General features: G+C 44.3%; 2 protein-coding genes across 10 annotated transcripts; both read right to left on the reverse strand.

Moving 5' to 3' along the window:
- Window positions 1-49,036: 49,036 nt before the first annotated feature.
- igsf9a (immunoglobulin superfamily, member 9a) lies at window positions 49,037-101,186 on the reverse strand. Its single transcript, XM_086187520.1, has 24 exons — window positions 101,146-101,186; window positions 100,857-100,951; window positions 100,715-100,769; window positions 100,500-100,630; window positions 91,720-91,814; window positions 91,356-91,556; window positions 79,488-79,634; window positions 77,619-77,767; window positions 76,438-76,549; window positions 74,732-74,873; window positions 67,210-67,355; window positions 65,389-65,531; window positions 63,933-64,073; window positions 62,726-62,842; window positions 61,886-62,036; window positions 61,548-61,659; window positions 60,319-60,509; window positions 57,738-57,955; window positions 57,287-57,371; window positions 55,692-55,859; window positions 55,289-55,325; window positions 52,805-55,045; window positions 52,290-52,360; window positions 49,037-51,107 (listed from the first exon to the last, which is right to left on the reverse strand). Exons 5-24 carry the CDS (start codon window positions 91,778-91,780, stop codon window positions 50,944-50,946), a joined length of 4,797 nt encoding a protein of 1,598 aa, XP_086043646.1. The 5' UTR covers window positions 91,781-91,814; window positions 100,500-100,630; window positions 100,715-100,769; window positions 100,857-100,951; window positions 101,146-101,186; the 3' UTR covers window positions 49,037-50,943.
- A 1,324-nt stretch (window positions 101,187-102,510) lies between these two features.
- On the reverse strand, window positions 102,511-112,740 carry tmem230a (transmembrane protein 230a). Of its 9 annotated transcripts, none has more exons than XM_086187755.1 (5): window positions 112,603-112,726; window positions 109,547-109,638; window positions 108,616-108,733; window positions 106,788-106,910; window positions 102,511-103,548 (listed from the first exon to the last, which is right to left on the reverse strand). In XM_086187755.1, exons 2-5 carry the CDS (start codon window positions 109,600-109,602, stop codon window positions 103,408-103,410), a joined length of 438 nt encoding a protein of 145 aa, XP_086043881.1. In that variant the 5' UTR covers window positions 109,603-109,638; window positions 112,603-112,726; the 3' UTR covers window positions 102,511-103,407. The 9 variants fall into 9 exon arrangements, with proteins under 9 accessions (XP_086043881.1, XP_086043884.1, XP_086043882.1 ...); XM_086187758.1 differs by having other exon boundaries at window positions 108,616-108,730; window positions 112,603-112,725; XM_086187756.1 differs by lacking the exon at window positions 112,603-112,726 and adding an exon at window positions 112,273-112,589.
- Window positions 112,741-114,169: the final 1,429 nt, after the last annotated feature.

Genomic DNA, 114,169 nt, shown 5'->3' on the forward strand with positions numbered 1-114,169 from the left:
GTCCAAAAACATGCAATTGGGGACGAGGCTGATTGATACTCTAAATTGACTGTAGGTGTGACTGTGAGTGTGAATGGTTGTTCGTCTCTCTATGGTCAAATGGCTGACTGGCGACCTGTCCAGGGTGAACCCCGCCTCTCGCCCGTTGACGCTGGGATAGGCTCCACCCCCCGCACGACCCTTAATGTGTAGGAATAAGCGGAAGATGATGATGGATGGATGGATGAAGTCTCTGTGACTTCTGTCTCTGTCTGAACACGACCCCTCAGTCTCATGACCTTATGAGAGCATTTGTGGGTGTGTATTCATGCTAATTAGGGACGACAGGTACACGCTCTCATTGTCCGAGGCGATTGGCGCTCATCAACCTGTGGACACAGGTGCGAACAATTAAGACAATTTAAGAGCAGGTTCACTAATCTGACGTTAAGTTTTCCTCAGAATTTTCTTTAAAACAATTTAAGAAAGAAGTTGAGGACACACTTTGGCAGTTGTTGGTGAATCGGTCCACGTGCTGACTGTATGAAGCGACAACAGAGGGGGAAACTCAGTTTAGCGTCCGATTTGCGCTCCAAGCTCACCAACAGTGTGGTGCCGCAGTTTGTTCAGAGACTGAGAGAATGAGACCGCTGCAGCTGAAACGGGTTTCCAGTGCAGTATGACTGGTCTGGACCGCAGCCCCCCCACACACACACACACACACTCCTACAGTATCAAATTCAGGGAGGCTGATATATCATCTCGTTTAACCAGCAGCCCCTGAGTGAGGAGCTCCAGAGGCGGAGGCCAGGAGTCCAGCTGTTGCTCCCTCGTGCTACGGTGACTCATCACCCCTTCCTGCCTCTTGAGGAACAAAAACTAATACGAGGGAGTGGTAGCTTGTTTATGCTAAGAGCTGTAGGGACTCAAACACAAGGCTTCCTCTGTGCTCTTTGTTTTCTCCGGTTTCTTTGACTGGTTTTATAATGTCACACATGACGCACCAGTAAAATAAAACAGGTCACGAGAAAGACGTCAGTCAGCCTCGCCTTCAGATGCAGACTCAAACTAACGTTGACTGGGTGGGCGTGCTTTATTTAATGGTCAGTCTCAGTCCTGTGCCCCACCTAGCTACTGGTGCACTGAACTGAAAAACATTTTTTACAGCCTCAAATTTGATATTTGTTTTAATCTCATAACATTGCTGTGTGGCTGATTGTGCAAAGAATCCTGAATGCTTATTATTTATTTTCATTTTTTATTTTACTGCTTGCCATTCCTAAACTGCTCGGGACCACGTTATCAGATGAACAGTGGGACACCGTAAAGAATAAAAGGTTGTGTTTTATCAGGTATATCAAGCTTTTCTAATGACTGTTCACTTTAAAAGGTCTCTCATATCTTTAAAACTACTGGCATCTACAACTTTAAGGACACATTGCTCACCTCTTAAGGTTAAACACTGTACAAGCTGAACGATATCTCCTCCCTGAGCTGTTCGGCGTTAATTTTCCAGGACGTCTCATCAGCCCTCTTCACCTGAAGAATAACACACAAAAAGAGGAGTCAGCAGATCCTGAAGTGGGTGACAGGGAGATAAGCTGTGGGCTCGGCTCGCACTGTCATTAGTGAGAACATGCAGCCTCATTCAACCACTAATGATATGCTGAAAGATCCATCACCTTACCAGACAGAGACCAGCACAATATAATGAAACACATTTTCTTACACTTTTACCCAAATTGATATCGACATGCCTTGTAAAACCAGTCCCATGATAACGTGTCACCGTACTTTAAGAGCAGGACGTTTCAGAAACGTCTAGAGTCGTCGTTGAGCGATTACGACACGGATCATGTTTTCGCTCTCGCAAATGACACAAATGCAACAACAATTACATAAAAGTTTCTAAACCACTTCCCTTAGAAAAACAGTATTACAGTATTGGCTCTTGACAAAGTGCCTGACAGCTTGCAATAATAGGAAAATAGGAGAAAAATCTGGACGCTGTTGTGTTAGCTTCTGACTATCTGAGGGCACGCTAATTTAATTTTAATGCACCCGTCTGTGGGAAATAATGATGAAAACAAGAGACAAACACATCCTCTGTAGACAATCACCCAGTGTTTATGAGTGTGTGTTTATGTAAATGCGTTTGTGGAAATGTAAGAACGGGAAGTAGCTTCACCGAGAGCAACACAAGACTATAATTAAAGGAATTTAGACATGAAAATTCAAAATAACCTGAGGAAGGAGAGGTAAAAGAAACAAAACCAAAATATTTTCCCTGCTTTTCCAGTTATTAGAAAATCCCTACTTTTCCGATCTACTGGAGCCAATTTGCAGTCGTTACTGTATGTTGTCAAATCCTTCACTGTTGTACACAAAAATAGTTTCCTTTTAGAGATAGAAAGAGAGGTAAAATAATCCTGTCAGGCCGACCCTCTGAGAAATCACTCTCGGAAGCCAGCAAGTTTCACAAGTAATCATTTGGTTTAAGTGATGATAGAAATAAGTGTCAATATTTATTTCCATCAGGGGAGATTCAGTTGAAAGAGCCATGAAACTAAATATTGATTCTTATCACCCAGAGACTCGGAATAGCAGATAAAGTCAAGGCAATGTGATTTTGTTTCTTTCTATCAATTGTTAAGGTACTGGATGACAGCAGTGGTGACAGCTGGGAAGAAATAAAGCCAGCATTAACACCCATTTATTATTACTGGAAATGATGCATAATAAGCATGAAGTTCACAGATGTTGCGATGTCAATGTCAGCAGTGACCCGAGATATAACACAATTTAAACTAGACAGCAATAAGCAGGACCGCGTGCCCGCCTGAGTGTCGTTGGTAGAGTGGGAAGGTTATGAAACCTGCTAAAAGTTTGAATTTCTGATAAAGGAGCAGGGCAACACATCCACTTTGAGGTGCAAAAGTCACTTCCTGTGTCCACCAGGTGGCACTAGAGGACACACACTACATCACATTAAGACAGCTTCTGGGTGTGAGTCCCGGCTCCATCACAAGATCTCTCTGTGTGGAGTCTCCATGTTCTCCCTGTTCCTGTGTGGGTTCTCTCTGGTACTCCAGCTTCCTCCCACAGTCCAAAGACATCAAGAGGGGACGAGGCTGATTGATTCTCTAAATTGACTGTAGGTGTGACTGTGAGTGTGAATGGTTGTCTGTCTCTATGTGTTGGTCCTGTGATGGACTGGTGACCTGTCCAGGGTGAACCCCACCTCTCACCTGAAGGCTGCTGGGATAGGCTCCACCCCCCCATGACCCTTAACAGGATAAGAGGTATAGAAAATGGATGGATGGACATGAAGACAGCAGATTGCAATTCCAATGTCAGTCTGATGTTTGCTACAAGGGTATTACTGCCTTTACTCATCAGGTGGCGCCATAACTATGAGCTGCTGCAGCTGCTAGACAGCTTACAAAGACAGAACATCCGCAGATGCCATCACCATCCGCTAAGGCAGCAAATTAATAAAAAAAATCAATCAAATCAATAAAATTAATACCAGTTCTGGAAAAACGCATTACCTCCTCATTTTACACCAAATAATTTATCAGCATTGATAATCGATGGAGACTCAGATTGTTAAGTTGTCTCAGTAATTGTATCATGATCCCCATCCTTGTATGCCAACTCGGCCCGGCAGTGTGACCCTGTTCTGACAAAGCTTTTCCAGCTGGTCCGGCTCACAGTGGAGACGCTCCTCCACTGCCAGGAAAATCTGGCTGTCAAGCTGAAGCCGAACAAGCAGAAGCTAGCGGCCATTGGCATGGTGCGTGATAACCGGCTAAAAAAAAACACACGGGAGCACAATTGAGGAAAATATCGTAGAACCCACAAGCGAGTTTGAACAATGTTGACATGATCAAAACATGCTTCGAGGAGGAAAAGATAAGAATCCCAGCTGCAGGGAATGAAGGTACTTCATGATGAAGAAATGAATCAGGTATGATTCAGTATTTTGTTCATAGCCGTGTTATTTTTTGTGGGGGGGGGGTATAACTTTTTTTGTAACTTATGATAGAGGCTGAAGGCACAGCAGTCAGGAAAAAAAAAGTCCTGCTGAGAAGATTGGAGAATTTGAAGTGTTTTTGCAGGGGTTTCTTGTTAGTTGCTGTGCAGCCTAAGAGACGGGCCATAACAGAAAAGACAGGAGAAGAGACGACTTGAAAACATCAAAAATACAGAAGAACTTGGCCAGTTTGAAAGGGAAATCATTTTCTGGGCTAACGTTGTGGAATTGCATCTGCTAAGAACAAGGCTCATCATCAGTTAGAAATGTATGTTTCAGTATTGTGCAAATCATCTTGTCATATCTCTCTGAGGGAAACATCCTGTTGTAAAATGCATGTTGTCTGGTTGCAGTTCAACTCTAAAAGAGAAGCAGGACAACAAGCCAGCAGCTCCGGCTTGAGATGGAACGGAGACTGTTTCACTCCCATCACCCGCTCTATGACATCATCTCGGGATCAAGCAGAGATTAAAGTCAGATCAAAGTGGAAACTGTGAGATCAAAGGTCTCAAAGTAACAAGCTAAGAGTCAGAGGCAGATCCGAAGCGTGGTTGCAACAGTGTCATTTTTGATGGTGAATCATTCAAACTCTCCATCCCACAATAACCGCTGATTGTGATGCAGCCAAAAAAGGAGAGAATCCAAAAAATGGGAGGAGTTTGTTAAAGTACCGCTTCAGAAATTGCCCAAAAACAGACAAAACAGTGGAATTCAAATTGGCACTTGGCATAATGGTGGACTTCCTGTTGGGTTGAGGTCATGACACCAACTGACTTTTTGTAGGTCTTTTGATGTCACATGTGCCTACCAAATTTCTTGCACGTATGTCAATGTTATAGCCAGAGAGAATTATTTATACACTTTTAGGGGGCGCTGTAGGGCGATTTTTGCACACCAGACCTATAAAATATAATATTTCACCAGGCATGTAGGAGGTGCAACGTTTCCTGGATATATGATGATGTGGATTCAAGTTACGACAGTTTCATGTCTCATGGCGAAACATCATTTGCTGTCACCTCACGAACTCTCAAAAACTCACAGTCCCGTCTGGGTTCGTTCATCACAGTGTTGCACCCTGACCACATTTGAGTTGGACTCGGTGGAAAACATCAGGGTGTTAAATATGTCATTTCCTGTTGCTACAGGATGGCGTGATGACTAAGAGTCAATCCTCACCTGTAGACGTCTTCAGCGTGGGAGGAGTTATTTTTATTTTCATGGTGAATGATTAAAACTCCCCAGGCTGCCATGATCTGATATTGCCAAATTTGAAGAGTTAGGATGATATGGAGCAGGATATGGCCACTAATCACCAAAAATTAAAGATTCAAATCAAAATGCTGCACCTCCTGTTGGGCTGAGGTCATGCTGGTTGTGGTCTTGTCGTGGAACATCAGCATACTGAATTTCATGCATGTGAGTGGAAAAAAAACAGACTTTTTGTTTTGTTTTTTTCCTCTCAGTCACGGCGAGATTTTTTTTTTTGCCCTTAGCATAGTAAGACCAATAAAACAGGTGATTTTTCTCCAGGTCTGCTGAATCTACGACGTTTCGTAAGTTTTTCAGCATGTTAAGGCCCCAATTATACAATTAATTTCAGAGAACAACAACTATGGGAACAATCATTCCTTGCATTTCAACAGGGCTCTCTCACCTTTGGGTCCCTGGTGGTTGCATGCCTCTGCCATATGTGCCTGTCATTGTGACTATGTGACCTTACACTAAGGGTGTGCAAAATCGCCAAAATATCAATCAAAAGATTTTAATGACAGAAATGCCATCTTACCCCAAATAATCATATTTTAGAAAGCATTGCTTTCAAACGGGGCAGCACGGTGGTGCAGTGGTCAGCACTGTCGCCTCACAGCAAGAAGGTTCCGGGTTCGAGACCCGGCTCCATCAAGGGGGTGTGTCTGTGTGGAGTCTCCATGTTCTCCCTGTTCCTGTGTGGGTTCTCTCTGGTACTCCAGCTTCCTCCCACAGTCCAAAGACATCAAGAGGGGACGAGGCTGATTGATACTCTAAATTGACTGTAGGTGTGACTGTGAGTGTGAATGGTTGTCTGTCTCTATGTGTTGGCCCTGTGATGGACTGGTGACCTGTCCAGGGTGAACCCTGCCTCTCACCTGAAGGCTGCTAGGATAGGCTCCAGCCGCCCTTGACTGAATAAGAGGTAGAAAATGGATGGATGGATGGATGGATGGAGGTGTTGCCTTTAAAGAAAAAAACAATAACAGCCTAGTTTTGCTTGTTTTTTTACCTCCTCCTACATCCTTTGCAACATGGAGTGGCGATTGAAGTTTCATTTCAACTTGCTTCCTGCTTACATATTGTATATCTATTTGTTTTGTCTATTTTATTCTGTTTGAATATAAATAAAGAAAAAAGCCTTTATCATTTATCCTTGGGAAATCAGTACTATGGACATTATGTGAATGACAATGGGATGTACAAAACAAAACTACATATAAAGCAGCATTAAATCTGAGACAATACGTTTAAAGCACATCATACATTGGAGGGAACAAAGAGGATTATGGTGCATGTACATTTACACTGCATAAGACATATACTTTGGTGAATAGGATGAACTGCCGCATCAGGCAAGTGAAATATTTCTTTCCGGGTTAAATGGGATGTTGTAAATTTACCACTTCTAATGAAAGCATAAAACGCTAAAAGGAATACAGCATCAAATAAATCTTTAGTATGCAAAAGAAACACCAGCCCTGCATACTAAAAGCATTCAACACAAAATGGAAAGAGGATGTAAGCGCCGATATAAACTTCTGTAGTCCCCGATGGATGTAGTTTTATGGCAGGATGACACCATCACCGCACGTAAAGAGAGAGAAAGAAGGGAGGGGCAGAAGGAGGGAAGTGGAACATAATCATGAGATGCAGCGATAACAGGCTTGTTCCAAATGTCAATAAGACAAAGGAAATCACTTTTTTTAATCTTTTGAAGCATCACAGGAAATCATCTTCCAATCAGTGGGTCATCTGTTGAGATTACGGACAGGTTCCCTCATCAGACAACATCTAGAAGCTGCAGCAGACCCTCGTACGTCTGCCTGAGGCCCACAACATCGCTACTGGGTCTTCTTGCTACTTCCGTCTAGAGAACATAGAAGAAAAATGAGTGAAATTTGTTTTCGCCTTTTTTCACCTGTGAGATGCTGTCATTGGGATGTCATGAGGCTTTTGATGCAGAAATTAAGGTCGCATTCACACCAGCCTTATTTAGTCCAGTTGAACTGGACCCTGGAGTGTTGACTTCCAGGTTCATTTTGGTTGGTGTGGCCTTGAACTCTGGTGCAGACCAGTCAACCACTCTCAGGTCCGCCTGGTAGGGGTGGTCTTGGCCCGCTATCAAGTGACTTCTAGAGCGGTTTACTTGTGGTGTGAACCCCATCCGCACCAATCACAGGAAGCGCGCCGTTTTACACGTCATATTCTGTTTGTATGATGAGCCAACTTAACATGTATGTGATTGTGAGCTTTTTATTGTCTTTACCTCACTGGTCGCGCTCGTATGGCAAAGGAAACAACATGGAGGGAGGCTCTCATTATTGCCTGTTGGCTTCTGTGATACGACCGTCTGACGGCAGAGCGTCTTCTGCGACGTGCGTGTATTAATACATTATTTAACTGCCGCAGTCTTCCCAGCCGTTCATATGCGCGGTCCGTTAAAGTCTGCTGATACACAGTCCAGATCAGCACCAACATGAAAACGAGCAGACGATGCTCGCAAAAATTGCGAGGGATTTGTCGTCTACCCGCCTTAACTGTATAAGCAATCACCAAATGGCTTTGCTGCCACGTGACAATTTTTGGACCGTTTGAGTTTGGCCTTTGTGAACGCAAACCAGACCAGTAAAGAAATTGCAACAATGTATCATCCTCACTTTAGTTGGAATCAGAAAACGGACCTTTAGGTGTGAACACGACCGTAATGTTTTTGACGTGTGATAAGCCTTATGGAAGCTTTAGTAGAACTTCCTGATCAAATATACACATCAACTGAGGATACGCTGCAAAAACAATCTTGCCAGCCAACTTTAATTTATAATAAAACATAAAAAAATAAATAAGTAAATGTCATTAAACTTGAAGATCCTCTCCAATTAAATAACTTTTTTAACCAGATTATTAAAAACTTTAACTGACTAAAATGAGCCAAGCCACAAATCTGGTGTCATTTTCAGCAGATTGATTTGGTGCGCTTCCTAACACCTCCCCAGCTCACATAACACCGGCTCACATAACTTGGTGGTTACGTGACTTAAGAAGAAGACTTGCCAGACCTGGTTGACCAATCAGAAGCTAGGATGAAACATGAATGAGCCGCTGCAGAGAAGCAATAGGAAGGAAACGCTGAGCTTCTTGAGGAGGATGATAGCAAGTTTCTGTTTGAGCTTCTTTTTTTTTTTCTTCTTTTTGAGCTGATTCCAACAGAGAAATTCACAGTACATGTAATATTTAAAGACCATACACAGTCAGAGGATTCAGCGGCGGACGGATCCTCCAAATATGTCAGTCGTGTGATCTGATCCACTGGAATGCACAGCAGTATGTTGATAAATTGCGTTGCAGTCCCATTTATTTTCATACAAAATGTAAACTATAATATTTCGAATAAATCTTGGTAATGTTGATTGAATGCCACTAATGACTATATTTTTAAATGATGCGAATCCTCCAAGAAATACAGGAATGAAATGGTGCTAAAGGAGCTTTTTAAGCTAATTGAGCTTCTTTTTACCCACAGTACATTGTTTCAGCTGCAAATAATGAAATGGTTTAATTGCTTACATAATTCTATCCTTTAGGGTATTGTAAAAATGTAGAGAAGCCAAGAAAGGCTGTGCTTATAATTACTTTCTTTAAATGGCAAAAATGAGCTTCATTACCTTGAGATAACGTGATCTATTCATCCGTTATTGTGAGAAAAGTAGATATTTAAATTGTTATCTTGAGATAACGACTTTCAGAAGTAATTAAAAGTACTGCATTTTGCAGCTTTTGTTCAAAAAAAAAAAAGAAAAAAAAGTGAACGTTGGTGATTTTTCCCAAGCAGACAACAGTGCACAGCGAGAATAATAGTATGGAAACCGAGATCATGGTTCAAACTTGTGTTGGATCTCAGTTTTTTTCATCAGTGACATCAGCTGCATCAGATCAACATTTCCTGCTTTCTCCCTCGACGAATGGGACATTGCTGGGCACTCACACTGAGAGATTCATGACTGCCTGTGGACGCTTGGGTCACTGGTGCCATGCTAAGAGCACTCGAGCAGCCACTGCCAGGGAGCAGCACCGCTGACATCAAGTTCAGTTGTGGCCAATAAAGTTTGTAGCAGAGTTATTCGGCAGGTTGCCAATGAATTTGACAGGGACAATAAAATATATACGTCTTTAATGGTGCATAACGTCGAGCCTTAAAATAATTACACAGACTGAAATGTGTTTAAGGGATATATTGTTTTTCTCCCTGTATCTGTTGCCGCTCATCATTCATGGTACGCTCAAATAACCTCTTGCGTGTCGTTGATTTATGGAAGACCTGTCATGATAACACTTTTGTCGATGTATCATCTCAGGCATTATCTCACTGATGTTATTGTAATTTTTAAAATTACTTTTATTATTGACCACAATTTTTTGCCACTTTGACTTTAGGGCCCTTTTGGAAGGTACGTTAGCTAGTAAACGCTAGCATGTTATGCATGAGCCAGCGGGCTGAGTGACGCAGCAAGCGTTTGCAACCTGTCAGAGCAACAATGTGTTGATGATGAACAGACAGACAGAGGGAACAGAAGGGATGCGCGTCTCCCCTCACCCTCAGTGAATCAAGAGGCACAGGACAGGAGGAGACCTGCAACAAGACCAGTGAAACGTGTCCAGCTTTCTTTTTTTTTAAAAGCTCACACATACACTTTTGTCGCTGCAGTCAGTAATGTCAGAAAAATGATCCGTTCATTTGCATTTTTCATAGAATTGGTCAATCAATCATTTAGTGTGACAGGCGTTCTGTTATTCTCAAGTACACCAAGAATGACAACAGGCACCATGATCAGTTTCTCTTTTAATGCTTCTATGACATGGAAAGGATCTTGGTAATACAGGGGCTGCTGAAGGAGGAAAGACAAATCCTGAGCTGCAGCCCACTGCTGTTTACGTAAAGTCAGCATCAACTTTCCGCTGAAGCCCTTTGTTAGCAGCTGCCATTGAAAATTCACAACTGCTTGTTGCTTTTGTTGTTCTTGAACCTTTTAGTATGAGCACATGCTTACACCATGTGATACAGGGCAACAGAAGCAAAAAAATAAAGATACATTTCTCCAAGAAATATATGCTAAAATGTTTAAATTTACTGACCATACGGTCACCTCACAGCCCGGCGAACTGGGCTTTCTCTTTAGAGTTTGAGGGTTCACCCAGGATGCTCTGGTTTGCATTTGATTGACTGGCAACCTGTCTGGGTTGTACCCTGCCTCTCTCCCCAATGTCAGCTATGAGAGGCTCCAGCTATAAGCAGTATAGATAATGCATTACATGTTCATTCATAATGAACATAGGTTGGGTTTTCCACCACACTGCTGAGTGTATCTGCAGTACTCGCTCACATTTAGTACTGCTCTTATACCCCGAACACCTCAAATGACTTTGACTGTTTTGCTCTGTCCAGTTGTCACCTGGAGAGCTTTGATCATCACGGTGGTCAGCAGTGTGATGTAAGAGCACCATTTGAGCATGACACCTTATCAGAACAGGCTAAGAATGATCCTTTTGTTGAGCTCCAGAAATCCCTTTATCACTTGCCCCTCCACAGATGGGTTAGTGCTGCTGGAAGTGGCTGGTGGGGCACTAAAGCCTTGTGCTGCCTGTTAATGAAGAAATGAATTGAATGCCTCAGGACATACACTGTACATTGTAATACGTTTACTTTGATTAAGTTAGAAAACTACTTGCCTCAAGATATCCAGGTAAAGTACATCATTAGTTTTAAGTTTGTAAGGTTGAATAGAGGGCATGTATTGATGTCAACCCCCAACCACGATATTGAAGGAAGCCTGCAACATGGCTGCTATTACTGTGATACACTTTCCATTAGAAAAGTAGAACTAAACTACTAAGTTAACAAGTATCAGCCAAAGGCAGGTGGATCCTTAGCATTTACTAAAGAGCAGTACCTGTTACTTCCACATTAACAAATTAACCCATCTGAGTACTCCCGCTAGGAGTAACATGCAAGTTTTGCTGCTGAAGTTATTGCAAGAGGCACAAAAATAAGCTTAACGAGGTTCAACAACCACAGCGCTGCTAAGCAGCAGCAGCACACGCGCCTTCATCTAGCTAGAGGAGGGGTTCTCAAACAGTTGCCCGTGTGCTCCGTGCGTGTGTGGTACACCAGTGGATACGCTGGAGGAATCCCAGACACATTTTTTGAAAATAAAACAAGTCACAAACATGTAAAAAGAAAGAATACTATCAAAACTGTGAATACTTTAGGATGAAATATGTTAACTGAATTGTAAGTCAAGTTAAGTTTTGTTGTCGTCGTCGTCCTCCACCTATCCGGTGGGTCCGGGTCGCGGGGGCAGCCGCCTCAGCAAGGAAGCCCAGACTGTCTCCCCAGCCACGTCCACCAGCTCTTCCAGAGGAATCCTGAGGCGTTCCCAGGCCAGCCGAGAGATATAATCCCTCCAGCGTGTCCTGTGTCGGCCTCGAGGCCTCCTGCCAGTTGGGCATGCCTGGAACACCTCCCGAGGGAGGCGTCTGGGAGGCATCCTCACCAGATGCTGGAACCACCTCAACTGGCTCCTCTCGACATGGAGGAGCAGCGGCTCTACTCTGAGCTCCTCCTGAATGTCTGAGCTTCTCACCCTGTCTCTAAGGGAGAGCCCAGCCACCCTGGGCTTTGACGCATGCAGCCAGTCCTGAAAGAAAACCTGACACACTGCAGCAGTCCAGGTCCCCCAGGATTCAAACCTGCTGCAAGAGTAGCAAAAGCACAGGAAGCCTCGTGCCGCACGTAGCGAAGGCTGGTACAGTCAGTGAGCAGCTTTTAACTTTGTTCACAATGAGGGTACTTGGAGAAACAAATTATTTCTGAGGTGCTACATTGTTAAAAATATATTGTGAAGCACCGAAGGAATATGACAAACCCATCTGAGATCAAGAAGGTTTCCGGAGGTAATAAACGGACCGTATGTTTGATGGACTAGTTTGAATCCAGATTAGCATGTGTTCGTAGAAGTATGTCGAAAAGAGGCGTGATGTTGCAATTACAGGCAACCTGATGAGCTTGAGTTGGTTAACCTCCAAATGGTTTGGATGTGGTCAATGAACTCATTTTCATACAGCACTGTAGCGAGTGAGGAGAGGGAATTATCAGCTGTGTCACTCCAAGAATTAATATGTCTTAATGCTCTTTTTATTTGGTGTTTTCTTTTTCAAAACAGAATTTTGTACTTTTCTGCAGGTGACATGACTAAGTCAGCAGTTCATTTTTCCAGAATGAAAAACAAATTTAAATCAATTGAAAATAATGTCACAAAAATAAATAACGCGATTGACCCTTGACCCCTGCACGAAAGTAGCTAAAGGAGAGCTGCTAGCATCAGCTGCCCCATGGCCATTATTAAGACAGACCAGCGCAAAGTGTTGATAAATAATAAAAGATTAGCAACACTTTGAATTAAATTGTTTTCACTGCTTGTCGGAGTCAAATTTAATACACAAAATTAATTTGAAAGGATTCAGGGTCCCCACTCTCTCCCTGAAATGATTTTCCAGGACACTTTCAGCGTCTACATCGTCAAGTTATGATGTCATACACAAATACATTTCTCTGCCCCCTCATACTTTGGAAGTGTTCTTGTCTACAGTTGCAACTTGTATTTACCCAGATTGTTTCCATGTTTATTACTCGTACATTTGATGTGCAGTCTATGGCTATAATTTATCAATGAAAAATAACTATGAAAAATGTATCATAGAATAATGCAAACACCCACAGATAAAAGCGTAGCACTTCATTAGCATGACAAACGAGGGTAACACTGTTCAACTGGGCAATTCCCAGTTCAACTTTCTCTTTTCGCTTACTTTTTCTCCCGCACTTCCTCTAAAAAGATTTATTTTCAATAAATCACTGAAAAACAATTTCCTTCGTTTCATCTCATTTTACTGCACAACTCAGTTTACTTACACATCTGACAGCTGGATTTTTCACATATCATAAAAATCAAAATCACTGCCAGAATAGCCAAACAAGACATAAATCATGATAAATATAACTAAATATCAAAGTGAAATTTTATCTTACAGTGCACAAAGGTCAATATAATACAAAGTAATGTCCTTCAAATTGTTCAGTTATCGTAGCTTCTTGACACTCTCCTGCAGGCTTTTCAGTGTTTGTGCGAGGGCTTCCATCTCTTCCTTTCTCTCAGTCCAACTTCTGCGAATCGCATTTGATTTCGTCAGTAATGTGAAGTCCTGTTTTTTTTCTTGCATTCACTGCCGTTTCGTCTGCCTCTTTCAGCATCGTCTCGCTGCTTTTCATTATTCTTCTCTGTTTTGCGTTCACATTTTCTATTTCTTGGTGGAGCTCCTTTCTCTTCTTCTCATTTGAAGTTTGTTCTTATTTCTTTTTCTCACCCTCATGGTATGGCACATACCTCATCCTTGCCCCTTTGCCGTGCCGAATGAGGTCCTTTGGCAGGGCTTCATCTACTGCACACGTAGCCATTGCATCCTGAACCAAGCGCAATGCTATTAGACTCCTCTCCTTCAAACATGTCCTTGTTGATGGAGAAGCCTCTTTCTACTGCTGCTTGTCCATGTGAAAGTGTGAGGAGACATTTCAACAAGTCCCAAAGTGCTGCATACTCTCAAAAATTCATCCAGCCGGCAACTGTGGACAAAATCTTGGAACTCTGCTTTATGGTTTGCATTAGCATGCAATGAGAAAGCTTTATAATGAGCAAGGACGTTGTCACACTCGGATGCAGTGCGCCATCCTGCATTGAGGGCGACCTGTAGGAGTTTCTCCAACATTGCTCTTGCACTTTCAGCTTCTGTCACCATGATCACAGGGTCAAGAGAGCTCATGTGTCGCACTGCTGGGTGCACAAGAGGACTTCTCTCCAACATTTTTTTGCAGGTCACAGCGAGGAAGGAGACACATTCTTTCTTGAACATCTGTATGGAGCTTTTCAGATGCCTTCTCTAAAGCCTGCTTTGTGGCAAATCCTATGTCCAGCTGTTTGAGTGGCACATGGATTGATTTGTTTTGGGGGTCCAGTTTCAGCAGCTGGACAGGTGTTTTCATCGTCTCCAGCTCTTCCCTTTTGATAAAGCATGACAGCAAGCGTCTCAAGCTGGACTGGAGGTCTTTTGCCAAGAAGGGCACCATTGGCACATCTGTGTGGAATTTCTCCAGAAAAGGCTTCAGCTGACTGGCAATAAATGCAAAAAACTGGAGCTCAACCCGAAAAAGAAGGTCATTAGTGGCCCCTTTTACTGTACAGTAGGATGCAGATGATGGTACTTTGCTTCTCGGGAGTTTCTGGTGGCTTCTGATGTACTGTTGCACAGCTCGCCACAGTTCTATTGCCTGCTCAGCAACTGCTAAGTCTTCAAGCCGTCGATGGGCACAGAACTTCAGAGGAAATGTTTTGGTCATCTCAATGAAGTCATCTCGTCTTGCTGGTGAGTCATGGAACATCTGCCAACCTTCCAACCTGTTTGTCTCTCTGTGTCCTGAAAACTTGAACGTACAATATGCAGACCACAGCTTCCCAGATTTGTCATCTTTAGTGAATCTGGGTCCTGGCTCTGGCTCTTCTTCTTGGAATCGCCTCAGGAACTTCCAGTTTACAGCCAGGCCATCCATTGAAATCTGCAAGAGCTTACTGGGATTAAGTGGTGACAGGGCTCTCTTTACTTTTTCTAGAAGCTTCTCTGCTTGAGTGTACCTCGTGAACTCTGAATCAAAATAATGCACCACAACCTTCCCTTCACATTCATTCCAGTACTGCACGACAACATCCGACTGTTCCGTCTGTGTAACTTTATTCAGGCATTCATCACGTAGCACTGTGCCTTTCTTATGTCTGGATCAGTTGCTGTTTGAAATAAGGACCTAAACCAAAAACATATAAGATAGGCAGACTTTGTTGCGCCGCATGACAGCTGTTTGGCAATTGCACTGTCTGGGAACATCTGTCCGAAAATTGCTGAGATGTCAGAGCTGGAACTGAATGAACAGTGCGACTTGACCATCTGGATTACCTAGAGAATTTCTGCTTCAAACACGGCTTGACTTGTGAAATGTGTGATTCCTTTTTTTTTTTTTTTCTTTTTTAATTGCTTGACAGCTCTACCAATGATCCTATAAATTCTCACTCTGTCAGTCACGGACAAAGCCAGGATGCAGAGACACCTACATCACCTCCCGTCAGCACCAACCGCACCAACACGTACAGATTCACGCTGCTCGCTGAGCTCACGCTAAAAATGCACTTAGATTGATCTAGCATTTCAAAACACTGCTCTTGTTAGCTGCCATATTGATGTATTTCTATACCTCTTGCTTCATTATGGGATCTAAGTCGTTTTAATTTTTCCGTCTGTCGCTGACGAATGCCGTGATCCTCCGCGCCGGTTGTTCCTATGGTAAATAGCATCTCCCTTCACTGTCTTCTCCTCCTTAGGAGCTTCGGGGGGCGCGGACGAATGCCGTTTTGAGGATTTCAGTTATGATTATGCTTTTTCCTCTCAAGGGGGATCATTTATGCCTCGCTGCATGTGTGGAGGGTTTCAAAGACATCTGCCTTTGTAATAAGAAAACACTCGTGCAAGATTTTTGTCACTGTCGTCTTTTCCTGGGTGAGACCAAAGACGATTTTGGCCAAACAGTACAGTTTATTCTCTTATATTCTACTAGGATTGGTCAAAAAAAAAAACAACTTGCCAATCCTCATAAAACAGCATCAGACTGCAGGGCTGAACACACAGAAATCACACATACAAACACACACACACACACACGCAAGTTGAATAGGAGAGTTGAAAGTGAAGTCAGACGGTGGAGCACTGACATGGGAGAAACTTCAGTAGTGAAGCAGAGGTAATGCTGCAGGAAGCGAACAGCAAAGGAGCTGTCATATTTAATAGTGTCAGTCGTGGATATAAAACAACAACAAAAAGATGCAACAGACACTTGTAACTCGTGGAACAGCATCCATTACCTGAAATGCTGCATCCAGAGAACGATCAACAACTGATGAAGATTGGTGCCTTCTTTTCACCTCAGGAGGCTTTACATCCAAGGCCCAGTGAACCCCCCCCCCCCCCTCCAAAAAAAGAAAAGACATTTTAGCAGACAAAATGGTCGCCAGCTCAGGGAGAGCCTCGTAGGAGAGGCAGCAGTAGCACCACATCATCATTACTGACACTGATGCATAGCAGGTTTCATTGAAGTACTGCTGCTATTAAAATTAACTTAGTCCATTACAAAAGTTAATTGTTAGAGTAGGCCTGCTTTTGTGTTACCATGGTAACATCTCCTCCACTGATGCTAGTGTGTTTAATAGAGGAACAGCAAAGCCAGATTAAAAGGGAGCTGCGGCACCACAGCAGCTCCTCTGTGGACCTCGTCACCAGCGTTGAGGTGCCCAGCTCAGACGACAGGTCGATTTCTTCTCAGCTGACAACAACCCACATTTCCAAAATAATGCGAGAACGTAACGTAAACACTGTCTTCTCTGTCGTCTGAGCTGCACACAGGCGCTGTGGCTGACCTCAGAGCAGGTACCACTGCACTACACTGCACAGATGACTCATTTGGAAAAGTCTAGTAGCCAAACAAGTGCATTCTGTACCAAAAAAAAAAGTAATCCAAATATTCTAACGTCTAAAACTAATTATTAGTTACAAGCATTACTGCTACAAATGTTTAATAGTATTAATACTTGATCCATGGTACTTCAGAAACAGGAAATACCTGCAGAAAGCAACAGAATGGTTTGATCATAACTACGGGGCTTAACAGAAATGATACTATCGACCTCACTGCACCAAAATATCAAAGTCACACCACATATCAGCCAGATATTCTGACCACTAGACGGGAAAAACCTAGCCTGAGAAGCACTTGGGGCCATTATTGGAAAAAAGAATTAGTAAGGAGAGGTGTTTCCCTGTCCTCTTCAAGTTCCCTTCAACAAAGATCATCAGAGCACATTGATAATTTGGTTTTATGAACCCCCCGCTGGTTCCCATCATAATTAACAGTACTGACCCCTACAGTGAAGCTTATTCATATTCATCCTGCACTGATTTGTTTTGACGAACACTTGGCTGTCTGCTCCATGTGCACATGCTGCATTCTTCCAAGAGATGAGATGCGGACAGAAAACCAGGAGGATGTCGGCTGTAATCTGTCGACGGGCATCTCACTAGTTCTTCTCCTTCAGTAGATGGATAAACAGAACCTGTCCACTCGATGTATGTGGTCCGAGTAGTCAGTGAAATAAAGTAAGCCACTGGGGACCAAGCACAGAGAGCAGGAAAAAGAGGCAAAACTGCAGACGCTTCACAAAAGGAAAAAATATTATTTGCTGTGTTGTTGAGAGCTTCCGTCTCTGGGGTAAAAACAGTTCACGCTGTGGAAAGACGGAAATTGGCTTAAGATTTTGCAGAATTAAGACCAACACTGGAAGTTAATGTAAACAAATGCTTGATGTGGAGGGAGTTGAACTACTTTTAAAACTAAAATGTACTTAAATTACATGAATCAGGAGCATGAACTGATCCTGTGACTTTTAATAACTACCTCTGAGCAATTTCAAATCCAGTCAAACCTAGATGCATTATGGGTAATGCAAAGGCAAATATACCTACTATCTTCCGCTGAAAGCTCCTCTTCCTAAGATTTCCTTGGACTGCAATGTGCTTGCTCTGCATTTTTCTTGATTTAGGCCCCGCTTATCTTAAGCTTATAGAGATGTCAGCAATAAGCTTTTAATAGCACCAGGCTCCTAATTCATTACCAAATGTAAACGTTGCGGCAGAGGCGAGCAGGATGGGCTGAGGGTAAATTAGAGGGTGTATTCTACTCAACTAATTACTCTGTAAATTCAAGCCCCCACGAGGGAGAACAAGAAAACTTAGAACACTCACTCTTTTTGTCCATATTTATTAAATCCTTCTGGCCAAAGGGTGCAATTTCCCTCCATTTTTAATTCCATCTATTGCACCTCCCTTTTGACAGAAGGTTACATGTTTTTTTTCCCTTGTTTTGCAAGTAGGCACAAACAAGACAGCTTGTGTTATTATTTTCTTGTGACACTGTAGCTTCTGCCTTAAAGCGATACTTTACCCAAAAAGTGTTCTTTGCCTTTCAAGTACTCAAAAATAGGTGTCAAACTATCAAAGATGTTTTGGTTTCCCTCCTGCATCACTTCTTTGTGACTCCAAGAAGTAGAAAGAGTCGGCCATTTATATTTAGCTTGAAGCTAACGGTGACACTGATAGCTAACAACAGCAAAACTATCAAAAAACATCGGTTACTGAATTTAAGTGTATCATTCAATATAATCCACGTTTTCTTAATCCAGACAAATACTCAATAATCTGCAAACACTTAAATCACACACTCAAAACACTCATTCAGAGCAGCGCCAAACAGGAAATGTTACAATTTGGGTTTGTAAACTGACACTTGTGGCCCGTAAGGCTGTTGTTTTGTTGCCGTTGTTTGCCTGTTAGCCTGGCTGTTTCTGTATCCTGGAGTATCAAAGAGGTGATGCAGGAGAGAAAAATGTCTAAGATCTCAAGACACCTTTTTGTGAGAACTTGAAAGGCAAAACAAAAAAAACCTTTATGGGTGACCTATCAGTCAAAGCCCTGTGGGTTAGCTGAGACCGTATGCATCCGGCTATCTTGAAATACTGCCTGATGACAGGATTTGAACTCAAAGTGGAAGGATTCAGCTACCTGCCTCGATTAAAGCCGTCGATGCAAAGCTGTCACTCTGTCAGGCTAAAGGCTGGATGTAACTGAGGACAGAAATCCAGGCGAAGTGGACATCAGAGAGTGGAGGATAAGCCAGACGAAGTGCTTCTCCTGATTTACCGTTTCAGAAGAGACGGGTTTCAAGGTCATTCGGGGACCCCTCAACTGTCACAGCGCCCACACAGGCTGGTCACCTCACATGGACAGAAAGCCCATGGTGTTTGTCAGTAAGGGCCCTGATTGTCGGTCTAAATCCACTTATTGATCTATACAATTTTCAAGTTTCAACATTTTTTTAAATAAATTACATATATAATAGCATCTTACAGACTCCAGGACTCTGATCCAAGAATAACACAATGCTGGACAATTCACAATAATATATTCTCTAAACAAAGGTTGTAGGAGGAATTTTCCTTGGCGACCTCATCTTGCACTAGTCGGCTTCAGTCCAAATGTTTACAACAATAGTGGTGGGATGCCAGTGCCAATGTCTTGGTAGGCCCACTTCGGTCTGCTGTAGAATGGATTATTGTGAAGGAGACGTACGTGATACCAGAGGAAGACCCCGAAAAACGGCGTTGTCTACGCAGCAGCACACACACCGAGAAAGCTGCAGGGTTTCAGTCTACCCACCTCAAAGTCTGCAACGCGGTTTTGTGAAATACTTACCTCCCCCAAGGAGGTCATGTGATCACTTGATCGCAGGATACAAGTTGGGGATGGTTTTTACTGTTGTGGGCTGATGTATTAGAAAACACTGACCCATATTCGGATTTGATTATGTCATATTAACTTGGCAGAGCTCTGTTCTCTCAGTGTTCTCTCGTGGAACATGTTCTAGTTGTTTTCATGAATGCCACACATCATTAGACAGCCCTTCTCCCTCTCGCCAAAGTGGGGCGCAGGGGTGCAATCCCTGAACTGGACCTTGAAGACTCGGGACTCTAACCTGAACTCAGGATGATGACGCAACTCAGGTAAAGTTGACTCAACTTGAACACAACCTGGAGTCTTTTTTTTGTGTGACTTGGACTCTCTCACTGGGGGCTCAGAGTGACCTGGATTCATGAATTGGTGACTGGACTTCAACACTGGTATGAGGGCAAGTTGGAATTGAGTCTCCCTTAAACAAAGTCAAGCAAATGAAGAGGGACTGAATGACTTGTCTCTTCTTTTTAGCAAAGAATATTTTTTTGTGGGAGTTCTTAAATTGTATTTGTTGAGTTCTTAAAAAGCATTTGAATTTGGCTTGTAAAACGGTGCAAGAACCCTGAGAGGTCAAGATGTCCCCTTGTCCCTATTGCCAGACATGATGTGAAGCCAGGCAGTGTTGCAGGCACTGATGGGTGGAGGGGACACAGGCGTACGGACATCACATTATAATTCACAGTGGTTGGTTTGTCAACCCCATCCGGCCAACATACTCAACACATTAAAAAACCTTGGTTGAGGGTCAAAGGACACACCTGAATACTGAGGGGAACCGTAAAGAAAGCTTGTTACAGGGACACATCAGGGTCCTTGAGTGCTCATCCTGCCTTGGATCTCATTTCACTGATGGGCCACTTAGACGCTTGTTGTAGGACACTTGCTCAGTGTATTCGGTTTGAACCATTTACTTCAGTATTTTGTCACTGTTGTTGATTTTAAGAGGGTATTTTTGTGCACAGAATTAAAAAAAAAAGTAGCAATTGGGACTTCTCTTTGGATTTGCATATCTTAACAATTCATGAGTAAATGGTGAGGTGCTTTATGCTTCACTTAAAGGTGAAGCTAGTGCTAGTGAAGCTAGCTAGTGAAGTCAGCTTACAGGAATAGCATGAGTAAAATGGATGACATCACTAGGTTGATGTTCATTCATGTTCAATAGGCTTTTCTCTGAATACCTTGCTAGCATAGAACATAAACTGTAAAGCTGTATCAAGAAATAAACACTTCTTTGAAAACTTAAACCAAAGTGGATGTTTTGATGATTTCGGAATTTCAGAAACAAAAAAGCAACCTTTTAAAACACCTTTAATACAGGAGCTGGTATCTTTTATTATTCTAAATCTGAAGGGTCTAGGGCTGAAGTGGTCCAGGTTCTAGCAGGGCTTAAACCAACTCTTAACATTGGCTGGTGCAGCGGAGGTTCAGCAGGTGATGTTTACCAGGGTGAACTCCTGCCCTGTAATCCAGAGGATGAAAGCTTGCTCCTCGGCACTATCCTCTGCCAGCTGTGAGAAAACAGAATCCACCCGGGTGTCCGCCAGTGTGGCGAGAGTGGGGTCAGCGGGGCAGCCTGCAAGCAACTTGAAGAGGAAACGTGCTACATTTCACTCAACCCTTGATTGGGCACAGAACCGTCTGCTCTCCTGCAATCTTCAACCCAAAAAGGTGAAATTCAGCAGTGAGATGATGAACCTGTGTAAATGCGCAAAAGACGCGGGAGAGTGAGGAGAGAGCCTGAGAAATGAACGCTTTCATAAATCGCACAGACGGACGCGTGGAGGATTGGACCTGCAACATACCACATCATTACTGTCAAACGGAGTTCATCCCGAAACAGACGGGGGAACAGAGGAACAGTTTACTAAAAGCGGAATGTCAATTGAAGACGGGCACGTTTGTGATAATTGAATTATTTTGGCAGCAATAAGTCCTGAATTTAAGGCGAACAGTCGAATGTTTCTCTGTGTATGAATCATCCAACGATTCCCAGATAAATTGTTCATCTTCAGTGGTTACAAAAACCTGTGCAAATGTCTTCTTCAATAGTTATGGATTGTAGTTCTCTGAGAAATCTACAGAGCGACAAAAGAAAACGTTTCCTGTGGACGTTTTCAGTGGGACTGCATCTCCGTTCATGAACCCAGTTTGTTGAGAATAGTTACAGACTGATGTCACAGAAGAATTTCAGCCGCTTGGTGACATCACGCTCTCTAGCCAGCACAATACACACTTCTGTAAACCCCAAACTGTCCCGAAATCTTACAAAACATAAACTGTGCTTTTATAGAAACTATAGTAGTTGTCAAAATGACTCTTTAAACAAAGAGAGCTCTGAGTCTTTTCACCCGTTTGAACCTGTCTATGACCAGGTGTGACTGATTGGTGCGGCTCCTAGGAGGAGCGAGTTAGAACTTCCCTTTCATTTCAGAGGTTGTTTTTTTTTTTCTTCACAATTTCCCTAAGCCTTTTGTTGCCATGGTTATTAAAATGTCCACCAAAAGCAATAGCACACTTTTCCTGATTGAGACACACATTGTGTTGTAAATATTGTTTGGGTAATCGCAAAGCTGCAAAAGGAGTTACACACTGAAAAAAACAAGGCAGAGCAACAACAATGTGTGCGACTGTGTCCTGTATAGCAGGCCCTTAAGACGCACAGCTCGCCAGCTGCTTCATGAGCTACTGTCTACTTCCATTACTACTACTACTTCTACTGCATGCAGGTTGAGATGCTGCCTGAGCAACAGACGGCAACCACACATCACCTGCCTTGCACATGTTCTCACACCAAAATACATTTTTCACCCACAGTGCAACTGTCCCACGGTGCAAGCTGGGGTCACGCCCACTCGCCCGTAACAAGACGAACAATATGCCTTGAAATTTTGCAGCTTTCAGTGTGATGTTTTATAATATTTCAGTATCTGCAAAAATAGGCTACTTCATCGCAAAGTGTAATTAAAAGAAGCATATTGATTGATAGCAATGTGTTTGATTTGGAGGGGGGGCTCTCTCGCTCTCTCTCTCTCTCTCTCTCTCTCTCTCACACACACACACACACACACGTATAATTCAAAACCAGACTACCCCACTGAATCTTAAGCATGATTACTTTGACTTTCCCTCCAGTGCATGTTTGTTTTTTTAGTCTCCATTATTGGATGGATTACCATAAAAGTGGTGTAAACACACACACACACACACACACATCCCCGTCAGGATGAACTGTTAGAACTTTCTCAGCGGTGCTATCCGATATTGGCTCTGACCCGAAGTCTGACAACCTCCAACAAAATTCTGAGCCAGTTTTCATCCAATCCTCAAGAAGCTCTAAATGAAAAAGAAACTTAGAAATGAGCTGCTTGAGGTCTCTGAAATTGTTAATAGCAGTAAAAAAGTTGATTGTTAAAATGGTGTTGGAGCCCTGTAAAGGCAGGAAGGCATGACTGCATGTTATCACCTCGCTCTGCTCATCTGTAGGTTAGGATTTGCACATGGACCCGAGTGCAGTGTATTTTTGGTCTGCTTATCGTGGGCGGGATGCAGGGTTTGTGTTCACTCTATTCTTGCCTTAAAAATGTATTGCTTTCTGGCAAGGTGGAGGCACAGACTACCTATACTCTCTTGATGCTTGCATAGATGAATTGGTGGATAGACGGTTCAAAAGGATAGCGTAGTATAAATATAACATAAGTATTCCAGTGTGTTTATATCAGCTAGAAATACTGCACTTTACATTTTCTGCACAATGATGCAGGGGCAGTTGATACAGTAGAAGAAAATACTGTGGGGACGGATGCGCCTGCTAATTCTGACAAATATATAAACACAGTTTTATGGACAACAGAATATAAGCAAAACATCCATTATGCTAGTACATGTTCACAAATGTGCAGGACTTTATTTTGTATTAACTGATCTCTGAAGCAGTGAGAGTTTTTAGCATCAACCTGCGATGGCACATTATTTTAAATTGGTCAAGGAGGAGAAACCAAAAGTCCTCCTCACTGCTTTCCCAGGGCAACAGGAGTAATCCACCCAACTGTCTGGCAGTGGTGGCGGTTCCTCTGTGAAATAGCTCTCAGTTTGAGGTTGCTTTTATCCACTGTGTGATGCAGGGGTCTCTCTCTCTCTCTCTCTCTCTCTCTCTCTCTCTCTCTCAAATAATTGATCGATTTGCAGGAAACGTGCATTAAATGCATGCTGTACTTCTTTTGGGTCATGCTCTAAGCTTATTTTAGCATGCTAAAGATAACTAGCTAAGAATGCTATAGTGAACATTTTACCTTTTATGTCACCTGAAGTGGAAAGTAGACATCTTCCTACTGTATCACTGTCTCCAGAAAGCGGAAGCAGTCACATTTATTTATTTTACAGTGCGTGGTGAGCCTAGAACCTCAGGTGAACTAGCAAGTCTGTTTAACATATTAACCGATCGCACTTTGCACTTCGATGAATGCGCTCCGACCCAAAAGGGTCCCGGATGGTTTGTTTTCAGCTCAAATCCAAGTGTTCGTGGATCACTGACCGTATGAATGAAGACGTGGGTTAAACCACGTGCTCGAGAGGCTGTCAACAAATGTTTTTGGACGCTTCTGCTGTCAAGGGGGTAGTAATTCAGGAAACATGTCAAGATCAAGACAATCAGCATCAAGACACCCAGCAACGTCACTGGTGTTGGCATTCAGCATGCCAAACATTACCAAACTGTACAAGCTCCTGGTGTCGGCTTGAAGGACGTGTTTTTCCCACACGTGCAGGAAACAGTTTTCCGCACAGGTCCGCATAAATGCAGAAGAGGAGGAGGGAAGGAGAAATAGAAAGCACAGAAAGAAAGTGGCGTGTGCCAGCGCTCAGCACCATCAGGACCAAACAGACTGTTTTTCTTTCACTAGCACCTCTACACTCGCTGCTCTTGCAGAATTGTGTTTACGCAAAGACCAGTAAATAGGCTGTATTTCTAGTGCCTTTGTTCAAAGTGCTTTACATTGTTGACACACCTCATTCACACACACACACACTGATGGAAGCTGCGAAGGCTCCAGCGTCTTCTCAGGAGCAATTCAGCAGCTTGCTCACACAGTCGACGAGGCAATTTAGGATAGAAACCAGTGACTCTTTGGTCACTAGGCAGCCACTCCGCCTCAGGACCATGCTGCCCCTTCGCCACGTGCAGCCACAAATTACCACCAATACACTTAAAGTTTTCCAAAAATATCTTATTTTGAAAATTTTGGTTGCTGCATGATTTTTGTCATGAATGGGCAAGAAAAATTTACATTAAAGCATTCAGCAACATGAAGTCTTTTCTATTAAATGTTTTCCTATGGGCGGCATGGCTCAGGGGTAGAGTGGCCATCTAGCAACCAAAGGGTCGCTGGTTCGATCCTTGACCCCGGTGACCATGTTGAAGTGTCCTTGAGCAAGATACTGAACCCGTAATTGCTCCTGATGAGTAGGTAGGCGCCTTGCATGGCAGCCTCCACCATCAGTGTGTGAGTGATTGGGTGAATGAGACGACACTGGAAAGCGCTTTGAGTGCTGCTAAGGTAGAGAAGCGCAATATAAAATTGAGTCCATTCCTTCTCCTGCAGAAGACGATCTGGAGGCAGCACATCTCAGCGGCACCACAATGTTTGATTCAAAATTATATTCTGTTAAATTTGCCTGTTGTTGGACCTGCTAATAAGAAAACTGCAATATTGCAGTTTTGATTTGAATTTAAATGAAATTAATTGCTCAGTTCATAGTATTAGAAAGGATTATGTTCGTGGTACCAAAACTCATAGAAGCACTATGCCACCTGTTCAGCCCAGAGATGAAGTGTTTTAACCCCACGTCTGTTCAAAAATCCCTTCTTCATAGAAAGTTAGTTGATATATTCATACTCCGGGCTGAGCTGAGGTGGAAGGTCACGCAGACCTTCTGCTCCCAAGTAGCACCCATCACAAGGCCAGATGAATGATATCGGTGCACTGTGTTCTGGGTCTGCCTTAGAACCACTGTACTGTACCAGGCAAAGGTGCCGGTGCATGGCATATACAGCTGTGGCTGTGGGCGGGAATACAGATGTGCGGTTGAGGAATGCACATCAAAATAACCGAACCATCCCTCTAAGGCCCAGTGGGCAAGCTAACCAGTATGGAAGCAACAGCAAGACAGAATTTGATATGATTCAGTAATAAAACAACAGTAAGATTTGATCAGATGTTGAAAACAGGTTCCAAAGTAACTTGACACACAGAGGAGCAGAGCTGGGGTGTAGGAGCAGAGAGAGAGAACATGAGGAACCTGAGAGTGCAGCGGAGGGAAAACAGAGGTTATTTTGTTGAAGCACGCTAGTGTGACAGAAGCCAGTGTTTGTCGAGTTGCTGCCAAACCTTTAGCTCTTCTAAATTCTGCTCCTTGCAACTTTTGCTCTGGCGTGAAACCAAACAGGGATTTCAGTCCTTGTGGGGGTTTTTTCTGTGTTTTCTGTCATTACTGCTTCACAGTGAGTTCAGCTCTGTACTTCAGAGTGGTCAGAGAGTAAATCTGCAAGTCAAGGCATCGTATGTCTGTGGACTTCTAATTACAAGCAGCCTGAGGTGTGTTAATAGATCGCTGGAGTAGAGGAGTTCGTATGGCTTCATTTGCTGCAGTATTATCACTGCTAACACCTTGCCTTGTGAGTCACACTGCATGCAGAGCGTGTGGAGCTGCTGCAAAGAAGGGAGACCGACGAAAGAGATGGAGACAATAAAGCATTATCTCCCTGATATGAGCAGAGATGCCTTGTCCGGAGTAAATTACCAACCGCTACTGGGGGATTTAGCCTGTGTAGACGGGGTTTGTGATGTGAGATCACACCGGTGATTTGTGGCCTGGAGGGAGCCTCCTGGGGACGGGAGCAGGGCAGTGAGCGATGAGTGGCAAACAAACAGTTCAGTGAGTGACAAGCGGCTAACGCAGCGTAGACAACCCAGGTTGGAGGTTAAAACAGCGAGAACAGTGAACTCTCCAGGGGGGACTGAGCGTGAGAGGGAGCGTGTGTGTGTGTGTGTGTGTGTGTGTGTGTGTGTGTGTGTGTGTGTGCGTGTGCGTGTGTGTGCGTCAGATGTGTTTGAATTTGTACTCCGGAGAGAAAGAAAATGGTAGTGCAGGCAAAGTAGACAAAGCTTGATTCACTCCTTAATGACAAAGTTGTTTTTTTTTAAATCACTCAAGTAAACATTTCAGTTTTTTTAAAAAAAGACTAATTTGTATTTACTCCAAGTTGTTTATGATTGAAATTATACATAATTACTCATAATTACACAAGGATGTTGCACCGAATCATAGAAGTACTTATCTCAAGGGACTACAGAACAGGTGTAGACCAGCAACTCCCACATGAGCAATCACATGCAAAGTGCTAAGAAAAAACTCGGAGCAAAAAACTCCAACACCTAAACCGTCACGTGACCTTGGTGCTCCAGTTTGCCTGTTTAACAGGATTTTCCTGGGGTGAGCAGCAAAATGTTGATATTCAATTTGCATTTGGTGAACAACTGTCAAGGTCAGAGTTGTACTTCAGTCAGTATATTGATGTCTGGCTTGCAGAGGCTTGAAAGGAAGCTGCTGAAAGCTCTTGTCTGGCTGGTTCCTCTTCATGATGGAAGACAGCAATCTCCTTTCAGTTAGAGAGTGGATAAAATGGATAATTAGAAACAGCAGAATCATGAGTTATGATTGAGGTATTTTATTTTTAATCCATCCACAAATAAATTCATCGACAGATAAGCATGTCAAAGGTGTTGTTGATTTTTCTTATCCTAATTCCACGTGTTTCATGCCAGTTCGAAACAAGAAAATCTGATTTATTCATTCCTGCAAGTGTTTCCCTCCGCCTGGTCGATTCATTCTCCTGTTCTGATTGGTTCAAGCTTCAACTGGGACTCCAGGACAAAGTGAAAAGACTTTAGTGGTCAAAGGTCAAGGTCAGATCCTGATCACGTGTGTGTGACATCAGTCCAGTTCGCTTTAATTCGATGTCTCAGGAACAAATTTGGCGCAAACATCCACTGGGACTCGACAATGAATGAAAATATGTTGGCGAGGTGCACTTTACGGAGGCACACAACCTCAATGTGCCGGCTCCAGTTGTATTATTATGTAGCAGGAGCAGGGGGGAGGGGAGGGGAGCTTTCTCATCGAGAAGAATTTCTCCCTCAGGAAATTTTGAAAAGATTTTAACCCTAAAATGTCACAAACACAAAATCCCATTCTGACACAAAAGTTTACCCTCTGGTTTTCTCATTAACTGTATGTTTTGGTCTTAAACACTGCAAAGCATTCAGAAATGAAGGTCATGCAGGAATTGCACACCAAGTTCATTAAAACAAATGAAAGTACTTTCACAAACGTAGTCCAGAGCAGCCGTCACACTAACAGAGGTGCTCTCAGTTTTGCCTCACCGAGCCTTTCCCTCAACACTTCTGTGCAAATGTTAATGCCATATAATTCATGTCCTCGCATTCCAATATTTTAGTGGACACCTTTAAACTCTAAAGTGGCTAAAGTCATTTCTCTCAAGCAGCAGCAGCCAAGAACTGGCCACAGGTTGTGGACTGCAGCCTAAAAAACCAAACCAAAAAATATTCCATGGCTCAATCACTCGTGGCGACAATGGAATAGTCCTCTGTGCACTACGTCCCACAAGAGAATATGACTAGTGATATGACTATCACTAAGCAAGTACATTTCACTGTTCACGTCAGACACTCAATCAATCATCTCACATAGTTGGGTGAGATAACCAGCAAGAGGTCTGTAACAGCAGCCAATCACGATTGGCTCCAGATGGGGTAAATGTACCTGAATCCACAATGCTTCTACATCATCCACCATGAGATCAGAACGTAATTTAGCAGGAAAGTGGCTCTGTACAAAAATTGCAAGGCCCGCACCATGTAGATTCCTATCTCTTCTAAAGAGAGAGAAACCATTAACTAATAACTCAGAGTTTGAAGTAGACGAGTCTAGATGTGTCTCAGACACTGCCAATGACGTGGAATAGAGTTGTCACATACCAGGTTATTCAGTTCATGTACCTTGTTCCTTTTGCTACATATGTTCACATGTGCAGTTATCGAGCCTTTTGATGGAAACTTAGGATGGTTCAAAGTCATTATTAGATAATATGTTGATCAGTGCATGTTCTGAAGTTACCGTAGACATCATAGTCTGTGTCTATGATGTCTATGCACAACAGTTCTTCTTCATTTGTTCAGCGTTACCTCTATTTCTCGATGGTTATGATGGTGGGTGAGAGATAAGTTTGTCGTGGCAAAGATAGGCAATGTCCCCCCTCTCCCTGGCAGCTTTTAAGGCAGGCAGTCTCTCCTTCCGTTTCTGTTGCACAGCCTCTGGAAAGTCTTCATTCAGATAAATGTTTGCTCCTTTCAGATTTTTTGCCCTCATCAGTACAGCCTCCCTGTCCTTAAACCTAAGGAATTTGACCACAATTGGACGTGGCCTGGTGTTGCTGTCTTTGGGTTTCCCAGTCCTATGCGCTCACTCCAGACAGATCTTACTTTGGTCTAGATGTGGCTTCTCTCGTATCATTTGTCACGCCACGTGTGACGGAGGGAGCACGTGATGGTCCTCTGTGCTCTCCAGAGCTGAAGAACAACTGCAGCAGCTTGGCAGGATGAATTAATGATGTCCGATTTGGGAGAAACAAGATAAATAGATAAAATAAATTGACATTTGCCCAAGTTTACCTTCACCAATCCAGGAAGGCCAGGAGTGTCTGGAAGGCTCCACAGAGCCGCAACAGATGTTATTTTCACACGCTGAGTCGAGTTCCTCATCGTCAGTATCGTAAGCTGCAGAAGGATGCTGCAGCACAAGGCTTTTATCTGCATGGCCACTGAGTGTACATACTGAATCAGAATGGTATGCTCCTCTATCAGATAAGCAGCGGAGGAAAAAGGGCTTAGACAGAGATGAAGCCTGGAACAGCGTGTGCACTTGTGTCTCAGAGATGATCTCACCGCCTTTGCTGGCTTGAAGGATCTCTTAAGAACCCCAAGAACAGGACATCCGGACACCTCCCTCGCTGAAGTTCAGCGTGTCTCTTGGAGGTAAAATGCCAACTCCTGTTCAGTTCCTCTGTCTGATTCCTCTCGTTGGCAGATAGAGATTAAAATATCTCAAGAGTCAGGTCAGGCTCGTCATGACCTCACATGCGCAGCAAGTATCATCCACTCGAGTTCCCAGTCATCTGATTTGTTGTCCCATGGAGGCCCGTGTTGAGTTCACCGGGGTTATGAGATGTGGATGAAGTAAATTAGTCCAGCCAGCCTCGGCTTATAGCAGAAGGTCAAAGAAATCCCCACCCAGCCTCTCCGAGAGAGCTTTCACATCCACCCCTCAGTCCCGACAGGGTTTCCATGACCTTCCTGCTCAAAGCACCATTTTAGCTCTTAGCAGGAGAACATCTATGGAGCTTCATCAAACTCTCTAACCATAAAATAGAACCTTTGTGCTCTCAGTAAAGCAGCTGATGCGCTTTAAGTAGTAGATAGTTCACTCACATGTTGAGAGAAATTTGGGTTGTCCTCATCCTGGCCCCTCCAGAGAAACTCAAATTATTTGAATTGTTGCCATATTGAGAGTGAATGTGAAAGCTGAAAACTACAAGACAGCCACAACTCTCAGAGACAGTTCTCAGGTCAGTCCTCAGTGCCGGAGGACATCGCCGGGAGGATCCTACAGACGAGCGTCTCAGCCCGGGGAACTCTGCCTCAGACGAACGATGACTAAACGTGGCAATATCTCTGGTCGTGGCCCCAAAACGGTGGTCCTGCCGTCACACTATGAGAGAGGTTCAAAGACAGCCGTCATCGCAGTCTTATGACTAAAGGCGATGTGGGACAGAAGTCTGAAAGGTGACGTCTAATTGTCTTGCATCTCAGCCAGGGGACGATGTCATCGTAAAGTCTGCTCTAATCTCTTACCCAAGTGTTCAGTGGATGGATAGTTTCCCATCATCCCCCCGTTCTGACTGTCTCTTCTCATTTATTTTGGCCACCAAAACTGTTTGCAGCACAGCAATGTCAATCAGAGGGATGAATCCACTGATGCAGATCACCAATACGATAACGGTCCCACTGTTTACGGCTCAGGCCTTTTCCGTTTGTGGGCATCAGATCACAGCGCCCGCCATAGCCGATTCCCGTGGCCTGGCAACCACCGTTTGAACTCCTCCGTCTGTTTCTGCCCAGTCGATCCAGTCGAGTTTACTTTGGCTCAAATAAATATGGACACCATCACATTGAAATACCTGAATATTCAACGTGACTGACTTCGATGTTGTAGCCAAGGAAAGTCTCCACCGAGGCTCTAGGGGTGAGAACCTTAGGGCACCTCATGGCTGAGCTCTGAGTCAGAGGGCCACCATTAATCAGGATCTTCATCCTGTGACGACAAGCGGATTTTAAAACGGAATATTTGTAATAATCAACAGTCAATATAAACCTATGAGCTAAGAAGACATCACAATCTTCACCTTCTTACATAATCACCTAAGCCATTTTTCAAGTTTTTGAGAAAACACAGAAAAACATCATAAGGAGCTGTTTTAGGCACTAAAATAAGTTTGTCAAAAAATGACTTAGGCAGTTATTTTAAGGTGATGATGTGAAAATCCCACCTTGGTTGAAATTGGAAATGTCAAGATTACCATGAGCAGCAGTCGAGTGACTGATTATAAATTGATCATTAGTGATCTGCAACTGTTAATTTTTAGCTGATGGCAAGACTGTATATGGTAGGATTCTGCAGACACAGTGGAACAGTTCTCCCTGCCCTTAACTGCCTTGTCAAAAATTCAGTGAAAATAGCTTGTTTGTCACAAAACAAATCACTAGTTTGACTTGTAGTCTGTTAGATAACACACTGGAATTACAACATCAATCACATCAGACCTGTTACTCCTCACATCTGCGGGTCTGTGGGTGAGATGCTTTGCCAGACGGGTAGAATTCCTCAGCCTGCGTCGGACCAAAGCAGGCAGGCTAGTTAGTGTCTGACCTTGACTGGTCGGACGAAATATGGCTACCGTTGCAGGCCACACATTCCGTCAAGCACCAATTATTGACCAACGTTCATTGAGAAAAGTCTTTCAAGAGAGAATGGCTACGCGTCTTAGAATCCAGCTTTTTGCCCTCTCCCTGTGGCCCCCCTGCAGCACAGCCGCACAAAGTGAAAAGTTCTCCGTGTGGATCCTTCTAGTGATGTCAGACGCAGAAAACAACAAAGTGAGCTTTTTAGTGGCAAAACTTGTCTGGTGAAGTTCAAGCACAATCTGATGTTTTCTTGTCCCATTTGTCCTCCCCCTGCAGACGTTGTCACTCTGTATTACCGTCACACTTCTCCAGACAGATAAGAGTCACAATTACTGAGGCTGCTGCAGGTCATCCCGGCATAAACAGTTGTTACCCTGAGACAAAAGACGCTCTTCTTTTCCACGGGAAGGTACAATTCTTTAATGCTTAATCGTCTAAGCTTTGAGTTAGTCAGCGTTTTCAATGACATCAGACGGCGGAGGAAGGACTGGGGGGGCGGGCTTTGAGGAGACACTATGGAACATAATACTGTCTGATGCGTCTTTAATTGTAAATTCTCTCATTGTATTCGTCTCACATCTGTCACACACCATGAAAAAGCCATAAAAGGGTGGGAATGTGAACCGACTGTACCGACATTCTTCTCAGCTGGACTGAAGATAAACACAAGCTTGGAAAAAAAATACCTGCAGCAAGCTCGACTGGCTGGGGCAAGAGGGGATGTGAACATGGTTCCTGATCACAGCAGGTTTTATTGCTCTTTCCTGTAGGTTGTGTGCAGTTTTGTAGTACACACGTAACTACACACTCAATTGTTGGTTTTATATGTTGTTTGTACTGAATAAACTCAGGTTTTGTAAGAGTCCTGTTTTTTTGGAACCTGAATCGAGACAGGATATATACTCTACATAGGTATTAAGTATTAGGTTTGGTACCTCTCGTATTTGAAGAACTATTGGTACTGTTACCTTGAATTCAGGCTTGGTACCCAACAGGACTACAGACATAAAGGGATTATCTATCTGCGCGTACGCTTTGTGTGTGTGTGTGTGTGTGTGTCTGTGTGTGTCTTGTTGTTTACGTGACACCTCAGGGATGATTTCAAGAGAATTTCTTCAAATATGACACAAATATTTACTGGGACTTAAAGAAGTGCTGAAAAGATTTTAGTGGTCAAAGGTCACGCGATCAGCAAATATCACAATCAGAAGCGTCCCTAGCGTTCTAGTTCTGGTTCACTCTTCAGGTTTGTTTGTGTCTGACCAGGGAAGTGGAATAAAATAGGGTCAGTGTGGCTGCTCCAGGTGATTACAGCGTTTGGCTGCAAGGACATCTGATACCATCACACGTGAATTCCACCAGCCAGGGCAGCCGGAGCTGATCGTGGTCGTTCTAGACAAGAAAGTGTTTCAGGCATGTTCCAGAAGTTTCTCTGCCCTCCACAGAGTAAGTGTTTTTGTTTGCTTGCTTGCTCGCTTGTATGGAGGGTACATCAGGCTGCACGGAGCAGATTGAGTCAGACAGGAAGTCCCCACATGAATGGCATGGTGAATCTGGTCACTTTTTCTGAATCACAACATGCGAATTTCTTGTTGCAAAAACAGAAAAAGAAAATGTGACAACAAACTTTATCTACTCATGACAGGAACATAAACCACAGGAAAATCATCCAATCAACAGAATCTGAACAAGTTGGGGGGACAGGCTAGTGTAGGTGATGCATCTGCATCACGCCGGAACGTGAGGGAGACAGACCCAGAGGAATTCTGGGTCACACGCCACGTCATGGACGAGGCATCGACAGTAGAGCTCCATCTTCATAGGGAAGCTGCTAAGACTCATCATGGCAGTTGTTTTGACTCCCTTAGCAGAGGCGCCATCTTTGCTCACCGAAACCCTCCAGTAGGTCCTTGAAGTGAGTCACTTTTCCCCGATGCCGTCTTCTTGTGTACATCGGCGTTTGTTGCCCTATTAGTTGACTAAAATGTGTACGTCTGTTCCGAACGCTGTGGCTGCCTCGTCCAACCTGTTCAGTCTGGCCATTTCCCACAACTGTCATTACCGGGTAAACAGTGTTGTAATTAATAACATTAATTATGGCTCTGTCCTGCTCTGTGCACGCTGGCTCTGACACACTAATGAGTTTCATCAATTGCACCTGTGTCTACAAGGACCTGCTCACCCCAAACACCTCCTCGCCGCAACCATAGCGTCCTCCGTCTACCCGGGACCAGGGTTTCCTTCACGGGGGAAAACCAGGCTTTTGCTCTGCTGCTGCTCGTCTGTGGAGAACTCCTGACTGCCTGAGGGCTCCACAGACTGTTGAGGCTTTTCAAAAGGGCCTAAAGACACTTTGACACTTTCCCCAGGGGAAAGTGAGGATCAAACCAACGACCCTCTGGTTACCAGACGGCCACTCTACCTCAGAGCCATGCTGCATAACTCCTCAGGCTCTTTCCATCGAGCAAAAATTCACATTAGCTGCCATTTATGCTCATACTTTTTTCTTTTTTTTTACTGTGTAGCAGAGGTTTCTGTATATAAAAAAATGCATTAAAAATAAAATGTATTATTTCATTCGCAATTTTATTTAGCATTTTAATGCTTTTTTATTGATTTTTATTCATGTTTATTATTGTTATCCTATTATTTTACCTTGGTTGGTCGCCCCTCCTGTCTTTTCTCCTCTACAGCGGCGCATGACGACACGTGATGGCTAACCACATTAAGACAACGCTTTGCGGTCTGGTTGTGACTTCCTGTTGTAATCTTCCGACTGTGAATGTGAGGCAGCTCACTGGTCCACTGACGTGACTGATGGAGTCTTAATGATTCCTCTCCATTTCCCTGTGGATCAATGAACTTTCCATCCGTCTGATGATGTAACGTCTCACTGCAACTAGGGAGCTTCTCAGCGAGAGTGCACGTCCCGACACTGTGCTCTCCTGGTTTAGTAACAATAATAGCAACAGTGATTTGGGTCAGGTGTTAAGGTGAAGGCTCCCACAGCTTCTTCTTTATCCCGTCATAACTGTCACATCCCCCAGGACATTTTAGAGATAGCCTCGGAAAAGTCTCCATTTTATTAGTGGTTTCTGGTTTAATCCTGCAGCGATGCACCTTAAGAATTAATCTGCCAGTGGTGCCAAATGGCTTTTGTCCCTGTTTGAGCCAGCAGAAGAGAGAAGAGAGCCAACTACGGTGCAGATGAGGACAGGACCGGAAAACTTTGTCAATGCAGTCCCGGTGCCCTCAGACATTCGCAAGGTGGCTTTGAAGATCACAGTCAAGATGCAACAGCATTAGTTTGAATAGTTTGCCTACAATGATGTGCTCCTTTAGTTTAGATTGAAACAGTGACAACAAGTAGTGTCGGTCTTACTCGCTGACTAGGCAGCGCAGTGACAGTAATACTTTGTGTTGCTGAAATGTGGTAATTTAACGTATTCCTGTGCGACTTCCACCAAGTTGCCAACTAAAATTAAGCGGTGGTGTTTTTGTTCAATCACGCTACTGGAAAGGAAATCCGGGCATTTCCTGTTGCAGCGGCATCTCAAACATCGGTGATGCTGTCACTTTTATTTGTACGGCACCAAATCACAACAAAAGTTCTCTCATGACTCTGTCCAAGAAGAGCAGGTCCAGCACCACTCCTTCAATGAACCTCCACCCAACAATTCTCCATCAGCAAGCACATCCTGCAACAGCGGCAACCAAAACCTTCCTTTTAACAGGCAGGAAAGTGGAGCAGATCCAGGATCAGTGGGGACGGACGTCTGCTTTGACCGGTTGGGGAGGAAGAGAGCAGGAGAGAGACAAAGACATAATGGAGAAAGACAGATATATAGAAGGACAGAGAGGGACAGGGATAAAGAGAGAGAGAGAAAGGGGGAGAGACTGATGGACGGACGGGGACGTGAACAGGTGGAGCTGCGGGTGGCAGCTTGAGCCTCTTCAGGTCTGTAGCCTCCTCCAGCAGCAGCAGCAGTCAGGGATGCAGAGAACTGTTATAAAACGCTAAACGTTGTTCTCATCAAGTTTCGAGTGCCTGGTGGACGCAGACAAATATTGTAATACGACGTTTTACTTCCAAATGAGAGTAACTGGTATTTGGAATGTACTGTATTCTGAGAGTAACTTGGCCAACACTGCATTTAAAGTTCAGAGGATTAGTGCAGCTTATAAAAAGAAAGGCAACGTATTCAGACCGTCAGAGGTGGAGTAATCCCTCCCCACAATTAAATACTGTTTAAATTTTTTTAATTGGAACACAAACAGACTGGAAAATTATCCAGGCTACACTGCTTAACTCTCCAAAATGAGGGTGGGTGAAGGTAGAGCGGCTCCAGATGAGGAAGACGCAGCTGCTGGTGACAACCTTGACACAGGCTCCGGTAAAGGTGACGGCCGTGGCGGAAGACAGCTGCCAGCTCCCCTGCTGCCTCACTTGCTGCCATGATGGGAAGGTCAAAATATGCGTTCATTAAGTAACTGCTGCTCCCAAACTGCACCTGCTGCATGACCTTTGATGTAGCAGAGACTTCCTTGTTAGTCTGTCATGTTTAAAGTCAATTTCTACGGAAGCATGAGGTTAATCAAGCTGGCCAGCTTCAGACAGCAGCTAAAAGGAAGCAGTGAGCTGAATATGTCGCTGTTCTGGTTCACTACCAGGCAGAAAGGTGAACTTGTGCATCATATCAAAACTTCATTCCACCATTAAAAGCGCCATATTTCATGCACCAATGTGGAATTTCAATTATGCCGATTTCTCCTTGTCCCGCCCACAGCGTGTCCTTGTCCCGCCCACTTCTCATCCTCGTCCTGCCAACAGCACAAGGTCTGGTCTAGGAGACATTTTACGAACAGCAGTAGTTGCGTCAGTCATTCAGAATTAGTCTGGCTTGCGATTGGATGAGGGGGCAGTGCAGTGTTTAGCACTGTTGCTCTACAGCAAGACGGTTGAGTGTAAATCCACCTGCCAGCCATGGCCTTTCTGTATGGAGTTTGCGTGTTCTCTGTTCTCCGTGTGTGCAGGTTCTCTCCAGGTACTCCGGCTTCCTCCCACACGCCAAAAACATGCTCCTTAGGTTTATCCGAGACTCTAAATGATCTGTGATTGGTTGTCTGTCTCTGTATTTGAGCGCTGTGATGGACCAGAGACCAGTCCAGGGTGTCCCTCGCCTCTCCCCTGATGACAGCTGGGATAGTCCCGTCCCACCCCACCCCACAACCCTGAAGCAGTTGAGGATGGATGGTGATGCATGGCACATATCACACACGGGTCTTGGCATTTATCAGACGTGTTGGACAGTCATGTAATGGGGGCTGACATCTTTTGTCTTCTGTGTTTGGCAGATGCCAGACATGAGCAGATGCTCCCAGTGATGCATGATGGACAGAAGTGACAGCGTGAGGTGACGGATGTCTGTCAGTCCAAAAACGAAAAAGACAGAAGTGTTGGGGAAATCGAGTCACCCAGCGGTGTCAGTATGGACCAGTTGATATGACGAGAAGCATGAACATGGCAACTACAACTCAATACACAACATTAGACACACATGACCTAATACAGCACACACCCAGTAACGGAACATCATCCCTTTTGTGAAATCAGTTTATCATCCATCCACCTCAGAGCCAGACAAGAAGATGGATACCCGTCTCTCCTCTGTGCTGCATCAGGCAGCTAGCTGACAGCTAGTTAGCGTAGAGTGACTGTGGATGGGAAGTGTTAGCATCGTCACAGTGTTGGAGGCAGGTGGACTCACAGAAGCAGGGGTGCAGCAACAAAAAGCAGCTAAACTAAGAAACTAAAACTATAAAAGAAACTTGGAAAACCGAACTAAAATATGAACTCAAGTAATGACGCGACAGGAAGCAGGTGGGAGGGCAGGAAGGGAGCTGATTGGCTGGGAGACACAAGACGGAGCCGTGGCTGCTGATGACTGAGGAAAACAGGCAATTAAAGAAAAATACCAACCAGGACAGGAAGTCTGAAAGATTACAAACTAAAACAGGAAGTGATTACAATAGGGAAACTAGTAAAACACAATCTACAGATACACTTGGAAGAGACAATGAACAAATTTAATTAAAAACTTGTCAGAACTGAAAGACCATGAAGTCCAAATGAACAGTCACAGGACTGTAACACACCTCCAGTCAGCCATATTTGGGAGCAGAAGCTGTTTGGTGCTGCATGAAATCACTCAGCACAGGTTCGTGGTTTTGTGTGTGTGTGTGTGTGTGTGTGTGTGTGTGTGTGTGTGTGTGTGCGTGTGCTCCCTCACTAAACACTTCCATTCCCAGGCAACATTTGGTATTGAAGCGTGTTGCATTCAACTTGAGAAAAAAATTTATTCAGACAAACAGGGTTGTTTTTCCGATTTTTGTTTTGTTTTGTAATTAGAGAGATCATTTTAAAATCTGCTCTTTTTCTAGAATTAATGAATTATTTTGTCAATTTAGACACAGAGCGGATGTTATTATTCTCAAATGAATTAAAGCGCTTCCGACCTAAACGATCAGCTCGTTGAGTGTTCAGTTTGTAGTCCTAGTACTACTGCTGAATACTGTACAGAAAGAAAACTTAAACAACTACGTGGATCAGCAGGACAGGAGACAGTCTAGCCCACCGTGTCGCCTAGCAACCTGACTGCTACTGCTGAGAATCATATCTCTGCTAGCCAGGAAGCCATGAAAACACATTTAACATAACTCATTAACAGAGAGATGCTGTGAATATTGTTCAATATTTGATGTCACAAACTGATATGAGGGAAAACTTTACTGGACTTTTTATGGATCGAAATGTGTTTGTTGTCTTCATTCCTGTGGACGGGGGAGAAAGATCTCACCTCAGTATTAGCTCACATCTGCAGGTCACACTCCTAAAAAAATCAAACTTTGCAATCGATTTTCTGCATCAGACTGAAGATTCTGTGACCAACGTCAGTCAGAGACTCTCACCGTGACCGGATCGCCTCTGGCGCACTTCTGTCTGCTGATGTCGACCTCTGTCACTCCTCTCGTAAAGACTCCCTTTCGAAAATCAGTGATGGTTTCACAGATTGTCCAACAGTCTCACTGGTGACACCTGGTTGTCTGAGAAGAGTCCTGGTTTATTCAGCATTCTGCTTCGTGCCCTTCTTTTCTTTGCATCATAGCTTTTTTTATTTGCCCTGTGGTGTTTGAATTGTGGTGAGCTCTCTCAGCCACAGAGGAGAAACGAGTATCTATCCGCTTGTCTGGCTCAGTGGAGGACAGACAATAAGTGTATTTCCCAAAAATGGCACGTTCCTTTAAAATCTGATAACAAACCTCAAACCAGAGTGTGCGAGTGCGTTGCAAATAAGACCAGCACATTGTTGAGATGAATTCAATGTGATGCCCCTCAACAGAAGAGAATCCACTCACCTGCTATCTTGCTGGATTGTTTGCCTGACTCCGCCGACCCCCGCTCTCCCGCTCACGATCAATCTGACTAATGGAATAATCTATGAGTCTGAAACAGTGGACATTCATTGTGTAGCACAGCCTATTGACAGCTGTTTTTGGAGGTACAAAAACACGCAGTTTACTTTGCAATTATTGTAGCTTTTCAGGCCTTAGGCTACGCATCAATAAACTTTCCCTGAAATCATGGAAAATGTTCTGCATTTCCCTCCGTAGACCAACGGTGCGGCGATACAAATGAGCTGTGCTTCCTTACGTTCCTGCAGGACTTTTTCCTCATTAGCGTCTGTAAGATGTGTCATGCTGACAGACTTGGGTTTCTGCATCATGTAGTTCATGTTGTGAACTGTTTTTCTTTGTTTATGTTGTGTAGGTGTGTGTGTGTGCTGTGAGAGGCTCTTTCTAATCAACACATGCCACTGCATTGAGCAGCGTAAATACTGCAGGCAAAAGTACATGTCAAGGATAATCGCATGGACAGTCCTCATCTGCGGCGTTTCCAGGGATCTAGGAGACAACAGGTGTAATATGGAGATTGGGTGGACATGAGACGTCGTGCAGCTGCTCCGAATAAAGGGAATAGCTGCAGGTAGCGGCCCTCTAATCTGATAGAGGACAAACTGGCAGGACGGTGACACGCCACAAGGTATCAGTAAAACCTTAAGCTGGAAGCAGACGGGGGGATTATTGAATCCTGTGGGTGCGTCCTGTACACTGACGTTTTCACAGTCACACAGAAGCGTACATTCACTAGATACAGTTGGCAGCATCGTAGTGTTACCAGACAACCACCTACAACTCTGCATCTGAAGAGAAATCCCTCCTGCCTGTACCTCCCTGAAAATAATTAGGGAATTTTCCGAATGTTTCAGAGATAAAATTGCACCCTGAATTATGTTCACTGATACATTTGTTTTTATTCCTTGAAGAGAAACAATCTCACAGACATAGAAAGTCACAAGCCTATTTGACATGCACTGGAGACGGTGTGTGTGTGGGTGTGTGTGTGTGTGTGTGTGTCCTGCCATAAAAACACTTCAATAAATGATTTCCAGCTTTTGTGACTCATTCAAACCAGCCGCTGACGATGTGTGATGTCACCACAGGCTGTGCTGCCATGTTGTCACTGATATCAGCATTTTAAGTGAAAATGTGCTCTTTCTTTTCAGGTTATTCTGTTTGATGTAAATGTTTATCCTATTCATCTCGTGGCCTGAACAGTTTCATTAAATCTTCATTAAATATTTTCTAAACGGTACCAATGCACATTAACGTGATTCAAGGATAGATGGCGGAATACAGAAACAATACACCAAGTGTGAGATTATCAGCCAATATCAGTGAAAGGGGTCCAGACTGGGACTGTTCAGGTGGTTTTAGCCGGATTTCGGGATATTGTCAGCCATCGTACTTGTGACAAAGTCAGCCGTTCTAAGAGAGACGTCTGGATTTTTGCAGTCCAGCTTCTGACGCCTGGATATTTATAAATGTTCCTTTGCTGACAAAACTGTGTTTTTCTGTGAGACGTCTGGACATTTGCAACCCTTTTTTCGGTTACAAAAATTGGTGATTTAACTGAGAAGTTGGAATATTTCAACTTTCACCCAAACCAGTATCTTTCCCCAAAGCTATCCGGACCATAACCAAAGCCTTGGCAAACTAGCTTTAAATTGCATTTCATCTGAGAAGAAGAACCTGGTGCATTTGGCTTGAGGGGGTTTGTGTGACCTAGACTGTCTCTCAGTGGCCATCCTTGACTGGGGGGGTGGGACCGGGACACGTGAGTGAGGAGGCCGACACCCCGTCACCAGCACATCTCTGAGGGTGCTGCAGCTGTGCGGGCGTGCGGACGGCTCGTGGCGGAGCTTCATGCACAGTTATGCTGCGTAACTTTATTAGCTATCATGCAAATATGTTAAGATTGGAGTTCGTGTACTTTCACTTTAAGAGACACAGCAGCTCTTCCCACTTGCTGTTTTGTGTTTTCTGAGTGTGTGAGATTAAGTGTGTTTATCTGGGCGGTTTTGGCCCGTTGGAATTTGAAGCATCCAATTTAAACGATTTGAAAATTACAGTCGAAAGAATCCTTTCACATCGTGTATTAAATTACTGTGCAAGTATAAAGCAAAATAATTGCCGTGCGCGGAGAGACGCTGTGTGCTAGCATGTGATGAAGAGAGCAATCACAGCGAAAGCGCTGTTCCATTTCTCCAGGAAGCTTCTTAGGAGACAGTAAGTTGCCACATAACATTTAAACAAAGTGTCAAAACAGGATTTGTCACAGAGGCATTATTGCTATTTAAATGAGAATCATCTTTATTAAGCGTCTCATCTAAAAGCTATTACAGCTGGAGCGTGGTTTTAATATGCCAGTTAGAGGGCCAACCCCTAATGACCTGTGATGATCGCAGCCAGCCATGACGGCAATCCAGATGAGATGGAGGGCAAAAGATGCCTTTGAAAACAGACACCCATTTCAACTTTCCATTTAAAAAGAAAAAAAAATCAAAAAGACAGAGAGAACATATTTGTTTTATACTTTGAAAACGTATTTTTCTAGATGAATTTCCATGCCGGTGAGCACCTGCATTCTTCAGAAATAGTCTCATTTTTCAAAGAGTTTGGGATCAACAGAGTTTCATTGATTCTGAAAGTATTTCTGTATTCAAAACACTCAAAACATGCGAAGGGGAATACCAATCAGCCAAAGAATTCTGGGCAGCACCAAGTGGGAGAGTGCGATCGATGTTTGAAGCATGAACGGCTTTCAGATAAACAATGTGATCAAAATCTTGAAGCAGACAAAGGCTTTTTAGTTTATTTCTTAAAACATGACATGTTTTCATACATAGTGGATTTATTTATAGGTGGATTGATATAATACAAATACATCCTGCAATAAGGTCACTGTACATCAATTCTCGAGATGTGTTATGTTACTTTGCTTTGAAAAAATTGTAACCCTCATTTGTGGGTTGAATATTTAACAGTAACAACTGTCTCAAAAGTTTGCACACAAAAACACAACATGAGGAGCTAGAAGCTGATCGAACTACACTCGAGATTTTAAAAGCTGCAAGACAACATTCTGACGAATTCTTCAGTCAAAAAACTTTGAAAAAAATGAGACCAGAGTACAAAATACTTTGTCATTGGTGAAAACAGTACGAAAAGTTTGACAAGTCATTTCCCAAATATACAGTTGGAGCAAATTTCATTCACGCATTTACAAACAGTTCATACAAATATATGGTTGACTGTAGTAATTTGACTGTAGTTTTGTTCGGTATAAAACTGGATTTAATAAATAAACAAACAGATGTATTTCCATGTCGTGGAATGTGCTTTGCCATCAAGGAGAGAACTGAAATGTCAGCAGCCTGCGGAGAACAAGACTACAGATCCAAAGATCGGTCTCACCGGCGAGCGCCTAATCAAAGTGGAAGTGTAGTTCAGACAGATTCTGCTTCCCTGTACAACCGGTGGAACGCAGGAGAAGTCATTTCTCTTCACACGTGCGATTGTTGCACACTGCTGGGAGCCATCAGGAGAGCTGATAAACTGATGGAAAACCCGGTTTCAAAACTTTAAATGAGCCAACGCAGCTGAAACCACGTTTCTGTGGTAATAAAACTGATAATTGCGCTAATTTTACATTTGGCGGGAGATAAAAGTCACCGTTTATCCTCACCAACAAGCGATCTTTGCCGTCCTCGTTCCTAAACAGAACACCTGCAGTTGTCCACTTGACAATGGAACCACCACATAAATAACTGTGTGTTTGCAGGGTTAACTGAGATGTCTGCTCCAGGATGACAGCGGAACATAGAATTGTTGCTGCTTCCATTAACCAGCGAGTGTGAGTGTGTGTGTGCGTGTGTGCGTGTGTGTGTGTGTGTGTGTGTGTGTGCGTGTGTGTGTGTGTGTGTTGGATTTTGTCATTGTCACGTCCCTGCAGCTCAGAATGCCGGTCAGGTTATGGTAGAGAACCTCAACTATCACAGATTGTTGTTTCAATATTTTGTCACAGGTTGGGTTTCCACTTAATTATCGAGCGCATTTTCAAGCAAACAGTTGAAGTACATAAAAAAAGAAATGTGCATTGTGTGTTTCCATCAATGGCTTTGGAAAAAATAGAATAGCCTGAGTAATACTTCTGGAACATGGTGGTGTAGGCGACTTTACACACGGCTGTAAGACGCAGAAGAGGAGGAGGAGGAGGAGGAGGAGCTGTGCCCAGTGAAGAAGGTTCAAGGGTTATCTTCAGCAGGACAAGTCAGACCAGCTCGTTTTGGACATGTTGCTGCTGTCCAGAGACGAGGACAAGGTTTGGGAAAATTGGAGAGGACGATGACGCCAGCAGGGCCCGCTGGTCAGTCAGGACAAGATCTGCTACCTAAGAGCTTTTTCAGGTTGAGGGTTTCAGTCTCCCATCTTGTTTGGTTTTTCTTTGTTATAAAAAGGCAAAAAACACATCAAGTGAGAGCGCATTTTTCTTTGTTTTTGCTAGAGGGATGTTTTTTTGATATTTCCATCAACCTTGACTGATGCGACACTTCAAAATGTGCAGCAAGAATATGTAGCAGCAGCGGTCTGCTGGTGTTCAGCTGGGGCAGTTGGGATTTTCTCAGCTTCCATCCTTCCATTTTCTATACCGCTTATCTGTTAAGGGTCGCAGGGGGGTGGAGCCTATCCCAGCCAACATTGGGTGCGAGGCGGGGTTCACCCTGGACGGGTCACCAGTCCATCACAGGGCCATCAGGAGCAATTAGGGGTTCAGTATCTTGATCAAGAGTACATGGACATGGTCACCGGGGGAAGTGAGGATCAAACGGACGGCCACTCTACCTCTGAGCCGTGCTGCCCTCAGCTTGCATCCACTTTGCTTCAATTGCAAATGCTCTGTGCACCCATGGGTGATATTAAAAAAAAACGTGCTGTCAGGTTCGACGTTGGCTAAAGCTTCTAAAGTTTTCTCTGTTCAATAACATCCAAGCAGCAAATACCGCCAAACCGTTAGCATGAAGAACTGAGGGGGATTTAGTTTTTTAAAGGTTTTAGTATAAGAAAATGTTTCTCCAACTCACCAGACATGCCATCTAAACATGAGTCATAAAGACGACTCCATCCCTTCATGAGAAATACTGTGTAATTGTCTCGGAAATTACTGCTGATCGGGCCTCCTTGTTAGAAAAGAAAAAAAAAAAAAAACATGAGGGTTTTAAAAGAGTAGCGCCTGCAGCTGAGTAGAGCGACCAGAGCTCAGAGAGAAATCAGCTTACTGTTGCACTCGCAGTACAGGGGGGAGGGAGGTTACTGACCCTCGTACAGCAAATCTATAGCAGTTCAGCTGCACCGTCACAGATACCAGAGTTTGTTGTACTTTCAAATCACACTTCCTGGTACTACACACACACACACACACACACACAGGTGCACGGGGAGATTGTTGAGAAGTATGTGACGTTACCTTTGATGTGAAATTCATCATGAAACAAAGAGCTTGTCAGATTGTCTGATTGTAATTTACAAAACCTTCATGAGCTGTTAGACAGTCTAGACTAGTAGGCATCCATCTCTCCCTCTACCCCCCCTCTCTCCTTCTCCCCCCCCCCCTCTCTCTCTCATCAAATTCTGTGTGAACAAACATCAGAAGAGCCTGTAGGGGACGACTGCCCAAAAGTGTCACTTATCCCCTGTTGTACAATTAATTGTGTCAGAACTACAAAGTCATGCAAAAGTTCTTGGAGAGGGAGCGCGGAGGGATGGGAGCCGCGAGGAGGTTCACCCCACATGTGGGACGAGGATAAACAACTTAGCATTCGGACGTGGAGGCTCATCACCAGCACACTGACTTCCTAATGAGACTCAGTGAGCCCCGGAGTGGCTGGGGACTCAGAAGGAATATTAGAGGCTCTCTCAGGAGCTCCATTTAGATGTTTTAAGGTCAGAAGATGAATGAATTCTTCCCTGAATTTATTTATTTGAGGCCATAAGATAGATGATGTTCCCTCAATGAAGCGATGTTGGGCCTGCAAGGTAGAACGTGAACACAATTTAGATATTGAGGCCAAAAATAGAACTTGTTCCCTCAGGACATCACTTTTTCTATCAGTGTAGTTCTTTTGAGACTGTGAGATAGAACATGGGCTGCACAGTGGTGCAGTGGTCAGCACTGTCTCCTCACAGCAAGAAGGTTCCAGGTTCCAGTCCCGGCTCCATCACAGGATCTTTCTGTGTGAGTCTCCATGTTCTCCCTGTTCCTGTGTGGGTTCTCTCTGGTACTCCAGCTTCCTCCCACAGTCCAAAGACATCAAGAGGGGACGAGGCTGATTGATACTCTAAATTGACTGTAGGTGTGACTGTGAGTGTGAATGGTTGTCTGTCTCTATGTGTTGGCCCTGTGATGGACTGGTGACCTGTCCAGGGTGAACTCCGCCTCTCATCTGTAGCCGCTGGGATAGGCTCCACCCCCCCCCGCGACCCTTGATAGAAAGGAATAAGCGGAAGACGATGAATGAATGAATGAGATGGAACATGCCGCCGCAGTGTAGGTGGGAGGGAGGGAACTTGTTCCCACAGTTTAGTTATTTTGAGGCCACAAACTATGACTTTGTCCCTCAACTAAGTGATTTTGAGACCAGGAGATGTAACCAGTTGAACACATGGGGAAAAAAACAACAACCCTCAACTGAGGGACCGCATTTGATCTGCTGGCCTCAGACTGCATCGAGTCTCTCAGGCCACTGCAGGAAGTGAAGGTAACCAGAGGTTTGACAGCAATGCACGCGAGGATTAGCCTGTAACACTCTTCACACGTCACCGCCGCGTCGGACAGAACAGACTCATTACTGCACCCTAATGCTGCTGCTGGATGAAGCCGATATCCAGACGCCAAGCGCGTCAGTCCCACCAAAGAGAGCGTCGAGTGAAATTCATGAACAAATGAACGTCTTCAGTGAAAAATATCACCTCCCAAACAAAGAAGCCGGTGGGTTGACGGCTACAGATTGAGTTCAGGAAAAAATGTGGCTTCCTTCTTGTACTAGAAAACAACACCAAAAAGGTACCTGTCAATGTGAGGCGCCTTTCGTCAGTTCAAAGCTTCAAGTGTTCACCTTTGATATGAGCTGTTGAAGTGTAGTCACGCACACACACGCACACACACACATTACTGCAGTCATTGTTTGTGCTCCAACATTACTCCACAGCCGGAGACAAGAATTATGTGTTTGTCCCAACCAATAAACTCTGATGTCAAAGTGATATAAAAGTCTAAATAAATTGAATTGCCGGGGATATAAAAAGATGACTGTGTCATTACCACGGATCATGTTCTCAGGACGGGGGGTTGTGTGGTGCCGCAGTACTAATACCATTAGTATAATTGGACACTCGTTCAGATGTAAGACAAGTATTTTATCAGTCAATGAAATCGGCTGCCCACTCACTGTCAGAAAGAGCCGAGCAAGGCTGTATATCTGTACGCCATCACAGATCGCTCTGCTGCTTTATCCTGGTGGAGAGGGAGCCGAGAGAGAAGCTGTTCGCCTTTGCCTTGGAAAACCTGCTGCTACAACAATCCTGAAATCACAATCACTGTGTTGTCGCTCTGGAACACACACACACACACACACACACACACACACACACACACACACACACTAAGGGGAGACAATAAATAAGGTTTTCTAAACTGATGAATCCAACACCAACATGAAAAAAAATTGGTTTGATTTAAATGCAGTGAAAGAGTAATGGAACTAAAAGTGATTTATTTCAAAAAGCATATTCGTGTTTAGGCTAGAATGAAATTTGTCATTGTTGAACGTTACGTGGTTACATTTTGGCGACTAAATTCAAACTTGTTTCTCACCACTTTTTTTTTTCTTTTTTTTTCTTTTTTCCTTTAGCATTTATTAAGATCTTACTGACTTTCATTTTGGGTAACAGCATTTCATCAGACAGTTACTTCCGGACACGCTGAGGTTTAAGCAGAATTAATGTGAATATCGGTTTCAGGCAGTCTGCTTCTGTTGAAAGAGACCTGCTTATTTTCCGGTGAAAAATGAGCAGCATTCCCGCTGATGGGCTGTAACTGAACAAGACGCTGAACCAGGACCTTAACTCCAATAAGGTGACAGTTGGGCGGAGGAATAACTCCATTACAACGTGTGCGGACCCACAATCACACTATGAAGTCCAGTTGGGAAGCAGTTTGAGAAACACAGCAGTTCAACAGCTGGACACGTGACCCACAAACTAACACACACGCGCGCACGCACGTTTGACTGGGTTAATTAGCAATAATAAGGTCAGGAGTTGGGTTGCTTGTATTTGCATGTAAACATTGTCACTTTACATTTACATGGTCTACAATGTTCTTATATGCACAAGACCCGGGCACTGCCGTGGAAACATAATTTTTTTGATAACCTTTAAGTGACAAGTTGGACTACGACTTGATCGGAGACACGTTACTGTGGTTACCGAGGTCTCTGCGCGCCTCCTCGACTTACTCGCTCTTTGCAGCATTTCAAATCACAAAAAAAACAAACAAAATAATTTATCCTGCAAAGTATATTTGACTCATTTCTGGTCCCCCCCCCCAAAAAAATACTATACACACAGAAGACTGAATCACATTACTAGAACCATAATTAAAGGCAAATAAAGGGTCTTCTTGAAGTCTGTTTGCTCACTTTATATGCAGATTCTATCACTGATTGAAAGATCTCAACAGTTGCTTGATTCAGTTCGACAAACCTCAAACTACATGACGACGCAGCGGAAGTTTCCAGCGAGTGTTGCAAAAGTCGGCTCAATGCACAGTGGTTTGCATAATTAACAAGAAAAAGATCAAGATACTCTGGTAGCAACATGACACAAAGGGGTTGAGTTCAAAAAGCGAAGCCCTGATGTAGAACGTGGGCGCGCGCAGAGCATCTTCAGCCATTAGCGGGTCGGTAGCACGTGAAGGGGAACCCGAGTGAATGAGTGAATGAGTGAATGAATGCTCATTTATGCAACTCCTGCAATCACCTTGGTCCAAATGCTGTCCTCAGTGTGAACAAACTCCCGCTACCCGGAGCTAAAAAAGAATCAGTGGAAAGATTCTACCACATTATCCTTTGTGATCTGACATGCCTGATGCTCATAATAAAAACTTCAAATGTCCTGAAGTAAACAGCAACTGAAAAAAGGTCTTAAAGGCCAAGTTTAAGAGCTCTCGCGATTCTCAGCATCTCTTTTGTCTTGTGTCCGTTTCCGCAGTTGCTCTGTTGTGTGTATTTTCTGCAGGGTTCATTTTTGAATCCTCAATGTCAAAACAAAAAAAGGAAAACCGAACTAAATGGGGAACATTGAACAAACTCATTCATGATTGGGAAGGACAAATATTTTGAGGTTTTTTTTCCTCCTTTTAAAAAAAAAAAAAAGAGAGGAAAGTAATGCTGACTACAAATCCCCATCATTTCTGGACCTGAGTTAAAATATGTGAACAGCAGGAGATGGGAATGCTCTTGATGGGAAAAAAAAAACAAAACATTGATCTGCAGTAAATGTGGCCTCGATGAGATGTGAATTTCAATTACAGTCTGGATACCCAACAATGCCCTGATACACTGAGAAGTTCTGAGTTAATTATTTGGTTGACTAATGTGATGGCCTTGAGCGAACACCAACCCCCCCCCCCACCCCCCCCCCCCCCCCCCATTAGGATTCGGCAGGTCGGGGACGGCGGTAGCAGGAGGTTTCAAACAGGAAACACATTTTAATCTACAGTAGGAAGTACAGACTGATGAAAGTAATTGCTTCCACTTCATAGTCTTCACAATGCAGGTTCTATGTTCTAGACGGAGAAGTGGAGGTTTAAAGAGACACAGGTGCTGCAAGTTCAGATCCAGTGACAGTCAGAGCGACCTGGATCTGGTCAGCTAACGGGGGAATCTTAAATGGTCGAGCGCTCGCTTCGCATGTGAGAGGTAGCAGGAACGACGCCTGCACCCCCCGAAGTGTTGAGGCAGACCCGTGCGACCTAAAGTTTAGAGAAGCAAACCTGGTAGCGGGTCTCTGGAGGAGCACGATGGCGAATGCTAGCTGACATGAAAGAGCATTCCTAGCCTGCCAAACTGGAAGTAATTCCTCGAGACCGCTATCCATGTCCAGCTGATGGGCGGCTGTAGACGGAAACTCTTCTTCTACTCTGTTAAAACGGCGTGGCGTTGCCTGTACCAACATTTTACAGGGCACATTCCATAGCCGCCTTTATTTGTTGCAAACCGGGTGATGGAAATATGGCTACTTTGAATTTCTTTACTTTTTTTTGGCCACATTTTCAAAGTTAGGTTAAAACTAGCTTGACACGCAGCTACAGCGCGTGTGCTTGTTTGCTAGGGTGGAGAACAAGGCAGAAACATTCAAAACATCAAAGTGGGGATGGATGGTGGAGTCACATGACCATGGCAATGGATCACGTTAATAAAGGTCAATGAGGGAGAGTGTTCGGGATAATGTGCACAGACAGTGCAGGACCGTATTGATGACACGATGGCGCGCGCTGGTGTTGGCGCAAGCGTCAGTGACATGAACACAGTCACTTCATTTACTTTGCCTCTGAATGACGTGAGGGAATCCACTGATCCCGGTGAATCGAAAGAGATTAATTAATTGTGGCCCGAAAGTTTGCTGATACTGATTTGCTTGCAACCAGTGATTTGGAAAGTCAATAACGTTGAATTATTGCCCAGGCCTGTAAGGATTTGTTAAATATTCATTGTTGATGTGCCCTTGAACAAGGCATTTAACTTAAACGCTTAAATCACTAGCAGATGTCGGTGTGAATAAATGTGAGAGCGTGAGGCAGGGCGGGTCAGTCGCTCCGTGATTGACCCGCGGTAAATTAAAGTCCAGTCTTACACCCGTAAAAATTTAACAAGGACAAACCCTACAAGTGGACCTGACCATCTTCAATTACTGAGCATAATTGGAGCTCTGGCTTCGCCGGCCGCCTGGAGAGGAGAGTTTCAGTTCAGACCAAGTAGCTTTCAGAATCCCAGTAAATCAGCCAGAATGTGAGTAATGATCTATTTGGGTACAGTAAAATATTTGACTGATCGTCATCAGTTATTGGCATTTGATGAGTGTCTCTTTTGTTGCGCTCAAAGGTGATGGATGATGTCTAAAAGCTTCTTCATCCACAGCCAGAGAGCTGGATGATGGGTGAGATGTAGTGTGGCCACCGATTCATCCCTGAGCGATGAATTCCATTGAAAGTACACCAGAGAATGCGGGGAATCAATCAGCTCAAAGGAGGCCTTTGATATCAGCAGATTGGTGGACTGTCTCAAAAGAAAAATATCAAGAATGTGATGGGTGTTTGGTCACCAAAGCAGAACAAATGTTTCAAGCTCTGCATCGGAGTACAAGTGATTTTGTGTCTCTTCCTTTTACTGAGTTCACTAATCCCAATACCCACTGCTCACACATAACCAATCCCAAATAAGCTCTTCTGGACTTGCCTTTGTTGGAGAATTGGATTGATCAGACAAAAGCTCACTTTCTGACATATGCGCTTTTGTCGCCTTCCAGTCGGTAAGTGAAAGGACGCGCCAGGTAAGCCGAAGGGTGATGCTGTCAGAACAGCACGGTGCCTGGTTCTGCCTCAGCAGAGCAGCTGCTTTGAAGCCCCGGGAGCAGAGAGTGCTGAGTGCTATTTTTCAGTGCCTTAGTGGAACACTGCACGGTGGGAAGGCGGTAGCACGGAGCCAGCTTCCATAGATTTGACGACGAAAGCAGGCCTGTGGGCAAAGAAGAAACTTGTGTAATTATCTGTTGGATTCTTGATCATTTACCACAGATGTTATTTCCTGAAATGTATCCCACGCTGAACTCTCACAGACAGAAGACACTCAGGTTAAGTGCTACATATTAATTATTTGCCTCTATGTACAAATTCATGTTGACTTGCAAATTAATTCAGAGGTACCAAAGAGTAAAAAGCTGTAAAACGCAGTCACAAATGTCAACGGTTTCAGATTACAAATTGCCAAGTGTTCTAGTAATGGATATTTAATGTTACCCTCTACCACACTTGCTCGGCTAGCCTTTACAAAATGTTAAATTTAACATCTACACATCAAAGACAATATTTCTAGGCCAGTGGAGAGACCACTATACTTTACAAATATCCTTTTGAATAGAAGAAAAACACCCAAGATGGTTAAATATTAGCAGAGACATCCATCATTAAAAAAAAAAAAAAAAGAGTCAGGAGCCATTATAAACATCAGAAATCCAGTTGCTGCTTTCACATTCACCCAGCGAGCAAATGCTAGCTATCACTAAACCCTGCATGCTGCTTTGCCAGCACAGGAGAGACATCTGGCTCAACCTGTTTTCATTGAGCTGCAGAGTAAATAATGCTCTGGTTTGTTTGTGTTCACAAACCATCCTCCTGGGCGGCGGTAAGCCCAGGAGGCAGAAATGATACAACAGCTGGGTGGGCGAAGAATACACACTGAAAATAGTCACCCAAGACAACATCCGCAACATGCAGCCGAAAAGACGACCGCTGAGGACATCACCCTCGTTCAAAAAAAAAAAAAAAAAAAAAGTACTGCCCCCCTACAGATTGTACCCGTGACCTCACTAAGTGATGCTAACAGATGCATTTACATAGGCAGGTGAAAAATTGCAGGAAAAAACTGATAAAAAGCGTGGAGAAAGAGCGTGATAATGCCACGGCGGCATGAGGGCTGACGGTCTGATGGACAGCCTCCCTCCAGTCGAGTTTCAGGGACTAGATTTTACCATGACGCACTGAGGCTGTTCTAGCAACTTGTGGCGGCCAAACAAGATGCCAAGACATTTTTTAAAGTGGTTTTTTTTTTTCCTCAATGACACTCTCTAATTTTTTTTTTGCAAGTTTTTGAACCAGAAAACAAACTGCATGTGATTACTCAGGAAAGAAATCTCCTCACCATCGCAGTCTCCAGGCTGTGAGCAGAGATCAGCAGCATCCCACTCATAATTCTCATCAACCGAGGGCTTTCTGCCGGGGAGGAGAGAAAACATCACGTCACACAAACACAAACCTGCTCTGGATATTTAATGAAAACCTCGTCGTATCTACAAAGCACTCAGAATGAACCGAACATCAGCTTCTTCTGATGATATCTTTCCTCGTCTAATTTTCAAGCAAGTTTGCCAATTTGTCTGAAATGGTTTGACATGCTGCTTAATGGAGATGTTAAAAAATGTAATGTTCACCTACAAAAGAAAGGGCCTGATGAGATCTCTACAATAAGCATGTTACTTTATGTCCGCTCTATAGCCACAATTCTACACACTTGCATGGTCGATAGGAAGAAAGTATCCATAGAAAATTACATCAGGCCCCTACTGAAAGCCTGCTATCGACCACAGGCTTCTCTTTTGCTTCAAATAGAAGCCACCACATCTCCTTTAATTTCCTTTATTCATCGTGTCCTAATACCTTTGGCTCGTGTCCATGTGGCGCCTGTACTTGTCCTCTGTGCTTCCCTGACTCTCCTCCACAGTTTCAGGTGAGTTTCTGGTGAACGTGGTAGTAAAGTGACACAGGGACAGCCGTCGATTAGCGGGCTCCATGCTCCCTCTGCCGCTGCTGGCGTAGCTACTGTAACTGCTCCCACACTCTGGCACCCCCTCGTAGCCTCCCGCCTCCAGTTCTAGCGCCTCTTGATTATCGTGTGGCCCGTCGTTAGGAGGCGGTACGCAAACGGAAGATTCCTTTGCAGCCTCCAAGTAATCCATTGCTTCTTTCATGGAAGCTGGCCATTTGGCAACATTGGGACGGACAGATGTCACTCCTCTTGGCTCATTGTTGCAAAGCGCATCTGGATTTTGCACAGGCCTCGGTGGACTGCCTCTCAGAGATAAGGGGTCCACAGCAGGAAGAGAGCGGGTGGCAAACTGAGTAGCAGAAGGGTGATTTGTAGGAGATTTTGAGATATTCCCTGTAGGTGAGCTGAACGGAGGATGACAGGGGGGTGCAGCAGGAGAGCAGTCCCCTTGATTAAGAGAGTATATCCATGCATCAGGTGTGAGGAAATTATTCTCTTTCCGTCTCCTTGAGTCTAGGCTCTGACTTCGCTGCTTTGAGTCCCAGAATTTAGATCTCAAGAGCTCTGCTTCTGGTGAGTGTGAAGAAGCAGGACGAGGGCAGTACAGGCTCGTGCTCCTCCTCATGTCCTCACGAGTCAGAGAGCGCCCATGTTGCACATGAGAGGCGATTCTGTGATGCAACATGGGCTTTCTAGGCGGCATGACGCATACCTCAATCTCTGGCTCATCCACACTCATCTCAACGCTCAAGCCCTCATCAGTGGGCTTGGGGATCTCTACCTCCGTTTTAGAGCAGACTGGTCCTGCATCATGAGCCAAATCAGATCTTTGAGCATATTTATTGCCATGATAAAGCAACCTTGAAAGGCTGCCATGACTAAGATTGTCCTGCCTCCATGCCTCAGAGCAGGAATCATTTGTTTGTATTTCTAAAACAGTGGATTGTGGTGAATTATCATGGCCCCCTGGTGCTCCAGCTACCTTTTCATGTCTCTGGTGCTTTGGGGAGGGATGTGGGAGACTTAATCTGTCTCTGGAAAAAGTGTCTGCCTCCTCAGATTGGTGGGAGGTCTGTTTGGTGGAGGACAGAGCCGGATGATGGTCACTGGGCTGAAAACTAATGGGACTTGAAGGTGACAAGGGAGTGAAACGGGCCCTGGCTGAGGTCACAGTGAGGGGAGGGACAAGGGCACAGGCATCCCAGTGGATGGAGGATGAAGAGAAAGGACTCGGGGACAGACTGAAACTCTCCTTGCTGCACTGTGGGTGTCTGCGTGGCAAGGTGCTGCTCTTATACATCCAAACAAGCTCATTACCACCATCCTCTCTCCTTTCATAGTCTGGCTGCTCACCACTCACTTCTCTCTTAGAGCTTCTGTGCATTGTGTATTTCTGGAGCTCCCTCTCCAGCTCCTCCCTCTCCTGAGCCAGTTTCAGGCAGTGACTCAGATTCCCTCTCTCCCGCTCGTGCTCCATTTGGAGCACCAGAGTGCTGGCAGTCGTTGACGGCTGGCCAAGACCTGAGCGAATATGCGGGAGCATCGGAAATGTGGGAGTTAGTGTTCTGTCTTGATAGGGAACAGTGGCCAGACTACTGTTGGAGCACAGGCTGCTGAGGTCAGGAAAACCACTGATCTTCTGATCCGAGTTATAAGGGCATTGCGGGTGCTGGGTCACACCACATATTTGTCTCGAGGTGTTAGCATCCGCTATTCTGCGAGGAGGGAGGTCAACAGACAGCACAAACGGTGGATCTTTCCTGTCTTGCTGCTCTGAGTGCAGTGACACAGACCTTCGGATATCAGCAACGTCACACCTCACACTTTTCTTGCTGTGAACGCTCAGTGTATCCTGGTCATACGGTGGCGTGACGAACCGCCCATCCGGACCTCTAGAGATCAACTCAATTGAAGGAGAGACTGGAGAGGATGTTGTCCTAGTGAGAAGGCCTCGACCATAGTTAGACAGGGGCTGCTTCCGCCGATGCTGATTCTCAGGGCTATAGGAGGAACAATCTGTCTGCGAGGAGGAGGAGGAGGAGGTGGTAGAGGAAGTGGTGGGATAGAGGGTGCTGGCTGGAAGTAGGCTCTTCTTCAACACACTGTCTGTACTGCCAGAGCCTGAAGTCTTGCTGTGAGTGAGAGAGGAAGAGGGGCAGAATGGGTGAAAGGCAGAGGTGTAAAAGGAAGAGAAGACAGATATTAAAAGTAAGTGAATTTGAAGGTGGGCGAGATGTAGACAGATAGAGACCAAAAAAGCCCCAAAAGAAGATCAAAAACATGTGAAAAAACCCCTCAAGTCGTGGTATTTGGAGCATATTACTGAGAGACGCAGAAGGAAAGGTCAGTAGGAGGTACGATAACAACATACTCACATTGATGGGGAACATTTACAGATGGCAGGAGGGGGTTCTGAAAGGGAGGGAGAGGGGGGAGATGGTATCTGACTAATTAGGATACAACCACACTGACCAAGAAGTAAAAACATAACCAACACTAATAAGAGCCCATTAAGGGGCCGGAGGCACGCAGGCTTGTCCAAAAAGCTAATTACACTTACATCTATCAGCTGCTAATGAGAAATTAGCCTAATTAGCAAGTAATGTAAATGACATCAATAACTTTTACAACAGAATGGATGAGCAGAAGATAAGATCCAGTGCAGTGAAGTATGATTTATGGAATGAATTGAAACCGCCTTCAATATTGTATTGAATAAATGATGATATTCACAATGCAGTTCATCAGAGTGAATGTCTGGCATATCGGGGGCTTTACCATCGTTCTTGCTGCGGCGCTGGTCCCTCTTGTGGCTGATGATGCAGGCGGAGCCCAGCAGCAAGACCAGGGCCAAACACATGAAGCCGACGCCACCCAGAACGCCGGCCAGTAATGAGTCCGGGGCAAAGTCCAGCAGTTTGGAAGTGGAGGGGTAGACCTCCATCCCTGGCAGATTAGTTCAGTCATACATTGGTAAATACCATAAAAATGAATTTTGTTTTTATAAATTACAAATATATGATTTGAATTACACACACACACACACAGAGAGAGAGAGAGAGAGAGAGAGAGAGAGCGAGAGCGAGAGCGAGAGAGAGAGAGAGAGTAGCCACGTTGTAACTAATTTGAGAATCGCCCGTCCAAACTTCAGCCTCGATTCCAAACATGTTGCTATTTTTTTGGACGCGTTGTCGGTGGAAAGCTTTGAGGCATTCCTAGCAGTGTGCACTTCTGTCCACCTCATGTTTCATTATAAATCAGCCCGCAGAGGAACAGCAGAACTTCCTGTGCAGGCTGCAGTTTTAGAGCAGTGAAGAAGAATTGATTTCCTGTGTGCAACTGGGAAGTAGCAGGGTGGCATTTCATGGCTAGTAAATTATGAGGCATCAGATCAGTGTGTCGAATTTTATTTGTGTCAATACCAATCTCGCCTTTCCGAGCCAGTAACAGAGGCACGTCTGATGCTGGCGACGCAGTGAGATTCGTCATCTATACCACTAGAAATGTCCTTTCCATCTCTTCTTGCTGGAGATCTTCCTGCGACTAAAAGTGGAAACATTCTAGCTGGAGCTTTGCTTTGCAGTTTGTTGCATTCACTTTGTGATTTTAAAAATTCCCAAAGTGGTGTTAAATTTTATTGCATAGTTGGCAGTTTGCAATGAAAACACGTACCGAATCAGCCCTAGTAAGAGAAAAATGAAAACCTTTAGCAAATAAGAACATCATTTTTAAGACATTCCTGTTAGTATACTAAAACATTTGCTCTGACATACAGATTTCTAAATACTTGAACTGTTGACACTATAAACAGACTCATGAATACAAGAGAGGGGTCGGTGTTAGCGGATCTTAATACAGCTAATCTTCAATTTTTCTCCATGATGATCATTATCTCCAATTCATAAACTTGATTGTTCTGCATAATTTGCTCGGTAAGACATCAGAGTGAGATTATCAGATGAGCTACGTTAAATAATATACAGTACAATCTGTGGCTCTGACTGCTGAGACAGTCCTTGGGTAAGACCGGTGGGGGTAGTAGATCTTCTGTTTGATATTTCTGGACCGTATCTAATGAAACATTCATGTCACATTCGCATAAGAATCAGAAAAGAAACAGAGCAAATTCTATCACCAACTCTTTTAAGAAGTTATTAGTGGAGCTATTTCTATCACTCAGGCTTCTAATGGACAACGTTCCCGAGGGCCCTGCTCTAATTTTGGTCCAACATTGGGGAACACAGTGATGGGGGAAGAAATGACGGTGGGAAAAAAAAGAAAAGGGTTAGAAAAAGAGAGTGAGAGGAGGACAGGTTAAAACGGTTGGGGGGGGGGGGGGAGTGTAAGGGGCAAGGTTGCTCTCAAACACCTACCCACGGTGGAGACATTGACTGATGGACTGGGCTCGCTCAGCAACTCCCCACGACGAGATAGCAGCCGCAGCTCGTACACACAGTCCTGAGTGCAGCACGCGCACACACACACACACACACACACACACGCACACACACGCACACACAGTGGGGAGGACTGAGGATGAAACCGCACTTTGTCAACACGGTTCTGTGCCTGCAATGCTAATGAAGTTCATTTGAATTTGAGTGGGCCCATATAAGGGAGAGAAGAAAAGGCAGCACACACAGATTGATAGAAGACAGGAAAGTGATGGCTGCCATGAAGTGTGCATAATTTAGAGTCTACAAAGGGGAAAAAAAAAAACTGAGGTATAGCCTAGATAAAAAATAAAAAAAAAAATCTCCAAGGCATTCAACAAGCAGAGCGGACTGATTAGTCTCACAGGGAGCAGCACGACAGGCTTGTTACCTTGTGCAGACCCGGAACGACTATCTCGCTACTGTTGGCACTGATGTCCTCATCCAAATTAAACCACTCCCCTTGCTCGGTGCGGGACTGGAGAACAAAGCCCGTGAGGGGAGGGTGGTGAGCTTCAGGAGGGGACCACTGCAGAATCACACCTGCTGAGCCCTCTTTAGCCGACAGCAACACAGGAGGCTTGAGTTTACTTCTCCTAGGCGGAGGATCTGATGGAGAGGGAATGAGAAAGACCTTCAGTTGATCAGCCAGCTACACTCTGGCGGATAAAATTGAATTACAGTCGAGGAAATTGCAGTTGCCATGCTTAACCTCGGGAGTGTGAGGCGAGTGTCAGTGAGACTACACCATCCGCTGTTCAGCTTATATAATAGATTAGAAAGCATGCCACGGTGTATTTGAGTGAATATGATATTAGATTTTTTGACCATGATAATTGGCCACGCTGAACCAATCTGCTTCTGATTTCTCAATTCATAAATAGTAAATTGCTATATTGATAATGTTGTAATATTGATGATGACTGATAATGCGCACTCACAATCTTCCAAAACATAAAAGTGAGAGGAGAAAAATAAACCTCAGTATTTATCTTGTAGCTGCAGTAGTTTGCATCTTCAAAAGGTTTATTTTGTGATCCCTCAGATGTCTCGGGGATCTGTCCAGAATGATAAAACGTTGCTTTGGGGTTCAACCGGAATTTAAGTCCGGCGCTTCCACAGGCTGTAATCCACAGGCTGGGAAAGTGAAGTAAACACGGCGTGAATAGCAGCATTCACTTTCTGCCAGTCACGTAAGTTGATGGTATTTCACAGATGAAGTGGAATCTTTGGTGTGCTGGTGGTGCCTGATGAAAAGCCAGAGGATCACCAAAGAAATCAGGGCACCCAAGCCATCTGGAACTGAATTCCCATCCAATTGTTTTGGAAGTTTTGGTCTGCACCAGAGTGGTCGGCCAAGTGACTGACATTGCAGTCCTTTCACACCTGCTGCTCTGGGCGGCGAGAAATGATGTTTAGGTTGGAATTTGACCACAGCGACAGACGAGGATGAGATCTGTACACATTGTAGATAACGATAGCAATCAAGGATTCCAGACACTGGCTTACAGCGAGTGAAAAGCTTACCTCTGGACAAAAGTTTCTCGCTGTAATTTTCTACTCAACAAAGCTGCAACAACAACTAAATTAAAAGTGGTTTAAGTTGACAAAAGCTATCAGGAAATGGTATTGACACACGCTGATGAATCCAAATCAGACGAGGAAGGTTGAGTTAGGAGAGAGCTAATCAGAACTGAGGGCGGAGGGACGACTGCATTTTACTGATGTAGCTCATTAGCAGTGTTGGGCACGTACTTTTTGACCTTTAACCTCCACGAAGTTGAAGCACTGCCTATATTTCCATCTTGAAAACGCCAATCTTTCCCCGCGACTACAGTCTCGCCATCTCTGATAGTTTGTGTGTGTGTGCTGCTATGTGCTGGGTTTGCGTGTCAACACCCGCCCACCTGATGTCTCTGGTTGGCTGAACATGAAATCTTACTCTCTTAGCCAATCATCATTACTTAGGTGGTTATCTCGCCCCTTCCCTCCCCCCTCACCAAAGGAAAAAAAACACACACATTTGCAGCTCCTGTGTGTGTGTGTGTGTGTGTGTGTGTGTGTGTGTGTGTGTGTGTGTGTGTGTGTGAGCCGAGCCAGATGACGGCTTCAATGAGTAGCTTCAGTAACGCGTAGTAACGGCGTGTTGGTAACGATAACGCCGTTGTTACGACAGAGAAAGTAATTAGTTAGATTACCTGTTACTGACAAAAGTAACGCTGTTCGTAACAGTGTTTATTTTAACGCCATTATTCCCATCACTGCTCGTTAGCAAACACTTCCTGTAACGTTGTGTAAACTGAAGAGCAAAGTTAGCAAGACCGAGAAGGACGGATACATTTCATATCTGATGAAGACAACAAGACCCTTTTTAGCGTAGAGTATGTAAAGTTTGGGGATTTTTAAAAATGTATCTATTTTTTGCATCCATAGTCACATTTTTCCCTGACGCAATTCAAGTGATCTGGGAGAGAAATAGACTTCTGCACCTTCTCTTGGCTCTGGTTTTGGCTGTTTTCAGCCCTGAGGACACCTCCCTTACTGTGACCACACACTGGTCAACAGCTCGGGGGGGGGGGCTGCTATTGAGCAGCTGCACGAGCATGACGCTTCATCAGTGGCATTAATCTTGAGAGAAAGATTGCAATTCCAGTAGTGTCAACAAGCGCTTACACTGCAAAACCACATAAAAAGGGGAGAGAACTGAAACGAAAGACTAAACGAGAGTGATAAAATGCTGCCAAAATCTCCAGAATATTGATGAGCAATCTAATCTGACACTGTTAGAATCCACATATTCATGCATAATTTACCCACTTGACGGAAAAGCTGTCTCAAATAGATATAAAAGTGACACTTACAAGCAACTCTACAGACATACAGTATTCTCTTTTGGGTGTTTCGCTTTTGTTTTGTAAACTGTGCCAAGTGGCGCTTTGACTGCGTGAGACACCCATCAGCAGTGAACTGACCCAAGGTCCACGCGGAGGCGATTTCACTAAAGGGTCCTGTTCCCATTTTGTTGTGAGACAGGATGCTGAACTGGTATTCGGTGGCAGGAGACAGCCCTGTCACCTGTAGACTGGTGCCGGGGAAGGGGGGCACAGGCACCGAGAACCAGTCGTGCTTCCCATCATTATCACTCGCTGAGATCTTCTTCACCCTGCAGATGGAGAGAGGGAAAGAGAGCGAGGGCGAGGGAGAGGAAAGGAGTGAGAACAAAAGAGGGGAGGGGAATTCTGGGAGTCTGCTTTTATGAAACATGACAGAAAAGTGGGTTTCATTAATCATTCATACTGATCATCAGCTCCAAATTGTGTTCCAGAGGCAGCACTGATGTATCCCTACTACTGCACAGAGAGCTTGCAACTCCAATTATAGGGATTTTCTTGTTCCAGAGCAAAGGTTCTACATATCTATTTTATACAGAGCAAATTACTTGACCCCCGAAGGCAAAAGACAAAACTATTCACCTACTCAAAAGTGGAGGAACTTTTGAAAATTATTAATGTCAGTCTGAAAAATAGCTTTTGAAGATGACGGCTTTGATTCAACAGAAGAGATAAGTTCTTTTATGGGAGAGAGCGGAAACCGCTACATTATTAGCATATTAACATTTTGCAGTTAATTGTGAGTTCCCCTTTTAGCCTCGTATGATTCCGTTTCCAATCATGGGCAAAACATGGCATACCTGGGTGCTTCTTCTTTTTCTTTTTTTTTATATCGTAATGGATTTAACAAGTACGCGCCGAGAGCATTTGTGCATAAACGGAAAGTGGGAAAACATTCAGATTCTATCATGTTATTACCGCCAAGAAAATATTGCATTCCGAGTCAACTTTCTACGTTCTGGATGTAAATGTGGTTTTGCCGCAGTGAGCACCCTCTCGTCACCACCTATGAATATATCACAGGGCTACAATATCTATAACAGCCTACAAGCAAACACTACTGTGATTTGTAAGCCACTGTAAAACTGCTGATGTATCACACTGTCTTTTGTCCGTCACCTTCCCATTGTAGCTAGCATGGCTACCGCATTATGAAGCTGCGCACCGCAGCAGCATATTTTATTGTCGCTGCCAAGAAGTGATAACAGATAAATGAATTCCTCATCCGAGAGATCAATAGAGTAATACAAGCGCTGTCAATGGCTGCCATGGTTACGGCCCAAGAAGAAAGCGGGAGGCTTTACACCCACCAAACTGAAAATGTCTGTGCTGAGCCTCCATCAAAGCCTGCCTCCCAGGATAGATTGGCCTGCTTCACCCCTGGAGAGACGGACAGAGAGGTGGCTGCATGGGGGCTGGTTCCTGTAATGGAAAGAAGGAGAGGAGTTGATGGAAATCGGCCAGCTCTTCAAAAGCCTGGTACCTGGTAACTTTAGAGGCCACCTGGAAATGAAACATATTTATCCACTGGAGGCAGAGTGGAGGCACGGCCATCCGGCCTGGGCTGCACGTTCACAGGCATGCAGACAACAATTAGAGAAGTCAAGTAAAAATGTGGAGAGGGAAAGTTGTTTGTGTTGGCACTTGCCAAGGACGAAGACACGAGTGTTGGCTGTAACAGAGCCGACGCGGTTGGCAGCGCTGCACTCCCACACTCCCTGGTGGTCCTTGGTGAGAGGCTGCAGCAGCAGGGAGCCGTTGGGTTCAATGGAATAAGACGTGCGCCGAACCAGGTCAACCTGCAACAAGCAGCATCCACACGTGACACAGAGCCGAAGAGATTGATCTGGACAAATAAAGCAAAGTTAACGTGAGCCAACACAACTACGGGAAAATGGCGAATTCACGTAGTGAAAACCTGAGCTAATTCTCAAGCACAATAATTAGGATGCTTTACTGTGACAGTGTGACAGTTTGTTTTTGTAACAAGTTCCTTCTCACGTGTGTGTTGATATTTGTAACATTACAACTCCAGCTGTCTGCTCTTTCCCCTTTGTAGTTGCTTGGTCCTTAGCTGGGCCCTGTCCATCTGAGGTGTTCTTATCTAAAATACACTGTTGGGACTTTTACTGTACTTATGTAGCCAATCCTGCATACTGCCTTCTACACTAAAGTGCTCTAATTACACAAAGTCAGTTCGCTCTGGTCCCAACTGGGGGAGTAGGTCAACAAGAGAAAGTGATATATGAAGCTGCTTTTTGGAGTATTAAGTTCCAACTTCAGAGAATTCCACATTTCTGTATGGAGGGGAAATGCTGTGCTCAACTCTGTGGGTTGCACGTCTCACCGATCCCCCATGCAGCATGAACTCGCTGTGTGTCTTTACTCTCTCACGACCGTCTATGCACATCCTTGTCTGGCGACAAAAACATGACACGTGCAGTGACATCATTAGGGCTTATTGGACGGACTCCACCGGGTGGTTTACCTTGGTCCAGGTGACTTTAATTGTGGGGTCCTCGTTTCCTTGACATGGGATCATCAGGGTTCTCCCAGCCTCCTGCTTGTACTGCAAATCTGGAGCGACGCTGAATGATGGGGGGTCCTGCAGAATTGCCAAAGCAATATAGCTGAATCAAGGAGCTTGCAACTATGCCAACAATGGATTTGAAGACTGGATTACTGCCTCTTTGGACAAGATTATCTTAATAACAAAAGGATTAGCCACACAATTAACTTCCTAATAGTGCCACCATTGTAGAGAGCCTGAGTTGACTTCCATTAATGCCAGAGGGCTCAGAAATCGGGAGTGAAAAGGTCAATAAAATGTCATTTTTGTTAAGTTTTAATTCACAGTGACAGCTGGAGTTGTGGCTGATTACAATACACGCAAAGTGGTGCAGATTGACATTTTTGTTGAAGTAGAAGGACAGATTCACCGGTAGCTCTTCCGAGGAACGATCCAGCAATGACTGGGTATTTATGGTGCAGGGAATGTAATGTTCCTCACATAAAAGTTCCCCTCCAGACACGTTTTAAGACTCTCTGCTTTGAATAACAATCCATTTTAGTTTTCCACACAAAAACATTTAATCACCTTGTTAGAAACTCTTAAAATGCCATCTCCTCGCTCCTAAATTAAAAACCAAAAATCAATATGCACACACTGTTGTTTTGTTTATTCAAAAGTGGAACTGCTTGATTTCAGACACCTCCTCCTAATTCCTCTTCGAGTCTGCATCCTCCTCTTCACATTTCCATGTCACATTTGTGTTAGCTGGTTAGCTGTTAGCTCGTCCTCATCTCAGATTCGTTGCTAGGATCAGCCGGAGCCAACTCAATTCCACCCTCTCTCCACATCATGAATGTGCAGACGGGTGAACAGGCATCCTGTGCAGTTTGACAGAACCCGAGAGCAGCAATTGTTCCATGACAGATTGTCTTGAACGCAGGATTTTTTGGCCTTTTCTCTTCAAGTGTGACAATTCCTGTTATACGCAAGTGACATAGTGCTTGATGTTCACATGCACACACACGCGCGCGCGCACACACACACACACCATGACACCATGTAGTCAGAATCTGACAGTGAAACACCACCGTGCAGGTTTAGTGGAGAAACAACCAGCAAACCTTAATTTTGAATGCAGGTGGGGGTGGGGGGTGGGGTTCTATTGACTTGTGAGCACACTAACCTGCAGGATGACTCTGGTTGGGTCCGACCGCCCCATGCTGCCGTAGCTGTTGTACGGCGTACACTGGTACACACCCGCAGCGTCATCATTGACTGTGGCCATGAGCAACGAGCCATCTGCTGTCAAGGTCCAGCCTGGATACTGAGAGAAAGAAGCAGACTGTTAACAACACACTGACAACTACGAAGGAAAGACTCGCGCAGCGTCAGATGGCACACGACATAAATGACAGAGGAAAAGAGGGTAACTGCTCCAAAACCACACATGAGGCACCGCGTTTGAAGGATTTACAGAAATTATGTTTCTGCACTGGTTAAGTAATTAAGTCCCTACAGGGCAGATCACTTCCAAACTTCTCTAAAATGTGTATCATTTATTCATGCTGCCACAGCTTTGCAAGATTGTATTAAAACTACATGTAAAAGATGCAGTGATCTCCCGATTGTTTGGCTATTCCCCAGTTTATCGGAGTCCACCACATGGATGAAATTCTCAGGGGAGCTTCATTTTTTTGAGGCATTTGCATTAAAAGCAGTTACATTCTCGATTCACTGTTCCATTAAGCCACAGCGGAAGCTCACGTTGCGCTTCGACTATAACTTTGACTCCTCATTCAGTTAAATGAAGTCAAAGCTGCTATTATCCTCCTCAGAATGAGGCTGTGACAGTGTCACTGAGAGCTTATGACATCCACGCTGGAATTGGAATAATTGGCAGAATAACAGCCTGACTCCGACGCCTGTGTGCCACACTACAGGAATCTATCACATTTCCTGCGGTGTGTCTCATCCACTGATATGTTCATCTCTCAAACCGTAAGTGTTAAGGGACGGTCAACGCAGCATGTGCAGGGGGTGGGAAGAGGAAAGGGGCGGCTCTTTTGTGCACAAAAAAAAAGAGGAAATGGTTTTAAATGGTACCAACACAGGGCCTCATTTAAAAAGGGAAGGAAAATGTGCAAATACACTTTTCAAATCTGAGCAAAGTGGATAAATAAAAAATGTTGCGGTGGAGGACTGGTAAGTCACATCCCCCTGCACCTCATCTGTAATGGTTCCATCAGCCAACGAGGTGAGCAGTAGATTGAAATGGAAGTGAAAAAAAGGACAGGAGCACAGGGCAGTGAGGAGTTCCTTGGGGATTGGGGAGCTTTCGGGATCGAACACATCACCCGTGTCCATTAGGATATATGTCAGTGAATGACTTTGCAGTAGACGTAGAAATGTCCCATGCAATTGCCTGAGAACATAATAAAACATCTTCCTGTGATAGCAAGAACACCAGTTACCTGAGAAGGGTTTTCTTCTCAAAAAAGAAAATTAATGGACTGTTTGTTCCCTGGACTAGCATCAATGAAACTGCTCAAAATAAGGAGCCCGTGCATGTGTGGGTGCTCAGTAAAGGTCAGGCTGTTATAGTGACTGAGCCTCTGACAAGAAATTCTAATTTTAATTACCAAGGATAGGTCAAGTGGCTCTCCATCCTTTGTCCAAACCACCCGTAGCAGTGGAGGCTGAGCCGCTGCTAGGCAGTTAACTGTGCCCGCCATGCCTGTGGGTAGAAAGGTTTCCTGGGGCATCGGAAGAGCCTGGGCTGGATCTGCAAGGACAGAGATCGGTTCATTACAACCACAATGTCTGATCCATTTAGACAGATTGGTTTGTTGGAGTCAAACCTACGCATGTTTTTATGACACCTAGCTTGGTGAATGTGAGGGTTTTTACAGGTCTACAGTACAGTGTTCCAAACTGTTAATGACTTAATCCAGGAGCATGTGATGTGATATGATGGGCAAGTCATTAAAAAGGTACAACCTGTGATAATAGACCCATCATTACACGTGAAAGGGGGCAGCTTCTATCGTCCCCAAATGGATTAACAGGTCCATTTGAAGAGTGGCAAGCAATTAACAAAACTCAAGTGATCTACTTTGGTTCCATTTCTTTTCACAGAGAGAAAAATCAAAACAAACCACATGACCGCCTCCACCCGGGTGGTACAGGTAGATTAGTGCATACATCTACTACTGTCTCTGTGCTCGGGCTACAGGAGCTGAAACAGAGTAGATGAGTCAGATCGAGGATGGATCACATATTCAACACAAACCAACCGCTCCATTTTTAGTCTGAGAACAGACCAAGACCACCACCTCCTCTCGAGAGCCAGTGCGCAGTAGCTCTGGTCTGCAGCCCAGCTTGATTACCTTGCAGTCAGTGGGCCAAACAAATCCCAGTGAGGGGAAAATTAAACAGAGTGAACTAACTGGACGAACAGAGTGCAAGTGAGAAAACACCTGAAAACTTCAATCATGTTTACTGCTTCGGTATGAAATGCATTTTTAATGCTTGTGAACAGATTCATCTCTGTGCAGAATCTAACTGCAGGGCAGATTTTGACTAATCACATTCAAGCGTCTATGCATGAAAACAGTACAGGTGGAGCGTAAGAGGCAGAGTGCATCATCCAAGGACGTCGTCCAATCATCTCCAGCAGTCTCAAGACAAAAGCAAAACCAGCCAATGCGAGAAGGAGTCTTGGCACCATTATTTTTTGTTGTTGTTCAGTTTGACAGTTTATTTAGCAAATTTGCAGCAGCTGGAACTCTCATTATTGAGCTGCAACTGCAGAGTGAAGACAGTGGGCGTGTTTACCGGAACAAAGCTGCAGGTTCAAGACAGCTAATCGGTGACCGTCTCCACTCCGCCCCTTCTGCTTGTGTGAGCTGCTGTTTCCCCTTGATACAACAGCAACCTCAGCGCTAGCAAGTAGCGACCAGATCGCTACACACATCAAGTTTTGATGAGGATCTGGATCTTCATGGTAAATGGTTAAAGATGTACAATAAGCACATCTAGACCTTTTGTCGAGGAGGAATATTCTTGCTTGTTTACCCAGCAGTTATGGTAAAAGTTTCATAAAACCACGCACGACGTATCTATTGCATCCTGGTTGAACCCCACCCACAATTATGGTTGGCCTCAAGAAATTTCTCTTTTCCACACACATAGCCAGATTTTAACGAGTTGAGCTCTGCATTGGAGGATTTCTGGCTATGCAAGACAAAAAAAATAAGTAAATAAGGTAGCGTTTGTAAAAACCTACAACTGAAACGTCATTCAGTAGCAGATGACCATTTCTAGGTGTGCGATTATAACATCATTAAAATTATGATTTAGTTCCAATAAAAATATGATTCATATTTCGATTTTAAAAAGAAAAGAAATATCCGATAATACTACACTATATACTCTACTATCATGCAATCCCACAAACGTACGCATCACAGCGAGATCTGCAGAGGCGGTCGGCGGGGTGAGCAGGCCGTTGCTGGGAATGCAGGTGTACTTCCCAGAATCCTCTGGGATGAGCCTGGTAATGAGAAGAGTTCCATCCACCATGATCTTCACTCGTGACTTCAGGGACCTTGAACAGGAAAGACACGAGGGAATTGTTCAATATGTAAAGAATAAACCAGCTGCTTCACAATGGCAGTGAGACACGATTCAGCTGCTCCACTCTCGCAGAGTCAAACAGTCTCTCACAGCCAACAGTGTGGGAGGTTTTGTTTTTTGTTTTTTTTCCTATTGAGTTATTCACCACTGTGCAGATGGAGGTTAAGGAAATTTCATTTCTGTGAGAGCGAGAGGAGGAGTGCCCACTCATTTTATGCAGTCTTATATTTACACAGAAACCTGTGTTTTCTAGCAGGCTGCACTGTAAACATGTTACATATGCACCAAGACAATGTGTGCGCCTGCGACGACTCGCAATCACACGTTTGGCCATATTATCAAACAGATCCAATCACAAATGAACCCAATCTGACCTGAACATCCCCCCAAACTCTTGTTATTTTCCTACCAGGCCGTGTGACTGAATATCACTGTTACCTAAGCTCCACTTCCCACTAGTTTTCATTATTGAGATAAATCAAATGACTAATATGAGGGAATCACTCCTAGTGATGAAGCCACAAAGAATTATCACCAACTCTGCAGCTGCAAGGAAATTTTTAGCCTCATTTTACAGCACAATGAATGTATGATTCAGTCTCAGTGCTCACATCAACCTCGTTTCTGTGGTGGCGGCAGCTGTTTTCAGACAGGGAACTCTGATAAACTCTCTGTACACTGCCACTCCAGCACAGAAACACAGACAAACACAGTTGAAGAAAAGTGGAACATTTAGCAGCTATCGAGTCTGATAGTTTCCAAAGCAGTGATAAAAAGGGAGGGGATATTGGACTTGAATTCATCAGCTGTACACAAACGTGATGTGTGTACAGAGATGAGCACAAATACATCACGCTGTATCAAAATAAAAGATACTGGTGTGAGAAAATGTATTCATGTATTCTCTCTACAATCTCAACCAATACTACGAGTAGGAGACAACAACATTACAGTATCAGCAGAGTATGATGTCTATAAATAGAAAGTGAATTTAAGTGTGTGTGTGTGGGGGGGTGTCTGGTCAACCTCAAACTTGGCAGGTGTAATGTTGGGGTCTCAAGAAAGTGCAGTGGCAAGTTTGAAGTTGTTTGGATGAGTGGCTCTGATACTTTTGGCTAAAAGTTGTTTTTACCGTTGAACTTTGACCTGAGTCTGTCTCTGCAGGTATATACTAGGGGAGGGGCTACTGAGTGTCTCTGCAGGTATATACTAGGGGAGGGGCTACTGAGTGTCTCTGCAAGTATATACTAGGGGAGGGGCTACTGAGTGTCTCTGCAGGTATATACCAGGGGAGGGGCTACTGAGTGTCTCTGCAGGTATATACCAGGGGAGGGGCTACTGAGTCCTTCTCTGCAGGTATATACCAGGGGAGGGGCTACTGAGTGTCTCTGCAAGTATATACCAGGGGAGGGGCTACTGAGTCTGTCTCTGCAGGTATATACCAGGGGAGGGGCTACTGAGTGTCCCTGCAAGTATATACCAGGGGAGGGGCTACTGAGTCTGTCTCTGCAGGTATATACCAGGGGAGGGGCAACTGAGTGTCTCTGCAGGTATATACCAGGGGAGGGGCTACTGAGTGTCTCTGCAGGTATATACCAGGGGAGGGGCTACTGAGTCCTTCTCTGCAGGTATATACCAGGGAATGGGGGGGGCAGAACAATCAAACGTTTCAGCTTCACCTGACCTCCCTGACTGACCATCCTCCTCTTCCTGCTCCTGTATACTACTCACGCTGTCATAGTTACTTTCTCAAACTCATCTTGCAGCATTAAGACAAACTCTGAAATAAAGGACAATTTAAAATGATGGCACGATACACATTCAATAAAAGTTGATGACATAGGCCGAAGTTCATGTCACACATTGGGAGCAGATATAAAAGCAAATACATGTCAAAAGGTTGTTTTCTTTCCGGGGAGGTGCGTGAGAAGCACAAGAAATAATGCCGATAACACTCATTACAGATGTAAACAGTTACCTTCATTCATTATCATTACAATAAACATTTACTTTGAGTATCATGGGTTTTGTTAACTTCAACATAAATCTGTTCCAGAAATGTTTACTGTAATAAAAAGTCAATGAAAGAATAAAATACTAAAAGGAATGTCTTTTGTCTGTCCAATACAAACTACAAAGCACTCAGATGTAACTGAATATTTATCAGATAGTTCAAATACTGTTAATCATTGGGATATAAGGGGATAGGGGATATAATTAATCACAGCTAAAACTTTACCAAGAAAAGAATGCAGCTTTAGGTGTCATAAATAACCCTCACACATGAGTACCTTTCATGAACTCAACGGCTCCACGTTAACTGTAACCATTATTAATCTTTAGAAAGTGCAGGAAAGTTTAGCTTAAAGCTGAAAGGCTATTTTGACATTCTTACACAACAGCTCACTACTTTTAACAAAGGCGGCTTACTTCCCCAAATTAGTAACAGATAAAAGGAATAATCCTTGTGTGCTCTCCGCAGCTGTTAGCAGCATTACGTACATAGCAGCTCCATCTTTCCCCTCATCAGAATCTGACTGAGCAGTAACCTGAGTGTAACCGTAATGGCTGATCATATGTGGGATGGAGACACGCTGAGGAGTAGTCATGTAAATGAGGCACTCCACCTGCTTGAATAAACCAGTCCCTACCACCATTTTTCTTCTTTTTTTTTTAACGTGTTCAATTGTCTGGTGGATGGTGTGCTGGCAATCACAAACCATTCCCCACTCAGTCGGATCTTCTGCCTGGCACAGAAAAGTGCTATTGTCCAACCTCCTACAGGAGAGCTCATTCAGCGCTGCACAGTTTCCAGCCAATTTCACGTTACCTTTTAAAGTGACATGACTGAAGCAGTTTTTATTGTCGTCTCTTTATGGGTTCTTTTTTGTTTTGTTTTTTTTGTTCTTGTTGCTGGAGACCTGTCATCAGAAGACGCTCTACATCCGTATATCAAAAACAATACTCGTGATTGTCGCACACGTACAGCACACCGAGAACTAGAACAGGATTTATAACCTCCGCCAAGGAGTTTGTCAACAGGATTATGTAACAACTATGAGGCTGGTGGATGTGGAATGAGCAACAGGGGAGCAGATTTAATTTTAGGGGGATTTATCAGCACTACCTGATGGCAACAGGATGGCTTTTTTTTTTTTACACTTTGATGTATTCTTCCCAGAGCGCGAGCAGATCCTCCTCAAATTTGATCGGAGGCACCTTTACAACTTGTCGATGGGTGAGTGTGAAGAGGGTTTGTTTCGCCGCCAATTTTAATATTTTGCCATAGAACAAGGCACCGTGGTAGCTGGACTCCATGTGGTCCGACTTCCCAGACTTCACGGTTTGATTACAGTCTGAGCCTGAAGACATCTACAAGCTGACTTTCTCTCATGCCACCTGGAGGAAGAGGAAATGATACTTGCCCCGCAGTGCAGCATTAGTCTGCTCCTTCAAGCAAAATCATTTCCAGTCTCTCTCTCCCCCCATCACGGCTGGAGCATACGGTCCTAATAAGGGGCCGAGCACTAAACAGGTTCACCTCGGTGGACGTATGTGCTTTGGTTTGATGCTGTGATGAATATAAGTTACTCTCAGCTCTGGGCGGATCTTCTTCCTCACCACAATTTCCCGACAGGTCGACAGTAATACCACGGAGCTAAATCTTTACAGATGGGTCACTATCTTTTTTTGGATGATGGCTGTGCATGAGGATGCATGCAAATGTGTGAAGGAGAAATACTTCTTACAACAGGCAGCGATGAGGGGAGGAAGGAGGAGAACTGCAAGTCTGCAAAACTAAATTCACGGTTTAGATATTAAAATGGCTAAACATACATTGAGGAAGTTTGGTGATTGTCTTTTGTGTCCATCCATAGTCAGCAGACCTGCTTGATGTGATGTGGTGCTGTAAGATGCTTTAAATTTAAAGCAGCATGATGTACTTTTGATGAGCAACAGCGACCTCTGGTGACAGAAGTGCTGAGAGAGATGAGAGTGCTGCACTACTGGATATAAAGTGCAGCAACAAACGTGACGATTTTTTTTTTTTTTTTTAAATCAAAAACATGCAGTTCAATCCAACTAAAGTGCTGCTAAGTTGCCTTGCATCATGACAAAAATTGGTTAGTTCAACATTAGAAATGCTCATCTGGGTGGATTACAAGGTCACCATGAAGGTTACACCTGTGCGGGGGTGTATTACAGCCATGTACGCAGGCGTTTTCCTAACTGAAAGTGTTCTGCACCATTTAGGGGGGACTAAAAAACTGGTTCAATGTAATGAATTATCCAAAGAAGTGACTGGCATTCCAGTTTAACTTCATTCATATTTAGGAGGAACCTGCTTCTTATCACATCATATACAGTGTTTAGATTGACCTGCTGTCCCACTTTAAACTGGGCCGCTCAGCATTTTTATCCCTTTTATCCCGTCCCACATATTTAGATGACGTCCTGCATATTGATTGGCTCCAGTTTTCAGAAGTCAGACCACATTCTGGCTCTCCTCCAGGGGCTATAAAGGAAGCAGAGAAGGCTGTCATCACACGGTCGTGATGACAAGTTAACCTGTCGCCGTCTCTGCTACCTGCGCTGCACCCGACATGGACACCCGCCAGTTACCACAATGTCACAAGGAAAGCGGATTTATGATGGATGCTAGCAAGCAGTGATGGAAATGTAGCTACCATAAAGACCGGTAGAGCTAAAAGATATGGAGGAACGTATTTAGGTGACTATTAGACATGAGGTCACAGTCTCAGGACAGCTTTATGGAACCTTGTTCAGGTGCAAGGCGTTGGAGAAAAAAAATCCTGACAGAGAAGCTTTGTTCTTAATTAAATACGTGGGAAAAAGTGTCAAGCCCTGAGCTGTAACCTTGGTGTGTTTTTGAAGCTCATTAGAAAGTCCGTTCATTAGAAAATTCATATTGGAGGATAAAAAAAGATCCATCTTTTATCATCCGAGTAATATCACCGATGTAATGCCCCCCCCCCCACCCCCCAGCCCGATACTGAAGAAATAAAGCATTCTTTCATCACCAGCAGCCTTCATTACTGCACATCTTTTCTTCCTGGTCTGCAGAAGAACCCTTTCAGTCTCCAGTTGAATCTTAGATCATCACCGGCCAGAGGAACACGTCTTAAGCAAGGATATAGTAACCATTTATGGCCTGTTTCTATTCTGTGTCGATGCTGTAGTTGCATCTCTTATTCCTCACTTAATGTCACTTTTCCTCTTTCTCTCTTCTATCTCCAATGGTCTTCAACCAGTTAGATAATAAAGCGCGTTCCTTCTGGGAGAAGCCTTCAGCGCTCCTGATTCAAAGGAGAAATACTTCCCAATTCTGACATCACTGATGTTACAGCAGCTTCACCAACCTCTTCAGGAGCTGCCTGCACACTCGTGTCCCCTCAGGATAGCGGTCAGAACCGCTGCTGGTTCGGACACAGGATCTGGAACCTGACGTGATGATTTCTCACAAGCTGAATTGTTTACTCTCCCTTCCCACAGAATGGCAGGTTAATTTAGAACACTTTATGTATTGTTTGCGCTGACAACGGCTTCTGGATATTAAAATGCACTGTTGGGAAAACAACCGTTTTTGATCTGTCGATACAGTGACTGCCAGGTAGGCATGGTACAGTTGGGACAACAACCTGACATGGGATGAAGGTGTAACTGGGACTTGAACAACTGTGTCCCCCCACAACGTCGACGGTGTGTTGGACCTGCAACTTGACTTCTTTGTGTTTAAACTTAAGTAACCACAAACCCCTGTGTGCGGCAGGGAAGTGGCGCAAGCCCGAAATAAATGAGATGCCGAACTGAGCAAGTCATGAATAATATCATGAAAAAGTGCGTGTGCATGAAGGCTGGACTAACAAATACATTCAGTATGAAAGGAACGCAGGCAGCTGGAGCTTTTAGTGCAAGTTAGTTAACAAGCTTAGTGTTGGGGAAAAGAACAACAACACAGATCGACTAACATGCTCAGGCTACGGCATTCAGCGTGAGGAGTCTCTCACGGAAACAACCCTGGCTGATGTTCTCATTCCTCACAGTCAGGGCTTGAAATGTGTTTATCGAGTGATGATGATATAACAGACAGAGTTCAGCAGGGACACTGCGTCTTCTCGTGTTGTTTACCCAACTTTTTTCCCCAATTCAGGACTGCGGGTCTTTTTACAAACAAAATGTAACATTCGTCATCATCACATTCAGCTGAGCGGCACGCGGGTTGATGAGTGGTCCGGCTTTTAAGAAATGTCCCTTCAAGATTTGTCCAGTCAGCTGGGAATGTCAGTCAACTGGACCAGATCTAACATCTAGGAGGGCTGAATTGTAATTTCTATTAACAAGGGTGGATATGTTATCATCAGCTGACATACAGAAAGAGATTTTAAGTCTGTATAGAAGTCAATTTCAGTGCAGTCAGTCTTTTCTTTCTTTCAGGAAACTCATTAAAAAGAATAAAGTTGTATTTAAATTTGACGCAACGACCGCCGCCTAAAACAAAGGTGTGTCACATGTTGGGACTTGGACACATCAGGCAAAGGGCCACATACTGCATAATCATGCAGTATCATGCACCCGTGCTTCAAGGTCACTGTGTGTGTGCTGAGACTGTGTGACAGCATGAAGTGAGTTTTGCTGCCTATTCTGAGGCTGGACTGCTTTGTTAGAATATTCTGCCTGCAAGAGAAGTTAGAAGAGAATGTCAAGACTTTTTCTTATTTTTCGTACAGGGAGAAATTCGTGTTGGCACGCTTGAAGAAGAAGGTCTGGCATTGTATTCCTTGACCGCCACCAAACTCCCCTGTCACTGAAGACATGCCCCCTTTCAAATGACACTGGTGAGAAAATGTAAAAACACATCATTCAGAGTCAACCTTTCTATTTTTTGAGGCTTTCATGCCAACTCTGCTTCTGTAATCATGACAACTAGCAACACCAGCAAGAATCGATGTGAGGACTTTTGTCCAATCTAACTGCAGAGAGCGCCCTCGGTTGGAGACACTCAGTTGGAGGCCCTCGGTTGGAGGCCCCCGGTTGGAGGCCCTTGGATGGAGGCCCCCTGTGAGCATGTTTTGCCCATGTGTGTCCCAGAATTTTGGGAATTTAGAAGAAGACATGATATTTTTTGTCCTTGGCGTGACCGTCTCATCTTCTACCATAGCGTCCTCGCTCAGTACCAGATTATTTGGACAAAATATGAAAAGGCAAATAGGACGCAGGCTGAAAACGTGGTTATTTCCCTTTACAGCCACAGAAGTTCCCCCCCGCCTGCGCTCATGCACGACATGAACGCTCTACCCAGGAACAAAGAGAAATGACAGCACTCACTCGATGTGATGGACGTTCTCTCCGCCTTTCTGCCAGACGTAGGTCATGTTGGGGGGGTCGGCCACCGCCTGGCAATGGAGAAGAGCATCCTGGGACATGTTGACAGCCGTGTTTTTTGGTGGGACAACGATGACAGGTGGACCTGGGGAGAGGCAACAGAGGATATTTTAATGCATTTTTTAGTGGTCATTGAGGGATCATCGCTGCCAGGTGATATTATATTCTCCTGTTTATTTCCAGCACTTTGATAACAAAAACAACCTGATAACATAGGCTATGTTACAGACTGGCTGGACTTGTTTTCTTTGTTCGACTGGCCTTGCCCTCAAGCACCACAGTCTAATCTAACTCCATCTTTTGCAGTATAATAACCAAATAATGCATTGCATTCAACAATCTGTCTCTGTGGCTACTGAGAGGAAACTAAGGTCATTTTATGTTTCGCTTCAGCAACCTCTAAAATGAGCAGAAAAAAACAAAACAAAACGACACAGCCACTCTGTAAACAATCAAAAAGCAATTAGAATTAAAAAACAATATCACGAGATATGATCTGCCAAATGTGCTGGAGTAATTTCCTTGGAAACTAATCACACGCAGCCACAGCAGAGTGGCGCTCCAATGTCACATTTATCTCCGCCGACCCTCCAACACGTGAGCCAGTTCCAGGCTTCGCTCCCCGTACGTCTCATTTTTAAATAAGCACATGATCTGCTCAGCCGCCATTACTGAGCAGGTTTATAACCCTAAATGCTTGACGGATGTATGCATGAGTGACAGTTTAGAGGTTGCTTAAAGCTTTTAGACGGACTTCATTCAGATCAGCTTTTAGGCAATCATTATCCATCCATGTGGCAACGCGCCTGAAAAACACAGCCAAAGCCGCGATGACTTTGACTGAGCGGTATTAGTGCAGTTATGCTGGGCAGGTGATTATAACTCATGCGCCGAGATTCCAAATGTGACCACTGCGAGATTCTAAAAATCAAGTGAAACCTCAAGGTGTAAAAACCAAAATATCTCACTCCAGACTCAACTAAGCCTGGTTCTCCAGAGACAAGCAGCAGTAGGAGTAGGAGTAGGAGTAGAGGAAGAAGTCAGAAATAAAATCCCACAACGTATTATGCAGTGGTGTGTTGGTGTAATCCAATGACACACACGCCTGCATGCGGTATTTACATATCCTACATTTTACCTTTGCTGGACAATTAAGTTGGAGATCTGGAAACTAATCGGCCAGGACAAGGATCAATATAAAGTTTGACCTCATAGCTCAAGAAATATTTACTTTATCATTCAGCGGGATAAAAAGAGACACAAAGCTTATTTAATGAGCGCTTGTTGGCTAGATAAGTGCTCCTCTCCTTCAGACACCCATCACTTCTCTGTCATGCTGACTTTAGACTGATCAAAACCCACATTTGAGCTTTATAAGGATAAAATCATGCCCCTAAAATCTGAACTGACAGCTTGTCCCATATCATGATATCAATATTATCTGCATGGGGACAGAATACGAATCAAGTTCGGCTTAAAATTCTTTAACCACGCTGTCATATGATGCAAGAGGGAGCAACCAAAATGCAAATTGCTGTGGCTTCCAGCCACTCAGGCACACACACATCAGACAGACTGAAGGAACTGGCAGGCGAGCACACTCAGACAGAGAGACAGAGGGACAGCGAGGCCGTCAGGCAATAACTGACCTTTGATCTTCACGTTTGTCACGAGAGTCACGTTTCCCTCTGAGTTAGAGGCGCAGCAGGTATACTGTCCTGCAGACTGCATGCTCACGGCTCCCAGAGATAAGACTCCTTCCTGGTAAACATGATGTGACAGATGAATAAAGCTGGATGGATGTAAACAGCTCATGTAAACACACACTCCTCTGACAGATACACACGTACGTACAACGGATACACAGACCGACAGCAAACGCACACATGCACACAAGTGGCTGTTAGGTCGTTTTTGTCTTCTGAGGTTTTGTCTGGCGTTTGTCTGTCCACCTGTTAGCAGGATTACAAAAACGATGAGGCTGAAAACCTGGTGGGGGGAGAAGTCCCGGGCCGAGAGGAAGCCATTACATTCGGGGACCTGTTTAACGTGGCAAACATTGCAGTTTTTGTACACTGGCTGAGTTCACCTTTGCAGAGGAATAAACCCTCGGAGAGCCATGTGAGTGGAAGTGCAAAAAAACTTTAAAAATGATGACAAAAATTCTGCAAGATAGATAATAGAGAAATAACCACAGTGTAGGTAGTGGTGAAATATGTATTTGCAATAGGAAGTAACACAAAATAATAGCTGTCTGTGACAAAATATCAGGTTTTCACATTTAAAAAAAAAACTCTAGTCCACTTGATATTCAGCATTCATTCAGTATGAGGAGTAAAATGGCATCTGGGATGCCTGATTAATGTCAGACACAGTCAGAACACAGTGCTTTAGCATATTTACAAAGGTAATGGGCGGAGGTCCGGATGAGGATTACATTCGTGAGGGAATGAGAATGCCGGTTTAATCTGAAACGCGTCCTCGGTCCCTAGGTTTTTGAGATGGTCTCGTTGGATCGTCGCTATCAGCTCATGAGCTAAGAGTAGGACCTGTAGGACATCGGTCCAGCATGGTGAGCTACAACCGAGTCGACCTCCTCGAGCTCATCTGACAGTTTTACCTTTTGGCACATTTTTATCATGATAAGTTCTTGTGCTGATCACCACCATCTGAATTGCTGCTGTAAAAGTCAGAATCTGATAGTGATGAGAGAATAAATGAAGTTATTAGGAGCTCCTCTCTGCATAAACTCTCTCTAAACTCATCCTCTATTCTTGATGGGGAGATAAGGGGGGGGGGGGGGGGGTTAATACATAAATTCCACACATACCTGATGGTGAATGATTTGAATCACACTGCCATCTTTCATCCAGGTGATGCTCGGAACAGGACTGCCATTAGCAGCACAGGCCAGAGAGATGTGACCTCCGACCAGAGCCTCCACCACTGGAGGCGGGGTTTTGGTAAAGGTGGGCGGGGCTATAGAACAAAACAGATAAAATCCTTTCAGTTTATGAATGGCTATATGCACACAAATAACTGGTATATTTGGCAAACATGCATGCAAAAACATGTATGAGGTGATGTTTTCGAGATAAAAGTTTTACTAAATCAGAGAAACAGCAGTACTGAAATGTATCTTTGTTGAAGTTTAGCCAAAACTGCGGCTGTTTTCCTCAGAGCTCCACTGAGTTACAGCTCATGCAAAAACATTTCATACTCTTGCTGCTTCACATCAAAAGTATTCAAAACATAGGCTGCTTTTATTGTAGCGCAATGAATGGAAACACAATGGATTCCTCTCCTTGGCTGGCAGGAGGACGAGACGCATATGTACTTGTCCATGCAACGATCCAAATAAGGAAGACAATCTGCCCATGTGTCCTAAGCAGCAGCAGCAACAGGAAGAAAATTGCCTACGACGCGTCCTTTGTTCCTCTCTTTCCTCGTTTTTTCCCTTTTCTAGCACGACAGCAGTTTGGCCCGGTTTATTAAACAACTGTAGGCCACATGCATTTTATTTTATTTTAGTTTATTTTTTTTACACAGCAAAGTGGAAAATGTCACTTCTGAAAGCTTTTGGATCTCCTACCCTGAACATTTTGCTGCCACTTTCAGTCTCGGAGCTCATCAAAGAGGACACAGGCAGCCTTTCCATTTAATACCTTCAAAACGCACCCAACATACAGTGAACAAGCAACATTCAACTCTTAACTTTTTAACGACAATCCCTTGCAACTTGAAAAAGGCTTCACAAGAGCGGCGTTTTCCATATCTGAATCCCAGATAAGCTGTTTTGTCTGAGCTTGCGGAATTCTTGTCCGTATTTCAGACCGCGTGTAAAATACTCGCCCTCTCCTGTCTCATATTACGAGTGTGCGTTCACCAAACCAATGAGTTCTTTCAGCTCTCCGGCCCGTGGAGGCTACTGACAGTCTCATTTAATGTGGCAGAGAGCGAACAATAGGATGTGAGGAGCATACCTGCAGGGCACGTCGCTGACGTCACATCCAAGGTGTCAACTACACAGTCATAAGCTATTATAATTCTCCCGACGCTCACACACACCGGCTCTGTGGAACTGTCTCACCTGGCTTTGATCTGCACTGCATGCTGGGTAGAATCACTGCAAAACTTTTCCCAAATAAAGAACTTTTACTTCAAAGGAAAAAAATAATACTGACGCATGTGTCATATTTAGATCTATTATTTAAACACATCAATATAAATTAAGGTATGCTTTCCTAAACTTGCGTGAAAAAAGTCAAAAGTTACTTGAATTGGCAGATTTGTTTCAAAAGTTTTGGTAAATGGACTATTTATGCGGCGCTTTTTCAACTTAAATGGTATTCAAAGCACTTTACGAGGTCGCCTCATTCTCACACACACACACACACACACACACACACACACACACACACACACACACACACACACACACACACGGCCTTGCAAGGCGCCAGCCAGCCAATCAGGCGCAATTGGGTGTTCAATATCTCGCTCAACTAAGAGTTCTTTTTTCTTAAGAAAAAAAAAAAAAAGAGTTGTTTGAAAAGGTTTAAATGAAACACACTGCACAAAACAGACACAAATAAACCTCATCCTGATGCGCTGCAGATAATCAAGCGGCTAGAACTAAATGATCCCCCTTAATCCCAAAGCATTTGATCACCCTTTCACAACAGTACATAAATCTCACCTGTAACAGACAGCAGCGTCCAGGTGCCGTTCCGAGGCTCATCTGTGGGTTTATCGAGTAAGAGGATTCGGCACTCGTACAAACCCTGGTCATCCAGCTGCAGGCCCTCCAGCCTCAGCGTGGTGATTCGCACCAGGGAAACGCGCCCTAAAGAACCAGAGTGCAAATAAGAAAGGTGAAAGCAAAAGGATGTGCATTAGCGAGGCCACACGATGAGTAAGGCTGATGCCACTTGTCATCTCTTGAGGTCTGACCCGTGTCAAACTGTGAGAGGGACACATTGTGCTGAAAAAGAACATTGTCCTCAAACCTTGCCTGGAACTGCCACACGACCCCCACCCCCACCACTGCCACGCTCTATGTATGTGCACACAAATGTAGAAATGGGATCTCCTGGTTGCCAGGTGACGCTCCCTCGAGTCCTCGCACGGCTCACAACATCAACCTGATATCTCTTCCAGTCTGCAGCATACAGACTTTCTGTGTCCACCTACTTTTCACACTGTCTTGGGCAATTGCTCAGTGACCTATAACAACATGGAGCTGCACGGCTGACAAGAGACTGAGGAGTCACTGAAGGCATTACGTAAGATCACACAAGTCTTCTCGCCCCATCCAAAGCAACCCACCCAGTGACGGGGGTCCGTGATGGAATGGTGATCATTAGATTTCTGATTTCTGGCGACTGGCAGGAAGGGACAGTCAGAAAGAAGCAGGAAGTTGGGTTATGTATGCTGGCAGAGATAACACACCCTATTTACTTTTCCAAGCTGGCAAAGGGGACTAAAATCCACAGGGAACAAGGGGGGAGGGGGGGGGGGTTAAAGTCGAGCAAAACACACATCAACACACAGGATTGGTAGGTTTCAAAATCCTCCCCTTTGACCCGTGGCAGATTTTTTTTTTTTCCCTCCTCTCTCATGTTTGCTAGCTCGGTGTGAGATGTAGGTCACAACAGCACCTTAGAGGAAAGGTTGTGCTGAGGCAGGGTGCTGCTGGAACGTGACTCCCAGTTGTTAGATAAAAGGAAAAGGGAAGGGTGGGGGAGGAAGGGAGAGCCTGACCCAACGACACAACTGCCACCATTTGAAAAATGCAGGAGATTTGAAGTAAATTTAGTATGAAGCTGGATAAACGGCAGATTATATTAAGGGAGAAAACACACACACACACACTTTCAACTGTTATACCACTGCTAAGGGAGCACTTAAGTCACACATCCCAGAACTTGATGAATGAAATCTTTGAAAATCTTCATATTTTACATAGTTTTATTAGTTGAGAACAGACTAACATACAAATGATCAATGGAAACCAAAACCATTAACCCATTAATGACTGAATTCAGAATCATACTCAATATCAAAGTGGAAAAATGAGATCCCAGGCTGATCCGGCCTCTGTGACCTCCTCAAGAAAAATTCATGACGTGTGTCAGTAGCGTGTGACCTCCACCAGACCGTATACACTCCCCAGATGATGCCCCAGAAGACCATCCATCTCCTCCCAGACCTGGATCAAGGCATCAGTCAGTCACATGAAGCCAGGCATTGTCAGGCACCAGAAGGAACCCAGGGCCCAGTGCACCAGCATATGGCCTGGTACCTAGCAGCAGTCTGGGTACTTCTGGCGAGCACGTGGAGGTCTGTGTGGTCCCCTGACCTGGGGTGACCAAACGTCCTGTTTTCTCTGGCAAATGCCAATTGGACTTCACGGAGCCGGACTGTGAACACCGGCTTTGCTTGTGGCTGCCAGGTATGAGGTCTGTTTCCAATAATTTGGGCAGAAACATTCCCGAGTGGCCTGCTGGAGAACAAAGGAGCAGATAGTGGTCCTGCTGCTGGGTTGTTGCCCTCCTACAGCCCCCTCCAGCTCTCCTGGGGTACTGGCCTGGCTCCGGTATCCCCTCTATGTTCTTTACACTACCTGAGCAACTTCTGAGGGCTGCAAATACCACCCCATGCTACCACTGGGGGTGAGGGCACAGGAAATATGCAAAACTAGCTAAGAGTCAGGCAGAAAGGATGAGGAGAGGGAAATGGTCTGTGGCCACCGTCGGCAAAACCATCCCTTTACCGGGGCCGTCCTGCTACTTGCCTCTCCTCCCTTCCTGTTCTCTGTCCCATTTGCACAGCAGCAGCTGATTTGCGATAGTTTCGCTTCGTACCAGGACAGGTTGCTATCCAGGAAGTGTGATTGACTTGGAGTTACACTGTGAAGATTGTGTTCAGTGTATAATTTTCAGTATGTTTCGGCCTGAATGTGTGCATGCATGCAACACAAGGTTCACTCCCCACTTTGCAAAACAAACCAGCAGACTATGGTTAAATCTTCCAAATTCAGATTTGCGTCGCTGAAAGGGACAAAACATTTTCTTTTTCAAATGGAAGCCCCCTCCTGACACTCAGAACAAAAATGCATGTCTGCATCTGACGTCTCATAAATCCTCCCCTGATCAGAATGGTTCACGCATCAGTGTCACTACTGTTCCCATGCATCCATCCCGCAGTTTGTCTGGATTTCCAGCAGGGTTTAGATTAGCGTCACACTGGTCGGTACCTATTTGGTAATGTCCACATGAAGCGATGCGTGATGAAATGTTTGGCTCTGCTCAGCTCTCAAGACCGTGTGCTGACGTGGCAAAAAAGATGGCGTTTTATGTAAATATTTTCATATCATCAATTTTCTATCATGACCGCAAAAGGCATTAAGTGAGATTATGAGACTTTATCACCCGTTGTTTATGGATTGTGAATTATCAAATTACTTATCAAAGAAGCCCCCTATATTTCCTATTAACATTTGAGATTTTAATTAAGGGCATCGTCTAGAGTGAAAACATTTGACAAAAAGACGGTAAAGAAAGAAAAAAAAAACCCCAGAAGGACGATCATTTATTTATTTATAATTTATATAAGGCTCGCATTTATAATTGACAATGCTGTACATTTTTGAACTTCTGGTTCAGAGCTGCTCTCCCAATGAGAGTCATCTTCCTGCACAATGTCTTCATAACACGCTTTTTGGGCAGAATTCGGAGGAAGCGCCACTCCTGTTTCATCATGCTATGAACCTGTGGACAAAAAAAAAAAAAAAAAAAAAAAAAAGAGCTTGGCCTGACCTGCAGACCTTGACCTCAACTCCATGCAACGCCTCTGGGATGAGCTGGAGCACAGACTGATCAAAGTCTTCTGAGCCAACATCAGGGGCCGACCTCGCGAATGCTCTTGTGGCTGAATGGAAGCCCTGCAGCAAGGCTCTCAAATATGGGGGAAAGACTCCCCAGAGTAGCTGGGGCTGTTAAAGCAGCATATTAATGCTGGGAGATTTTTAAAATAAAATGTTCCAACAATGTTTAGCTGAGTTGTTTATCTGTGTTAATTGAAAATTCTGTACGGTTCTCCCGTGCATCCCTGGAAGAATTGCTTCACCGCTACGCGTTCAGAGGAGAGCGAATAAATGAAAAACGCATGGATTTTTTGTTGTTGTTGTTCTTGCTGTCCTTCAGCCATCAGCTAAGCTGTGTTTACCAGATGTATTCAAACATTATGCTCTAAATTAAAGAAAAGAGGATTATTAGGAGGAAAAGGCACTTCGACAGAAAAGTTTACTAAGACTGGACAAATGGATTGAATGGTCGCATTAGAAACTGCTGCTGCTCAGGGGTCAAGTTGCACCATTGAGTGTGTGAGCTAACTGTTGGCTGCTGCTCCTTCCAGAGGCACTGGTGTATGTGATGCACAGCGGTAACCAGCACAACGGTGAGGCAAAAGTCTCCTCCTACCCAGCAGATGAATTCTAGGTCCAGATAGCTGCCTGCAGTTGATGCAGCGAAGCCAGATTCAAGCAAACTAGGAGGCTGATTGCTGGCAGCATGGCAGAGGTCTACCTGCCCTCTGAGAACACGGTTGTTCAAGTTCTGGATACAGGAAGCGAGGCAGGCATTGAAGCCAATTTCATACAGTGGCTAGGCCATGTTTTTACAACTGTGATGCTCGCACACAATGCACTGCAGCACAAAAGGACTCTTGCCAAGATTTACACTGCAGAATAAACACCAAGTAGAGCACATTTGTCACTGTCACAACCCTGTGAAGTGAGTCCTTTTACTCTCATACTGGATCCCTTTGGTCTGACAGCGTTCGTCCTGAAGAGCAGCAAGTTTACCATTTCATCCCTGTTCGAGTGAACAGAGGGCTAACAGGGAAGGCGTATGAAGTACGATCAAGAATCATAATTCACTCAGTCACGGGCTGGAGGTCCCTGCAGTTCTCAGCTGGCGGTTGGATGTCAACTAAACACCTGTGTGTCACGGCCTTCCACAGCAGCGAGCGTGTGGTTATGTGGGTTCATTTAAGTCAAGTAGTCCGGTTAATAAGAAACAACTACGGGACGGTTATAGTGAACTGCAGATCCAGGAATTCAGATGATAGGACCCCCCCAACACACACACACACACCCACACCCGACCACTCACTGAGCAACACGGCCCCGCCTCACATGAGGGTTGGACCTTGACAAAACTACAACAAGGGATTGAATTAACGAGCCCCACCCCATCAAACAATACTGACAAGAGGAACCTGAACTCACCCTTCCTCCCCTCCTCTTCCTGCTGTTCCCCACATCCCCCCCCCCCCCCCCACGCTCACTGACTGACTCCATTCCGTTAGCTGACTGGTCCAAAACAATGTCTGCCACTCACTCACTCACTGGGACACACACACACACACACACACACACTCTCACACACACCACTCTTGTGAATGCCCAAAGCATTTATTTGCCAAACTGTTTCCAACTGAGGGGCGGCTCAGAGGTGGAGTGTCCGTCTAGCAACCAAAGGGTCGCTGGTTCGATCCTCACTTCCCCCGGTGACCATGTCCAAGTGTCCTTGAGCAAGATACTGAACCCTGAATTGCTCCTGGTAGCCCAGTGATGGACTGGTGACCCGTCGAGGGAGAACCCCGCCTCTCACCCAATGTCAGCTGGGATAGGCTCCACCCCCCTGTGACCGTTAACGGATAAGTGGGATAGAAAATGGATGGAGGGAGGGAGGGACTGTTTCCAACTGAGGGTTTCCAGTCCCAGTAAATTCTCAGATGTCAGAAACAAAACCATTCAGAGCTGTGGTGAAACAACCCGACACGATCCGCACTGAAAAAAAGCTCTTTCTGAAACTAAATACTACAGCTTGGGGGGGGGGGGGGGGGGTTTGGTAGTGTCAAGTTTTTCTGATGATTTGTTTCCTTTATTTTTATGATTATGAATGCTAAATTACTCTTCTACGAGGACCAGTAGGAGATTCCTGATACAGATCATGGGACTTTATGTATGAAAATGTTGGGAGTTGAAAATGAGCCATTTCAACAATTCTTATGAAATAATTGAAGTCATAAAAAGTTCACTGACAAAAAGAACACTTTGAAAGCTACAGATTGTCTTTTTTTTTAACTCTCTTCTTCCAGATTTATTCCAAGTGACGGCTGCACCAGAGGTATTGATTTTCTTTCCCCAACAATGGATATATAACGTTTCAGAAATGAACTTTTTACATGAAAGAGACTTTCAGGGAAATCGCAGGCAGTATATTGTTTGGTTTGACAGAGCTCTATATGAAAAGGGTATTTAAATCCAAAACCATTTCATACGACACTGATGTTTATGTCACTAAGAATCCCATATCCACGGGCAGGAAGCCCACGTTGTCGCACTCACTCAGATGTCATCAGCCCTTGGCAAGCCTTTCCACGGCACGCAGGCATTCAGGTTACAGCAGAGAAAGAGGCAGATAAGCTTTCGCCCCTTGCTGTTTATCACCCTATGAAGCTCCACTGTTTGAAATTTTAATTCAGAGCTCTCTTCCAATGAGAGACACACACACACACAAACACACACAAAATCCCAGTGCAAACGTTCATGTTTGCCCATGTGGGAAAGGAAGCATATTAGCCATGTTAGATGTGTGTTATGTGTTACGCCTGCACACAGTCTGCTGTTGCTGATGGGATTTACACGGGCAAAGCTTGTTACAAGTGCATTTATACAGCTGTATTTACTTTTTATAGAGTCAGCAGCTGTATGGGTGCCGAGGGACTCTCTGTCCTGTTCACACAGCAGACACTAATCCTTTGATCTTTACTGCTCCATTACAACAAATACATTTAAACCCTTTTGGCTTTTAACATTCTCTCAGGGCGGCAATCTACAAAATCTACTCTTACACGTTGTGAAGCCAAACACAGGGATAATCGATGGAGGAGGTGTGCGCTTAACAGAGAAGTTACATTTTGTATCAATTTAAGGAGGAGCAGATGGTGAAATAGCGGGGAGAAAAATATTGAGCCTGAGCTTCCAGAGGAATCACAACAGTTGACTTCTGCATCCTGAAGGTAAACCGCTGAGACACCCGAGAACATTTACAGCCTGAGGAGGTGAAATAGACACCACTTGTTCCGTCTCTGAAGCGCTACTTTCCCATGCTGCACCTGTTACTCCCACACCAGGCGAGTACCTGTGAGAAACCCCCAGCTCAGCACCACTTTGGACAAAGCACCTATTTGAAAACTTTTGTATCCTCAGTTTCTGTTTGTCACTGGAGAAGTATGTGATTAGCATACGGGAAGCTTTGGAGGGTGCAGCGTCTGTGTGCTCCCCTGCATAACTCACACAACAAAAGAGAGGCAAAGTTCTTTCTAGAGTAAATATGTTCCCTCCTGAAACCGACGTCCGACGTGACGAGTCTTGTCAGAGTCAGCAGCAGAAGGCTGCAGCCTTTTATGAGCCTGAGTTGGAATTAAAGTCTGACCTGCTGCTGCTCCCGATAAGCCATCAGCAGAGTACTTTATTGCCATGTAAATGTCTGTATCATATTTCCTGGTCAGGAAGGGCAAGGGAGTGGCATCCCACACAAATGAGAAAGACCTCGGCCGAGAGCAGCTTCTGATCTTTCCACAAACAAACATTCAGATGTGCTGATTACAGCCCTCGACTGCATGTCAGCACGACCCACCAGCCTCTGAGGCCAGCCTGGCTTCGACTGGAAATATTCTGCATTTCTGTTATTGTCAAAAATGTGAGATTACAAATATTTTCTAGGTTGTTGAAGCTCCATTTCCATAAACTGAGACCCCGCCCACTCCTCAAACTCCACCTAACAATTACTTACATTTTATGGAGTTAGTTTTACTCCATATTACGCTGCTGGAAATACTAGGGCACAAGACGAGGGAACCCAAGTCTGAAAAAAAAAGTCTTGCAAAAAGGGACTTTTTCCTATGAAGATATCAGTACACTTGTGACCCCTTTTCAGAGGAACCAATGGCCAGAGTCAGACAGAGTAATGACACCGCCTTCACGCTGAGAGTAAAGCAAACAGAGCATATTGGCACCTTTTCCCTTCCAACATTATCACAGCACCTTGTGTCAGTGCCATTCTTCCACCGGGCTTCCACTGCACGCCTGATGACAAGCCTTTGTCCGGTCCTCAATACGGTGTCACCACCTCAGCAGTGCAACATCGCAGGCAGCTGGATTTGCAGGATTATCGCATTCAATCACACGAGAACAACAAGCAAACCTTTGACTTCATGTCGACTTGACCAGTTTTCTTTTCAAATCATAAAACATCCTCTAAGGTGGTGACACCAACCATCATGATGTTATACTGATTTAGTAATACAAAATTAAACCACGTGGTGGCACGGCAGTGCAGTGGTCAGCACTGTCGGTTCAAGCCCCGGCTCCATCAGGGATCTTTCAGTGTGGAGTCTCCATGTTCTCCCTGTTCCTGTGTGGGTTCTCTCTGGTACTCCAGCTTCCTCCCACAGTCCAAAGACATCAAGTAAGGGCCGGTGTGGCTGCAGGTTTTCATTCCACCCGAGCAAAAGCAACACATGATTCTACTTAAATCAACTAAGCTGTGTCCACACAGCTCATTTGTTGGATCAGGTGTTGCTTTTGTTCAGTTGGAATGAAAACCTGCAGCCACACCGGCCCTTACTGGACCAGTTTGACACCCCTGCTCTAAGTTGACCGTAGGTGTGACTGTGAGTGTGAATGGTTGTCTGTCTCTATGTGTTGGTCCTGTGATGGACTGGTGACCCGTCCAGGGTGAACCCCGCCTCTCACCTGAAGGCTGCTAGGATAGGCTCCAGCCCCCGATACCCTTAACAGGATAAGAGGTAGAACATGGATGGATGGATGAAAGGAATATAAAGTCTCATTGGCACTTTATTTAACAAGTGACTGGACATTTGAATGTTATTCTGTGTGTGACCTCCGGTCCTGGTGTGATCTGTTCTGTGCAGCTTTGTGTAACGTGAAGCGCCTTCCGAGTAAAAATAAATAAATAAATAAATAAATAAATAAAGCAGTCACATATTTTGGGTGGCGTGGAGTGAGGAAGTTCTGTAACACGTTGCAGTGCCCCTGCTGGAATCACACGGATCGACTTAAATGGCTGCTGTCAGTTCTGGGGGGAACACCAGATCCAGAGCGTGGAATGAACGGAATCGGTGGAAGTCAGCAGTTGGGCTTGCAACTAGAGACTGAACTTTTGATTATTCGGCTTTCATTAGCATGATGCAACCACCAACTGCCCCCGTTGGATTTCTTTTTTGCCGTCTCTGGTCCAACACGGATGTTCATTTAACACTTTTTAGAGCGCTAGCAATGCCTATTGGAAAAAAAAAACAAAAACGTGTTAATCCATCGTCTGACGTGTCCAACCAAGCACGCCTACAGGAGTTCAACTAACTCATAGCGCTCTCTTTTTTTATATAAACATCTAGATTTCATTCTCGAGAATGAAATTCCAACCTCAGCTTTAAAACCAATACCTCCAATTCAATAAAAACTGATCAAAGGCCAGCTGCTGACAAAGATCATGTCATCTGATCAAATCCCACACAACAGCTGGAGAATGGACTCTGCAACTCATCCTGCCATATTGGAAGTCTTTGTCCGGGACTCCTATGGGTTTGAACAATGGCTGTACGGGAGGGGGAGCTTGTGATGGCAGACTTACGAGCGCAGGGCAGGGTTGAAGGGGTTAAATGTTGAATAGTTTCAGCAGTAATCATTTTGCAAAATGTTGATTGGTGACCTGCAAATGTTCACTTTGGTTAATGGCAAGATCACGTCATGGCGGCTGCTACTGCACCCCCACCAACCTCCATCCATCCAGTCAAAAAAAAAAAAAAAAATCAACTTACTTTACTCTTTGAAGTAGTATCACCAGTTTTCATCCGTTTTTTTCCCCTGCACCTTCATGAAAACCTTACATGAGGCTCCAGCTGAAATTCAAATATCCTTTGGAAAGGTTGATGGGTCGAATTTCACTGCAGGCAGCTCAAGGAAACAGAAGACGACTCAGACAAAAGGAAGATCTGAGCCACACAGACTTGCTTTCCCTTTGTCCACATTAGTTCCATTGTTTGTGACTTTAAAGGATAACAGGAGCCACACAAAAGTAGTCTTGGTCCATTCAGGATCTTTTTTCCCCAAACACTGTTTTCAGAGCTGTGGGTAGAAATTGCACAATAGAAAATGACGCAATGCAAGACATTGAAATCCTTCAGTAGCTCCCTTTGAAAGGCGTTAAGGTGTGGTGGTGGTGGTGGTGGTGGTGGTGGTGAGGCAGATATTTTTACGCTTTACATTCTTCCCTGGGAAGAATCGGAGACGGAACCGTGTCAAAACATTCCTCACTGGGATTATTCAATTTGATTTCTGATTCTTTTATCGTGATTGCCAACAGTTGCCGTCCGATTTGATTAAATTAGCCACAATCGGATTAGAACTCCTGTTTAAACTGCGCACACGATGACATTTGGGCATCATGCTAGTTTTGTGGGATATTCAGTGACAGTAATACATGTGTTGGATGCCTCAAAATGTGAATATCACCTGCATTGTAGTAACTGTGAAACATTTTTGTTCATTTTCCTGGATAGTTGAAACGAGAACCTCCAGGTAGAAACCCTGAGACTTCTCCAAATACCCTGCTATTTCATAGAAGCTTTGCCCTGTTAGAGCCATGGGTGACTCGCCTTTGGCCCGTCTGCCACTTCTGTGACCACCTGTGGGTGCAGCTATGAGCAGATGTCTCCTCAAGCTCCAGCCCTGAAGGAGACTGCGACAGTCGTGGGGCCGAGGGGGCAGAGCCCCAGTCAGAGATGAAGGGGATGGCTTCACATTCAAGTGTCCGAACTTCCCAGAGGAAGACGACATGACGACAAGTGCTTGTCCAATGATTCCGATCGCTCCACCTCAGTGATGAGTGACGACTGCGACTGAGCTTTTCCACCTCAGCTGTCTCCAACATGGCTACTAAGCTTGCCGCTGTTCCCATGGAGATGGCCGCAGACACCATGGCTCTGTCCAGGTTAGCTGTGTGACAGATAATGAGGCAGCGTAATATCTGGGTCCACGTCCCGGCTTCCCCATCAAATTGTGCAGGAGATGATGGATGGTCCCGTTCCCTCCACTGTGGAGGACCTCGACTTCCCAGCGGCCACAGCAGCAGTATGGAACAAAGCCGCATCCCACAACTGCGTATGTGCAGTCATACTGGGATCAGGAAGTGGTGCAAGCTGCTGCAACAAAAAAAAAAAAAAACGAACCAAAACACCTGCTGCAGTGGCACCTCCTCCTCCTGCCCTGCCAGTGTAGATGTCCCCAGCAGTGGCAGCTCAACCAGCTCCTTGCAGGCCACCTTGCTTGAAATCCCCTCCAAACCACAGCCGGTGTCAGTGGTGACGGCTGGGGCTACATCAGTGCATCATTCCAGCTGACACAGTGGCTCTTTTCATGGCCTGCTACCCTTCTAAACAGCGTTTTCCTCTTAGTCACTTTGCATTTGCCTCCAGTGTTGCGATGCATGTACTCATTCCCCACACAAACACGCTGATGTGCAGCTCGAGTAGCTCACTCACCAGGACTTCATGTGTGATACACTTTAAGTGTGAAGTCTTATCACCCACCTGCAAGAGCTGCGCACGGTACAGAAAGCGCTGAAGCACTTCGCTGCTGCAGCTACAAGCAGGCGGACATGTCACACCTCGGACAGACAAAACACCAGCTGCAGCCTACATCAACTGTCAAGGCGGCGTGAGCTCGGCCTGCATAATAGGAATAGTTCTTATAGCCGGCGAAGCTTTTACAAAGCTGAATGCTCATGGCGTCGTCACTCAGGAACCTGCTCCTCCAATGGGCTGGTGGAGAGCAGAGCCGCACAAGGGCGGGACAGAGAACCTCCCCGGCTGCACTGTGGGCAGACATGATGAACCTGATAGTGACAGTTGAAGTGAGCTAGAACACACTCATACATCTGGAGTTATGTGGCCATGGACCTCATGATATAGGGGAGGTTTTTTTTTCCCGTCAAGTATTTCAGCCAATATATAGGAACATTTTCTGCGTTTCTTTGTTCTTACAAACAAAAACTACAATTATTATTAAAGAACTGTGACCCAAATATAGATGGAGTCTGACATTTTACTTTTGCAAAGTAAACACTCGAATATTGCAGCGAGCCAATTGTATGGGATTGTTAAACTACCCTTGAATTACCGCTATTCATCACTCCTGCATTGAAATGTCTCTTCACCTTTTCCACGTCTCATGACCACCAAAGGAGAAAAAACAAAACAAAACAGTTAAAACTGGTGGATCCTCAAACTTATTGGACCCAGATCAAAGATGAGCAGCGTTACCCTTCCCTACAGCAGAGAGAATATGGTAGAACGACATCTTCCATCAGACAATAAAAACAAAAGACACAGCAAAGACAGAAGGGACGCCGGCAGCAATTCAGCTGAAGTGCATCTCGTCATCGTATTAATGAGGATTTCAGTGCATGCTCACCCTCATATAGTGGATGGACACGAGGAGCATATGATCCAAATTTGATCAGGACAGGAATGTCAAGTCCCTGGCGCACCCATTCCACCACACGCAGGGACACAGAGGGTGCAGCAGCTGGGTCTGACGGGGGAAAGACGCACTCCAACTCCACCCCACCTCCCACCTTTCCACGCGCCTCTGGCCTTGCAGCTTCTATGGTCACTGCAGGGTTGGCGGAAGCAAAATGACGAATAACTTTTAAAACTTTCTTACCATTAGATATAATCAAGTGGAAACTGGGGACAAAAGGTGTGAAATATCTTGTCAAAGTTGAGCTGAAGGAAGTGTGGAATGAAAACTATCTTCTGAAGATAGGCATACTTACAAAATAGGCCCCAAAATGCCACGGCTGAGAAAGTCTGCAATTTCGATCTTTTTGACTCCATATCTGTCACTCATGCAACCTGCAGCATGTTCAATCTGTTGGCAAAAGACACACAATTGTCACAATCACATGAGTTACTTGGCTGCACGCAGGAAGAAAGCCATCTGTGACAGATTTCTAAGCTAAAAAGACTACAGCAGAGCTGCTGCTCCTGTCATAATTTTACAGATGGGGGGAGAGGAGCGCTTGGATTTTTATACAGCTTTCCAATAACTGGAATTCATCCCACATCATTACACAAATGGGTATAGCTGCCTCTGCTGCCAGAAAATGACCTGGCCCTATATCCTCTTCTGAAAGTAAATGTCATAAATGTCACATAAATCTTCTGGGAGTCACGTGCACGGTGACATAAGTGTTTTATTTAGAGCATCAATGAAGACGTTTGGCCAGAGCAGCCAGGAGACTCAGCACTCAAGGACAGAGATAAGCTGAGCTGATGGGAGCGAAGGCTACGGCAAGACATCAAGGAGGGCAATTTGATGTCGGGACGCAGGGACCGAATCAATCCCACCGAACCCATCCCGGCTTCCATTTTGTCAAACGTGTAAACAGGAATGAGGAACTATGTGATAGGTCAGGTTTAAGGCAGAGCCCAGTTAGAGAGTAAGCAGCGTACTGACAAGCATCCATCATCGTACGGGAGAAGACATTAGCTCTTGGCTCCTGTTGGAAGATGGCAAGATCTCTTCTACACATTCTTCTTGATCACATAGGTCATTAAGAGTTCACCCCACGGCTGCTGTTGTTTAAGGTTGAGTGTGACAGGAGATTTACTCATATTGACTTAGTTCTCATCGCCCCCCCCCCCCCCCCCCACACACACACACACACACACACAAATTACAGACACTTCAACTGTGTGAAGAGAAAAGTTTCATTTTGCAGTACATAACCCACGTCTCAACTCAGGTCAGTGAGAAACTGGCCCTCTGCTATGCGAAGGTGTGTATTGTGAGTGTGTGTGTCCTATTCTAGCCAGCTATGATGTGAGAAGTGTGTGTGTCTAGTGTGTGAGGAGCATCGGCAACAAGAAAAGAGCCCGCCAGTACGAGAGGCTCCTTCACCCAAAGAGTGCATTTGGATTTTCATGCACTCAATCAGGTGTCTTGAGCTCACACAGACACTTGTACCTTCCGGTCGCCTACATTTAGCTTGAAGCTAACGGTGCTCCACGGCCACCAGCTACCGAGAATAAACATCCCAAAAAGGAACTCTAACACATTCAAGTGTATCATCACGTATAATCCACAACTTCTTTATCCACTGGTCTCCTCGATAATAGACAAACACTGGGATTTGAGCTATAAACTACAGCCCCCCCCCCCCCTCCCCCGACCCAACGCTCGCCCATGTAGCAGTGAACAGCTGCAGCGATGAACCAGCAGGGTTAAAAGGTACTTTACAAACTCTGTAATCCTAAAACCCACCGATGACTTTTGGACAGTTTTGTCGCTGTTGGCCACCATTAGCTTCAAGCTAACTATATAGATGGTTCTTACTGCATTCTTGAGTCACACAGCGGTGACGCGGGGGGGCTCTTCACAACCTCCAGACACCTATTTGTTAGTATTTGAAAGGCTACATTTTTCAGTTAGGTATCAATCAAAAGTTTTAACCTCCAGTCAGGTGTTCGTGTTTACTGCCCATCTTCAGAGAGAATAAACACATCGTCTTACATTGAGGTAAACTGGCGAGTTTTTTATTTTATTTTAAATATCAGCTCCTAAGTTTTATTTGCCAAGTAAATAACTGTAGCAGTTTATGTAGTGCAGTGCAAGAGAAGCATTGAAAATACGTAATCAAAGCTCCAATTCGTTCTTAATTACAAATAGATTCCGCAGCTACTGCTGTATATTACCGACCAGCTACAGAATACTTCACGCTGCCAACGTGCATAATAAAGTCATTTCATTCCTGAGCATGATGTTGATTGACACTTTTATTCCACACAGCAAAGCACAAGGGAAATGAAGGAGCTGCTCATTGATGGAGAGAAGTGAAAAAGTTGTTGGCGGAGGTGCAGCCGCTCCAGTGACAGCTCATACAACAAGAGCAGAAAAAAAGTCATAAATCTTCTGGGAAACAATAGCTTAATATTTATGATGTTGTCAAATTTGAAATGGCAAGTTACAGTTTGATTAACAGCACGCGGCTTCGGGTTGACAACATACATACTTTCTTAATTGTGCCTGCCACAAGTGTGCGGTGTCAATATTCCTGTGTAGACAACAATACACTACAACTTTATTGTTGTGAAAACACTTTCCTCGACTACCGCTGAGCATCGGGAAACGTTGCGACGTCACGGTGACACCGGCAATAATATCACATTTGAGTAGTTCAGCCAAACAAGAAATATCCAGGTCTATTATCAAAGCTGACGCTAGTCGATGGGATCAGACTGATGGATATTCTTGCTCTCTTCAGTGATCGCCACACTTCCTGAATATAAAAACAGCCTTATGTCACCATTTCGCTTGAACATCCCCCTGCAAGTGTTGGCATGCAAACAAAGTCACCGAACGCTGTACTTTTAAGGGTGAGGACCAAAGGACGCCTGCACATGAAATCAATCTGCACCACATTTGGGCAGCACATCTGGGTGTGAGAGTAATGTGTACATTAGCGAGGGAAGCATGTGATTTTACCCCTGTATCCTGCTCAAGTCTGCACACAGTCAGGGCAACGGTGCACCAGAAGTAGTCGGAATAAAGCTGTACAATATTTGTCAAGGAAAAAGCAGAGTTGAGCATGGCAACACATCGAACCTCCAGTCAAACACAAAGTTAACCTAGAAGCAGAAGAGTGCACCGTAGCCGATAGCCTGCAGGCCCGGACCAGGACCCCTCAGCAGCTAACAGCACCACGGCTGCAACCAGCGCCACAGACACTGAACCATCCATGCCAATTTATTAATTTGCTGTAGGTTAGCTTAGCATTGCTTGTCTCAGCACTGAGCCGCGGGAAGCATCAAAACTCCGTACCAGCACATCGATTACACTAAACAAGCAGTACCATTGTTGGGGATGTTTTTCTTGGCAGTGTGTCAGAAAGCATGGAGTGAAACCCGTAGTACTCTTCATTCTGAAGTAGTACTGTAAAGATAACGAGGACAATAAGAGACCAAGGAAACCCTCAGTGATGCCAACTGACAATGCTAAAGAAAACAAACTTAAAGAATTACAATAGCACAGAAAGGCTCTGAGGACAATACGACAAAGATACAACTGCTGATGCAATCTAATGAGAATTTGAACATAAAACGTGATAAACTAGAAATTAGACTTTTGGAAAATCCTTTTTTGGGCCCGTCGTTAATTCTTCATTATGCTTAATACTTTAATACAAAAAATTAGTGTGCCAGATTTTTTTTTTTTTTGGGGTCCCTGGTTGGTGGTAAAATTTTTTTAACTTGGGTGTATAAGAGCTGCTTTCAGAAGGAGACGGGAAGTGTCCCATGGCCTGTCCCGGCAGCAGCACAGCCCATATCTGCTCTCCCAAACCTTAAGGCTTTTATGGGCTTTTTCATTTCATGGCTGGGGCAAAATCTGAACCGATGAAAAACAATTACACAGGCTGTCAACAGCTGCTGCGCTTGTTCCAACACACTCCCATGCTTCAGCAAACAGCACAACATTCACAGATTTTTCCACAAAATCAAAGGGAGAGTTGAAAAAAAAAATTAAAAAAAAAAAAAGGAACCCAATCAGCAGTGCGTCGGTTGATCCTCGTCTGATCCAAGATCAACACACTCACGTTCCCCGCTGCTCACCCCTGTGCCTTCATGCAAAACAGCACAGAGGGAGTTTATTCATACTTATTACATATGAATGAAGGGATGTTAGCTGCCTGGGCAGACAAGCCAAGGTAAGGCCTCCGTGTGAAGATTCTGCTGGCTCTCATCTTCACAGAGTGAGGATGGAAAAAAAAAAAACCCCGAAAAGTACACTCTCTCTCTCTCTGTCTGTCTCACACACACACACTTAGACTGCCTGTTGCCATGACTAAACAGGAGAGACTCTTCCCTTTTTGGCACGTAATAAACAGATGCTCCGAATCTTCTCCTCATCCTTATCGACTTCCTCTTGTTAACTCATAAGGATGGAGATGAGACGATAAGACAGGATAATAAGCAGCCACCCCTGCCCTCTATCTGCCGTCCGATCCAGCCTGCTGCAGACAAATAAAAATGTTTGCTGTATTTTTATTGGTGTCACAATGCAAGATTTATTTCTGCCTCCAGCATAAGAGCAAGACAATAAAGAGGTAAAAATCTTTTGTGGGGGGAGACAGCACGGAAAGTGTGACAAACACAGCCAGAGCAAAGATGAGAGGCAAAAATAATCTCATTAGGGCTGCAAGACCATTTCTGTCATTAAAATCTGAACTGAAAACTCAGGGAGTTGCCAAACAAAACGGCATGCTCAAGCGAAACAGTCAGCCATAGTAACACAGATGGTCTCTAGCCACGTTCCTCAGATGTATTCTCCCTTCCTGACACCCAGGACATGCATAAACATAAGCACAGTGACAGCGCAGCACTGGGGAGAATGTTTAAAGCTATCATAAATGAGCCAGTGGCTCACAAAAGAAAGCACTCTGTCTCACACACATTTATCAGCCCAAATTGAAATGTCAGTGACAGGCACGCTTTTGAAATTTTGTCGTTTTAATCTATATAAAGAGAGGAACAGGGACCAGCTGATGAATCGCAACGAGGAGCGGCACCGGAGTTATCAGCTCTTCTGCCTCCTTTTACCCCTCGCACTTGAAACCTAAAGATAAAGAGGCTCCTGCACATTTGTTTACTGATCAAACTCCATCTCCCTGGCACGAGTGCTGCCGTTGCTGCCCATGTTTGTGTGTACGTCTGTGGTGAAAATATGAGCTTTAATAATGTGCTAGGTGTGGAAGCAGACCGCTACAGGTAGCGTAGCCCCTCAGGAATGTGAATCTCATTCTATTTGTTTAGTGGGCTTGGATTGTTTCAAGGTTGCTTGTACCTGCCAGCAAGTTCAGCTGGACTTTAACCTCTGAACAGAGTAAAAAGGGGATGTTTTTATCAAATCTAACAAGACCACAAAAGGCCTGGAAAGATCCTAAGATAAGTTAAAACCTAGAATCTGTCTGGACTGCGTATGTCCAGCGTGGCAAAACATGGCCCAGTGTGTCCAGGAGCACGTCCTGAAACCAGGAAGTGAGTCAGCACCGTTGACCAGCCTACTGCCCAAAACCCCCACAAATCCCCAGATATTATTGTAGAACTGAAACGTGACAATGGCCACGCTTCCCGTGGGAGCAGCAGCTCCAGTATGGGACCGCTTTCATACGACTGAATCCAGAGCTCACGTGAATAGACAGAAGATGAAAATACGCCTCGTATCCCGATCCAACGCACAGAGGGTATAGATGTTGTTCACAAAAAGGAACACAGGATATGCAGTGGGAGTGATCCGTATGCTGCAGAGAATCCCTTCGATGTCAACGGGATTTTGACGACGATATTTTTGGAGGCTTTTCACGACTCAGACGAATAGTTTAACAGCCAAACAACCACAACGACAAGTTCAGCCGTCTAACGACTGACCCAACCTGGACGCTGTGCTGATCCCCAGCGGGGACGTCCGGTGTAGAGGACAGATTCCCCGTGTGGGTGCCTGGGGTCCTACAATGAGACTTGACTTCATGTTTATTTTTACGTTGGTCCCTAGAGACTTAAATGAAATCCTGAACTCAAGAGTCTCACCTTGCTACTGTAAACTTTGGATGGAACTTGAGGGACCATGAACCACCGCCGACGTCCTACAGCGTGAACTTCAGTTGCCCTCCATATCCCCATGATTTGGGACACTTCCTGCTTGCTGAACTTTGATTCAGTCTGATTTTTCAGACTATTCTTCTTGACACAGGAAACACTTAACATCAGCTTTTCTCCGCTCTGCTAGCTGACGTGCTTTGAAAAGCCACGTCAACCAGCTGATTGCCTGAAAAATGTTGCTTGTTGCCATTCAACCAGCTCTAACCCAGAGCAACAGCAAATGTTAGCGTGATTGAGTTACTTCAGAGCCCAAGTTCTTCCCCACAAGGCTTAGAAAAACCCATTTTCAAGTTTTAACACAAGCTTTCCATCACAATAGGAGCCCTGCAAGTGACTCAGTTTGATGTGCTTTTAAGATAAAATAGGACAGATTGAAACAGAGCGGGAAAAGGAAAAATAAAGAGGTTCCCATTGTGTGAATATTGCTTTTTTGCATGCTCAGGGTACAAACATTGGGTATCTTTTCTATGAATCGGAGAGTGTGTGGGAAAATCCAGATAAAAGCTGCAATCTTGCAGATTTCCTCAATAGAACAGACTTCAATTGTTCCAGAGAAACGCGCACACCAGGGGGTTAAACGAACGGTCACCGCCAATAATCCAAGTTCCTCGCCTGCTGGTGATGGCCATTTTAACAGTTAGTTAACCGCCCCGCCGCTAATTTACACTTATTAAGCGGCTAACCGTTCAACTGTGAATGACTTCTTTTTTTCCCCCCATATGAAAGGATTTATTTTCAAACGGCAGCACAAGCGATGAGAGGAGGATTCTCACCATCAGACACCTGCAGCTGCTGTGAACTTTAAACTCCGGGAACCAGCGGCATCAAAGCCCTGCGGTCCCCAGGTGGGAAATGTTAAATGATGACTTATCAAGCAGAATAGTAAATAAGATGCCATGCTAACGCTCACACAGATGAGCACAACAAAAACACACAATGAACCCTCACGCACAAAAAAAGAGCGCTTCAGTTGAGATAAAACTTCCTTCCCTATCAGAGGCGCTGATGTCCACACTCACGGTGGACGGACGGCGTCCGACCAGCTGGTCGTCGGCTCCATGGTGCCGATGTGCAGTGACGGCCCCTCGCTAGCGCTGATGGTCATGAGCACCAGTGTCTGATGATGGGGGCCCATCTCTCGGGGGGGGGGAGACAGCCTGCCGCTGTTAATGCTACCTAGTATTTCCCTCAGACTCTGAAAAACATCTGTGCGCCTGATGTGTCACTGGGTGAAGGAATTCATTGACACGCAGCTTCTTTGCAACTATGAGTCAAACTTTTAACCACTCGAAGTCACCAAATTTGAACACACACACACACACACACACACACACGGGGTGTGCATTACAACCTCAACCTCCTATGAGGACGCCTGACAGGCGACACGAGGGCCATGAGAGCTTTGCCATTGGACGCAACACATTTACCCAAAGTTAATTTGGCGTTGCCTTCCAACAAATTCCCCGCCTGCATTCACGCCATGAGGAGGAATGAAAACATCCTCTCATTCATGACAAACGCCACGTACACACGTGTATCCTCACGCTTTATACTGCAAATGCACCACATCACACTGCACTAACTCACCTTTCGCCAAACTAGTCAGTTCCTTGTCCCCGTGGAGTTTTTTTTATTGATCATTTTATTTCAGTATTGATCTGATTATGTTTTCCTATTTTTTGTGTGCAAGTCCATGGAGATTTTTTTTGTGGCCACAAAATATAAGTAGTTGCCCCTGTGTGACACCTTTGAGCAGGGGGCCGCCGGTTTTACTTGGCTGGGCTACGGTAGTCAAGTCTGACCACACCCTGGAACTTGTTGCCACAGTGCGATTCATTTGTAGTACCAAGATAACTTGATCCCACACTTTGGAATTATTAGCCACAATATTTCCCCCCTCCCCCTCCTCTCCTTAGCAACCGCAGTGCTGCATACAAATCCTTTAACAAAGTCTTCCTGCACATGGATAATTAATGTCTCTAAATTCAGCCAAGGTTACATTATTGTTCCGCTCAGAATTTCCAGATGGCCCTCGAGCTATGTTTGCAATCTGAAGAGAAGTCCAACATGGTTGTGACAAGACTAATGCACTGGGATAATAAAGGATGCAAAACACTGGCGCGGGCCTGTTGGGTGAATAATAATTTGTGTTTACTGCAGTCTGCCTTTTGGTATCAGATGTGAGGTGCATGGAGATAAACGCAGGTGGTGTCGAGCAAGTGCTTCACAAAAAGAGCCCTCCAATCATTTCTCAGATGATGTAAACTTCGGAAGATATTGCATTTTGGGAAACTGCACCCATCTAGAATCTCAGCAGACTCAAAATCAAACCAGAAACGGGATATAAAATCCTTGAATGAACTGTGTCAGTGGAAGTTCTAAAACTATAATGTGTGAAATAAAAGGCAGGCCTCAGTGAGTAGAAGTAGATGGGATACAAGAAATAATCTACCTTCACGTTAATCTCTTTCCTGCACTGGAGAGGTGAAAGAATGGAAACCGAAATCCATTCATTTCTTGAATTCAAATTAAAACCTTCTCATGTTTCAATTAAGCCGTAGTTTTGCCTTATTAGCGCCTCATCTTAACCGAAAGCTGAACTTTTCCAGTTGTGAAGCTTTAAAACTTTACAGCGCATCACGGCAACCCAATTAAGAGCTCACAGATATCGCACAGACGATGACGATGATGTCAAATTCGCAGCCCTCGACTCTCCTGTCAGCGTCGCAGAAACTTCATTACTGACCTTTAAATGCATGAGACACTTGAGGAGGATCGAGAGGACGATTCTCTCCCTCTCAGTATGAGCTCGCAGAATTACTTTCTCATTCTACCAAAGCTGCAGGAAGTCGGAAACACTCCCTGCATACGATTAAGTCTCAAATAAAACTCGTCTCACCTGTAGCTCGATTCCGTCACTGGCAGCCTCCGTGAAATAGCCTCAAAAATACATCCGCGTCGAGTCCGCCTCACTCGGGTAAGTCCGAGCAGGTAGCAAGAGGGCCTTCCTTCTCTGGAGCTGCTCTCCACCTGAAATATGAGCGTCTCTCTTCAGAAACCCGCCGGCAACAGGTGTTCATTACGCGTCCAGGTGACAGTGATGCATGGACGCACCTGCAGCTGCTCCCTGACTCAGCCTCCTCCTCCCTCCCCCTGCTGCCGTTTACTTCTGGTTCCAAAGAGTTAACGTCACCGCAGCGTTCATATTTATGTCATGAACATGTGTGTCACGGGAGGATGAAGAGATGAATATTACCTCTTAACCCCGCTGATGGCGTCCACTTTTGTGGCAACCACAAGAGGGAGTAGTTGTTCCGGTGTTGAGTCCAAACCAGGAACAAGAAAGCTTTTCTGTCCAAATAAATACCAGTTGCACAGTAAGTTTCACATTTTTCTTTGGTTCAAACAACAACAACAACAACAAAAATTAAGCGTTTTAAAGTGAAGTGAGATGCTTCTTTTGTGGATTTTCTCCACCGGAAGTGTTGTTTCCCGTGATAATATTGTGTTGGACTGCTGTGCATCTCAAACAGTTGTGAAATTACTCAGTGGGCCCTTTTCCTCGGCAGCCATTTTGACAGGTCATTAAGCACAGGTGTGTGTGTGTGTGTGTGTGTGTGTGTCTGTGTATGTGTATGTGTGTGTGAGATGCCTCTGATTATGGCCCTGTTCCGTTTAGCTGGGCCAGAGTTCTGGTGGAGTAACAGCTGGGTCGCTGGTAAAGACGGGACACCAAATAGAAACAGACCCTATTTGATGTGATCCACCTGTGAATAAACTTCTGGAGTACATTAATTTAAAAAAATAAATAAATTCTTAAAATCTGCGCGGCTCTCAAAGTCACCGGAAGGTCAGCTCAGAGAAGTGAGGAGAAGTTTAATGTCACTTTGTTTAAATGCTTGAGCTTTTGCATACCGGAAAATATGTGACCTTTAAACAATGAGACGTTCTCGTCATTTCTTTAGATTTATTTGGATATTTGCATTTCTTTACTTTTCTTATTTTTTTCTCATTTTTAAGTGAAATCTTACTTTGCTTTTACTTTTTGCCTTTGTTAAATACAGAATCAGATGATTTTGAATGGCAAGAAAAGGGATAGGACGTTAGCAATGACACTTTTAAGACCTGGCATCAACCAAAAAACAAGACTTGCCATAAAACTGGTGAGAAAACAAATACAGTGGAAAATTTTGAAAAAGGGGGCAGCACGGCTCAGAGGTGGAGTGGCAGTCTAGCAACCGAAAGGTCACTGGTTCCATCCTCACTTCCCCCGGTGTCCATGTCCAAGCGTCCTTCAGCAAGATACTGAACCCCTAACTGCTCCTGATGACCCTGTGATGGACTGGTGACCCGTCCAGGGTGAACTAGCCTCACACCCAATGTCAGCTGGGATAGGCTCCAGCACACAACCCCCCCCCCCCCCCCAACTGATAAGACGAATAGAAAATGGATAGATGGAATTTTTAAAAAAAAACTTTTAAATATTACAACAGAAGTCTTTGTACAGATTATTTGTTGATAGACTGAGTCAGATTTCCTGTGTTGAACACTGGCGTAGGTATCAGGATAAAGCTTCATCCATAATATGTCGAAACAAAAGAGTCGAGCATCCAGTCAAGGTGGACGTTGAATTAAAAAAACAACAAAAAGATTTTCTTCTGTTGTTTCCCCCAGAATTCCTCGTCGTGTCAAACCCTCCCGTGCCCACTGATGTGATGTTTACGTTGCATAAACATGAATGCTTACTGCGAGTGACTACTAGCTACCTTTTATGAATTACTTAGTAAAGGAGAAAACGTTTTCTATAACTTAACTCTATAAATAGGAATTTTACAATTTATCAACATTTCCCGAGGGATTTTATGAGGTTTTAGTGTCCCATCAATAATCACTGTGAACAAAACATCATTCAGACTTCTTTAATTAAGCAAATCAATCCAAAATACATGTTTATTTCATATTAATAATCAAACGTATATGCCAAAATTCTCTACATGGACAGCAAAACATATTTGAAAAATATAAAATGTTACAAGTTTTTAATAATACTCTTGGGACAGTACTGCAAATATAATCCTTCAAGAGAAACGTCAAATTAAATCTACTATAAAATACTATAATATAGAAACTATTCCTTAAAATAGCTTTGCAAAGTGCACAGATATTCGTAGTCGTAGTAGAGATTGATTGAACAGCACATTCAGACAACGTCCACGCAACAGCAGGGAGAGTTCAAGGCCTCCGTGTCCACTCACCCCAAATGTTCCTTCTTGGTTGACTGAGGAACATTGGAGAACACCAGGTTTGTACAGATTCTTAAGGGTAAACGTTTTTGTCAAGTAGATCAGTCAGTGACCTTTAACCTTCGCCATCGCATCTGCATTGTTCTCACTTATGTAATTTTACACACTGCATCAGAGTGCACTTTTCCGTTCAAACTCAAGCACCGACGGAACCTTGAAAACACATTGGCTAAAACTCAGTACTTTCCAATCTTTTCAGACTTGGCACGAACCCTGAGCACAGCAAACATTCTGCTTGCAGGCAAGTCTTCCATCCACTCAAACACTGTTTGGTTCACTGTCAGGAAAGTTGAATATATACGGTTGCATGGCGCAGAGCAGACAGACTAATAAAAATAAGCAGATGCAGAGTGCACCTGTGTCACAACAGTGTAGGACGTCTGGTGTCGTCTTTTTTTGCAGCATACATTCAGAAACTCAAAGAGAGCAGCAGGCAGCAGTCTCAGGATATGCAGTTTGGCAAAAGGGAGGTGATGCTCTGCCGATCGGCAGCTGTCGTCGGACTCAGTCGCCAAAGTCTGGGATGTCATCATAAGAGTAGCCGCGGTAGCCCTTGGCAGCATAGTAGGCGATTCTCAAATGGTAAAATCCAGGAAGGAAAACAAGAATCCCTATGATGATGACAGGAATGGTGCGACCTGGATGCTGAAAACAAACAGGAAAAATAAAAACAGGTGATGTGAGTTCGTTAGACTATCTGCTGCTCGTCATTAAATCATCAGTGCAGCCTGTGACATGGATTTATGCCGAGGGAGCCATTGAACGCTTCAACATGAGCAAACAGATTCTGGTGTAATGTTGTACCCCAGGAATCCAAAGTCTCTTATCGCCACAAAGCCTTCAAACTCAACCTGGGAACCCTCTGAGTGAGCAGGTTTCCAGGAGGCTCATAGTCACGGTGGCTTCAGCTGCCTGTTTCATGTAAATCATCCATCATTTCACACACAAGACACCCACGAGCCAAGGCAGTGTTTCATTTCCCCACTAGATGGCAGTCTTGTGCATGAGTAACTGTGGCCCTCAGCTGCTGTTGTCATTTTAAACTTTTATGAGGTGGGACTTTTCCTGAGTTTTCAACTGAATGTCTCCGTCTTCATCACCTCATGGAGTGTAGATAGCATTCTGTGTCACACATGAATTGAGTTTTTAAGTGTTGTTGATCAGAGGATTAAATCATTTCAACAGAAGATTAAACCTCCTCCCTTCTACTTGCTACTGAATTTTGCATTTCGTAATTCCTTTCCACAGCATAATACCTCCAGTTCCACAGCATCATTAATACACACAAAATCTGCAGATAAAAAGAGATTAAATTACTATTTTAACTTGTGAGGGTTAATTGGCAAATAAAGGGCTCAAATACTCTGATGCTGCCTTCATGTCAGATCACATTTTCTGCAGATACAGTCTGAAGACTGGAAACAGCAGCCACATTAACCTCCCACTGATAATTACAAATATAATATGTGCAGATTCGGTGATGTCCCACATGGAGTGATGTGTTTAGGAAGTCAAAGCAGCAGCAGGGGATGCGCTGAAGTTGGCACTCGGAGGTAGAGAATATGAAAGTCTTTATTTATAGTTAAACACACACAAACTCAGCGAGGCCAAGACGAGCACCGAGCCTGGCAGAGAGATTGGTTACTTGCAGCTTATTTAAGACAAGTTCTACTGCTGCAGGTTGAAATAACAAATGATGGCAATTAACAATGAAATTAAAATTTGAACCATGAGAAACCCATCTTGCTGTCAAGCGCTGGTTGTGAAAGTCAGGCATTTTGAAAAGCTTTAGTCAAGAAAATCTTTTCTCCATCAACTTAGTAAACATGAATAAACAACTAGTTGATCAGATTGTAGGCAGCAGGTTGGACACTTTCAAAGTTTGCAAAGAGGCACTGAAGACACGGTGCGGCGCCGGCGTCCTTGCCGGTTTCTGAGTGATGCGGTTGAAGCTGCTCTGTTTTTCAAGAGCGCAGTAACTTCCCTCCGTGCAGTAAATATTGTTGGACATTAAACCAGCAAAAACGTGGTTAAAAACTTGAGGACAGAGGAACCTTGAGCACAGTGAAAAGTTTCCAGGGGGAGAAAACAGTTCAACATTGAGCTTCTCAATCATCTTTAGAGACTCGCCAGAAAAAAAAGCTGTTTCCTCAGCAGAAATCTGTTCATTTCTCAAACTCTCAAACACCGAAATGGCAAGGCCTCAAGGTTCAGGTGCACCCGGCTCTTAAAGGGAGTGGGAGATGACACTGTGATTGGTTACATCTGTGTACAACAACAACACGCAAGTGATTCATTTAGAATCTACTGCCGCCCCTTCGAGCTTTCTGCCTAACTTTGTTCCCAGGTTACTCACTGTTGAGCTGATCTGAATGACTGGACACGCTCCACATGCAGCTGTGCCATGTGCTTTAGACGGCAGGCTCCACGGTGGCCTTCTCCATTGTTTGGGCGGTAAAAATGCTGGATGGAATGTGTTGAGCGGTGCACAACCCACATGAAACGACTCATATTACCGTCGTGATTCGAACCACTTGGTGTAATAACATCTGGAGAGTTGTGGGAGGCCCGCGATTAAATTAGTTGTCAACATTCTAGTTGGAGGAGGGCTAAAAAGAAAAGGTAGTGACTTTGTTTACAGCTAAACAAATGGACAAGGGGATGAGCTTCCTGCCTCAAACCAACCTGACAAAAATATACTGTTCTAGAGAGTTTTGCACCTCCATATCATGATCCTGTGTCTGTTTTGAATACTGAAGGTGGTACAGGCCTAACACGCAAGATGACACCCTGCAGCACACACCTCCAACTGCCCTGCTGCTGCGATGAAGTCGACTTGTCCCACATGTGGCTTGAAATCAGATCACTCCTGTAATTATTTTTAACTATTTTCCAGTAAACAGTTACACCAGGGGCTCAGAAGCTGTTGAATGAGTGTTTCCAGTTGCATCAAATCACTCTTTCATGCTGCCAAATCAGCCTGCAGTGGTGTTTGGAGACAATTTCAGCCAAATGAAAACAAAAATAAAAGCTTTTCTAGTTCACACATGGGATCAATATAACCAGAAATGCACACTCTCCGAACAGGAATCACACCCTAAACAGACAGGAGGCAGCCGGCTCTCATACAAATGTTTTTGTCTCGAATGGATTTTCAGGAGACGTGCATCCTGGGAACAAGCCAGAAACAGTATTTACTGTCAGTTTAAAGGGAGTGAGGATGTGGCGTGCTTACAATAAGCTTTCTGGCAACAGAACTAACATTTCAATCTATAAACTGGGGATATATTTCAGCTTAGGACTGTCCATTTATGTGTGTGTGTGTATATATATATATATATATATATATATATATATATATATATATATATATATATGGAGAGAGAGCACATTAAGAAGTTTAGGGGCATAATGTGATTTTAAAAATTGTGTGATGTCACATTTTGCCTGCCTGGTTTCCATCGTGAATGTAGAAGACGCCGCTGCACTGTGGCCTTTTCTGTCTCTGTTCACGATCAGGAGTTTGCTCATGAAGTTAGTTCAACAGTCGGCAGGCTTCACTATTCCCTTCCTGTGGGGACTTCCTGTCTGGCTCAACCTGCTCTATGCAGCTTTACACACCTTCTGTCAAAAACGAGACTTAGCTGTGTGTTCCCCGCAGAGGGCTGTCGCTTCACGGATGTGCCTGAAACACACCGCGGAGGTTGTGGTGAACACAAGCATTGTCTAAAATGGCCACTATCCACTCCGGCAGCCACACCTAGGTCTTCCATACCACCACCCTTGTTCAGCAACAGTCTGAACTACAAAATCTCAAGACAAAAGTGCAAAATGAGACTTATTCGTATTATATACGTTTACTAACAGAAACACACCCATCTCACCTCGACTTTCACGATATCTGCCTGGAGAAGAGCCCCGAAGATGATCAGTAAGGAGCCAACCAGAAACAGGAATATCGCCAGTGCAATCGCCCTGTAAGGGACCTTTGGTGGACTTCTCTTGAACTGTGAAGCATTAAAATACAAAATTAAAGCTGCAAGCAGCGTTGTTAGGGCCTGAGCCCCCGCGCGGCCTATGGCCGCGTCCTTGACACCAGTCCGAATCCAACGGTGTAATCGGCAAATCCCTAGGCCTTGTAGTTTAGGAGATACGAGCCTCAGTGCGCTGCACAGTGTGACTGCAGAGTTGAGAGCCGGCCCTTTAAGAGCCCCTCCCTTCTCTGCTCGCTCTCTGCCATCTGTGTCAGAGCTGAGAGCAGAGGAGGATTTGGCAGTTTAACTGTCAAACACAGTCATAACTCAGCATATGTTGGTCAAAAGTTGAAAGTAAAGACATCAGTGCGTACAGTTTTCTGTCAGGAATTCAATGGTGTGTTTTGTGAAGGTGTGAGTGTTTTAGTTTAGAAGCTACAAGTGTTTGTTTGAGAGAATGTACATGAGGGCAGAGACTCTCCAATTGTGGTTTCCATGACTACGGTAAACAAATCTCTGCCATCTCTGTCAGAGCTGAGAGCAGAGCTGAGAGCAGAGCTGAGAGCAGAGCTGCCAGCTGGCCCTTTAAGAACCCCTCCCCCGCTGCACTTTGTTTGATCTGTGCTAGAGTGGAGAGAGTGGAGGATTAAGAGAAATGTAGTGTGTAAAAGCTGAATAACTCGGCCTACGTTGGTCGAAAGTAACACAAAATACCATATTTTTGTAGGGATTTTTGTCAGGAATACAGTGATATGTTTTTAAAAGCTGTGCGATGTATGGTATAGACGTGAGAAGCATTTGTTCGAGAGTATGTACCATGAGAGGACACGGCCTCCCCATTGACTTCCATTGTAAGCGTGAAACGTGTCACCCCGACTTTGACGGCTTATAAAATGGGAACCGAGCGCGTAGTATATTATTCTTACTAAACTTTTAATCAGCACAGTTGGGAGAGTAATGTGTGAAAGTTTGGAAGCCCTGGCATTTACCGTTTAGGAGGAGATAGATTTTGTTCGGGGAGTAAAAAAAGTCCTGATTTTGACAGTTTTGTCCAATTTGTGGACATTCTGTTGGAGATAGGTGAGGGGTCAGAGTGTAAGAATTGTTCGTCTTGATGAGACGAGTCCAACGGTGTTGGTCCCATGTTTGTGGGAGTTTTGTGTGAGGAGTTATCGCGCGCGAAATTTAAAAAAAAACTTTTTTTTGTGTGGCTCCCTAGGTGGCGCTATAGACTTTTGTGGCGTTTTTGTTTTTGATTAGTGAATGTTGAGACATACCGAACGATTGTGCCGAATTTCAGCGAATTTCATGCATGTTCAGGGGGTCAAATTAGATGATGCGCGTTATGCGCATTATGCGCATACAGCGCGCACTCATTGAGAGCAAGAACAGTATAATACCAGGTTTTGAATGGGTGTGTATGTGAAAACTGGCTCCGGGCCGTCTGACCCAGTTGCCTCATGGGTGTTGGGGGGGCCTGGGACACTGTTTAGTGTGTGTTTTTTAGTGTTTTTAGTGCTGCTAATGTGTTGCTCTGCCGAGCAAACATAATAGGGTCTTCGCCAGAAGTACCTTCTGGCTCAGGCCCTAATAAGGCATTCGGGGTCCTGAAGTGGTTCAGCATCATTAATGTTGGCAGACACTTTAACGGGGCTGAGGTTTAATTCACGAGAGCATTAGAGCTGCACAGAAACCTGTTTTACGACACAAAGTCAGTTCGTATGAGCAACGCAGGTACCTGGAGGTCTATGTAACCGTCGTCATCAGCAGCCAACCGTGAGTACTTGACCTTGTTGTTGGAGACACCGGTACCCAACAAAACACCTCTGGTTGCTTTCATTATGCCAGAGAAGCTGCTTGGAAAGAGAAACACAGAGAGGTAAAAAACACTGACAGCTCTGGTTGCTTTGAGCCAGAGGTGGGCGAACTCTGCATAAAATCCTGCCTCACATTGTCATATATACCAGGGGTAGGGAACCATGTGCCATGGAGAGCCGTGTGTATGCAGGTTTTCCTTCCAACCAAACACTTTAACAGGTGATTCCACTGATTAACACTCTTCTGTGGCTGAAGGTGTGTTAATCAGTGGAATCACCTGTTAAAGTGTTTGGTTGGAAGGAAAACCTGCATACACACGGCTCTCCATGGCACATGGTTCCCTAGCCTGATACCATACAAACTCCATACCGTATCTGACGCTACGTATGCAACACTTGTTTATGGACAAAAGAAGTAGATTGTTTTCAGAGCACACAGGGAATTTAAAATGTGATGAATGAAGGAACATTATCACATTGATCCAAAAATCTAAATCTGATGAGATCTGACCATTCAGTGCGACAGTTCAACTCTCCACTTCAGAAATGCAGTTTATGATGAAATGAAAAGAAATTATTCTGTTGTTGGTGATTAAAATCACAGCCAACTCACAGGGCATCAGCGGCTCTTCAGCTGCCAGGCTTGCTCACATTAGCAGTCTCCACTAGCAGGGAGTGCTAGCACAATAGAGTTTTGGTTTGTCAGTAAAAAAAATATTTTTTTTTTAAAAATTGATGGTTGGTTTAACCGCTGCAGGAACATATGAGCTATCAATGAAATTGTGGGATGATGTGATGTTGATAGGGAACCATCATGAGCGCTGACCACAGCTAGAATGCCGAGCCACTCACCAGCTTTCTGCTGTAGATGATGATCCGCCGCCAACAATGGCGTCATGTACGTGCATGACTCAAGCTGAGGCTTGCCCCTGGCTCAGATGACTCTGCAGCGGTTAAAATGAGATGAGACGTGAGCTCCTGCATGTGAGGACAGCTAACTCACATCAGCACCAGCGGCCATGACTGCTCAGTGTTTACAGTCCACGGCTTCGATAGTGAGGTCAGCAACTCTTTGTCTGGAAATGCAACCACAGATTCAAGTTTCTCACCTAAGAGACTCTTAACATAAACAACAGCATTCTGTCTCTCCTCTTCTCAAGGGGCGTATAAACACAATAAATCCCAGGAGGAAACCGATGCAAGCCTGAGCTTCTCGACTTCTCAACTTGAAGACTGTCAGTCGGCTCTAAGGATCCCCAGCTGATGCTTCGAGCCATCAGGTTTCAGGGGGCAGCCCTAGAAGCGGCTCTGCTCATTGACTTAGAAAGCTACGCTGCAACACAACCCGGGTGTGAGGCATTCTGCCAGGTTAGTGAGCAGGAAATACATTTCCGCTCTGCTGGAGCACCTAAACAATGTACTGACATTTTCACACAACTTTCCAGTCAACAGTCACATTTTCATGTTGAAACTAAGCCGAGATCTTTGAATGTTACTGTTGAACTATTCATCCGTCCAAAGAAATGCGCTTAAGGAAGTTCTGTTTTTCCCCTAAAAATTTGAACAAATATATAAAGAAAAGGGCCTTCTTAGAGCACTTCAACTAAACTATATGCTTACAGCTGGGAATTACTGCTTTATCTGACACAGGATCCACATAACCAGAGAGGGAGAGACTGATCTGCCTTAGAGGGACACAGAGAAGTGTGACTACACATCATCAGATATTCCTTGAGGCCAAACCTTTGTTTATATTGGAGATTTTATACTTGATCCCCTCTCACACACACACACACACACACACACACTACAGGAGACAATCCATGAATAAAACCCTTCATTGCTGCTCGAACAGAGCAGCAAAAAGCTTTTCGAAGCATAATGTTATTCTGCAGGCAGCTGCCATCTTCACTCTGATGAGGAGAGCTCCAGATTTAAGCTGTTGTGAAGTAACAGCAAGAGAATACTGAGGATTAAGCAAAAATGGAGGCTGTGGGGCGGGGGGGGGGGGTGTTCTTCCTTATGCTGTCCCTACATCACCTGATATGGGGAAAATATCACATGAGGAAAAAAACTCCATGGATGGATTTCAAAGACCTTCACTCTTGTTCAAGTCTAAGATCTTCACAGTATCTTTAGAAATCTCTATGTTATCTCTACTTTAACTCAATTAATACAAGAGCTGATTGTCCAATCAGCACAAATATGGTGAGTGCTGGTACCTCAAGGCGGTGCAGGCCTAGTTTATGGGTCTGGGGTCTAGGATCGAGAGCCGGGTTGCTCAACATGTGGCCAAATTTGTTGATCCACCAAAAGCTTCAATGTGACCTGACAGATGCAACTAATACATGACAACAAAAGCAACGACAATAATAAGAGGCCTAGTTGTATTCTTTTACAACAATGATTCTGTAAATCCCTGTTTGTGCTGTTTTCTTTTTTGTTCGGTAAAAATGCTCTCAAAATATGCAGGATTTCACAGAGACACTTTGTACTGGATGTCAGTGTGGCACGACCAGAGACAGTGGTGTGCAGAAAAAAAAGTCATTTTAACAATACAATATATAGTTTTATACATTATAGTTTTGGCACTTCAAGGAAAAAGTTTGGGCATCCTTGGTCCAGGATCTCAGATGCCACACTGAGATGAAAGACAAGATTCAAGATCGCTTTGATGCTGCATGCATCACAACCCACGAGGCTGCCTCTCTAACTACAGGCTCTGCCAACAGATAAAGAAGTAAAAGTCAGAGATCAAAGTAAGAATCCAATGATCAACAAGTACTGCACCACTTTCATCATTTTATCTGCTGGTACCAGTCTGTTATGAAGGGAGTCATGCCAGATGTCGACAACAAACAGTTACATAAGAAAGCAGAACCCATCCTCTGTGGTTACTGTACATCAACACTCTAACTTTCTGCCATAGGGTATCCTCCTAAAACTTCCACAACAAAAAATAGATAAGAAACCAGTTTATCTCTGCTGAACTCAAGGAGGAAGTGGTAGCCTTTTTAACCATCTTTCACTTATGTGTTATTTCTCTGTTTTTGTGTTACAAGTCTGATTTATTGGTCTTTTATTTACAGACTGCATGTATCTATATTTAATATCTGAACATTGATGTCTGCTTGTTTGATCACATTTTGGTTTTTTCATGTTTTGTGTGCTAAATGTATCAACACACTCTGTTGTATTGCTGAGGCCCCGCCCAGGACGAATAAAGTTACTGACTGACTGATTAATGAGGTGGTGCTGAGCATCCCAAACCTTCTACAGGTGCTCATTTGAAGCACTAATAAAAATGCACGGATGACCTGCTAAAAAATGTTTTTTTAAATGAACAAGATATAAATTCTTTCAGTGTAAACCATGCTAAAGATTTTTCTTCGTTCTATATTTTTTTCGGACTTTTTAATAACAGGAAATGCAATTTCTTCCTAGGGAATTTATAGAATTCTAATAACTTATATAATTGGGCGTTAGTTAGGTTTTACTCCGTCATTATGTTATCTTAATGGGAAAAAAAACCCTTTGTATAATCATTAAAAGTAAGTATACCAGTATAATTAGTATACCGTCTCTCGCAGCATTGCCTTGAAACAGTGCATCCTTTTCCATCCGATATGTTAGAAGTTATCATGAAGAAATTATTTCTGCCTCATGGCTAATAACTGGCAACGGTGTATACGAGTCGCTCTCGTAAACAAAGAGTTTAGTCCGGAGTTTGTCCCGGAAACGAGCGTTAATCCCAATGTTGACATTAGCGCGTGAGCTGCTAACAGTTATTAGCTTCAGTACGTAATCAGCAGCGCATCCGCTTCTGAGCTAAAGAGCGAGCAAAGACAAGCTGCGTTGCTGGTCGACGACGTTACAATACTCGCCGCTTCTCTCGGTCCCCTTCTTACCTTCAACTGAGGTAGAATGAACACAGGGAACGCTGCCACATACACAGAATCACGTTATTTTCATTGGTGAAACACTCGCTCGATGTTCTGGGTTCTCTCAATGCGCATGCGCACTACAGTCTCGTCTATAGCTAGCTCGCCCACTCTTCGCTCCTGAGACAGGAGAATAGCAGACTAATAAATACCCCCAAAATATCGCTTTCCCTTCATTCTGCATGTTACTGAAGTAGTAATGCCGTGGATGATCAATAAACCTAATTATTCAGCACACAAAAAATCCGACACGGAGAAAGAATCTCAAATCCTTCTACATCAACTGTGTTATCCTTAAAATAAAGAAACTAAAAGACTGAGGACACACTTTTCTTATGAGAAATTCCAATCAGGAAATACCAGAGGAAGCATTAAAATAACTAGATGACATCATAAAATAAGGGTGATAAGTAATAAATGACTACATACTAATATTTAGGATGAAATGATTATTCAGGATATGACTAAAATTTTCATTTTAAATAAAATAAGTGAGTAAGAATGTAGAATGAAAAGCATAAGATCTGAGTTAAAGAACCAATGAGATTATTGTATAAATTGAAAATGAAATCTATACGGTTCCATTAAAGCATTAGGACTTCATTCTATTTCTAAATCCATCCACGCTGGCTGCTCCCCTCTCGTCTTCAAACAAGCTGTTCCACAGACGTGGACTGTAATAGTTATAAAATGCCTCATCGTGGGTTTTGATACGAACTTATGGGATAATTAGAGTAGGAGGGCACTGCCAGAAGATCTCAGGGAGAGAGAGGGCTCATGTGTTAAAAGCACATCTAATAAATGGGGAGGACCAAGACCATTAAGAGCTTTAAAAACCAATAAAAGAATCTTAAAAATAATGACAGGTAGCCAGAGCAGATTTGTGTGCTCTGTCTGGTCCTTGTCAGCATGTGTGCAGCTGAATTCTGAGGTAGATGTAATTTATTTTTCTTAGGCAGGACCAGAGGGGAAAGTATCGCAATCATCAAAGCCGCTGTTAATAAAAAGTGTGTGTTCAAATATCAATGGACGCATTGTGGCAACGTTCTTCCAGATAATGCAGTCTCAGATATGTCTTTAACATGTGGTTAAAATGAGATGTGTGTCTTCAGTGATGCAGGGTTTTTTTTTTTTAACCTGGACACGTGTTTCATACCAGAAAGAGAGTTTCTCTCTGTAGACTTCAGCGCTAATGACTCAAACCTCAGTTTTTTGTTTAAGCTGTAAGAAGTTTCCAGCCATTCATGAATTCGTGCTACTTCTTGTTACTGAATAAAGTAACTTGACGTGTGCGTTATGTCACATTTCTGTTTTAATAAGTGCTAGGATAACGTAACGCAAGGGTTCTGTAGCGGAGCCTGGCTCTGTGTGTGATGGCCATGGCTGAACTGGCATTCAGACACAAAGTTAGACACACACTACCACCCACTGTATGTTGTAGGTTTTGTTATAGTTAGTTTCAAATTTAGCATCACCTCAATAAGCCATGACAACATAGCTAATGTTAGCAATTAGCATGGTAAATTAGCGACAA

The sequence above is a fragment of the Aulostomus chinensis genome, chromosome 19, assembly GCF_037954235.1.
Source record: "Aulostomus chinensis isolate RoL2024-O1b breed Wild chromosome 19, RoL_Achi_v1.0, whole genome shotgun sequence".
Classification (NCBI taxonomy): domain Eukaryota; kingdom Metazoa; phylum Chordata; class Actinopteri; order Syngnathiformes; family Aulostomidae; genus Aulostomus; species Aulostomus chinensis.

Bases quoted from the DNA above. Each gene is read 5' to 3' on its own strand.
- igsf9a (XM_086187520.1), bottom strand. From the start codon at position 91,780: ATGGAGTCAAAAAGATCGAAATTGCAGACTTTCTCAGCCGTGGCATTT. The intron at 76,550-77,618 runs GTATGTGTGGAA...CATGTTTACCAG, and splicing joins TTCAAATCATTCACCATCAG to GAAGGAGTCTTATCTCTGGG. The intron at 55,860-57,286 runs GTAGGTGTTTGA...CTAATCTGCCAG, and splicing joins AGTCAATGTCTCCACCGTGG to GGATGGAGGTCTACCCCTCC.
- tmem230a (XM_086187754.1), bottom strand. From the start codon at position 112,337: ATGATAACTTCTAACATATCGGATGGAAAAGGATGCACTGTTTCAAGG. The intron at 106,911-108,615 runs GTACCTGCGTTG...AATGCTTCACAG, and splicing joins ACGGTTACATAGACCTCCAG to TTCAAGAGAAGTCCACCAAA. The intron at 103,549-106,787 runs GTGAGATGGGTG...GTTTGTTTTCAG, and splicing joins CAGATATCGTGAAAGTCGAG to CATCCAGGTCGCACCATTCC.